Source organism: Procambarus clarkii, chromosome 1 (genome assembly GCF_040958095.1).
Source record: "Procambarus clarkii isolate CNS0578487 chromosome 1, FALCON_Pclarkii_2.0, whole genome shotgun sequence".
Taxonomy (NCBI): domain Eukaryota; kingdom Metazoa; phylum Arthropoda; class Malacostraca; order Decapoda; family Cambaridae; genus Procambarus; species Procambarus clarkii.
The window spans coordinates 37,008,016-37,152,194 of record NC_091150.1 but is presented as its reverse complement, the minus strand read 5'-3'; the positions used below and the strand labels follow the sequence as shown (position 1 = coordinate 37,152,194).

General features: G+C 40.9%; 5 protein-coding genes across 12 annotated transcripts in view; 4 read left to right on the top strand and 1 right to left on the bottom strand.

Moving 5' to 3' along the window:
• The window catches only part of LOC138349872 (exonuclease 3'-5' domain-containing protein 2-like), a 51,229-nt gene extending 22,863 nt beyond the window's left edge, over positions 1 to 28,366 (top strand). The window contains exons 5-7 of the mRNA XM_069334661.1: positions 6,524 to 6,730; positions 11,807 to 12,002; positions 17,525 to 28,366. Of these exons, the coding sequence (XP_069190762.1) occupies positions 6,524 to 6,730; positions 11,807 to 12,002; positions 17,525 to 18,888 (1,767 nt within the window). The 3' untranslated portion in view covers positions 18,889 to 28,366. The remainder of the gene's footprint in view (positions 1 to 6,523; positions 6,731 to 11,806; positions 12,003 to 17,524) is intronic.
• A 14,642-nt stretch (positions 28,367 to 43,008) lies between these two features.
• LOC123768933 (exonuclease 3'-5' domain-containing protein 2) lies at positions 43,009 to 66,115 on the top strand. 4 transcript variants are annotated; one of them, XM_045759898.2, is made up of 7 exons: positions 43,009 to 43,083; positions 47,929 to 48,167; positions 51,196 to 51,355; positions 52,094 to 52,180; positions 53,368 to 53,574; positions 54,042 to 54,243; positions 60,989 to 66,115. In XM_045759898.2, exons 2-7 carry the CDS (start codon positions 47,956 to 47,958, stop codon positions 62,698 to 62,700), a joined length of 2,580 nt encoding a protein of 859 aa, XP_045615854.2. In that variant the 5' UTR covers positions 43,009 to 43,083; positions 47,929 to 47,955; the 3' UTR covers positions 62,701 to 66,115. The 4 variants fall into 4 exon arrangements, with proteins under 4 accessions (XP_045615854.2, XP_045615940.2, XP_069190335.1 ...); XM_045759984.2 differs by lacking the exon at positions 43,009 to 43,083 and adding an exon at positions 43,375 to 43,517; XM_069334234.1 differs by lacking the exon at positions 43,009 to 43,083 and adding an exon at positions 43,660 to 43,866.
• A 410-nt stretch (positions 66,116 to 66,525) lies between these two features.
• Positions 66,526 to 106,450, bottom strand: LOC123754362 (uncharacterized). Of its 5 annotated transcripts, none has more exons than XM_069334435.1 (9): positions 106,303 to 106,450; positions 91,865 to 92,157; positions 88,393 to 88,513; positions 78,342 to 78,389; positions 75,089 to 75,226; positions 74,411 to 74,647; positions 69,987 to 70,177; positions 69,105 to 69,257; positions 66,526 to 67,095 (listed from the first exon to the last, which is right to left on the bottom strand). In XM_069334435.1, exons 1-9 carry the CDS (start codon positions 106,370 to 106,372, stop codon positions 66,979 to 66,981), a joined length of 1,368 nt encoding a protein of 455 aa, XP_069190536.1. In that variant the 5' UTR covers positions 106,373 to 106,450; the 3' UTR covers positions 66,526 to 66,978. The 5 variants fall into 5 exon arrangements, with proteins under 5 accessions (XP_069190536.1, XP_069190466.1, XP_069190591.1 ...); XM_069334365.1 differs by lacking the exon at positions 106,303 to 106,450 and adding an exon at positions 104,027 to 104,261; XM_069334490.1 differs by lacking the exon at positions 106,303 to 106,450 and adding an exon at positions 94,811 to 95,346.
• A 7,410-nt stretch (positions 106,451 to 113,860) lies between these two features.
• RpL12 (ribosomal protein L12) lies at positions 113,861 to 123,499 on the top strand. The gene is made up of 4 exons (XM_045760081.2): positions 113,861 to 114,022; positions 118,095 to 118,349; positions 120,726 to 120,844; positions 123,258 to 123,499. Exons 1-4 carry the CDS (start codon positions 113,986 to 113,988, stop codon positions 123,342 to 123,344), a joined length of 498 nt encoding a protein of 165 aa, XP_045616037.1. The 5' UTR covers positions 113,861 to 113,985; the 3' UTR covers positions 123,345 to 123,499.
• A 13,749-nt stretch (positions 123,500 to 137,248) lies between these two features.
• Positions 137,249 to 144,179, top strand: part of LOC123768862 (glutamate-gated chloride channel) — a 183,858-nt gene continuing 176,927 nt past the window's right edge. Inside the window, exon 1 of the mRNA XM_045759679.2 lies at positions 137,249 to 137,616. The gene's annotated coding sequence lies outside the window, so the exon portion shown is untranslated. The remainder of the gene's footprint in view (positions 137,617 to 144,179) is intronic.

Below are 144,179 nucleotides of genomic sequence, written 5' to 3'. Positions count from 1 at the left end.
CTCTGTCATTCATAATACAGTATATATAAATGATTTAGATTCAGGTTTGAGTAGCAGTATTTGTAAATTTACTGATACAAAAATCGGGAGGGAAATAAACATGAAAAAAGACTATCACTTCAAAACGATCTAAATAGATTGTTTTGAAGTGATCGTTTTGACCATTTCAAACCGATTTGAAATGGTCAAAACGACTGGCAGATGCAGTGTTTAATGCTGACAAATGTAAGGTTTTGAGATTAGGTAATGATGATATAGTTACAAGATACGAGCTAGATGTTGAGATTGCGAAATCGGATTGGGAAAGGGATCTGGGAGTTATGATTAGTAAGAATTTAAAACCAAAAAATCAATGCATAAATGTTCGTAATAGGGCAAATTGGACACTGAGATTTATTAATCGAAGGGGGTTACTAATAAGATATCTGGTGGTGTTCTTCAGCTATATCTTGCTCTGGTTAGGCCCCATTTATATTATGCAGTTCAGTTTTGGTTGCTGTACTATGGATATGATATTAATTCACTAGAACGCGTCCAGCGTAGGATAACAAAGTTAATCCCGCAAATTAGAAACCTGTCATATGAAGAAAGATTGACAAAGGCTCAATTACATTTGCTGGAAAGGCGAAGAATTAGGGGTGACATGATAGAGGTGTACAAGTGGATGAATGGACATAACAAAGGGGATATTAATAGAGTATTAAAAGTATCAACACAGGACAGAACACAATACAATGGGTATAAAATTGGATAAGTTTAAATTTAGGAAAGATCTACACAAGTGGAATTGGGTGGTTATAAGAAGGAGGCTGCCTTGTATGAGCCAATAGGCCTTCTGCAGTTACATACTGTACCTTTATTCTTATGTTTCCCCGGTTCAGCTGTTGCTCCAACAGTTGAGGGAGTTCTCCCTCTCTGTTTGCCTTTTGTTTGCATTTTTCTTTCCTTGTGTAGTCGGTTTTGTTACGCCTACCTTTCTGGGTGCCTAACCCCGGTCGATGGCAGATAAGGTAAACCCCCAGAACAGGGGGGAGTTTTCCAGGGTCATTGCTCCCTGTGCCTCTCTGAAGGGCGTCAGGTTTCTGGCTCGTGGTCCCCTGTAGGCAGAACGCCATTGACTAAAGCCCTGGTCTAATGTATCGCATATTTGCCTAATAGCTCCATGGAGCTTCCAGGACTCACTCTGAAAATGGCGTTTCATTACATTCAACGCTGGTTTTTTTATCTGTGTAACAGAGAAGCTCGGCAAGATGGAGCTGTGGGTTTTGACTGTGAATGGGTGCAGATGAGAGGCTGTCGTCGCCCCGTGGCACTGATCCAGCTGGCTTCCTGTTCTGGGCTGTGTGTCTTGCTGCGACTCACACACATAAAATCAAACCTTCCCCCGTAGTCTTAAAGTAAGGAAATGTGGGGAAATTGTCATCTCGGCAACTTTTAGTTTTCAGTGATGTTTTTTATTTTGTTTCAAAATGTGGTGGCTAATGTGTGAATGGAATTGTGATTCTCTTATTTTAAGTAAATTAAGAGAATAACACTTCATAGCAACTTAGTCCTGAGTTACTGTATTTCATCCATTCTACATTTACTTGCCATTAAATATATTTTATGTTCCAATTATGTCATGTAAACTTTTAATATGTAATTCTATGTATCCCTGAGATAAACTTGTGCTCAATAATTTTTCAGGTTCTTTGCCATATTAGCATGTGTTCTCCCCTGACCCTTATTAATCATCTCAAGATAACCACGTCAGAGATCTTATCATTAATATTATTTGGTATTTCTGTGTGGGAGCCTCTTTGGCTCCCTGGAGCTATCGGACTGATATATGCTTTATTAGTCTGGGGGGCATCAGTCAATGGAGTTCTGCCTACCGGGGGCCCGAGCCAGAACCTGGCCCTATCAGAGAGGCACAGGGAGCAATGATCTATGGAAACCCCAATGTGTTTGGGAGCATTCCATGTCTGCCATCGACTGGGGTTAGGCACCCAGAAAGGTAGGCATAACAAAACAAACCCTACCTGGTAATAAATTGCAACCGAAGACCGAACAGAGACAGAACTCCCTCAAAAGTATAATGAAACAAGCAGATGTCATTCACCGCTGCCGCACCACTGGTCCGCACAGCCCTCCCCTCCCCGGGAGGGAGAGGTGGTAGCCCTGGACCCCCACGACGGCTACTCGCACCTCAGTTCATAGGCTGATGTGCTCTGGGGCGGGTCGTCAACTCTGGCTTCAATTTCTTGGCGGAATTTATGCTTTGTTGTGTTTTCTGCTCTTTTTGGTGTGGTTTGCCATGAGTAACATCATTGTGCTGGGGCTGCTTGCGCTTAGGGCTGCTTTCCCTAAGCGCCCTGTAAGTACTACCCTTGGGTTTTACGGTTTCTTTCCCTAGAGCCTTCAGGACTACTTCCATAAGGGTTTTTGCTGCTCGACATTTGCCCCTCCCTTGGGGCCAGCTAGGGTTTCGTGGCCTTTGTTTGGCCTTGGTAGGAAGTGGTGGTGTGCTGGTTGGGGCGCAGGATGCTGCGTAGCATGCTTTCCTATGCGGCGGCCGTGTTCCTGTTCCTTCTGTTTGCGTTGTACTTTTGCAGGGCTTTTCTTTTCATTTTATATGGTGATCAGGTGTCCTACATGCGAGCTTCGTCTCAGTAACAGTATGAAATTTCCTGGTGTTCTTTTTGCCATTTCTTCTCTCTTCGTAGGTTGTCTTCTATTTCCGTTCAGGTTTTGTCCTTTCTTTCTGGCTCTTTCATCTCATGCCCAATACTATTGTCACCTCTTATTGTGCGGCGCTGGCGAAGCCGCTCTAGCTTGCATTCGGGGTGGATTTCACTTCCGCCTTGTTTCATAAGCTTTCTCATACTTTGTTTCACCTTTGGCCTGCTTATGTGCCGCCTGAGCCGTCCTGGTCCTTGGACCGGGTGCTCTCTTTTCTCTATTCTCCTTAGTTTGTGGTGGCCCTTTCGGTTCAGATTGTTTTTCCAAGGCTCTGTTTCTGTTGGCACTGGACTCTGGGGGTTGGGCTGGTGAGCTTCATGCTCCTCTCTGGCACAGGGGTTTCTACTCTTGCGATCCTGGTGGTCGGTTTGTTCACTGACAGCCGTCTCCTTCTTTCTTGGCGAAGAATGAGATGGCAAGCTTCCTGAGGGATCCTTGGGTCATTGATGCTTGGTTAGTCAAGTCGGGGGTGCAAACGTGTTGTGGCTTTCCGCCTTTACCTTTGAACTTGCGCCTCTTTGGCTGTGGACGCGCTTTGGGTTAACCCGATTTCCTTCATTCCCTGTTCCAGGGTTTGGGTCTCTCAGGTTGTCCGCAGGGTGGTATTAGGTCCATCCAGCCAGCTGTTTGATAAATGTCATGAGTACGAGTGTAGTGTTCTGCTTTGGCTGCCATGTTTGGCAACATGTCTCGGGCTGACATTCGAGCACGGGGGTTTTGGAGATCGAACAGGGTCTTGGGTCACCCGTTATTTGGTAAATGTTCCCAGTCCCAGTCGTTCATGTGTGGCTTTGGGTTGCAGGTTGCATCCAGTTGTCTCGACTTCGAGTTGATGTGCACGTTGCGGCTGTCTCCTGGGTAAATTTCTCTTGTACTTGTCTTTGGTTATGTAGCTCCAGGGAGCTGGAGGGGCTCCCCACAGGAAACCAGCGTTGAATTTAATTAAACGCCATTTTCTGGGTGAGGCTTCCTGGCAATGATCAGCGGTTTCGTTTTGATGCTCAGCCACCGAACTGAGGTGTGAGTAGCTGGTGCAGGGGGTCTTGAGGCTCCCCCTACCCCTTCCAGGGAGGGAAGGGCTGCGCAGACAAGTGGCGCGACGGCGATGAATGACATTTGTTTGTTTGCTTGTTTCCTTATGTTTTTGGGGAGTTCTGTCTGTTCGGTCTTTGGTTGCAATTTCTTACCAGGTGGGGTTTGTTTTGTTAAGCCTCCCTATCTGGGTGTCTAACCCCGGTCGATGGCAGACATGGAACGCTGCCAAACTCATTGGGGTTTCCATAGGCCATTGCTCCCTGTGCCTCTTTGAGGGGGGCCAGGTTCTCGCTCATCATCCCATTGATTCCATGGCAGAACTCCATTGACTGATGCTCCAGATTAATATAGCGTATCATTCTGATAGCTCAAGGGAGCCTCCGGGGCTCACCCAGAAAATGTTGTTTCATTACATTCAATGCTGGTTTTTTCCTTGGTTGCTCAGTGAGCAGCACACATCATACAATGAGTTTTCAGTTTCTGTTAGGGATGCATTGCTGGAAAACAAATAAGTACATGTGAATTCACAAATATAATCTAGCTGAGAGTACAGTACAAAAAATATTAAATTTAATTTCTTCATGGGATATCTTTGGATGCAGCAGACATTGCAGAAAGATTGAAAGGTGCCATGATTCAAAAATGTAATACACAGAGTCCATAAATTACAAAAAACATTAAAACTTATTTTTAACTATGTACATAATATACATTGATGCCAACTTCCAAGTAACGTACCCAGCTCATGTTTAGTGAAGTTTTGGATAAAATATTTATTCCTGTAATAGCAGATTACAGGAATAGTTGTAAATACTGAAGGCTCTCTGTACAGTACCACAATTTTGCAACCATGCACATCAATCCTATTCCTTCTATCAAAATTTACAGGTAAAAACATGCTTCTTAGCGTTAGAAATTTATCATTGGCTTTAACGTGAAGTTGTATGTGGTCCCTCTTTTCACCACTCGTGTTGATATTTAAATTTTTACTATTGGGGTATGTACCTCATAAACTTAGCAGATTGTGAATAGCTGACTAGCATTCAAATACAGAAGCTGCTTGATAATCCTTTATACGAATGTTTTATGATCTTTTGGATTAATTTGCAGGAATTTTTGGAAGATGAGACGATACTTAAAGTAGGCGTGGGACCTCTTGAGGATAGCAACTTCCTGTTTATTGATTATGGTCTAAAGGTAACCCTTAATAAACTTATTATAATTATAATAATAATTCTTATTGTTTATTTGTAAAACAAAATACAAGACTGGGTGAATATGAACAACACTTTTCTATGCAAAACTAGTCTAGTTGTCCCCTAAGGTAAAATCTGCCGGGTAAACTAATCTAAAATCTAGAGTAAACTAAAATCTAAGATGAACATCGGTTAAGATGTTTGCTGCATCGGGTGCAATTGCATTCTGGGGGGCAGAGCATTGGAGTGGCCTGGTCAGAAAGGAGCATTTCTTCAACACCCAAAGTTCTATTTTTCTCCTTCCCTTTCCTCCCCATCCTCTTCATTCTCCTTCAGTTTCCACCCTTTCTGACCTTTACCCCCCCCCCCCCCTCTCCTCGACTCTCCTCCCCCTCTCCCACCCTTCTATATCTTTCCTCCCTCCCCCCCCTCATCTTCTCTCTTCCCCTTCTCTCTCCTTCCCTCTCTCTCAGAAAATATAATATTACGAAGAACTGAAAACTGTTAAAACTCTATGAATACACACCAGTGATTTCAGATTTAAAAATTGCTGGGGTTGCTATTGATGCCTATGTTTCTAAAAGGGTGGTCACTATAGTTGTCGATATTTATTAAAGGGTGGCACCTACCTTGACCTTGGGCACTGGGGCTGATCCCAACTGGTCTATGACATTCACCCTCCCTCTCCCCTCCACACATCTTAGAAAGTTAGGTAAGGCAAGGTTCAAACATCTGGCCTCCTAATTTGAATAGCCAGATAGGCATTCTATTTTATAGATAGATAGATATGAATTGGTGAGTGAAGAGTGTAAATGTAAGAACTGTAGGGTATAACACACAATACTGGATCTGTGAAAGTATAGTTTTATATTTTTTTTGTGTGTTTTGGTTGTGGGTCGAAGTTATATTTTTAAGTTGTATGCCTAGATAATTATATTTTTTCTTGTTGATAATTTAGATAGTGTTAACTCTATGGCCCATCATCTTTGCTAATTTTTCAATTGCAGTACTGTACTATAATATGTAATAGGTCTTTTCTGTATCTTGTTCGAGTTTGTTGTTTGTTGACCTTTCATCCTTGTGAGAACATAATTTAGTATGTTGTTTACTGTGTTTTTTTAGGATATTTGGGTAAGTAGTTGACACGACAAGGGTAGTGTTGTCAGCAAGTAATAATGTCAGTTTGAGGTGTTGGGTTGGTTATGTATCTTTATGATAAATAGAAGAGGGCCAAATAAATTCTGCTTTATTTAACACCAATGTTTATTAGGAGTGTGGGAGGAAGTGTCATGTATTGCTGTGGTAAGATCAGATATACAGTAGTTATAAGAGGTAATTTCTAATGCTGTAATTCTGTAGCTTTAGCAGATGTTAATAACTTAAATAGTGTTATGGCCTTCCATAAATCAATGAATAGCACTGTTGTTTAATTTTATTAAAATCAATTGCAATTAAAGGTCAATTTAAGTTTCTTGGTTATGGCATTATTAGTGATTTTCCAAGTGTTGAAAGCCAAAGTAAAGTGCTTATTTCCAAACATAGTATATGCATACAATTTGTATTCCAAACAGGTACGGGGATGTGTTGACTTGCGTTACCTCGTGCTCCAGTGCCAGGAAACTGAACCAACTTGTGCAAATAAGTCAACAGAGGGAGCAAAGTCCAAAGGTGGCATGGGTCTGAATGCTCTAGCACAAAAGTACCTTGGACGTACCCTGGATAAGGACTGGCGTGTCAGGGCTAGTGACTGGGAGGCAGAAACTCTTACCAGAAGACAGGTATGACATTAATGCTTTGTCGTCTGGAAGATATGTTATTACTAGCTAATAGCATTCATCAGTAAATTAAAAGTTCATGCATACATAAGTTCACTGAAATCTGCATTATTGTTTTCTTTATTAATTTTCTCAGAATAATCAACTTCATGTGCTGAGCAAAAGCTAGTGAAATAAGGCTTCTATGTTGTATGAATGAAGTGTAGATAAAAGTAAAATGTCAGTGTGTGCATGATAATAATTTGTACACAGTGAACCATTACTATATATTTTCTGGAAGAAATGAGTGTGTGGAAATTGAGTGATAGCAAGGATACTGCTGAGAAATTGCATATGGAGAATTACTCACAGAAATCACAATAACGTGATGCATCAAATGAACAAATCCACAAGGGCCGTGACGAGGATTCGAACCTGCATCCAGGAGCATCCCAGATGCTACCTTAATTGACTGAGCTGATCCAGTAAGCTGATCCTTCTACGTCTGCTAGGTGTTCGGCTGTTGGCCCACCTCGATGACTGGTTGGAGTGGGCCCACAGCCAGTCTGCTTGTCTGCTTGTCAGAGGGGTGGTTCTTTCCCAGTTCACCGGGTTCAGGTTCTTGGTGAACTGGAGGAAGTTCCATCTGGTTCTGTCCCAGGTTCTGACCTGACTGGGTTTTGTTTGGGACTCTCGGACCGCTTCCATGTCTCTCCCTCCTGAGGCATTACTTCAGCTGCTATCCTGCCATCGGCTGTTTCTGGGGGGGGGGGGTCTCGGGTCGGGTCACTCGGAGGTTGCTAGTGCAGTTGTGAGGGAGTCTGACCTGCGCTGTGCTGGTTACCCCGCCGGGTTGGGTCTCGCTTTGGCGTCCATTCGGGTTCCTTTGGGGATGACCCTTCTGCCTCTCTTGCGATCGCTGGGTTCGGTCTCCGGGGGCCTTGCTTTGGTTGCTGAATCGCCGGCTTCCTCTTCGTTTTTTTTTTGGGGGGTCCAGTGCCTTGGCGCCTACCCGATCCCTTGCTCGGTGTGTTCACGGACGTGTCGTCTCTCGGCTGGGGCTTTGTGACCAGTGCTCACCAGGCCGACCAGGAACGGTGGGGTCCGCTCTTCTGTCAGGCTCACAGCACGATGCGGGAGTTCACAGCGGTTTTGGCTGTCGCTTCAGAGGGTTTGGGTCGCTCACGGTTCGATGATCAGGCTCCATTCGGACTGTTCTCTAGTGGTTCTTTGCTGAACCGTGGGGCTTCCCTTCAGTCCTTGCCTCTTTGGGGCTGGTCGCTTAGAGTGACTCGCCTACTGGTTTCTCGAGGTTTGGCTTTCCGTGCAGTTCATATCCGGGGAGTGTTCAACGTCCTGGCAGACGGCCTGCCTCAGTTCGTTTCCCTATTCATGGAATGGACAGTCGACACAGACTCCTTTAGTTAACACTGCCGGACGTATAGGCTCCCGGAGGTGGACCTCTTCGTACCGGCATGGTTTCGGTGTCTCCCGGTATATGTAGCGCCCTTCCCGGACTGCGGAGCGTTCGTGGTGGTCATCTTTCGGCAGGACTGATTGAGGTTTGGTTAGCTGTACCTCATCCCCCCAGTCCAGCTGTTGCTTCAGGTTCTGGCTCTGTTGAAATCTTATCCCGGGAGAGTAGTCCTCGTGGCCCCTTGATGGCCTACTCGACGTTGGTTTCAGGTGCTGTTTGCTCAGTGACCGAACCTGGGACGTTTTCTGTGGCTTCACCTCTTCCAGCGGATCGGATTGGTTGTACCCAGCTGGTTCAGTCTTCTACTCCGTTCTTCATGTCTGGTCTTTTTGACATGGTTTTGTCATCATTTGTATGATGATCAGGTGGCTTTGTTGATGGTGTCCCACCTGAGAGCTTCGTCTTTGTGACAGTATGAAGTTTCCTGGTGTTCTTTTCGCTATTTTCTCTCTTTGTTGGTTGTCTTTTATTTCTTGTTGGGTTGTGTTGTCCTTTCTTTCTTGGCTTTTTCAGGACTGTCATTTGATGCCATATACTGTCGCCTTGTATTGTATGGCGCTGGCAGAGCCGCTCCAGCTTGCGTTCGGGGTGGATGTCACTTCTACCCCATTCCATAAGCTTTCTCGTGCTTTGTTTCAGCTCCAACATGCTCATGTGCCACCTGAGCCATCCAGGTTCGTGGACAGGGTGCTCTCATATCTCTCTTCTTCTTCTCCTCGGTTCCTAATGGCTCCCTCGGTTCAAGATTGCTTTTCCAAGGCTCTTTCTGTTGGCATTGGCCTCTGGGGGTCGGTTTGGTGAGCTTCATGCGCAGGGGTTTCTGCTCTTTCAGTCCTGGTAGTTAGAAGAGAGGCGGAAGCGTCCTGGTTCGGTTGTAGCCTTCTTCTTTTCTGGTGACGAGCGCAACAGCTTCTTTCCGGAGGGGTTCCTTGGGTCATTGATGCTTGGTTGGTCAGGCCGGGGGTGCATCATGTGTTGTGTTCGGTTACAGCTCTTCGCCGTTACCTGCGCGCCTCGGCTACTGTTGGCTGGGATGCGCTTTGGGTTAATTGGGTTTACCCCGTTCCCTGTTCCAGGGCTTGGGTCTCCTAGGTCGTCCGCAGAGTTATTAAGTCTAGCCAGCTTGCGGTCTATCGTTGTGCCCATGACGTTCGGAAGTTTGCTGTTTTGGCTCCCATCTTCGGCACTGTCTTTGGCTGCCGTTTGGGCTGATATTCGGGTGTGGGGATTTTGGAGGTCGAACAGGGTTCTGGCCGTCCTTTCTTTGGGCGACATTCCTGGTCCTAGGCGTTCGTGTGTGACTTTGGGTTGCAGGTTGCAGCCAGTTGTCTTGCCTTTGAGTTGAGGAGTGTGTGGTGGCCGCCTCCCGGGTATGTCCCTCTTTACCTTATCTTTGGTTATGTAGCTCCAGGGAGACGTAGGAGCTCCCCATAGAAAACCAGCGTTGAATGTAATGAAACGCCAGTTTCTGGGTGAGCCCTGGAGGCTCCCTGGCACTCTTCCTCTGAACGGCGGTTTTCACATTGTTTTTTATGCTTAGCCTCCGAACTGAGGTTGGGTAGCTGGGTCTCCCCCCTTTGTTGGGTGGGGGGGGCTGCGCAGAAGGCCAGCGGGTCGGTGTGGTATGACGTTTATTTGTATCCTTGGGAATTAAGAGAGTTCTGCCTTTTTGTTCGGTTTTAGATTGCAATTTTCTTATCATGTGGGGTCTGTTTTGTTATACAGTACCTACTGTTCTGGGTGCTAACTCCGGTTGATGGCAGACATGGAATGCCCTCAAGTACAAGGGTGTCTCCATAGGCTATTGGTCCCTTTACTTCTCTGAGAGGGCCAGGTTCTGGCTTGTGGTCCCTGTAGGCTGAATTCCTTTGACTAATGCCCTGGTTTAATGAATTGCATATTAGTCCAATAGCTCCAAGGAGCCTCCAGAGCTCACCCAGAAAATGGTATTTTATTTCATTCACCGCTTGTTTTTTCTGTGCTTCCTGCAGCTCTTCTCTGCCAGCAGTGGTGTCACCATGGTGGTGTACGAGGGGGCCTCGTAGCCTGGTGAGGGGGCCTCGTAGCCTGGTGGATAGCGCGCAGGATTCGTAATTCTGTGGCGCGGGTTCGATTCCCGCACGAGGCAGAAGCAAATGGGCAAAGTTTCTTTCACCCTGAATGCCCCTGTTACCTAGCAGTAAATAGGTACCTGGGAGTTAGTCAGCTGTCACGGGCTGCTTCCTGGGGGTGGAGGCCTGGTCGAGGACCGGGCCGCAGGGACACTAAAGCTCCGAAATCATCTCAAGATAAGATAACCATCTAGTGTTGGACCGGCCCTAAGTGACTCGGTTGATTGAGTGGTTGTGCGGGAATCTGAACTTTGCATGCATGGTACATTCCTTGAGCAGAGTTTGGTTCCAGGTGCTGTACTGGTTCCACTGGTTCTGCCTGTTTTCACTCCTGAAGGGACCATCAGGTTCGGGCCCTATCTGCCCTTCGTCACTTCTTGCTTCACTGGCTTCCTCTTTGGACTTTTCAAGGTTTGGTTCTGTGACATCATCCTCATCTGTTGCTCGATGTCTTCATGGTTGCCTTGGGTTTGGGTTGTAGTTTTGTGACCAGCGCATGCCAAGTCTCCCATTGTTGGTGGTCAGGCGTGCTTTGTCGATAACACAGTATGGTACACAAGTTTGTACCAGTGTGGCAGGCCCTTCAGAGAGTGTTAATGCCTCTTTCCTTTCAGATAGGGTGTTAATGCTTCTTTCCTCCCTTCGGTTCATGTTTGCTGCTTCGGTCCGGGATATCTTTCTTAATTAAAGTGCTGTTTTTTGTTGTCCCTTGCCTCCAGTTATTAGGTTGGGGAGCTCATGCTTTGCTCCAGAGGCATGGATTCAGTGCTTTCGGCCTTGGTGGGTGGTATCTTCCAAGAAATCCTTTGGGTAATTGATGCTTGGTTTATCCAATCAAATGATCACATCATTTGTAGTCTCACGGTGGTGGTTTGCTCACGTTGTTGTCATACGCTATGCTTTGGTGGACGCAAGTTCATAGTTTTGGCTGCTGTGTTCACTAATATGTTATGGTCTGGCATTCGGGCTCTGGGTTTTTGAAGGTCTAACAAGGTTCTGGCATCTTGATATCTAGTTAATGTCCTTGGTCCCTTTTGGGCTTATATTGATCTGGGTTGAGTGTCCTGGCCTAGTGTCTTGTCTGCGTGATTATAGTTGCCACTCTCTCTTCCTCTCTGGTAAGTCCCTTATTTTCCATCTTCTTTGCTGCTAGCTTCAGGGAGCTACCAAGAGGCTCCTCTGTTTCTTCAAAAAAAACCCAGCATTGAATGTAATGAAATGCCTATTTCTGGTAGAGCCTTGGTGGCTCCTGGATTCCCCCCCCCCCCCCCAACCAGGTGTGTCAGTTTGTGGTTTATCAGCTTCAGAGTGGCTAATAGCTGGGCCAGTAGCCTGGAGTGTAATGTAGTGTAATGTAATGTAATGGAATGTAATTCCATTACATTCAGCACTGGTTTCCTTTAAGCAAACTTATTTTAAATGCTAAATAAATGTTTTCCTATAAATATTATAATTTAAAAGATCATTGTGTTTAACGTTTAACACTTTATCTCAAATCCCCTTTGTTTACAGGAGAGATATGCTGCTGAGGATGCTCTGGTGGGTGTTCATATTTTGATGGTGTTGATGGAGAGACTGTGGGTGTCATCCTCCCCACTTGTCCCTTTTTTGCCACCAACAGCATGGCATCAGCACTTGTCCACAGCTGTACACCACACCTGTCAAGGGTTAATTGATGTCAGGTTCTCAAACAAGCAACAAGATACAGGTATGGTATATATCACAGTTTGAGATTACAGTTTCTGTACACGTGCAGTATGTACTGTATGTCCAAAAAATTCAAGTTTATTTATCACTACGGTACTGAACCTCATCTACTGCACATTAGTTTAATGTGACACTACTGTGGTGTATGTGTAAAAAAATAATTCCCCTAAAATATTTGTTTCATCTTGTTAAAATGCCTTCCCTGATCAGACATAATGTGAAACCTTCGAAAATACATTTACTTTATAACTTTAGCACTTCACTACAGCCAGTGTGATATCACTGATGGCTGGGCACTCATGCTGGAGACTGGAAGCTGGTCACGTGGGCAATTTAAGACCTGCGAGTTGCCATAAATTTGTCTTTTGCATTTTTATTACCACATTTATATACCTTTCTTATTGTTTTTCTGTGCTATCCAAACTGACTTGTGCCTGTTAGTGGTGTCATCAGTCACAGGAGTTCTATGCCTACCAGAGACCATGAGCCAGAACCTGGTTCCCTCAGAGGTGCAGGGAGCAGTGGCCATATGAGCACAACATTTAAAGTATGTCGTGTCTGCCATCGACTGGGGAGGGCACCCAGAAAGATAGGTGAAACGATACAAAACCCTAACTGATAAAAATTGCATCCTACATCCGAACAAAACCAAAGAACTCCCCCAAAAGAAGAAAAACAAACAAACAAGCAAAATCGTCATCCAACTAGTGCGCCAGCTCATTAGCACCCCCTCCTCAGGCGAGCAACCTGCTCACCACTCCAGTTCATAGAATGATGAAAACTGCTGACCGGAGGGAGGGAGGGTGTCGGGAAACCTCTGGGGCTCGCCCAGAAAATGGCATTTCATTACATTCAACACTGGTTTTCTGTGGGGAGCCCTGTCGGCTTCCTGAAGCTAACAACCCACAGGTAAGTAAAAGATGGACTTGTCAGGGCAGGCGGTAGCACAGCAGGTCTCAAGATGATGATGAGACACTAGGCTGTGTCAGACATCCTAAAGCAACACAATACTGGAGAGGGCCTGACACGTTCACAAGATACCTGGTGGCCAGGACCCTGTTCGATCTCCAAAACCCAATACACATATTGGATTTTGGAGATACATACATACAACCCAATGTCAACCCAATGCATATTACCAAAACAGAGGCCAGAGCAGCATACTGACGCACATCATGGGCACGAAGGTAGACCGCAGGCTGGCTAGACTTCATTACACTATGGACAACCTGAGAAACGCTAGCCATGGAACAGGGAACCAGGGAAACTGGATCCACCCATAGCACGTTCAGACACTGAAGCAGTAGCCCACAGGCAGTGACATAAAACCACCACCGGACATAAGACATGATGCACCCCTGGCCTAACCAACCAAGCATCCACAACAAACGGACTCCTCCGGAAGCCAGCCAGCTCATTCTTCACCAGAAAAGAATGAGGCTGTAAACGATAAAAATGCCCACCAGGGCCAAAAGAGCAGAAACCCTTGCGCCGAAGATAAGCATGAAACTCTGCAACTCAACCCCCAGAGGCAAAAGCCAACAAAAACAAGGCTTTCAGAAAACAATCCCGAACCGAAAGGGCCACAACAAACAGAGGGGAGGAAAGAAAAGAGAGCACCCTGTCCAAAGACCAAGATGGCTCAAACTGTGCATGAGCAGGCCACAGGTTAAAAAAGGCACGGGAGAGCTTGTGGAACGGAGTAGAAGTGACATCCACTCCGGACACTAGCTGGAGGGGTTCAGGCAGCACTGCACGAGAAGAAGTGACAGTATTTGGCATAAAATGCCGGACCAGAAAGAGCCAAGAAAGAAAGGACAAAACAACCAGCACAGACACAGACAACACCCTCCAAAGGGAAAGGAAATGGCAGAAAGATGCCAGGAGACTACATACTGTTGCCGAGACAAAGACTGCAGGTAGGACACCATCAAAGACGCCACCTGATCACCATACAAGTGGCGATACATCCGCATCAGAAAAACCGGAGATGAAGGGCGGAAGAGTAAGCCAAACCAGCAAGGTACCTCTCTGGTCTGACCTGCTGAAGAGGCGATCCGCGGAAAGACTACCGGGTTCGGACACCGAGCAAGCAGCACCTGAAACCAAGGCTGGGCTGGACACCATAGAACCAAGAGAAGCACCCCTCCCCCGATAGGATTCAAGCCGGGCCAGAACCCAAGGCAATAGGTGGATCAGGGAATAAAAGTACAGGAACCCCCCACTTCGACCAGTCCTGCCAGAAGCGTTTAACACGATGGCCTCACAGTGGTGCCACGTATAATGGGAGATGCCAAGACCATGCCGAGGCGAAGAGGTCCACCCATGGGCACCCGTACATCCGACAAAGCCAAAGAAAGGAGGCGGAGTCGACCATCCACTCCATGGAAAGGGGAATGAAGCCCGACAGGCTGTCCACCAGGACGTTGGAGACTCCCCGAATGTGAACGGAGCAGAGAGCTAAAACCCAAGAACTTAGCAAATGAGCTACCTGAAGCGACCTGCCTTAAAGAGCCATGGACTGCAGAGACTCCCTTCCATCCCCTCCAGTTGAAACAATGACACCCCCCCCCCCCCCCCCACACACACACACACACACACACACACACACACACACACACACACACACACACACACACACACACACACACACACACACACACACACACACACACACATATACACACACACACACATATACACACACACACACATATACACACACACACACATATACACACACATACACACATACACACACACACACACATACACACACACACACATACACACACACACACACACACACACACACACACACACACACACACACACACACACACACACACACACACACACACACACACACACACACACACACACACACACACACACACACACATATACACACACACACACATATACACACACACACACATATACACACACACACACATATACACACACATACACACATACACACACACACACACACACATACACACACACACACACACACACACACACACACACACACACACACACACACACCACACACCACACACCACACACACACGAGCGTAGCTCTCATCCTGTAACTACACTTAGGTAATTACACACCTCACTATCTAATTACTAATCACTAATTAATCACTAATTACGCCTCACTATCGGGAATCCCGGGTTCTACTCCCGGGCAAGACAGAAATTTATTTTGTGGAAAATATGCTAAAGGAGCTCGGTAAGAACAAAGCAGCTGGCCCAGATGGAGTTTCACCATGGGTTCTGAGAGAATGTGCATCTGAGCTCAGCATTCCACTTCACCTGATCTTTCAGGCATCCCTGTGTACAGGAATCGTAGCAGACGTGTGGAAACAGGCTAACATAGTTCCAATCTACAAAAGTGGCAGCAGGGAAGACCCCCTCAATTATAGACCTGTATCATTGACAAGTGTAATAGTGAAAGTATTGGAAAAACTAATCAAAACTAAATGGGTAGAACACCTGGAGAGAAATGATACAATATCAGACAGACAGTATGGTTTTCGATCTGGAAGATCCTGTGTATCGAATTTACTCAGTTTCTATGATCGAGCCACAGAGATATTACAGGAAAGAGATGGTTGGGTTGACTGCATCTATCTGGACCTAAAAAAGGCTTTCGACAGAGTTCCACATAAGAGGTTGTTCTGGAAACTGGAAAATATTGGAGGGGTGACAGGTAAGCTTCTATCATGGATGAAAAATTTTCTGACTGATAGAAAAATGAGGGCAGTAATCAGAGGCAATGTATCGGAATGGAGAAATGTCACAAGTGGAGTACCACAGGGTTCAGTTCTTGCACCAGTGATGTTTATTGTGTACATAAATGATTCTACCAGTTGGTATACAGAATTATATGAACATGTTTGCTGATGATGCTAAGATAATAGGAAGGATAAGAAATTTAGATGATTGTCATGCCCTTCAAAAAGACCTGGACAAAATAAGTAGATGGAGCACCACTTGGCAAATGGAATTTAATGTTAATAAATGTCATGTTATGGAATGTGGAATAGGAGAACATAGACCCCACACAACCTATATATTATGTGAGAAATCTTTAAAGAATTCTGATAAAGAAAGAGATCTAGGGGTAGTTCTAGATAGAAAACTATCACCTGAGGACCACATAAAGAATATTGTGCAAGGAGCCTATGCTATGCTTTCTAACTTCAGAATTGCATTTAATTACATGGATGGCGATATACTAAAGAAATTGTTCATGACTTTTGTTAGGCCAAAGCTAGAATATGCAGTGGTTGTGTGGTGCCCATATCTTAAGAAGCACATCAACAAACTGGAAAAGGTGCAAAGACATGCTACTAAGTGGCTCCCAGAACTGAAGGGTAAGAGCTACGAGGAGAGGTTGGAAGCATTAAACATGCCAAAACTAGAAGACAGAAGAAAAAGAGGTGATATGATCACTACATACAAAATAGTAACAGGAATTGATAAAATCGACAGGGAAGATTTCCTGAGACCTGGCACTTCAAGAACAAGAGGTCATAGATTTAAACTAGCTAAACACAGATGCCGAAGAAATATAAGAAAATTCACCTTCGCAAATAGAGTGGTAGACGGCTGGAACAAGTTAAGTGAGAAGGTGGTGGAGGCCAAGACCGTCAGTAGTTTCAAAGCGTTATATGAAAAAGAGTGCTGGGAAGACGGGACACCACGAGCGTAGCTCTCATCCTGTAACTACACTTAGGTAATTACACTTAGGTAATTACACACACGCACGCACGCACACACGAGCGTAGCTCTCATCCTGTAACTACACTTAGGTAATTACACACACACACACACACACACGGAGACCTGGTAGCCTGGTGGATAGCGCGCAGGACTCGTAATTCTGTGGCGCGGGTACGATTCCCTCACCAGGCAGAAACAAATGGGCAAAGTTTCTATCACCCTGAATGCCCCTGTTGCCTAGCAGTAAATAGGTACCTGGGAGTTAGTCAGCTGTCACGGGCTGCTTCCTGGGGTGTGTGTGTGTGTGTGTGTGGTGTGGGAAAAAAAATAAGTACAGTAGTTAGTAAACAGTTGATTGACAGTTGAGAGGTGGGCCGAAAGAGCAAAGCTCATCCCCTGCAAACACAACATTTGTACTGCATGAGTATCTATCTATATTGGTGACTATAGACTACAAATCTATAAGTTCATTTGTTGATGGTGTTTTAAATTGAATAACTGAATCTATGTTCATTTGTTGCACTGTTAATGGAAATAATTCTTGGAAGCATTTGAGAATAAAAAAAATGTCATCATAGCATTGGTATTCCTGTACTATTCATTATGAAAACATCACTGGTTTTCTTCACTCTTTCACACACCATTCCAAATTTCTGCGTGTTGCTACAAACATCTGCATCTCTACCACTGCACTGTGTCTTTCATGTACATTGTGTTGACTCATTTGTCAAAATGAATTTTAAATTTAGACCAAATTTATTTCTTATGTGTTTATTTATGTTATAGGTACATTTCAGAACAGTCAGCCATGTCTTCCCCTGAAGCAGAAGGTATCCACGCGAGGACACCCAGTGAGGAAGGGTCCCTTGTATTACAATTGTCAGCTTAGAGCTCCAGATGATGAACCATTGTGTACAATTGACCCCAACAAAGCTCAGTGGTATGTGGAAAAAGGTCTTGGGGATTTAGTCAGTGAGGAGCCACTTGTTGTACGCTTGAAATTTGAACCTGCAGGCCGTCCCCAAACTGAGAAGGATGATGGCATGTTTTACCTTCAAAAGCGGAAGAATATCTGTGTCGTTTGTGGTAAGGATGAATCCTATATCAGGAAGAATGTGGTGCCTCATGAATATCGTAAACATTTTCCTGCTATATTGAAGCATCATCAGAATCATGATGTGCTGTTACTTTGTTTTTCTTGCCATAGACAAAGTAACATGCAGGACAATATTTTTAGATCTGAATTGGCTAAGGAATTTAATGCCCCTATTGGAATAGAACAAAATTTCAAAGTGGCTGTTGATAATTCTCATAAATTTGTAAGAAATGCAGCTCGAGCTTTGTTAAAGAATCGTGATAACATTCCAGCAAAAAAGGTCTCGGAAATGGAAAAACTTGTAAAAGATTTCTATAAAGTTGATGTGATTTTGTCAGAGCATCTTCAAGATGCAGCCAACATAGATGTGAATGTCCTAAATGATGGTTTTCAAGCTCATGGACAAAAAATATATGACGTGTATGAGAAAATTGGGCTTGTGAAGCTTGAGCAAAGATGGCGACAACACTTTCTCGACAATATGAAGCCACAGTTTATGCCAGAGTGTTGGTCAGTAAAGCATAATGTCTATAAGATGGGCCTTAAAATGGGACGCTTACCACTTGATCATCCCAATCGTCTTATCTATAAAATGGCCCTTGTAGGTTCAGAAGGAACCATTGACATTCCTTATACTCCTCGGTCAAGTCAAGAAACCATGCCCTTGGACCATGCATCAGCTAGTAAGAGTGCTCCTCCAGAACACACTGTGCAACCTTTCCAATCTCCTACTAATGGAGACATAACATTTGGGAATCCTTTGACGAATGCTCATTATGCCACCTCAAAAAATTACAGTTTGACAGAGGAAGCAGCAGTAGCAAGCAGTCATAATGAAAGTTCTAGAATAGTTGTTTCTAATGAGAAAGGTAAAATAACTGCTGGTGATATTCATGCCCCTTGTATTTTAGGTCGTGCAAAATCAGAAATAATGGAAGTATCGTACTCTAAACTGCATAACGGAGAAATACATAATGAAAAAAAGGATGCTGATACGTCTGAAGATTCTGATGCTGATGTAGTTATTGAAGATGTTTCTGAGGAAAAGGTTTGAGCTCTAGCAAGCAAAATGTTTATTGTTAATCTCTGCAGATTACACAAGTCCTTTTCCTGTCATTACACTATGCATTGCTTCAATGTGTAGTTATGTACGCGTTAACTTGAGGTTATGTTTGGTGAAGAAACATGTTATTGTTTCCTATTAAACATTCTTGATCCAGATTCTTTTGGGAAATACCGATACAATTAATCTTTTACAGAGTATATCTTATACCTAAGTTATTATATTTAAAGTATACTGCCATCTATAATATTACTAAAAACAAGTATTTTTATTTAATTTTGGGAATAAATAATTGTATAGGTATTCCCATTTGTTATATTAAGTATGTTTTACTAAACTTTAAATCTAATTCTTATTAAATAAAAAATGCCTAAATTGTGTGAGAGAACTGTTTAATGTTGAAATTTGTATATGTTTACATATACAGTACAGTTTTGTAATACAATACTATAGCATTTTATAAATTTTTAAATTGAAATAGTCTAGCATTTGATTAGCTTGTTAAGTAAGTTCATAGCACAGCTATTGAAGCTGGTAAGAGGTACCTTATTGCATTATCCTAGATTGATTTATCCTTCTGTTTTTCATGTGCTGTTTTTGTGTTTCTCCCGTGTGATTCTATTGTGATCTTTATTAGGTATTCCCTGTATGGGAATACTTCATAATTTTGTCTTATTTTTACTGTTTTTGTCAGATGCTGTGTCTTGAGAAAACCTTTAATTACCTTACCTTACCTTGAGAATACCTTTTCATTTTGTACTTTACTGTACTTTAAATTTGTCAATACTGTACTGTTCAACTATTATCAGTGAAGGGTTCACTCCGGTGCCCTTCTACTGTTTTCAGGTAAAGGTATTTATCGATAGCATTTGCCTATGTACTTTGCTATTTTTTTACTAGTGTTTATTATTACAAATGATAGGAGTTGCTTCTGTGCACATTTTGAAAAAAAAATCACTTTGAAAAAGTGCATTTTTAATACTGTATTTTTATCTTTACAAAAAAAAGTGAAAGGAAGGGTGCATTGTAAAATTGAAACCCAGGATCACTAAAAATCTTGACCTAAATTCTTATTGCCATCACTAGACACCTTCATCATCATGTCACCATCACCAAAATCATATAATGCATGGTTAAGAAAGGTAGGTCATATTTTAAAACCACAGTAATAAATTCTTTATTATATTTTTTCTTTATTTTTAATACAAATGCAAATTTCTACATAGCTTCATAGTCTAAATGTTTATGCCAGATATAATGTAGGGTTTAGGTTCAGAGTCTAAATATTTATGCCAGATATAAAGCAGGGTTTGGGTAATAAAATATTCTGTCCTTAAAATGTGTAAAAGCAGGTTTTAAATTTAAATTTTGCCCCGAGAGGGGAGTTTATTGAGCAGCGCCACTCATCCTGTGAGTGGACCTACTGCCATAGCAGCATGTACAACACTCCCCCAATAGGAAGAAAACCCGGTAGTTGTGACATCGCTGACATCGTAACAAAAAAATGCTACATACATTGAACAATATATTGAAACCTACAAAATGATTTTGCAAGTCAAATTGTAACAAATGCAATAAAACAATATATTTTAAAATCTGAGTATAAAAAACATTTTTATGCAAGTTTCATACCAACACTTGTGGAATATGTAAGAAGTGATGTTAAATGTAAATACTGCAGCATGTGGTGTTCAGCTGACTAGAGGACTGTTGTGACCTTGAGCAGTAGCTGCGGTATGGTTGCCATCTCAGTGTTTATAGAGCTGGTGAAACATGTGACATCTTTGCACAGTGCTGTGCACAGTGGCAGTTTTGTAACTAAGGAACTTTATCTAAGGTCTGATAATTGCTTGTTGGAAACCAAGAACAGAGATGTTACCAGAAAATGTACAGTGGAACCTCGAGTGACGAGCGGCTCCAGTTATGAGCATTTCGAGTAATGAGCAAGCCAGTCACAGAAAATTTGTCTTTACTGACAAGCTTTCGCTTGATTAGCGAACATTCCCAATGGTTCTCAGACACCGACGACGACAGTTTTGTTGTTGTTTTGCAAGACGAGTTTTCCACATGACGAGCTCGGTGCCGGAGCGGATTAAATTCGTTAATCGAGGCGCCACTGTAGTTGTGAACAATTGTAACTAAATAACAGGGAGTTTCAGTTCAATAATAAATGTAAATATGACTGAGTGGGATGGGAAGGGAGGCTTATAACTTATAACCAAAAGTACACTTATAAACATTAGATTTAAGAAAACTTTATTAGGTAATGCTACAAATCCTTGAAGTATTTTTAAAAATGTGTAACTGGGTTTCATATTTTTCCTACTAGCTTTGGCACATTTTTCTGGAATGTCACAACACCATATTACTATGGACATCCTACACTGACACTAATTAAATGGGTGTTGGGTGCATGATAGGTAAATAGAAATTGAATGTAACAAGTTGAACACAAATATAAATTGCTTATAACTAAAGAACTTAGTGTACTGTATTTCACTACTTAAGAGTATTAGAAGTGTTAATAATGGAAGAGCATGAGTAGCAGAAACATAGGAAACAATGGAGGAGACAATGAGGTGGTTTGGGTCCGACACAGCTCCAGATTCTTAGATACATCCCTCACCAGCCTCAGAGTCGGACACCCCTGTCTAACAGCACACCTCCACTGTTTCCAATTGACTGCTTCTTCCTGTTGCCAGTGGTGCCCTGAATAGAAAAACATTGTAGAGTATCTTCAATACTGTCCAAAGATTTATGCAGCATGCACGAAATTCAAGTGTACAGTACCCTCAAAAATTTACAAATCTCCTGCCTCACTATTCCAATTCTATTTAGCTTGCAGAATTAATTTTTGAACATCATTACTATTCCCATTGAGCACTATGTTAGCCTTGGTTAAAAAAAATAGTGAGTGGGGGGGGGAGGATAGAGAGATTGAGAGAAAGGCAAAGCCAGGAAGAGATACTCAAAGGAAAGAATTGTTCTGAAAGGCAAAGCCAGGAAGAGATACTCAAAGGAAAGAATTGTGGGGGGGGGGGATGAGAGGGAAAGAATTTGTATATTTAGCAGTGTTTTATAATGATGTTTGTATCGTGAGATAAGCTGACATGGGAGACATGATACATCTGTATTAATTTCTTTTCTAACTGTATATATTACTTTTATGAACTGGTCTCATTAACTTGTTCCCCTGGAAATTTCACTGAATTAAGGAAGCTGTCATGTAGATTCTTCCTTATATTGAACATTTCAGCTGCCTTTATTTGTTGTAAAAACACTGGGGACATTTGCAACACTTGATGAAGGATTGTGTGTGCTTATTTGTCCATCCTATAAAGGAATTAACTCATTTGCTCACAGTACAAAATGAAAATGTATGAAAGATTGTGTATTACCTCAACAAGCATATACATACTAGTAGAAAAAGAGACAGATGCAAGTAAGTGTACAGGGAAGAGAGGAGAATAGGAAACCAGACGTTAGTGAAAGGACATAGTGGAATGTAAGAATATGCAGCAGACTACCAAGTGGTGCTGTTTTACATGCAACCAGAGAAAGAATAAATCTTTACTTTCCACACTGTAGTGCTCTTATGAAGGAACGAAGCCACACGACTATTATGTGGCATACATAGCCAGCCTCTCCGTTACCTAGTGTATCGAGTTATTACTTTTCTTGTAAGTGGTGACTGACTGCCTTGTTTATTAGCCTAGCTGGGGTTGTAGAATTCTTTAGCAATTATATAAATTGGTGCTTCAGTACTTAAGGGTAACGACAATGTCTAGGAAAGACACTGTGAGGCTTATGTTTCATAGAAGTGAGGCTCCCAGAAGGAATAGAGCTTTACTGAAAAGAAACTGATACATTTATTAACTTGTTATTCTCACTTTATTAGCTTGTTCTATAATCTTTTATTGGTAGTTTGTTCCATTAACTCCAGTAATATTATGACCTAATGCCATCTATCAACATATTAAATCCTTTTCTGTGGTTCTAAATATCATAAATCTAATTGTGACAACAAATGAAAATTCATTGAATTAAATGTTGGTTAATTTTGCTATTGGTGTTATTATCTATTTTCCACAAAATATGATAAGATTCTGAAACAAAACACAAGTGTGTAAGACAGAAGGTAGAAGAAAATGTTTCACTCTTATATCGCTATGTAATACTTATTTTAGCATGTAAGAAATCTTCAGGAAAAAGATATCTTCTTTATTTTTGTATATATAAATCATATTAAAAACAGTTACTGCAGTTTTTTTCAAGGTTCATACTGTATGTTTGATTCCTGCTAGTACAGTAATTTAGATTTTAATTCTTAATTTTAATGCTTTGCAAGATATTGTAATTGTACAATGATCTATTTGCAGTTAAACTGCATTCACAAAAAATTAAAAAAAAAAAATTGTTGTATTAAGGTGCTGGTCACAGCTTGTAAGGTTGATGTTAGTAAGGATTGCATCTGTTGTGTTGTAATTTGTCTGTTTATTTTATTATACAGTATTTACCTAACCAGAGAGAGAGATGTATTACAGTAATGAAATACACTCTCACTAACTGCTTATGCTTGGACCTACAGGTTGCAGGGAAGTGAGCTAGGCCTCTATACCATTGTGCCTTCATTTATTAATTATGAAATATGCCAGTTATGTCAAATGTACACGCTTAAAACTGTAGATTTGCTGTAGTTATAAGTGAAAGAACCATTCCCCAAATGCTGTGCATATTATGGGGGTTCTCATTTGTAATTACATATTCTTGTATAGCTTTAATGTACAAATTATGTGGAATAAAACTGTATCACTCAGAAATGAGGATTGGTGCATGGAAATAACTATGTAAGAACAAAACAAACCCAAAAATCTGCACATAGAGGCAAATAGGACTGTTAGCAACAAATAACTATAAATATGCCTTAAGATACACCATATATCTTTTGTATTTCATGTACATTGTAAAAAATGGCTAAATAGACTGGGAAGATTTGATGTGCAACAATTCATTATCTTGGGATTGGCTTTGTCTGGAACAGATATTTAAGTTAGAATTGGATAATTGTACTTGCCTAGATGTGCTTGCAGGGTCGAGCTAGGCTCCTAGCCTCACCTTCTGAACGTTCTTAGATTAATTCAATGACTCATTTCCCATGCTTTTATCAAATTTACATTTAAAATTTTGAATCGAATTAGCTTCAACGACTTCTGCATCTAACCTATTCCATTTATTAGCAGCTCTAACACTGAAAAAGTTCTTCCCCGATGTCTCTGTCTCATTCTTTCTATGACTCATCTACGTCTCCAGTTTCCATCTGTTTTGTGTGTGTATGTAATTACCTAAGTAATAGTAATTACCTAACTGTAATTGCAGGATGAGAGCTACGCTCGTGGTGTTCCATCTTCCCAGCACTGTCATATAATGCTTTAAAATTACTGACAGTTTTGGCCTCCACCACCGCTCCACCAATTTTGTTTCAACCATTTAGCACTCTGTTTTCAAAAGTGAATTTTCTTATATTTCTTTGGCAGCTTTGTTTAGTTAGTTTAAATCTATGACCTCTTGCTCTTGAAGTTCCAGGTCTTAGAAATTCTTCCCTATAAATTTTATCGATTCCTGTTACTATTTTGTATGTAGTGATCATATCAATAGGCCTCTTTTTCTTCTATCATCTAGTTTTGGCATATTTAATGCCTCTAACCTCTCCTCGTAGTTCTTGTCCTTCAGTTCTGGGAGCCATTTAGTTCCATGTCTTTGCACCTTTTCCAGTTTGTTGATGTGCTTCTTAAGATATGGGCACCATACAACCACTGCATATTCCAGCTTTGGTCTAACAAAGCTTGTGAACAATTTCTCTAGTATTTTGCCATCCATGTATTTAAAAGCAATTCTGAAGTTAGAAAATGTAGCAAAAGGAGGAGGGGTGCGTGTGTGCATGATCGGCTACCTTTGCTTGCGGGGGTTGAGCTTCGGCTCTTTGGTCCCGCCTCTCAACCATCAAACCTCTGGTGTACAGGTTCCCGAGCTTCTTGATTTGAAACTGTGTATGGAGTCACCCTCCACCACATCACTTCCTGGTAAGGAAGTTACTATTTTGTGTGTATACATATACAAAATACACACATACTATAATGTGTATTCACCTAGTTGTACTTCTGAGGGTTGAGCTCTGCTCTTTCAGCCCGCCTCTCTACTGTCAATCAACTGTTACTAACTACTAACTCATTTTTTTTCTCCCCTCACACACACACACACCCCAGGAAGCAGCCCATAACAGCTGTCTAACTCCCAGGTATCTATTTACTGCTAGATAACAGGGGCATCAGGGGTGAAAAAGAAACTGTCTATTTTGTTTGTTATCACCGGGGATCGAACCCGGATCCTAGAATTATGAGTCCAGAGCACTGTCTACTCAGCTATCAGGCCCCCCCTGTGGTCGGGGGGGGGGCGCTGATAACAGGCACATTATAATGTGTGTATGTATGTACGTATGTGTATGTATGTATATGTGTGTATATATGTGACTCCTTACCAGAATCATTGATTACATATATGGGTTTCATATATACAATAATATATAATGTACCCAATAGCCAGAATGCACTACTTGTCCTACTATGCAAGGTCCAATTTGTTTAATATATTGTACTGAGTTTTCCTAAAGTTTAACAAATTTTCAATTTTTTTTCTTGCGAGATAAAAGTTTTTATTGTATTATACTGTATATGATAAATTTTTTATTAATTCAATATTTTATTAATTCAACACATACGACCAAACCTACCTAACCAAACCTATCATAACCTAACAAACTAAGTCAGTAAATCATATTCTTAATATAATATAATAATATTAATTCAAACAATTATAAATAAATGTTTTAAATAACAAAAATCACTGCCTATTAGGCAAATTGGGCTTTGCATACTAGGCCAAGTAGTGCATTCTGGTTATTAGGTATGACATTATAAAGACATTAGGCACAACATTAATGTCTTGCCAAATGACATTAATGGTGATCATCGACGATATGATCACTACTCAAATTACAGTTGCGGGTCTAAGAATGCAGAATAATCACAATGAAAAATTAAAGATTTTTAATTTTTCATTGTGGTTATTCTGCATATAATTATAATATGTTATATATGAACATTAATGTAAAACTGGCTACCCTTGTGGTCGTTGGTTTGCTAATGAGTTCCTCATTAAAGTCCTTCCGAAACCTAAATGCACATTTACCACAGAAACCAAGTGTCTCTGAGCCTGTTAGCATAAACCTGTAATAGAGTTGATAAATTCCATTAATAAAATTTTCAGTGCAGTTCCACAGATAAGATGATTGGTTGACAACGCCCTACACAAGACTAGAAAACTATTCTTGAGAGAGGATTAATTTTTCTAACATTAGGTTAAATGTGTGGCACTGGAATGTAGATATCATTGGCCTATTACTTCTCCTTCCTTATGTGAAAGCACAATTTACCAGAACACACAAGATGATGGGCTGAAGAACACACAAAAGGCTCTTTTACAATAGGTCCCCTTTGGAAAGACAATGTCTTATTTTTTATCAAGGAAAGATCTGGCTAAAGATGCAAAAAAAGGGTCACCTTGATTAAAAAGTTGATCTGTGATTAATAGAGCATAAAACTTCACCACACAATTATCTGTAGATAATGCCAACAAGAACAAAGCCTTGAGTTACATCAGTGAAGGGAATGCAGAACAAAAATTGAGGACTGTAAAGTGAAAGTTAATGAAGATGGGAAACCAGAAGGAATGTACAGTAACTCAAAAGAGGAACAGCAGCCACAAGAACCAAAAAAAAGAAACATGAGAAAGAGGTTTCTCATGTTGGAAGAACTAACATGAAAAACCAACATTTCTCGTGTTGCAAAATTTTGCAAGACCCTAACCCACATGGGTCTTATACTTCTCCCTCTGTTTTGAATAACCTTTGCCTTGAACATTTTTCCTTTCACTCTTTTGCTCTATAAACAGATGGGTCTTAAGTCTGCCAGCGGTGTTAACTACTCTTGTTTTTCCCCATCACACCTATACAGTATGTGCAGTCTGCCCCTTAGAGACTAGTATCTTCATGGTGGAACTTTATGGAATTTTGTATGCTAATCATCAGCTGCTTTAACTACTTCACCATTCCTTTGTCATTGTGATTGGCTCTTGCAGTGCCCTGGTGACTGAAGTGTGTTAATCCTATGCATCCTGTGGTTGAAAAAAAAGCTGGCTATTTCTTATCTAGCAGATAAATATATCAAATTTTGTTGGATTCCCAGCCATATTGGAGCTACCAGTGAACTTGTGGACACTGCTGCTAAGGAGGCCATCTATGCTTGCACCTTTTCCTGGAAAAAGATTAATTATTTGGATTTCCTACTGGGTCATTCATTCTGCAATCTATAATTGTTGGCAGGGTCTTTGGGTTGGAATTGCAGGTAATAAACTGCATGCTTTTAAGGGTATACTTTCCCTTTGGCCTTCCTTTTACTAATGTAATAGCGTTAATTCATGGTCATTTAATGTAACATCATCCTACTCCTTTTTGTTTGAACTTCATTGTCTCACTTAGTTATGCACTTCCTTGTATAATAGAATAGCTCAATTTTTGGGATGATCTTACGTCTTGCTTTCCTAATGTTCCTGGGGCGTTATTTATCTCTTGATAGAATTCTTGGTGAATCCGATACCTTTGATAACACTCGTCTTATGTTCTTTTGTTGTATTGGTATCTTGAGTAATAATTAACACCTTCTGAATTTCCTGCAACACAGACGGTGCAAATAGTATTCCCAGCTTGGCACCTTTTGATAATTACTTACTCTATCTTAAGCCTGATAACACACAACAGTCATTCGACTAGAATCAGCCATGAGCACTGCTTATTACAACCCACCAGCTCAAATAACAAGCTGTCAAAGATGACATTTCAAACAGTAAGGCTATCTGTAAAACAATGCCTCACTCCATATGAACATGGTTCCTTTGATAAAGTGATTATTGGCAGCCCTCACCCATTCAAGACCAAGAAACTTTCCTCGAGAGAGAATCCCTTGTACCAACAAAGTTAAAGGTTTGGTTATGAGATGTAAAGAGATAATTGGTTTACAATTTCATTCCTCATGTGGATGCACCATGCATAAGCAGAGAGGCAATTGAACATTCAGAATCATTACTCTGAGAAAGATCCAAGATGGGTCTGCATATTGGGACAAAAGTGCAGTTCAAAAGCTGACCTGTAGGTAAAGGAATTAAATTACTTTAATAAGGGGAGCTCTGAGAAGGCAGGCCAACTTAGGTTTGTTTTTTATAACAGTCTGGGTGATTGGCTTGTATCTTAGTCTGGTGGACTATAGTTACTATCTGTCCTGTGTGAATATCTTGTTTACTGTGTGATGTTCCATTTTACTTAGTGTGTGAAGAAAATATATTCCTCTAAAGACCTAGATTGCATGTGTTTATTTTCCTTGACAGTTCATTATATATTTTGTGTTCTTAAAAATTCCACAGTTATTCATACCTTTGTTGGAAAGCTACAGGAGAAAATCTCTCAGTATTTTCAGCAGCAGACACGACCTGTAGGTCAGTGCCTTCTTGTTCCCTCACACACTTATTTGCCCTCGTGCAAATTACTCCTCATGCCAGCCTCTAGACTTGCTCAGAGACTCCTTCCCATTTTTCTCTGTACTGTACTGTATGCAGTTAATATTCGGATTATATTTTAAATATAAATATATTGTATATTCATAGATATCTCTACAAGGGATTATGACTGTCCTTGTTTAAGTACTGTATTAAGATTTAAGTACTTAAGATTGAATTAATTAAGAATGAAAATCTATTATACACAGTTTGATTAATTCAAGTGTTTGAGTATAAAAATTATAATAGTAAGGAGATTAAATATTAAACAAATTTTAAGTTTTGAGAAGAATATTGATACTTATGATCTTCCCACTGAAAGTCCTGCTCACTCTTCATTGCAGTTTTTTTTTATTGTTTGTAAGTTTCTGTTAAAGTCTACAATATGTTCCCTTGTATTGTTTCTACTTTGTTCATGTGAAGTGTCACGTATTAAATTATGTATAGCTCTAACCTGCACAGTGATGACTTATACTCCCTCTACTGTACTAAAATGCCCTTCCTTCCTTTAACATTTTCTCGGCCACTCCCATGCTACTGCTGTCTTCACGGATGGGTCAAAGTCTGCTGGTGATGTTGGCCTCTGTTTTTTCCCTGATAAAATGTTTATATGCTTTCTTCCCCTGTGAGTATTTTCAGCATGAACTTTTATGTGATTTTGTATGCTGACATATGTGTCAACGATCATTTGTTCTTGTAGCTGACTCTTACATAACTCTCATGACCCTGGAATTTTGTATATTTATCTGAATTTACTTGAGGGCCACCATCTAGTTTTCTGCGGGGAGCACCGTCGGCTCCCCAGAGCTATCCAAGCTGATATGTAACTATTAGTTTTCTGGCATCAATCAAAGTGCATGGAGTTCTTGCTTACCGGGGACCACGAGCCAGAACCTGGCCCCCTCAGAGAGGCACGAGGAGCAATAGCTTATAGAAACCCCCGTGTGGTTGGAAGCATTCTATGACTCCTTATCATCCTTAAATGCTCTCAACTCTTTAAGACATAACTGTAACATGCTCGTGTCCGAAGCTAGACACAAATACAACAAAATTATTAAGGATGGTAACAGAGTCCATTTCATGTGGTCTCCATCTCATGTTGGCCTCCGAATGCATGATAGAGCTGATAAGTTAGCCAAAGAATCTGCCTTTAAAGGAGCCGTTGAGTGTAACCTTGGATTGTCAATGAGCAATCTGAGAGCAGCAGTACACCGAGAACTTCAACAAGATCTTGTAGATCTGAGGCAAAGTGAAATTGACACCAGTAATTCCATCTATCATCATACTATCATGCAAGAGGAGCCACACATCTATGGATCATCCAATAAAATCAGCAGACTTCTAGATGTTACTACTGCTCGGCTTAGACTCGGTTACAAGTATCTCTGGGAATTCTCATTATCTGCTGATGTAGACCTGACCAAATGTAAACTGTCAACAAAATTATTCGCACACCCTCCGTCACTATGTGATGGAGTGCGAAAAGATACGTGAATTTAGAGACAATTCTATAACCAATGTTCCAGCGATGTGTCAATATTTCATTCAAAATGATCTGCTACCAGAAATTTTAGCCAAATATCCCCAGTTTGCTAACTGTAGGTAGTAACTAAGTGATTGTAACCTATCCACCGCTGCCCACTGGATGGGGGGCGGTGTGCAGGACAAACATATAAATTTTGACACTAGCTCTCCACATATGTCAGTTGCTTAATTTAGAACCTGTACTTGAGGTCGATCTCGAACCCATTGTTGATGTGATGACTTATATTGAATTTTGTAACTAGCTCATCAAGATTGTAACTTGCTTAGCTAAATGAATTGTGGGGTTCAGTCCCTGAGCCCATTATGTGCCTCTGTAACCCTTTCCACTACCGCCCACAAGATGGGTATGGGGTGCATAATAAATGAACTAAACTAAACTATCTGCCATCGACCAAGTCTGGCACCCAGAAAGGTAGGCACCCCAAAACAAACCCCCATTCTGGTGAAAATATTGCTACCGAAAGCTGAATGAGTGGACAGAACTCCCAAAATGAGAACTAGCAAACTAGCATGACGTCATCACGTCACCGCGCCGCCGTCTGCACAACCCCTCCCCCCCCTCCCCGAGAGGGGGAAGAGGAAGCCCCAGACCCTTGCGCCGGCAATCCAACCGGCAGTTCTTGGCTGATGTGATACTGGCAGTTCAGGATCGTAAAGTTGTTCTCTCGTTAACTAGGAGTTATAGAAGTTGTTCTCTGGTTAACTAGGAGTTACAGAGGTTGTCCTCTGGTTAACTAGGAGTTACAGAGGTTGTTCTCTGGTTAACTAGGAGTTACAGAGGTTGTTCTCTGGTTAACTAGGAGTTACAGAGGTTGTTCTCTGGTTAACGAGGGATATTTGGGAAGATGTCAGTGAGGTCACTGTGATGATCCTTGTCACTAGACTGGTTATAGTTCAAAGTCATAGGATGACTTCCAGATCCTGCAGGATGAGGGAGAGGATGAAGGGATGGGATGAAAAGTAGGAACTTGAGGTGGGGTCAAGACTCATCTTACCTATCCCCTCAGCATCATCTTACCTATCCCCTCAGCATCCTCATCTTCACTATCCCTTCAGCATCCTCATCTTCACTATCCCTTCAGCATCCTCATCTTCACTATCCCCTCAGCATCCTCATCTGTCCTATCCCCTCAACATCCTCATCTGCCCTATCCCTTCAGCATCCTCATCTTCACTATCCCTTCAGCATCCTCATCTTCACTATCCCTCAGCATCCTCATCTGTCCTATCCCCTCAACATCCTCATCTGCCCTATCCCCTCAGCATCCTCATCTTCACTATCTCCTCAGCATCCTTATCTTCCCTATCCCCTCAGCATCCTCATCTTCCCTATCCCCTCAGCATCCTTATCTTCCCTATCGCCTCAGCATCCTTATCTTCCCTATCCCCTCAGCATCCTCATCTTCCCTATCCCCTCAGCATCCTTATCTTCACTATCCCCTCAGCATCCTCATCTTCCCTATCCCCTCAGCACCCTCATCTTCCCTATCCCCTCAGCATCCTAATCTTCACCATCACCGCAGCATCCTCATCTTCACCTTCAGGAGTGTTGCCACCTAGTCTGCTTTAGATTTCTGTGCAGATAATTTTAACCCTAAAAACCAGCCTTGCGTCACTAGTTGGTGACGCAATAATGATGACGCAACATTCCCCCCCCCTTGCGTCACCAGCTGACAGTGTGTGGTTGTGAAGGAAGGGTAGTGGCAGTGTCACTGCTCTTGCTCCGCCAGCAGTCACTATTGCCACCCTTACTTCACCATTAGTCACTGCCAACACCACCTTAACCACTCACAATCACCATTGACAGTTCCACCCTCACTAAATAACGTGATCTGAGATAGTATTATGACCTTCTTACTTTCAAAACTGATAACAATTAACTAAAACATTGTTTCTGGTCTTGTGAATATCAATAGTATATTTCCATTGATTTCGCGGCCTTTCTACTCCAGTAATAATGAGTTCTGTTGGCGGATTGATGGTTTGGGGTGTCTTGTTGATGGTAGTGATGAGCTTGATGACTTACCGTGAGTGGAGGCGAGTGGAGATGACCAAGATGGAGCTGAGTCTGCTCCAAGATCAAGCAGCAGACTGGCAGAGCCAGCAGACAGGGCTGATGCATCTGGCACGGACTCTGGCAGCCATGATGGGGTTAATCCCAGCACTGCCTGAGCTAGACTCATCTCTCCTCGATTCTTCAGATGATGACTCCGCCTGGTATTGGATGGCATTATACGCACGGTTGAGTGAAACTCTTCAGTAGATTGATGAGTTAAAGAAGTTTTTGTGGGAAGTTGGTGTGGAACCGCTGCGCCTGACTAAGCCAGCATAGCTGACTTTTCTTATAATAATGAGTGGAATTCTCCTGATGAGTTAGACGTGTGAGATGGTCGTTGATTGGGTGATTGATGATGACGAGTCGAGCAACCAGCTTGAATACGATGATGATGATGATGATGAGTCAAGCGACCAGCTTGAATATGATGATGATTAGTCGGGCAAGGCGCTTAAATTCGACACCCACACTCCAATGACGGAAAAATTGGAGAAGCTAAAAGGATAATTTATGGTTAAAAGTTCACTGTGCTCCAAGACGACCGTGAACTGGGACGGTGTCTATAGTGAACTTGGGACCCGTACACTAATGACCAGAACAAATGAGAAACAAAAAGGATAACCAAGTGACAAGAGGAAATTCCGCAACAAGACGACCGTAGACTGGGAAGACATCTGTGGTCAGCTACAATAACAGAACCTCAACAACAGTTGAGCAGAACCATTGCCCAGGGCAAGGTTGACTACCCCGCAGCCCTGTGGCAGTTGACAGTTGACAGTTGATGTCATTATGCGACGCCTATAGGTGAGTTGAGGGATGTGTTAGATGGTTGGTGAAGGGACCAGTCTATTAGAGATAGTGAGTTGAAGGGTGTGTTAGGTGGTTGGTGTGTGTGTGTGTGTGTGTGTGTACTCACCTAGTTGTGTTTGCCGGGGTTGAGCTCTGGCTCTTTGGTCCCGCCTCTCAACCGTCAATCAACAGTTGTACAGATTCCTGAGCCTATTGGGCTCTATCATATCTACACTTGAAACTGTGTATGGTGTGTGTGTGTGTGTGTACTCACCTATTTGTGCTTGCAGGATCGAACATTGACTCTTGGATCCCGCCTTTCTAGCCATCGGTTGTTTACAGCAATGACTCCGGTCACATTTCCCTATCATATCTAGTTTTAATATTATGAATAGAGTTTGCTTCCACATTTTTCAAGTACTGTTAAAAAAAATCTATTTTGTCCGCACTGTTACTATTATGTGTGAACATTTCATTTATTTCCACTTTGTCAATTCCCCTGAGTATTTTATACGTTCCTATCATATCCCGTCTCTCCCTTCTTTTTTCTAGTGTCGTAAGGTTCAGTTCCTTCAGGCGCTCTTCATATCCCATCCGTTGCAACTCTGGGACAAGCCTCGTCGCAAACTTCTGAACCGTCTCCAGTTTCCTTATGTGTTTCTTCAGGTGGGGGCTCCATGATGGCGCGGCATACTCTAAGACTGGTCTCACATAGGTAGTGTAAAGCGCCCTAAAAGTCTCCTCACTTAGGTTTCTGAATGAAGTTCTAATTTTCGCCAGTGTAGAGTACGCTGCTGTCGTTATCCTATTTATATGTGCCTCAGGAGTTAGATTAGGTGTTACGTCCACTTCCAGGTCTCTTTTTCGAATCGTTACAGGTAGGCAGTTCCCCTTCATTGTGTACTGTCCATTTGGTCGCCTAGCTATCGCCTGATTCCATTTCCATAAGTTTACATTTCATCCCCTTTCCTGTAATCAACTGTCCTTTCCCGGACCTCTTGTCCTTTGGTCACAACTTTGAGTTCCATCATGTAGTCAAAGACTTGGACGCAATGGTCACTGGCTCCTAGTGGTATTTCATGTTCCAAATTCTCGATGACTACTGTAAGATTCCTTACACAAGTTTCTAAAGGACGTTCTTATGTTAGCCAACCTGGCATATGCCGCTGATGTTATCCTCTTGATATGAGCTGCAGGGGACAGATCTGGCGTGATATCAACCCCCAAGTATCTTAGCTTCATCCGTAACTCTTCTACATTCTGGGTGAATATTAGGTCTAATAGGCTCGGCATATCCCCTCCTCTTTGCCTTGTGTCTTCCTTCACACGCTGTGTTAGGAAATTCCTGTCAATAACGTCTACTAACTTCGCTCCCCACGGTTCCTTCCCGCCATGGGGAGGACACGTGGGGAGAAGTTGGGGAACACGTCTGGGGTGACCCAGGACGCTGGTTCGATACCAGCGTCCTACTCCAGTGATTTCCTCAATAACCAAATAAGCATGAAACAAAAAATGATTCGTATCAGTGAGGGACAGTTCTTATTTCTCTTTATTGACAAATAATAAAACTCAAACTAAAGCATAATATTAAAACTTTAGGATTTATATCCGAGTTGTTGCTGCAAGACAATAGAGTTGACAATAGAAGGGTAAGGTAGGTTACAGGGAATTTATTAGGTAGTGCTTCGTTTTTACCTTAAACTGGTTGAGAGAGGTACAGTCTTTAACATGGTTGGGAAGGTCATTCCACATTCTGGGTCCCTTGATTTGTAGAGCATTTCTAGTTTGATTAAGTCTTACTCTTGGAATATCAAAACTGTATTTATTTCTGGTGTGGTGCTCATGGGTTCTGTTACAACCTTCTATGAAGCTTTTGAGGTCAGGATTGGCATTACAGTTCAGCGTTTTATATATGCATAATACACATGAGAGAATGTGCAGTGACTTAATATCTAACATATTCAGAGATTTGAGTAGGGGTACCGAGTGATGTCTGGGGCCAGAGTTGGATATTGTCATAATAGCAGCTTTGTGTTGAGTAATTAGAGGACGTAAATGATTTTGGGTAGTAGAACCCCAAGCACAAATACCATAGTTGAGATATGAATAGATGAGGGAGTAATAGAGCGTCACCAGGGCAGGGCGGGGTACAGAATATCTGATCTTAGAAAGAATACCAACAGTTTTTGAAACTTTTTTGATATATTTAGAATGTGTCCCTGGAAATTCAGCTTGTGGTCAATGAGAACGCCAAGGAATTTGCCATCCAATTTGTTACAAATTTGGGTATTGTTTATTTTGAGATTTATTTGATTAGAGGATTTATTGCCAAACAGAATATACAAAGTTTTGTCAATGTTAAGGGTGAGTTTGTTGGCAGTTAGCCAAAGATGGACTTTATTTAGCTCAGTATTTACTGTGGCATTTAAAGCAAGGGGGTCAGGACTGGAGTAAATGAAGGTTGTGTCGTCAGCAAATAGAATTGGTTTGAGGTGTTGGGAGGCATTTGGAAGGTCATTAATGTAGATGAGAAAGAGGAGAGGGCCAAGTATGCTGTCCTGAGAAACACCAATGTTGATGGGTAGGGTGGGAGAAATTGAATTATTCACAGAAACATACTGGAGCCTATCAGTAAGGTAAGATTTGAGGTATTGCAGGGAGTGTCCTCTGACTCCATAATGATGTAATTTAAGAAGAAGGTTTTGGTGGTTGACAGTGTCAAAAGCCTTACGCAGGTCCACAAATAACCCAACAGGGAACTCATTTTTATCAAGAGCTGCATGAATCAAGTTAATCATACTAATAAGTGCATCGTTAGTGCTTTTTTGGGGTCTGAAGCCATATTGGCAAGAGCTAAGTATATTGTGTTTGGCTAGATATGAGTAAAGCTGCTTGTAGATTAGTTTTTCAAAAATTTTTGACAAGTTAGGCAGGATTGATATAGGTCTGTAGTTGTTAACATCTGTGAGATCACCACATTTGTGTACAGGGGTTACTCTCGCTTTTTTTTAGAATATCTGGAAAGGTTTGGAGTTCAAGTGACTTGTTGAAGAGCAATGCAATAGCAGGAGCTAAAGATCTGGAGTTTTTTTTGTAAATTAAAGTTGGTATCTCCTCAAGGGCACTAGATTTGGTTTTAAGGGAAAGGATTATCTCATTGACGTCAGTGGAATTAATAGGCTTTAGGTACAGAGACTGTAGATAGTTACCTGTAAGATAGTCCTTAACATCAGTACTAGAAGATGGAATAAGATGATGCCCCCCCACAGGGCAGCATCTTAGGACCTCTTCTATTTCTTATATATATAAACGATCTGCCTAATGTCTCTAATATTCTCAAACCTATATTGTTTGCTGACGATACTACCCTTATCTACTCAAACCTCAACCCACATACACTAAATAATGTTGTGAATAATGAATTAAAAAAAGTCCACTTATGGATGTCAACGAACAAACTAACATTAAACATCGAAAAGACTTACTACATCTTATTTGGAAGCAAATCATCAAATGCAATTCAGCTACAGATAGACAACATTAACATCAGTAATAAAAATGATGGCAAGTTTCTTGGCCTATTCCTAGACAAGAGACTCAACTTCAGCACCCACATTCAACACATAACTAAGAAAGTCTCTAAGACAGTTGGTATACTCTCCAAAATCAGATATTATGTTCCTAACTCTGCTCTCCTCTCACTATATTATGCACTAATCTACCCCTATCTTAATTATGGTATCTGTGCATGGGGGTCTACCACTGCAAACCACCTTAAGCCCATCATCACACAGCAAAAATCTGCTATCAGAATAATAACTAACTCTGCTTTCAGACAACACTCAGCTCCCTTGTTTAAATCCCTAAACTTGCTAAATATTAACTCCCTCCACACATTCTCTTGTGTCAACTACATTTACAAAACCCTGTTCTTAAATGCAAACCATGCTCTGAAACTCTCCCTGGACAGATGTAATAGGACCCATTATCACCACACCAGAAATAAATATCTCTTTGATATCCCCAGGGTCAAACTTAATCTGTGTAAACACTCTATGCAAATTAAGGGACCTAGTCTATGGAACTCACTCCCTAGTGAATTGAAAAACTGTAAAACTTTTGCCTTATTTAAAAACAAAACCAAAAAGTACCTAACTTCATCTATTTAGTTTCCTACACTGAGCTTTAAATTTGCTCTGTACCTAAGTAGTGTAAAGTACAACTAGAGCGACGCGCGGCGCCGCCAGGTGGCGCTCTGGTCGAGTGCCACCTGGCGGTGCCACGCGTCGCTCCAGTCCTCAAGTTTTTTCCGGGGAATTTCCTGGATGTTATGACATGTGTTGGAGGAAAGTGGATCGCGTCGCTCCAGTCCTCGTGGTTTTGGGGAGCTTTTCTGTGTGTTCTGGTTAAGAAAGAGTTGTGTTGTTGTAAGAAATGGAAGGACAGGTGTCTGACAGCTGACAGGTGGCGCGCGTCGCTCCCGTCCTCAAGTTTTTTTCGGGGAATTTCCCGGAAGTTATGGCGCGTGTCGGAGGTAATTGGAGCGCGTCGCTCCAGTCCTCGGGGGTTAAGGTAAGTGGTCAGGAAAGATTGGAGTTCTTGTTGTGTGAGAGTAAGTGGTGGAGTAAGAGGAAGGAGTGAAATGAATATGTATATGTGTTTAGCGTAGACTTAATCCTGAGTGAGGTTAATATTAGTTTGATGATCGTGAGTAGAGGATGAGAGGGGAACCAGCATATTGGATATGTTGTTTGGGAAGGGGGGAGGGAGAGGAGAACCCCCATACCTGAGAGGAAGGCCTGAACGTCCATTAGCTCCCCTACAGGAAGTCGCAAGTGTTGAGGGGTGAGAGAGCACTCTCCTGCGGAAGTTGGCCATTCCCTTGGGTCATTTGTCTAAAGGGTTTTCGTTGTCTTCAGTGTTGATGTTCGTCCCACGACGACTCCCCATACACTGTGGATTCCGGTAAGGAGGGGGCGAGGTACTTACTCCTGCCGACAGACAGACCCACACCTGTCACCCATCAATCAATCACTCCCACCCCTCATCCCCACCCGCTCCCATACCATCAACCATTGTTCTGTGCAAAACCTTTTAGTATGTGTAAGCTATATCGCAACGTGATCAACATGGTGAGAGCAATAACGAGGGAAAAGTAAACATATTATATAAATTTATTCCGCGACGAGGTAAGCGTACTGGTCGCAGGTTGGAGCCCGACTGATCAACTTTCCAACTAGTCCGGGTATTTCTCCTCCGACACCGGAAGTGGTGGGGCAGCCATCACCATTGCGTTTCGCCAGGGTCCGCGACTCTCTCTCTGTCTCTGTCTCCCTGTCTCTCTCTCTCTCTCTCTCTATCTGTCTGTCTCTGTCTCTCTGTCTCTCTGTCTCCCTGTCTCTCTCTCTGTCTCTCTCTATCTCTCTGTCTGTCTCTGTCTCTCTCTCTCTCTCTCTCTGTCTCCATGTCTCTCTCACTCTATCTGTCTGTCTCTGTCTCTCTGTCTCTCTGTCTCCCTGTCTCTCTCTCTGTCTCTCTATCTCTCTGTCTGTCTCTCTCTCTCTCTCTCTGTCTCCATGTCTCTCTCTCTCTCTATCTGTCTATGTTTCTGTCTCTCTGTCTCTCTCTGTCTCTCTCTATCTCTCTCTCTCTCTCTCTCTCTCTGTCTCTCTCTCTCTCTCTCTCTCTCTCTCTCTCTCTCTCTCTCTCTCTCTCTCTCTCTCTCTCTCTCTCTCTCTCTCTCTCTCTCTCTCTCTCTCTGTCTCCATGTCTCTCTCTCTCTATCTGTCTATGTCTCTGTCTCTCTGTCTCTCTGTCTCTCTGTCTCTCTGTCTCTCTGTCTCTCTCTCTATCTCTCTCTCTCTCTCTCCTTCATATTGTTCATTCATTCATAGTTCCTTTCATTAAAACTATTTCAGTTTTACTTATATAAACAAAGCCAGGGACTAGTTTTTACTAATACATCTTCTCTAGTATCCAATGATTTTCTTCGAGATTTAAAACACAGCTATTTCAAACATATTAAAATACAATAATTTGGTATCGAGCTTCAGCTCCTATCCTGCCTTAGTCCCCATGCCCTATAATGAATACTAACAGTCCTACCCCTCTAAAATTAGAAAATAATCATATTTCAAACGTAGTTCAATACAGTAATTTAGTTACCGAGCTCCAGCTCCTGTCCCCCACCTTACTTCCCTCACACATCTTCGTTAATACTTATTCGAATTCCGGGAAATTTCTACCCTCTGTATTTCAGACTTAGTTTAGTAAATCCAAACAATAATCAAACTCCAGCTCTTGTCCCCGGCTTAGTTCATTTGTACAAGATCGTTAGTAATAGATCAATTTTCCGAAATTTAAAGCAGTCATACTTCAAAGTTAGTAAATAATATCAAGTCAGTTACTGAGTTCTAGCTCTCGTCCCCCAACTTAGTTCTCTCTCGTATATTTGTAAATAACCCATCAATTTCACTGAAATTTCTACCCTCTATATTTCAGACTTAGTTTAGTAAATCCAAACAATTATCAAACTCTAGCTCTTGTCCCCGACTTAGTTCATTTGTACAAGATCGTTAGTAACAGATCAATTTTCCTGAAATTTAAAGCAGACATACTTCAAAGTTAGTAAATAATATCAAGTCAGTTACTGAGCTCTAGCTCTCGTCCCCCAACTTAGTTCTCTCTCGTATATTTGTAAATAACCCAGCAATTTCACTGAAATTTAAAGCAGTCATACTTCAAAGATAGTAAATAAGATCAAGACAGTTACTGAGCTCTAGCTCTCGTCCCCCAACTTAGTTCTCTCTCGTATATTTGTAAATAACCCAGCAATTTCACTGAAATTTAAAGCAGTCATACTTCAAAGATAGTAAATAAGATCAAGACAGTTACTGAGCTCTAGCTCTCGTCCCCCAACTTAGTTCTCTCTCGTATATTTGTAAATAACCCAGCAATTTCACTGTAATTTCTACCCTCTGTATTTCATAGTAAATATGATGTAAACAATTATAAAACTCTAGCTCCTGTCCTCTGTCCAAGTCCACTCCTATAAATTTATTACTATCAGTCCAATTCTCCTGAGATTTGAACACCAACTACATTTTCAGTCATAGTAAATAAAACCGGTTCAGTTATCAAGTTTCAACTCTTGCCCCCCCTCAGCTTAGTTCATTTTTTTGTACAAGTTCTTTATTTTCCAACTAAATCACCTTGAGATTTAAGATCGCTTTATTTCTAACGTAGTAAAATTAATCTGGACATTAACCAAGCTCCATTTCCTCAGTCTTAGATCATCGAACATAATTATATCCGTTCAAGCCCCTCTCCAGCCTAATTAGCCCTCTGTAACACAATGTAACGTAACGTAGCGTAACGCAAATCAACTTTTTGCAGTCCAAAATGTCATTTTGAAACGAAAAGTGCGGGCTAGCCCATCTCCATTACATCTCTTACCATATAAATAATTGATGTCTATCAGTTTTAGCCCTCTGTAACACAATGTACCGTGACGTAACGTAACGCAAATCAACTTTTTGCAGTCCGAAATGACATTTTTAAATAAAAAGTATGACTTAGCCCATCTCCATTACATCTCCTTCCATATGAATATTACGGTCTACCAGTTTTAGCCCTCTGTAACACAATGTAACGTAACGGGGAAAATCAACTTTCTCGGATGAGCAAATAACATTATTGAAAATGACATCAATGTTTTGCCTTTACATCCAAACACATGAAAAATATTACCGCTTTTCTTGAGAAACTTATATGTGGAGATCATAAAAGTAAAAGTAAAAGTATTTGTGTGTACGTCTGATAACATACTCCTTGTGAAGGAGGAAAAGTATATGTTTACCTCTCAGAATGTTTGGCAATATGTTTATTTGTGATGTGTGTCTATGTATATATTAACACGTTGTACTGAATGGGGTGAGAATAGCTTGAGCTACCTCATCCATTTGTGTGTATTTTACCTCAATAAACTTATTTCAATTTCAATTCAATTTCAATTTCGACTACACTAACCACTGCATTGCAAAACCTTCTTGCAACATGTCTTAAGCAGCTTTCAACTAACTGTTAAAAGCTGTTTCATACTGCCTTTGTTATCCATCTTGTTTCTTTTTGTTTCACTCCCTTACTTGGTACGGTCTTTACTTACCATACTAATTTCTTGAAGAGCATGTATAAGTTATGAGTGATGTTAACTGTTCTATCATAATACATTATGATTTGACATAATTGATGTATGCAAATGATCTGCTACCAAACATTTTAGCCAAATATCCCCAGTTTGCTAACTGTAGGTACTAAGTAACTAACATATCCACAGCTGCCCACTGGAGGAGGGGGGGGGGGGGCGGTGTGCAGGATAAAAATGTCAATTGTGACACTAGCTCTCTACATATGTCAGTTGCTTAATTTAGAAACTGTACTTGTGTTCGATCTCGAACCCACTGTTGTCGTGACGATTTATACTGAATTTTGTAACTAGCTCATCAAGATTGTCACTTGCTTAGCTAAATGAATTGTGGGGTTCAGTCACTGAGCCCATTATGTGCCTCTGTAACCCTTTCCACTACCGCCCACAAGATGGGTATGGGGTGCATAATAAATGAACTAAACTGATGTATGCGCTTAATATAATCGCTAATAAATTAGCATGTGTATAACAACGATCCATGGAGAGCGTTGATATATCATACGCATACTTAGTGGGTAAATAATTGACTGTAAATTAACCCAAGATGTACAAAACTTCCACCCTACCCATCAACATTGGTGTTCCTCAGGGCAGCATACTTAGCCCTCTCCTCTTTCTCATCTACATTAATGACCTTCCAAATGCCTCCCAACACCTCAAATCAATTCTATTTGCTGACGACACAACCTTCATTTACTCCAGTCCTGACCCCCTTGCTCTAAATGCCACAGTAAATACTGAGCTAAATAAAGTCCATCTTTGGCTAACTGCCAACAAACTCACCCTTAACATTGACAAAACTTTTTATATTCTGTTTGGCAATAAATCCTCTAATCAAATAAATCTCAAAATAAACAATACCCAAATTTATAACAAATTAGATGGCAAATTCCTTGGCATTCTCATTGACCACAAGCTGAATTTCCAGGGTCACATTCTAAATATATAAAAAAAAAGTTTCAAAAACTGTTGGCATTCTTTCTAAGATCAGATATTATGTACCCCGCCCTGCCCTGGTGACTCTCTATTACTCCCTCGTCTATCCATATCTCAACTATGGTATTTGTGCTTGGGGTTCTACTACCCAAAATCATTTACGTCCTCTAATTACTCAACACAAAGCTGCTATTAGGACAATATCCAACTCTGGCCCCAGACAACACTCGGTACCCCTACTCAAATCTCTGAATATGTTAAACATTAAGTCACTGCACATTCTCTCATGTGTATTATACATATATAAAACGCTAAACTGTAATGCCAATCCTGACCTCAAAAGCTTCATAGAAGGTTGTAACAGAACCCATGAGCACCACACCAGAAATAAATACAGTTTTGATATTCCAAGAGTACGACTTAATCAAACTAGAAATGCTCTACAAATCAAGGGACCCAGATTGTGGAATGACCTTCCCAACCATGTTAAAGACTGTACCTCTCTCAACCAGTTTAAGATAAAAACGAAGCACTACCTAACAAATTCCCTGTAACCTACCTTACCCCTCTAATGTCATCCAAAGTCTGTTTTTTTAAAGAGCGCTGTTTGTCGACAGAATTGTATTTGTGCTGCTTTTTCAGCTATGTTTTCATTCCGTGTTTTCATTTTACTCTTTATGCTCAATTAGTATTAAGCTTTAGTCATTTAAGTTTTTTATGCCCGAAACGCTTTGCGTAATAGTGGCTTTAGGCATTGTATGTACTAGCCCTAACTATAAATCCACCACTCTTTGTAAAATCTCTTTTATGTATGTACCTTACCTAAATAAACATTTTGATTTTTTTTTTGAAAACATTTAATAAGTGATTTCAGTTTCAACAGGTGAGTAGGCACCAGCGCCTCCCGGGATGTAAACAAACTGGTGCACCACTGCCTGCCCCTCACCCCTACAACAACACGTTGTCATCTACACGACAAATTCACCTGCAGGTAAATGCAAACAGTAAAGTAAGTAACACAGTCTTTTCTTCATGGTAAATGCAGTTAGTTTAGTTCATTCATTATGCACCCCATACCCATCTTGTGGGCAGTAGTGGAAAGGGTTACAGAGGTTCGTAATGGGCTCAGGGACTGAACCCAATAATTCATTTAGCAAACTTTAACATGAACTGCATCTGTAACTAGCTCATCAAGATTGTAACTTGCTTAGTTAAATGAATTATGGGGTCCAGTCCCTGAGCTCATTATCTGCCTCTGTAACCCTTTCCACTAGCGCCCACAACATGGGTATGGGGTGCATAATAAATGACCTAAACTAAACTAACTGCATCTACCATGAAGAAAAGACTGTGTCACTAAATTTACCCGCAGGTGAATTTGTCCTGTTGATGTAGTGAGGATAGGAAGCTAGGATCTTGCTTAAGGTTTAGAACATACATTTATAGTTTTTTAGTTTGGGTGAAAATAGGTTCGTTTAAATTTAAAAAGGGTTGTAACGTACGAATATGTTACGTTGTTGGGTAGATTAGATACACAGTGTTTAGTGAGTTTCATGTTTATTTAGTAGTCGTGGATACAGCAGTGTCATAGACGTTGAGACGGAGCTTGGAACAGAGCAGAGAGCTGAGTGTGGCCGGAGTCGCGGAGCTCTATGTGGGAGAGCGTTGTAGCTCGATGCGGTCCTAGTCTGCTGCCTGTTCTGTGTCGAAGCTGTAGCGTCTTGGAGACGATTAGAACTGCCTACGCCGAGTGCTACATTCTTGACTGGAAATTGTACTGTTGTCTATTCTCATATCGCTTCCTTATATTTGGTGACTACCCCTCACCTTTCTCTACTAGGATAGGAGGATGTGAGAACTGTTACCTGTAATTAGGGATAGGATTATAGCTTGTGTAGTTAGTGCTAATTAGTTATGCCATCTTCTTGAGATAATGAGATAATGATAATGCCATTAAGATAATGAGATAATGGAGCGAGCGAGTATAAGGATTACTCGCTACAGGGTGTTGCAATGACATGAATGAGATAACCTTTGGCTGTTTTTTAATAACTACTGTCATACACAAGCTTTTTGACAAAAAACTTCTATTTTAATTGTTAAAACTGCATTCCCCAAACATTTCTGTCCTGCCACAGGAACTTAACCCGGAGCCACTGAGTTGTGACCTGATTGCACTGACCACTATACTACAGGACGTTTCTTATTTCCCTAAGGATCTTTGTATTACAAGCTGTGCAAAACAAACTTTGTTATTTATTTATGTAATTATTTATGTATATACAAGAAGGTACATTGGGTTTATGAGAGGACATAGCATTGATGTTTTTATATTCTTGTAAAGCCACTAACTCACACAATGTTTCGGGCAGGTTCTTAATCAAACAGATAATTTTAAGTAGATAATTTCTAGCAAAATTGAGTAATGTTTACAGGTACATTGTAAGAAAATTTGACGAAGAGCTTGTAGGTACATTATAGTAAAATTTGAGGATTATAAAATTCAAATGGTCAAATGATTGTATTCGTGGGAAAATTTTTGTGAGCCTGAGAAATTTGAGAGCATTGGCAAATGAGGTTGATTGTATGTGTAATTATCTAAATATAGTTACAGGATAAGAGCTGTGAAAATAGAGGCACTACAATCCTGGTGCCTTGCAGAGTGCCAATCTTGCCTAACTTGTTATTTATTCTTTGCTGGGAATTGTTTTCCCTGGGGGCTGGGCATTACATAACCCATTGACTGGAACTCCCTTTCCTTAAACATTGACCCTACAGAGCATCCACTTTTGTAACAAGAGCTATGTTCATGGTGTCCCATCTTCCCAGTACAATACTCTTTCATATAACGCTTTTGAAACTGTTGATTGTTTTGGCTTCCACCACTTTCTCACATATGTATTGGCTATGAACATTTATATAGGTCATGAATTTTACTTGAATGAATTCTGAATGAATATCACATTCATTCATTCATGTTCATTCACCGAATGAACATCAGAATCGGGTGCAGAGGCGGTTGAGCTGGTATTTCCGGTGAGGATTCTGGGTCTTCCTCTCAGCCAGGCCTGCCCTCCTCTTAAGCTTTTCCTTTGGATTCTGCTTTTCTATCCTGGGCGGTGGGCTCAGCTGCCGGCTCCTTCCCAGGGCTCTCAACTGTGATTTCTGGGGCCCCTCAATGACTGATTGTGTGCTCACGCTCTTTCTCAGGACATGGGTCTCGTGCAGCTCCATGCCTAGGTTTCCTTGTCAGCGGTGCTTGTGGCAGATGACCTTCGGGCCCGTCTACATTTGGGTTCTGTCGTATTTTCTGGGTTTCCTGGAGCTTCGCTCTGATTGACTCCAGGAGGACATTGTAGTGTGTGACAGGTGGGCCACATGTGGGGGTCTTGGGCTCTGCTGTGGCAGTGTCGGCTGCACTTCCAAGCTATATGCTCGTGTTCTGGCATGCCGTGGCCACATTCTTCGCTACCAGACTCGCATGTCGACAGGCTGTGTTGGCTCAATCCTTAGATTCAATATTCGCCTTCGCTCTCCTTTCCACCTTGCTGTTTTCTCCTCTCCTCTTTCCTGAGGAGAGGTGGTGCAATTCTTCTCCCCAGAGGCTGCAGCCTGTCGGCCTATTTTGTACTTTCTCTACTCTCAAGGTTCTCGGTCTCATTCATGGTGGTAGTCGGGTAAGGCTGGGGCATATCTTGCTGTGGGTTAATATGGAGTGGAGCCTGTGGAGCCATATGACAGGTCGCAAGTTGAAGTCCTCCCAGAGGCAAGTGATCCTTCTAGCTCTCTGGTGGTTGGCTTGGGCTTTGTTTCAAGCGCTTTGTTGGTGTCTGAACCCAAGTGTTTTTCTATGGCTCCGTCTCAATCAGGAGGTTGGCTTTGTGATATATTTCACTGCTTCAACTGTCTCCTTGGCTCTTTGTGTGTGAAATTTGTAAGCATCTTTATTGCCATCTTTATGGCAAGCAGTTGGCTTCTTTGATGGTGTCCCAACTGCATTCTTCTTTTCAGTGGCAATATGAGGTTTCATGGGACTCCTTTCACCACTTCCTTTCCTTTTGTCATTGTGCTTTAGTTTATGAGGTTGCTCTAATTTCTTGGCTTTTTTTTGATCGGCATCTCATGCTGAATATTGTCTCCTCATATCATGTGGCACCGGAGGAGCCACTACAGCTTGTGTTCAGGGACAGTACTACCTCCATACCATTTTGCAAGTTGTCTCACACCTTGTTTCACCTCAGGAGACCTGGCCGGAGACTGGGACGTGGGGTCATTGATCCCTGGAAGCTACACACAAGGTAACCTCCGTCCTGTTTATACATCACCGGAGCCTGCCTGGTATTTGGACCGTGTGCTTATTTTCTTTCCTCTTCTCAATTCATGGTATCCCTTTCGTTCTTAGATTCCTTTTCTAAGGATTTGGTTTTGGGTTCTCTTGCCTCAGGGTGTTAAGGTGAGGTTCCTTTAACCCCAGTGAGCATTATGTTTGTTGCAGCTGGCTCTTTCTTTTCTGTCAAAGAATGAATCAGTTGGCTCCTGGAGGGGTCCTTTGGTCATTTATGCTTGGTTGGTTTGGCCAGGGGTACATCATGTGCTGTGCTCAGTGGCGGCTCTCCACCTCTACATTTGTGGCATCAATTCTCCTTCAGTGGATATCTTGTGGATTGATCCTCTTTCCTTGGTCCCCCGGTTGGGGGAGCCGGTCGGCCGAGCGGACAGCACGCTGGACTTGTGATCCTGTGGTCCCGGGTTCGATCCCGGGCGCCGGCGAGAAACAATGGGCAGAGTTTCTTTCACCCACACTCTTTCTGTTACCTAGCAGTAAAATAGGTACCTGGGTGTTAGTCAGCTGTCACGGGCTGCTTCCTGGGGGTGGAGGCCTGGTCGAGGACCGGGCCGCGGGGACACTAAACAGCCCCGAAATCATCTCAAGATAACCTCAAGATAACCCCTGTTCCAAGGCTAGTATTCCCCAGGTCATCCGCAGTGTTATTAAGTCTAGCCAGCCTGTGGTCTATCATCATGCCCGTGATGTTAGAAAGTATGCCATTCTTTTGGCTGTGTGTGTGGACATATCCAGGGCTGATATTTGGGTGTAAGGGTTTTGGAAGTCAAATAGGATTCTGGTGACCCGGTATTTAGCGAATATTCCTAGTCTCGGCGCTCATGTGTGGTCATGAGTCATGTCTCTCGGATGGAAGTCTCGTCTTTGCCCTGATTCCTGAGGTGCTCCCTCCTCCCTGGTAAGCTCCTATGTTTTTACCTTCTCCATGGGTAGGTAGCTTCAGGGAGTCAAAAGGGCCTTCCCCAGAAAATCAGCATTAAATGTAATAAAATGCCAATGGGTGAGCCCCAGTGGCTCCCTGATCTTCCGGGTCACCTGGTGAATGTCTACATCTACCTTAGCACTGGGAGCCCAGGTTTTGACTGATGGTGAGGTAGCAAAAATAAATGTCACCACACTCTGTGCCTCTTATCAGGGGTCCAGGTTCTGGCTCTGGTCTCTGGTAGGCCTCTAGAACTCTACGGTTGATGTGACCCAGTAGATGGTAACTATCTCGGCATACAGCTTCAAGGAGCCACTGGGGGCTCATCCAGAAATTGGCATTTTGACGTGTTTTATAGTTGAATAATGCTTTTTCTCTTTATTTTTTACATTCCTAATAAGAAAATGATAATCTTCAATATACATTACTGTATATTTATGAATCTCTTCCTAGTTGATTTCACCAATGTATGGCATGGTTCTATACCATAAATACATTATATTATATACATGGTACTATAAGTTCATACAGTATGTACACTGCAACACTGTTGTATATTTACATTTCAGGGTGATGACTCTGGCCATCATGCAAAGATGACCAACAATTGGATACGTGAACACCCAGCCTTGATTAGCAGCATCCTGCTGGGTGTGGGTAGTACAGGGATGTTGCTTTTTCACCGCAAGGCCATTGTGCAGAAGATATGTTCTTGGAGGCTGGTGAGATCAGTAAAGGCAGCAGAGAGGACAGTTCATGTGGTGACCTGTGAGGAAGGTTGGGCAAAAGTGCAGCCATTGCTCTTGAGGTAGGAATGATTAGTGTCATTTCTTTGTAGGAAATAATCCTTTGCAATGTAGGTTCTTTAGACTTACATCGCATTTAGACTTTATTTCAAAATAATAAAAATATTTATTTTGTCAGTAACCATATTATTTAAAACAATTTGTCCACATCTACAGAGGTCTTGTGGCTCATTAATTTCATTATATAGTATTCATAAAGGCACTGTATGTGATATGTTTTGTAGATTTCTTGAATCAATTATTAAACAATTATTTGGAATGTGTACAGTGCATGTAGATATTGTGCATAAATAATATGCTTCAAGTATGCTGAGTGTGTGACTGTGATAACTTGTAAATATTATAATACTTGCTATGTTGAATTTAACATAACATAATGTGCCGCTTTACATAACCTAACCTAACGGCATGTTATGTCACATTATGTACAGCGGCACATCAATAGTCACGATGTGACAGAGGCGGGAAGATAATGACGTTGTCCATGTGGGTGAGGATAAAGGCAAAAGGAACAGATAAGAGGAAAGTGACGCAGGACGGGAATAATGAGGAATACATGTTGGCGAAGAATAATGAGGCGAAGTATATGTAGGAGGCAGGCGCTAAGCAGACATGAGAAAGTAAGGGAGGTGCGAGCAGAGGAAGGTACACGGAGTGAATGTGTGGAAGGTCAGAGGAAGTTAGGTCAGGACATGTGAGATTAGGACAGGGCAAGGCACGTAGACAGAATCCGGAACCTTATGGCTGGGATGCAAATGCATCAGTCTTCTTAGAAGTGCCAGCAGGACAATGGAGGGAAGACCTAGGAGTGGTGCGAAGACAAGTCGTAGGAGAGTTTGGCTTATGGGGCCTGTCAGGCAAGGTGGCAGGGTGCTTGGAAGTCGTGACGAGAAAGGATTGCTTTCTCTTAGTACTAGGGGTAGAGATTTGTGGCAAGGCAGCCCAAAGAGAGAGACACAGGAAAGGCGCACCAAAGAGTTTTGAACGGCATTGCCCAGCATCATTTCAAATGCATTGGAGATAGCAGAGGCAGCTGTGGTAGGTTGGATGTCACTCATAGGAAAAGTGGAGGAGCGGTGCATCAGGTTAGCCTCAGGAACGTGGAGGACAGATTGTGGAAAGAATTCAATGAGGAGTCGAACCAGCGCCTTCTTTAGTGCATCCGCAATGCGAGTGACAATAATGTCAACAAGATTGGGACTCAGTTGTACGGCGGGTTGGAGAGAAGAGGTCTCAGGGGTTAGAGGAACGTCAGTGACAGACAGGTCAGGCACAGGCAAAGGCGGCGGCAGAGTGGGAAGCAGTGGATGATGATGAACTAGGTCAGGATGAAGCAAAGCGCGACTGGAAGGCAGGGTGACGGAGAAAAGAGCCGTAGTGAGTGCCGCTACATAGGAAGAACAGTGCTTGAATGTAATTGCATGATCGCCACCACAGTTGGGGCAGCAGAGCATATCGGATACACAGTCACGAGTGTAATGGGAACCAGAGCATTTGCCACATTTGACGTCGTTGGTGCAGCCTTGTGTGGTATGGTGAAAACCCTTGCAACGAAAGCGCTGAGTGGGACGAAGGACGTACACTTCCAATTTATGGAGGCAGCCATTAACCCAAACCCAATCAGGGGGAAAGACATCAAGAAAAATATGTAGGGCAGTGCTGGTATCACACAGTTCACCATGAGTCATACGCATAAATTTCCTGACACCGAAGATCAGAATGTCAGCATCCTGCAGTTGCGCCTTGATGTCGTCTGCACTAATGTTAATAACATGCCAGGTTGGGAATCTTCAAGCTCACCAGCACGGGGAGTCTGAAGTGAGAGTACTCCCACTTCCAAAGGGGAGGGGGGGGGGGGGAATTGTTCTTTTGGCCCTGGTGGGCAATTTGTTATTTTCTCACTATCTCCTTTTCTGGCTTCTGGTGGGCTTCTGGATGGATCCTTTGGTGATCAATGCTTGGTTGGTTCGGCTGGGGGTACATCATTTGATGAGTCCCATGGTGGCTCTTTGCCACTACCTGCATGCTACTGGTTCTGTCTCGGTGGATGTTATGTTGATCGATCCAATTCCATTGGTACCCCTGTTCCAAGGCTTACATTTCTCAGGTTCTTTGCAGTGTCATTCTTTCCTTTGCATGCATACTGGATTTCTAGCCAACATGCAGTCTACCCTTGGACCCATGATGTTCGCAAATATACGGCTTTGGCCACCATCTTCTCTTACGTGTCCTGGGCTGATATTTGGGCTCCGAGGTTTTGACATTCTAATAGGGTGCTGGCGGCCTGATGTTAGGGTTAATATTTCAAGGCCCATTTGGTTGTGTGTGGCTTTAGGCCATGTCACCTGGCCTGGTTTCTCTTCTTCTTCTTCTTCTTAGAGGCCTGCCATTTCTTCTCTTCCTGGTAAGTAGCTTTCTTGTTCTATATGGTTAGTTAGCTTCAGGGAGCCACAAGGGTGTCCCTCCAGAAATCCAGCATTGAATGTAATGAAATGTCAATTTCTGGAGGGTGGGAGGTTCTTCAGTTCAGTATGGATTTGTTCATCAGATCCAGAACTGACTTCAGGAGCCATCTGGGCCACCTGGTGGTGGTTATTAATACTAACAAGCTTTGAGCTCGTTTGAATGAATGTTTCGTGGGATTTGTTTGCATAACTGTTTGACAGTTTTTCGAGGCTTCGTTTTCTGTGAATCCTCCAGTTGTCTGTAAAAATGCACTGACTTGCTGGAACTTCTTTTGGTGAGGTAGCGGATTGTCACCCACTCCCTTGCATTTCTCATGAGGGGGCCAGGTTTATGCACTGGTCCCCGGTAGGCCAAACAGAACTTTCTGCAACTGATGTGACCTTTTAGTTTGAAACAATCTCAGGAATATAGTCTCAAGGAGCCACTTGGGGGCTCCACCGGAAATTGGCATTTCATCATATTCACTGCTGGGTTTTTACTTCAGGGGAGTTTCATTCTTAAGTTTTTACCAAATTCAAGCAACATTTAATAGATTTGTATAGCAGTTTTTTGTATTCTCATCAGGGAAGCCCAACAAGATGGAGCTGTAGGCTTTGACTGTGAGTGGGTACAGGCAAAAGGCCACCGTCGTCCTGTGGCACTCCTCCAGCTGGCCGCATGTTCAGGGTTATGCATCTTGCTACGACTTTCACACATGAAGCCCAATTTTCCTAACACACTCAAAGTAAGTTCTACTTTATGATGCTACAGGCTTGGAATTTTATGACTAAATAACGCTTGTTTTATGTACTTTATTTAAATACAGTACTGTGCAAATTAAATATTGATGTAAATTAATCAAATTAAATCAGTTCCATAATTTGTAAACGGTAGTATGAATTGATATGATTTTTGTTTATGATTTAATGTTTAAGATTTGATTGTTAGCTAAATATATTCAGAATGCCTGCTGTAACAATGGCTGGAGAATTTGCTTGTGAATTTTTTTTAGCTTGCATTATAGTTTGGATGAAGTCATCTGAGATCTCTATTTAAGTAAGTACCAGGTATTGATTTGTAGATGTCGTATCACCACAGCAAAGGGAGTGGTGTTATCATGAATATAGTCATATAATAGCCAAGTGCTTGACCTTCTCAAAAATGCTGTAGCCTACACTACAATAACACAACAGAAGATGGAGAGAGAAAGAGAGAGAAAGATATTGAATTAGGTTTTCACTGTAAAAATTTCAACAACGCCATTTCTAGTAGAGCAGCCCTAGACCTGCCTCTGTATGATCTGTTAGATTTAATATTCCACTACAGATAAAAATGGTCTACTCTAATCCTGGTGTTTCTTTATATTTTTGTCAGTATTTTGTGTTCTCTACAACCTAAGGAAGCATTGTAATTGCATAGTGAATGAAGAGTAATTTATTGTTTAAATTTATTTATTATTTAAAATTGTGATTTATATTTCCAGAGCTTTTTAGAAGACAAAACAATTCTTAAAGTGGGAGTTGGTTCCCTCGAAGACAGCAACTTTCTGGCAGCAGATTACAACCTGAAGGTAATTAGTATTGTGCTATCAACTACACATTAGTAACAAGCATAAAGTTAGTATAAAGGTAGTGGACCAGTTTATTCTTCTGTTATAGAGCGGTACAGTTACTGCTCATTTTTAGTTTCCTCATATTCGTATGTTTGTAGATAATGATACTGTAACCTCTTTATGGTTTATATAAACCTTTCTCTCGGTGGCAAGCAAAGTCAAATTGGAAGATCTACAATCCCGCCAAAAGTTGGCTTTCATTTGGAAATAATGTGGCCACCAACAATAAACATTTTATCAATATCTATGGTTTCTGCATAACATCAATACTATGTAATGAATACCATGAAATCACCTGAATTTTCTTGGGGGAGCCCCCTTCTGCTCCCCAGAGCTTACTAGGCTGATATGCTAATGTCAGACTTTGGTATCAGTCATGTGTATGGAGTTCTGTGAGCCTATCGGGGACCATGAGCCAGAACCTGGCCCCCCTCAGAGAGGCATGGGGAGCAATGGCCTATAGAAACCCCCGTGTGGTTTGAAGCATTCTATGTCTGCCATCGACCGGGTCAGGCACCCAGAAAGGTAAGCATCCCAAAACAATCCCCTATTCTGGTGAAAATATTGCTACCAAAAGCCGATCAAGTGGATAGAGCTCCCCTAAAAGAAAACGAGCAAATGAGCATGATGTCACACGTTGCTGCGCCGCTGTCTGCACAGCTCACCCCCCTCCCCAGGAGGGGGAAGGGGGAGCCCCAGACCCCCTATGCCGGCTATCCACCCGTCAGTTCTTAGGCTGATGCTAGAGGCTCCGGTCCTGTGCTCTGTCATTCCCCCTGACATTGTTTCGGCATTGTGCTTTGAGTGTGATGGCTGTCTTCTAGGGGTGCGAGAGTCAGGAGTTATTCTCCAGTACTCGGGCTGCATGCGCCTAGGGTTCCCTTCCTTAGGTGCCCTGTAAGTACTGCCCTTGGAGCTTGGGGTTACCTTCTACAAGTTCTTTGGGTCCTGCCTCTGCTGGGTCATTTTACTGCTCGGTCTTTCAGCCACCCTTTGGGTACTTGGGTGTTTTGTCTCCCTTGTTTGCCTTAGGGTAAGAGGCAAATATTATACCTTGGACCTTTATATTTCAGATTTTATTTTGGTTCTTTTGCCTGAATAATAATAATAGTTTTTAGTGATCATTTACATTTATGTTTTAACAGGTGCAAGGATGTGTTGACCTGCGGTATCTCGTTCTCCAGTGTCGCAAGTCTCAGTTGTCTAGTACAGAGGTCACACCAGAGGCAGAAAAACTGGCTGCTGGCATGGGGCTAAATGCTCTCTCGCAAGCTTACCTCGGCCTCACTTTGGACAAGGACTGGCGAATACGTGCAAGCAACTGGGAAGCTGAAACTTTAAGCAAGAGACAGGTACAGTTTTTATATATTTCAGTGCATGCCATGCAATTAGTCACTTTGGTACCTGCTCTTGGTCAGGTAATTATAAGCACCAATTTTTAAAGATATTTCACCTGTATAAACATGTTTATTATAATCTGGGGGGTACCCTAGATGCACCTGGGTCTCTCTTCCCGCCCCTGTCTTCTCGTTTCTCTTAATAAAATTATTATTTTAACCCTATTTTCCCATAAACATTTTATTTTGATGTGATCAGGCTTTGCACAGGTTTTCATAAAAGCAAACTCAAAATGAGGGTCAACTGTATAGTAGTAATTTTGCATTTAGAAAATGTTGTCCCTCTTGTTGAATGTTTAAAGTTTGTATTGTTCTACTGAAGTTTCTTTAGAAGGGTGTTGCTCATGTTGAATTATGCAATGGAGATATGGATGGATTAAGGTGAGTACTGAATGAACATGTTGCATTGTCTTCACTTTTAGGAGAGTTATGCTGCTGATGATGCTCTGGTGGGTATTCACATTTTGATGAGATTAATGGAGAAGCTATGGGTGCCATCGTCTTTACTAATTCCCATCCTGCCATCTATGATGTGGCACTACCACCTGTCCACAGCTATTCACCAAACTTGTCACAGTGTGCTTGATGTCAAGTTCTCATATTCTGGCAAGCAACTCAATGCAGGTACAGTAGTAATACATCAAACTATTTATTATAAACTGTTTCCTTCACACTTTATGCATATTTCAGCCTGCTCATGCTCTTCCTGAGCAGTCCTGGTCTCTTGGCCAGGTTTAGTTTTTTTCTGCTCGCCTCGGTTTACGGTTTCCTCTTTAACTTGTAATATCTTTTCTAAGGCTGTGTGTTAGTTGGCTCTCACCTCCAACTGTAGGGTTGGGGAACTTCAGGCTCTTCTCTGGAAGCAGGGGTTCGGTTCTTTTGGTACTGTTGGGCAGTTTGTTCATTTATAGCCTTCACCTTCTTTTCTGACGAAGAATGATTCACAGGCTTCCAGAGGGGGCCTTTGGTGATTGATGCTTGTTTGGTTTAGCTGGGGATGTATCTTTGCTGTGTCCGGTGGCAGCTCCTCGCTGCTACCTGTTAGCCACTGGTTCTGGCTTGGTGGATGCCTGGTTGACCCTGTTTCCTTGGTCCCCTGTTCCAAGGCTTGCATTTTCCAAGGAGCAACTATGGATCACTCAGAAAAGAGCATTTAATGTTTCTCAGTCTTATTTTAGGTATATATATATATGAAGTGGGGCGAGTTAACCATAGAACTATGTTTTAAGGAATAATGATATTTTTTTATGCAGAATAGTACTGGATAGGTTTAAAAAATATTTAACTTATTCTTCATTACATATGTTAGGCCATTTTTCTGGGGGGAGCTCCAGTGGCTCCTTGGAGCTATTTGGGCTGATATGAATGTATTAGACCCTGGCATCAAAGTGAATAGAGTACTAGGCCTACCGGGGACCACGAGCCAGAACCTGGCCCCCCTCAAGAGAGGCACGAGGAGCAATGCTTGTTTGCTCATTTCCTTTTGGGGAGTTCTGTCCAACAGTTCGGCTTTCTGTAGCAATTTTGTTTAACCAGATAGGGTTTGTTTTGGGGCGCCTACCTTTCTGGGTGCCTGATTCGGTTGATGGCAGACATAGAATGCTTTCAATCACACCGGGAGTTTCTATAGGCCATTGCTCCTTGTGCCTTTCTGAGGGGGGGGGGGGGCAGGTTCTGGCTCGTGGTCCCCAGTAGGCGTAGAATTCCATTCACTTTGACTGATGCCAGGATCTAATACATTCGTATCAGCCCGAATAGCTCTGTGGAGCCTCTGGGGTCTCACCCAGAAAATGGAGTTTCATTACATTCAACGCTGATTTTTTCCCCCTCACATAGTTGATTGCTTAGATCGTTCAACATTTTGTTTGCCCACTGAGGATATCGTAGTTTGTTTTGTATTTGACTCCAATAAGACTTGGTGTGGAAGAAACACAAAGTGCTGACAACAATATAGTTGAGCCTTTTCCAGTCCATGAAAGCTCTCTTCAGTGCAGAACTTTATGTACTACGAAAGTCTTCTCAATTTCTCATTGCAATTGTATGATACAGTAACACTTTTTGTTACAAAACTGATTATACTTTACAGATATATTTAAGTAATTACCTCATTATTTTACCAATACACAAACATAAATTATGCGGACAGTCTTCATGCAATATAAATGCAAATTGTTTATATTTTATGACAAATTCCAGAAGAGAAGATGATCACTTGCAACAAGGGTGTTCAATGTGGAGCAATTTACTGTGGGTTGTTCTTGTGTCTTACACACTTTTTGGATTATTCTTCCATCATAGTTCCTCCCAAACATTCTCATTCTATAATTCATGTTGCACCCCAAAGTTGCTATTTTGTGAAATACTCTTTTGTGCACTACAAGTTTCCTGAGGTTCTTCTCTCATATTGTGCAAGGATCTTCTGTACTATATTCTTTCTCTGTTTATTTTATTGAACAACTCAACCTATTTTAAGATAAATTCCATATTTTGTGTACATAGTTAACTTATAGGTAATTTCTGTGGGGATCCCCTCTGACTCACTGGAGCTATCTGACTGACATATGCTATATTAGTCTGGGGCATCAGTCAACGGAGTTCAGCCTACCGGGAACCACGAGCCAGAACCTGGCCCGCTCAGAGAGGGACAGGGAGCAATGGCCTATGGAAACCCCCACGTGATTGGGAGCATTCCATGTCTGCCATCGACTTTCTGGGTTAGGCACCCAGAAAGGTAGGCATAACAAAACAGACCCCACTTGGTAAGAAATTGCAACCGAAGACCAAACAGAGAGGTAGAACTCCCCAAAACTTAAATAAACCAGCAAATATACAACTTCATACACCGCCGCCGTGCCGCTTGTCCGCGCAGCCTTCTCCTTCCCTGGGATGGAGCCCCAAACCCCACACTCACTGGCTACTCACACCTCAGATCGTAAGCTGAATGCGCTCTGGGGCGGTTGTTAACTCTGGCCTTGATTTCTTGGCAGATTTTGTGCCTTCGTGGTGTTCCTGCTATTTGTGGTGCAGGAGTAACTACAGTGTACTGGGGCTGCATGCACTTAGGCCTACCTTCCCTAGGCTTGTGATATATTTTCTAAGACTGTGTGTTTGTTGGCTCTCACCTCCAGCTGTATTGTTGGGGAACTTCAGGCTCTTCTCTGGAAGCAAGGGTTCTGTTCTTTTGGCACTTTTAGTCACTTATAGGGCATAAGTTCTACCCTTGGGTTCTAGGGTTACCTTCCATATAGCCTTCGGGACTCCACTTCTGTAGAGGTTTTTACTGCTCGGCATTTACCCTGCCTTTGGGGCCAGCTAGGGTTTTGTAGCCTTTGTTTGACCTTAAGTAGGAAGTGGTGATGGTGCTGATTGGGGCACAATCAGCAACATCATCACTTGTGGGTTGGGTTGTGTCCGCACAACCCCCCCTTTCCCGGGGGTGGGGGGGAGCCCCAGACCCTTGCCTTTTTGTCCGTTGCTGTTTGCAGTCGGCGATGGTGCAGTATCTGCAGGCGGCTTAGATTAGTTGCCGTCCTATGTCCTACTTATTGGTTCTCCGGGGGGCTCAAGGGGGCCTTCCCGGAAGGGTTGTACCAGGGCTCGGGGTTCTTTCCTTCGTAATAGGCCAGTGGTGCCAGATCCAAGGCAGGCGCAACTTCCGGTTCCATCTTTTTCTGGTCGGCACGGGGATCGCCCTGTGTGCCGCTTAGGTTCTCGTAAGGTGCGTTGGCCCTTTTGTGGTTCGTCCCATTGACGGGGCAATGGGGGAAAGGCTTGCTCTGTTTGCTCCCGCCTGGTCCCACAATTCGTGAGCCTTTCGGGTCATTTTGTGTGGCTTGTGGTGGCGTTGGGTGGCTCCTACTCCGGGGGGTTCAGGGCTGGTGGGGCAGGCCTCTTCTCCTGCGCTCTGTCGAGCCATCTTGGAAATCTGGGCGTGGTCGAAACGACCTCGACCCTTAGGGGGGTTTCCTGCCTGTTTCCGGTCTCAAAACGGGACTGTGCGGATCTCCGGTTCATTCTGGACTTATCCCATCTGAACCCGTGGATTTATTGCTGCTTCTTTCGGATGACTACTCTCTCCCAGATCCGTCTTCTGTTGGAGCCGGGCACTTGGATGGTGTCCCTGGACCTCAACGACATGTATTGGCACGTCCCAGTTCAACCAAGGTTTAGGGACTGGCTCGGTTTTGTTGTGGGGCGTCAAGATGACCGTTTCCGTTGCCTTCCCTTCGTCTTGAATCTGGCACCTCACATTTTCACATGCCTTACTCGGGTCGTGGTGGCCCGTCTGCGCCTGTTAGGTGTTTGGGTTCTGGGCTACCTCGACAATTGGCTGGTTTGGTCTCCTAGCCAGTCCACGTGTCTGCTCGCCAGGGATTTGGTTCTTTCCCAGCTCGCCAGGTTTGGGTTCTTGGTGAACTGGTGGAAGTTCTATCTGGTTCTCTCTCAGGTTCAATCTTGGCTGGATCTTGTGTGGGACGCACGGACCGCTTCCTTGTCTCTTCCTCTAGCGGCTCTGCTTCGCCTGCATTCCTTCCCTTCATCTGTTCCTGAGGGGCTTCCGGGTCATGTGGCGGTTGCTCGAGAGTTTGTGCTGGGAGCCTGAACTTTGCAATGTTGGTCTACCCGCCGGATCAAGTTTGGCTTCATCAGCTGTTCTGGTTCCTTCGTGGACGTCCCTTCTGCCTCTCTTGCGACCGCTGGGTTCAGCCTCCAGGGGCTTTGTGTCCGTTGCTGAGTTGCCTGGCATCCTCCTTGGGTTTTTCAGAGTTCAGTGCCTTGGCGCCTACCCGAGCCCTCACTCAATGTACTCACGGGTGCGTCGTCTCTTGGCTGGGGCTTTGTGACCAGTGCTCACCAGGCCGGCCAGGGTTGGTGGAGCCTGTCCTTCTGTCGGGATCGCAGCATGGTGCGAGAGTTCGCAGCTGTATGAATGTCGCTCCAGAGGGTTCGAGTCACTCGCAGATCGACGATCAGGCTTCATTAGGACTGTTCCCCGGCAGTTCATTGCCTGAACTAAGAGGGTTCCATGAGGTCCTTGGCTTTCCTGCCAGTTCACGTTCAGGGTGTGACCAATGTCCCGGCGGACAGCCTTTCCCAGTTCATCCCCCTGTCCACGAAATGGACGGTAACTTGTTCAGTTGGTTCTGCCTGACTTTTGCGCCCCCCGAAGGTGGATATCTTCGTGTCGGCGTGGACGAGTCGTCTCCCAGTATACAGGGCGCCCTTCCCCGACTTCGACACCTTCAGGCTGAACTGGGCAAAGTGGGGTTACCTGTACCTCTTTCCCCCAGTTCAGCTGTTGCTCCAGGTCCTGGCTCGCTTGGAGACTTACCAGGGAAGAGTTGTCCTTCTGGCTCCTTGGTGGCCAGCCCAGCCTTGGTTTCAGGCGCTGCTTGCTCCATGTCTGAATCTGAGGGTCTTCCCGCGGCTCCGTCTCTCTCAGCAGATCAACCCAGCCCGGTATAAGGCTGATTCGTTCTTCTCCTCGAGACTTCGCGTCTGGAGTTTCTGACTCAAGTTCTATCATCACTTGTATGGAGGTGCAGGTGAGCTTTGTTGTTGGTTCCCACCTGCATGTTTCGTCTCGGTGGGAGTATGAAGTTTCATGGCGGTCCTTCTGGTTTTTCCTATCACTGCGTAGATATACTTCGGTCTCTGATAGGGTTGTTTTGTCCTTCCTTTCGTGGATGTTCCAGGACCGTCATCTTATGCCAAATACTGTCACCTCGTATTGTGCGGCAATGGCAGAGCCGTTTCAGCTTGCTTTCGGTGTTGATGTTACTTCTGCCCCGTTCTGCAAGTTGTCTTGTGCGTTGTTTCACCTCCGGCCTGCTCATGCACCCCCCTGAGTTGTCCTGGTCTTTGGACCTGGTGCTCTCTTTTCTCTCTTCTCAGTTTTGTGGTGGCCCCTTCAGTTCAGGATTGTTTTTGCAAGGCTCTTTTCCTGTTGGCATTGGCCTCTGGGAGTCAGGTTGGTGAGCTTTATGCTCTCCTCCAGTACAGGGGTTTCTGCTTTTTCGGTCCTGATTGTCGGTTTGTTCGATTGCAGCAGTCTCCTTCTTTTCTGGTGAAGAATGAGACGGCGGCCTTCTGGAGGGGGTCCTTGGGTCATTGATGCTTGGTTGGTCAGGCCGGGGGTACATCATGTGTTGTGTTTGGTTGTGGCTCTTCACCGTCATCTGCACACTACGGTTTCTGTGGCTGGTGATGCGCTTTGGGTTGATCCGGTTTCCCTTGTTCCCTGTTCCAGGGCTCGGGTCTCCCAGGTCATCCACAGGGTTATTAAGTCAAGCCAGCCTGCAGTCTACCCTCGTGCCCATGATGTTTGTAGATTTGCTGCTTTGGCTGCAGTGTTTGACAACATGTCTTGGGCTGACATACAGGCGCGGGGGTTTTGGAGGTTGAACAGTGTCCTGGCCGCCCGTTATCTGGTCAATATTCCTGGTTCTGGCTGTTTGTGTATGGATTCGGGTCGCAAGTTGCAGCCAGTTGTCTTGCCTTCGAGTTGATGTGTGCGTGGCGGCTGCCTCTCGAGTAAGTCCCTCTTTATTTGTCTTTAGTTAGGTAGCTCTAGGGAGCCGGAGAGGCTCCCCACCTCCCCACCGTGAATTTGGATTTGCACAATCCAAATTCACGCAAAAAAAACAGCGTTGAATGTAATGAGACATCATTTTCTGGGTGAGCCCTGGATGCTCCCTGGCACCCTCCAGTTGGCAGTTTTAGTTTTTTGATGCTCGACCTCCGAACTGAGGTGTGAGTAGCTGGCTTGGGGGTCTGAGGCTCCCCCTCCCCTCCCCCTCCCAGGGAGGGGAGGGCTGTGTGAACAAGTGACATGGCAGTGTTGTATGACATTTGCTTGCTTGCTTGTTTAGTTAAGTTTTAGAGAGTACTGCCTCTCTTTTCGTTCTTCGGTTGCAAATTCTTACCAAGTAGGGTCTGTTTTGTTATGCCTACCTTTCTGGGTGCCTAACCCCAGTTGATGGTAGACGTGGAATTCTCCCAAACACATGGGAGTTTCCATAAGCCATTGCTCTCTGTGCAATGTACAGTATAGGTCATTGCTCCCTGAGGGGGGCCAGGTTCTGGCTCATGGTGCCCCAGACTAATATAGCATATATCAGTCCGATAGCTCCAGGGAGCCTCCGGGGCTCACCCAGAAAATGGTGCTTCATTACTTTCAACGCTGTTTTTTTTTTGCGTGAATTTGGATTGTGCAAATTTACTCCATGGCTTAAATTCAGACTCGCCAAAATAGAAAATTAATAGGAGTGTGTAATTACTTGTAGACAGGTTGATAAGGTGAGACATTGTGTTTTGGTGAACGATGGGTTGCTTGGCATTTTTAATCATGATAACACATTTTCCACAGGGGTTGCACCCAACAGTCGATCAGCACCTTCCGCAAAGTTAAAGAGCATCTCTCGAGCATACTCCACACGTAAGGGACCTCTGTATCATAACTGCCAACTTCGAGCCCCAGATGATCAGCCACTATGCACTTGTGACCCAAAGAAAGCTCAATGGTATATAGAAAAGGGTCTTGGAGTCTTAATCAGTGAGGACCCACTTATTGTGCGTCTCAAATTTGAACCTGCTGGCCGCCCCCAAGTTGAGAGGGATGATGGAAAATTTTACCTTCAGGAACGGCACAATATTTGTGTTGTGTGTGGTGAAGATGAATCTTACATTAGAAAAAATGTAGTGCCCCATGAATATCGTAAACATTTTCCTGACATCCTGAAAGATCATCAGAGCCATGATGTTGTTCTACTTTGCCTTGAATGTCATAGGCTAAGTAACTTGCATGATAATGCCTTAAGGTATTTGTTAGCAAAAGAATTTAAAGCTCCCATAGGTACTGAACAAGATGTGAAAGTCACAATCGACCATACTCGCAAAATTGTTAGGAATGCTGCTGGGGCATTGCTGAGAAGTCAAGATAACATTCCAGAAAAGAGAGTCAAAGAACTTGAGAGCATTGTTAAAAATTACTTTAATATTGAAGAAATAAGTGTAAAACATCTACAAGATGGAGCTAACCTAGATGTGAAGATCTTGAATGAAGGATACCAAGCTCATGGAGAGAAGGTTTATGAAGCGTACAAGAAGGTTGGTCTGGTAAAACTTGAGCAGAGATGGCGACAACACTTCCTAGACACCATGAACCCACTGTTCATGCCTGAATGTTGGTCACTGACTCATAATGTATATAAGATGCAGCTGAAAATGAGCCAGTGGCCTCTTGACCACCCTGAACGATTTAAGTATAAAATAATTCTTGTAGGCTCGGAGGGCACTATAGATATTCCATATTGCCCACAGACTAGCAAAGCAACTGCTCTGGTAAATTCCACTTTAATTAGTAAAGATGACAGCCCAGGATGTCCTTTACCTTCTGTATTATTACATTGTGGAAATGGAAACACCAAGACAATATCAGAAAGGCAAAATTTTGTACCTGTTGCTAATGATTCGTTTCAAGCTCAGAATAGTACTGAAGTGGCAGAAGCTTCTTGGAATACTAATAATATTATAATTGTTAATGCTGCAATGAAAAGTTTGAATGATATTGGTGATGAATCATATAATTCGGAATTAACTAATCAAGATTTAATTTTGTCTAAAGCAACAACAAAATTTGGTGAGTATTCAGAAAAAAATAACAAATTTGTTAATAGTGACATCTTAACTACAAATGAAAGTCATATTCTAAATACAGAAATGGGAATAATGCAGCTGGAGTGTATGAATTCACAAAATGCAGAGTCAATGCCTTATGCACAAGGTATTGATATTGAGGTTGATGTGAGTTTCAATCAAAATAAGGATGAAGACAATTTTAATGCCTGTAGACTTCCAGGAAAATTTGAAATGCAGAATTTTGATTTAGATGGAACCCCTATGACTTCAATGATTGTAGTTTCTCAAGACCTGGCCAAGAAAAAGGCAGATGTGGATTTGAGTCCTAATCATAACTCAAAAATTGAAAAAATCCACACAACAGACTCTGTTTTTTCTATTTTATGTGAAGATGTAAACACTCGAGGAGAAATGTTACATTACGATGCTGACCAGGTATAGCTCAAGGGAGTGTTCATACATCACAATACTGACCAAGTGTAGCTAGAGAGCATTGATACATCACTTGAGTAGCCATACACAAAACATGACACACGTCGACGACCACGTCATGGAGAGCTGAAGGATTAACTCATTATTAGTTAGGTGATAGTGTGGGTGAGAGGTTCACATGTGGTGTCCCAGACATCATAAACATTTTAGCGGCCCCCGTGGCGCAGTGGTAAACACTCGCCTTGTGCTTCGTGAGTGATTTGGACTGAGTTTGTATCCTGGGCAGGGAGGATTGACAACGTGCCAGTCCTTTACTGTACGCCTCTGTTCAACCAGCAGTGAATGGGTACCTGTTTTTTAAAATAATTTGACAGGTCGTATCCCAGGGAAAATTAGGATTAAGGACCTGCCTGAAAAGCTATGTGTGATAGTGTGTGCTATGTTACAAGAATGTAAGAACTCTTGTATACAGTAGTATAAATACAAAATTAAAAATAAAAACATACTGAGGTCAATTATAAAAAGTAAAGTGATGATTATCTGAAGAGAGAGATTGTATTGTATACAATTTTTTTTAAATTTAAAACAAGATCTATCATATAGAAGCAGATGAGAATAAAAATAAACAAAATGGCTGACACCATGTGAACTGAACTGTCAATAAAAGATGTAAATTTCAAGGGGTTCACTGAGGAATAAATAAGAAAATAGAGGTTTTATGGGCAGATTAGTGAAAGTTGACCTTCTAAAGATTCATGAAGGAAAATTTGTTTCATTAGATACAGAAATGGAAGAAATAATAATAAAAATAAAATTAACTTTTTACAAGGCAGCATTTTGCAGAAGGAGCAGGAAGTTGTCAGCTTGACAGATAAGGAAGGACAAATAAAGGAACTAGTGAAAGAAAATGAAACATGGAAAATGAAGGGCATGAATTTGAAGAAATAAACAAGATAGATTTAGACAAGAATTAAGAGAAACTATATAAATGATCTACTGGAAAGAATACAAAATTATATGAACATGTCTGTTGATGTCAAGCTATTAGGGAAGATAAGAAACTTAAGAAGATAATTATACACAAAATGAGTGTATAGAATAACATGCAAATGGAATTTAATGTGAATAAATGCCACATTATGAAATGTGGAATAGATAATAAGCCACACACAACTTAGAAATTATGTGATAAAAACTTTAAAGAATTCTCAGAGAGAAATCTAGGGGTGGTTCTGGATAGAAAACTCACCTGAGAAGCACACAAAGAACATTGTGTGAGGAACGTATGCTATGCTTTCCTACTTTAGAATCTTTAAAAACATGGATGGCAAAATATTTTAAAAATTCACAACCTTTGAGACCAAAATTGGAATATGCAGGGATTGTATGGTGCCCATATCTCTAGATGCAGATGACTAAATGAGAAAAAATGCAGACATACAACTAAATGGCTTCTGGAACTAAAAAACAAAGAGTTGCTAGAAACTAGAAGAAAAGGAGGGGATATTATCACTACAAACAAAATAGTAACAGGAATTGCCAAAAGCGACAGAAGAATTTGTTAAAACCTGCAACTTCAAGAACAAGAGGACATAGATTCAAACTAAGGAAACAAAGCTGTCCAAAAATTTGAAAGTTTGCTTTTGCAAACAGTGGTAGATGGTTGGAACAAGTTGAGTGAGGAGGCCAAGACCTACAGTACTGTAGTTTCAAATCATCATATAACAGAGATTACTGGAAAGATGTGATACCATGAATATCTCTCATCATGTAACTACACTTAGGTACAGTAATTACACTGGGAATTAGAGAGATAGAGATAGAGAGAGAGAGAGAGATAGAGACAGAGATAGAGATAGAGAGACAGAGAGATAGAGAGAGAGAGAGACAGAGAGAGAGAGAGAGAGACAGAGAATGAGACAGAGAGAGAGAGAGAGACAGAGAGAGAGAGAGAGACAGAGAGAGAGAGAGAGAGACAGAGACAGAGAGAGAGAGAGAGAGACAGAGAGACAGAGAGAGAGAGAGAGACAGAGAGAGAGAGAGAGAGACAGACAGACAGAGAGACAGACAGAGAGACAGACAGACAGAGAGACAGACACACAGACACACACACACACACATAGGCTGCCTGTCCCTGACAAAAATTTAATTACAGTATTATTATTATAGTTTCATACTGTAGTTTCTCTAGGATCATTATTAACTTTTCTTTTGTCCTTGTATATCAGTTCTTGCTCAACTTAACAAATTTTATTCCCTTCCCTTTATATATGCTATAAAATATGCCTTGAAATATGCTATAAACTGTGTGATTAAATGACAAAAGCATTGGTTAGTCACATCTTCTTTGTGGACACGTGTTTCATATTTTTCCCTCCCTTAGTAAAACTTAGTTCACTAAGTGGCTGTTTACTTAATTTATTGGAAGATCTCTGAAACCTGCAGTTCTTTCTTCATAATCCATCTGCCTATTTATCAAATAATAGGTCATGTCTAAATGTCCAGCAGCTTTCTCTACTTGCCACAAGAACTCAAATCCTGGTGTTTTGAAGTGCAAAATATTGTAAATAGTTTTACAGATGTACAGTACTGTATATATTAAAATGTCATATTACATGTTATAAATTAGAGCATCTTTTTATAATAACTAAGACTAGAAATAATGTGCAGAATCTTTCCTGAAGTTCTCCTTCCATTGTTAAACTTGTTTTCATATGCACAAAATTAAGTTTTCAGAGAAGGGGCCCCTCAGTAAGCCCAAGCCTATCTCTGGTACCACCAAGCTTCCCACATATATTCGTTCTCCCAGGAACCAGGGCCAAAATCTGACTCAGAAAACGAGGCGAGGGGAGCAGGGTATCAAAGGTGAACCACAACACAGGGAAACCCCACCACAAAGCATGGGTGCAACAAAACATGCAACAGCAATAATTTACCATGCTTACCTTACCTTATCTGCTTACCTAGCAGTATCTAACTTCAAGCAGTTACATTTCTGTTGTGTTGTTCAAGCTTTCTGGTGGATGTTCCCCATTGTTTGGTTCATCTCTGATCCCATTCCCTCAACTTTGTAGCAAGGTACATTCTGATTCTCACCTGGACCCAGGTGTTGGACTGGGTCTCCAAAAGCCTGATGTGCTGGCTAAAGCTCGGTGATACCAACCGGAGCTTGGGCAACTTCTAGGGTGCTTCATTGCATTCACTGTGTTGTTTTTATAGTGTTCTCTGGTGTGGGTTGAATGCAAATGCTGGTATTATGATGAATGCAAATGTGTGTATTACAGTATATTTGTCACAATGGTGTATTAATTTCAGTATTTGTTGTAATTTGATGTTTTCATATTTTTTCTAGCTGAAATCCAACAGAAAATATAGTTAAAATTTATATATACAGTAGTACATTATAGTAAAATTTAAAAATATATATGATGTTTAAGTATAAACATCCTAGATTTAAAAATAATCATGATTTGCCTCGAGACTCGGAATCCAATTTTTTTGACATTGCTTGTCTTATGTCTTGTATTGGCATCCTTGAATATCTAGGAACTTTAGTATTTCTGTGATATGGTAATGTATACCCCTTTTGGTCTTGGCAGATTCTTTTGATAACTGTACTGTACTTGTATATTAATCTGTACTGTATATATACTAGTCTGTATATTTGATACTGTACTTGTATATTAATCATACAGGAGCATATTTACCAGTACTGTATATAACACGAAAAATTGTATAGGTAGATGGGAGTGTATCAGTTAAAGCCACAGACATTTTTGGTCTACACATGTGGAGTAACTATTGTATTTTGAATAGATTACATAAAACACAAAGTACTGTATATTCAAAATTTTTAATAATATAACCCACAAATATTAGGAAGGAAATAATGTACAATTTTGAGTACTTCTAATCACAATTGCAATAAGTAGGATTCATCAAAGAATATATGATAAATGCCATTACTTTTCATAAAGTAAAGAAATATAAATTTTGAAAAAGTGCATAATTTTGTATTAAAACTAAAGACATTTTAAGGTTTTATTTCAAAGCAGACTATGTATTGCATATCAGTTATCTAAGCAGTTAATAACTGTTGTCATTTAAAGACTTAAAGTACTGTATAATGTATATAAAGGACTATACTGTATCAAATATTTATTACAAATGCTTTTGTTTTATCAAAAAATACAAAATCATATTACAATATTACAAATTCTTTTGTTTTATCAAAGAAAACATGTTTATTTTGCAGTTAATGATAACTTTAAATGAAGATTTTTAACTTTACTGAATTCCGAGAATGGTAAAGGGAACAGTCCTCAAACAGAGGACCTCATAACGACGATTGTTGTTCTCTGAGCCCCAGTAAGGAACATAACAGACCCTATGGCTAGGGTGAACCTGAAAATACATAAGAAATTTACTAATCTTGCTCAGTTAATTATCAAATGTTCTAAAATTTAATTTAAACACTTCAGCCACAACTTGGCGAGTAAAATACAATTCCAAAGCACTGAGACTTCCAGTTTTAGATCGTGATACATTTATCATGAATTCAGACCATATCCTGATACCGTACACAGAATTGGAGTGCGTGTGCTTTTGTACCTAGATAATGCTGGTGGTTATGATTAACCCTGCACCTAGATTATTATTTTCATCTAAGCAAATAAGCTTTTCCAAGCTAACTCGCCCAAAATAAAGGGAAAGAAGGGGACAAATACAATGTTTATCAATAAATAACATGGGAAAAGTTATGAATTACTATTTAATGGTAACATTCTCAAAATAACTCCTTTCTTTTACTACAACCCATCCCCACTCTTTAGGACAAAATAAAGAAACCTAATGCATACATAGGTTTGTAATATCTTACTGTACAGTGGCACCTTGACTTATGATTGCCCCGACTTACACTACTTTCAAGTTATGATGTAAATTTGATCGAAAAATGCGACTCGACTTAAGATAGTGTCATCGACTAACGATATTGGTTGGTACACATTTGGGGCGACCGAGCTCGTGGTTCCCGGTCACGCGGGCCGATCTGCCTCAGTTTATTAGAGCTGCCCGCTTAGTGACGATCACGCCTATAAGAAATTCCGTTTTTGTGGTGATTTTTTTGCTTTTTGAACATAAAACTGATTATTATGTATCAAGCCATGGGTCCCAAGAAAGTCAGTGATAAGATTCAACATATGAAAACCCATGTAAGGATGACCTTAGAGCAAAAACAAGAGATCATTCGTAAATATGAAGATGGTGTGCAGGTTGTTGAACTAGCTAGGCAGTACAACAAATCTCAGTCAACGATATTCACCATACTTGCTAAGAAAAAGGACATTATGAGTGCTAAAGTGGCAAAAGGCGTATCAATAATCACGAAACATAGAACACAAACACTTGAGGATGTTGAACAGTTATTATTAATTTGGATACACAGCAAGAAGTTAGCGGGTGATAGAGTTTCAGAGGCCATCATTTGTGAAAAAGCAAGGAAATTGAATGAAGACCTTTTAAAGAAAACCCCTGGAACGAGTGATACAAATTGGAAAGAGTTTAAGGTGAGCAGGAGATGGTTTGAGAAATTTAGAAAAAGACGTGGCATTCATAGTGTTCTGAGTGTTGTGTGTTGCGAGCTGGTGGAGGAACACAGCGAAGAACTGACCACTGAAGAACTTCACAAGGAGCAGCAACAAGAGACAGCTGAGGAAATTTCTTCAGGGGGAGGAGGAGACAGTACAGAATGTCCCTTCCTCATTAAGAAAATGTGTGCAGCATGGGAAAAATTGCAAACTTTTGCTGAAACAACTCGCCCAAATCATGGTGCAGTAGGCCGTTGCCTTAACCTTTTTAATGACACTCTGATGCCTCACTACAGACAAAAATTAAAACGTATGGAAAAACAAAAACCTAGGGAAGGGTTTTAGTAAGACAAACAAGCAGTGAATCACAACCAGGTCCTAGTGGTATGCAGGCAAAACGTAGTAGAGTGTACCCCAGAGAAGTCATCACTGGCTGATGTTATAATGGAAGGGTTACTCTCCTTCCAAACAGTAACACCTCTCCTCCTCCCCCCTCCTCACCATCTTCCATATGCATCAAGAGTCCTCCATAAAGGTAAGATAAACATATGTACTGTATTGTAGAGAAAAAAATTGTATTCAGTATAAAATGTATTTTGATGTATAAAGTATAAATGATGTATCTTGTAAACATGTCTGTTGTAGATTATGACAGACTAATGTGTGCTGATAATTGCCATTAAAAATTCATCAGGCCAGATAAAACCAATACAGTTACATAAAAGATTCACTAGTAACAAAGATCCATTAATCTTATACTTTTAAGAAGCGACCCACCAAGTCCACACACTGTAAGGAGCCCATTAAAACAAATAATATAGGTACCTTTCCCGAGATGACCATCCCACCAACATTAAAGCGGCCAATGTACAGCTTCTCGCCCGTTTCTGAGTAGCCACCCTCAAGGGCTCCATTTGGAACAGAACCATTTTGAGCTGACTGCCATATAATATCAGCATTTCCAGGGTTGCTCAACAGCTGCAAAATATCCATTAAAATATACAATAGTATAATGCAAAGTGTATCTTTATATTAATTTTTATGTCTAATTCTGGGTATTACCGTTTCAAAAAATTTTGAATTAATCTGTTTCTCTAAAATTAATCTATACAAAAGGATTCAGTGTGGCACTTTAGTGAAGGTTACAAGTTAAAACTTATGAAACTAATTTTTTACTAAAGACTGGCTTACAGTTCTGTATTTCAGGTAAAATCATTCCACATCAACAGCCTCAATGAATGATGTCAGAAAGACAGGACACAACCATACCCTGGCTCGACTTATAATTACAAATAGGTAATAACACAAAAAGTATACAGTGGTGAACTTTTCTAGCCACTGAATCTAACAATTACAGTATCCAGTTTTTATCATGTCAGACACTGCGTTATTTCCTATGCTTGTGAGTATGCTTCCTGACATATATAATTAAAATACAAATTTTTATTAATTAAAGTTTGTGCTTAAAAACTGAAAGTAGTTTTAGCATACACAACCATATGCTAATACCATTAGTGTAATTATAAAAAATATGTATACAATTACTCTTCCTTTCCTTAATTAGCTTACAATTACAAACTCTCATTATGCTTTATTTAGTGTCCCTCGTTTTATCTTCCATATGGGCATATCCAGATTCTTCACACCTCACAACTAATATTTCTAATATCAGTAATTTCCTTCGATGAATATACAATATATACTTACAAAGTAATCAGTCTTGGAAATGGACTTGCCACCCCAGGTAATGTAGCACTCATTGATATTAGGCATCAGTACACCAGGAAAGAGACCTCCATTATGGCGAGCCAGAGCAACCAGTGGGGAGTCTACTCCATTGGTCACATTAACTGGTGCAGGGCACCTGGATCCTCCACGGCAAGACACCCACTTCAGGGCTGAAATATTTTGCATCAGACATTTAACATTCGGTTGTGTATTAAATGCAACACAAACTAAACATAATGTAACTCCTGTCAGAATTTTTGTTAAATTTTGATTTAAATTTTATGAATAATTTATGAAGGCCTTAGATATACCAACCCTAGACCTCTTGTGACCTCAATGGGGACAGGTAGCTGCTGGCTTATAATGTACTACAGTACAGATATGTTTTCATCCAGAGCTTAGTGGAACAGTGAATTTATATGAACAAACCCCTGTTGGCCATTCTAGGCTGGATTAAATATTCTCTAGTGATTCCTTAATTCACTGGTTATAATACATATATAGTACTGTATTCTATATCTGTACAAACTGGGTTGGTAAAAAAAAATGTAATGAAACGCCATTTTCTGGGTGAGTCCCGGAGACTCCCCGGAGCTATCCAGGCTGATTTGCTAATGTCAGACTTTGGCATCAGTCATGTGCATGGAGTTCTGTGGGCCTACCGTGGACCACGATCCAGAACCAGGCCCCCCCTCACAGAGGCACAAGGAGCAATTGCCTATAAAAAACCCCGTGTGGTTGGAAGCATTCTATGTCTGCCATCGACTGGGTTAGGCACCCAGAGAGGTAGGCGTTCCAAAACAAACCCCTATTCTGGTGAAAATTGCTACAAAAAGCCGAACAAATGGATAGAATTCCCCAAACAGAAACGAGCAAACGAGTATGACATCACACATCGCCGTGCTGCCGTCTGCGCAGCTCCCCCCCTCCCCGGGAGGGGGAAGGGGGGAGCCCCAGACCCTCGCGCTGGCCATCCACACCCCAGTTCTCAGGCTGGATATAAAAAAAAAAACGCGCAAAAAAAATGCCGACTGGAGGGAGGGTTGCCAGGGAGCCTCCGGGACTTGCCCAGAGTCCCGGAGAAGAAGGGAAACCGGAACAACCCAAAGCGTGACCCCGGTCATGGCAGCCTCAGCACGCCAAGAACAGCGAAATTGTCGCAACCGAACACAACACACGATGCACCGGCAGCCAGACCAACCAAGAGAAAAAAAAAAAGCAGCCGTGTCAGTCTTTGACAGAAAAGAAGGAGACGGCTGTAAGCGAACAAACCTACCAGGATAACCAGGCACCAGAGGAGAGCACGAAGCACCCCAAATCGACCCCCCAGAGGCCACTGCCACCAAGAAAAGTTGGTGTTGAAGAAACGCAATCGGGAAAGAAAGGGACATGACCCACTACACACAGAGAAGCCAATGTACTGTATATGGAAGAGCTCAGCCAGGCACTGCACGACGGTCAAGGAAAGAGTGTCCAAGATAAGACCACGAAAGACGAGGCCATGCTCCACCGCGTAACAAATAACACAGATGAACAAGGAAGGACACAGGAAGAAGCAAGCAATGGGCCAAACAAAACGCCACAATCAATGCCCAAAACCACGAACCAGCACCAGGCCGAAAGAGACGCACGACTGCATAAACTCGCCTGCAGAGCGTAGGCACGAATGTGTTGCTACACATCGTAGCTGAGAACATTCTGGGAGCACCGCTGGTGGAATAAGGCAAGAGTTGCACATGCAGGAGTAGAGAAGGGTAGAGGCGAATGCGGTGCCCCACACCCGTATGCAGAGAAAAATTAGGCGTCTTCCCCATATTGGTAATCCAAAACATCCCCAGTATCTACGGGGCCCGGACTGGAGAGATAAGAGGAGCGAGAGAGGCGAAACACCCGAGAGAAAAAGGATGTGGAACGCCAACACACATGCACACCGTCCATAACAGAACAAACTCCCATGGCGCATGCTCAGGACGTATGAGGTTTGAACCGCATAACCCCGCCCGGTGGGGAGGGCGCCAACTAGGAGTATGTAAGGAATATTAGCAGTGCCGAGACAGAGCACGGAGAGAAGATATAATTACAAAAGAACGAGACAGTACCGATAACCAAGAAGCACAGAAGAGGACCAACAAGTCCAAGAAAGGACTGGAGGTAAGCCTCACCGGAAGACGACAGACGTTCAAATAATAATACGGGAAGAATCGAAGACCTTCCCGAACTTTCGAGATCCTACAGAAGCAAGCACAAAATCACGAAGGCTCATAAAGGCACAGTCGCACCTGAGACCAAAAGTCATGCAAAACCCCGATAAAAGGGGGAACATGACGGAGAAGTCCCGTCCCAGAGAAGAAGGGTGAGAAAACGGAGAAGAGTACCCACCGATAGGACGGAACCGACGGACCCGAAGGGTCAAGGAACTGAACCCAAGGGGGGGGCCGACGCCAAACAACTTGTACGTAGAGGGGGGAAAGGAAAAAACCACACTCCCCGTAACCGCAAGCCCTGCTCAGAGGGTAGAAAACCCCGGCGTGGTGCAACGGGGCCAGAGGGCCCCACCCAAGTCAGCCCCTCCCCAGCCCTGGGAACCTCCACTGCAGGCCCCAGGGCCGAGCCGTCCCCCCAAAGCCCCAGCTTCACAAGAAAAAGCTGGGGCAGCCAGATAAATACTAAGGAAGGGAGCCCACTAGCAGACTCGTCCAACACGGCTGGAGGAACAGGCTCGAATGCCTCCGTCGCTTGTCTGGAAGGCGAAATCCCTGAGACCACCCGAGTCTCAAGACCATCGAATCCCTGCCTCTGATCCCAAACCCACAGATGGTAAGGATCCGGATGCAGGGAGGAAGGGGTAGGGACCAGATTAAACCACAACAGGGAAAAGACAAGGGGGAGCGAATGGAAACAAAACCGAAGTAACCAACACCCCCAAGCCCCGTCACAACAGTCAAAACAGGGCAGCCTCGGGGCTTCCGGGGAGCAAACAACCTAGCGCATTGCAACCACCTGAACCCAACATGCAATGCCCGTGCTGCCTGCACCCACATACCCAGCATAAGACTGGGTAACTGAGTCACAAACAACCAACAAAACTCGCAGGACTCCAGGTCGAAGGTGCCTCCGATCCCACAGGCAGCAGACGGAAGCAAAAAGAGTGAAAGTCACCCTGAGACAAGGGGACAAAGCAACCCTCGAACTCGCACAAAGCGAGGGGGGGGGGGGGACTAAGGGGTCACATCCATCAGACCCAGGTGCCCCCATGGGGATTCCCAGGGTCCTGAGACGGAACTCACGCTCAGGGAAGCCCAGACAGGGTACTGCTATCGGCGCCCAAGTCTACCAAACAACTTTCTAAGAACTGAACCCCAGGGACGTGTACACTCACGGGGACCAAGCAGGGGGAACCACCAGAATAAAGAAGAGTACTCAGTACACAGAGGGCAATAACCAAGGCAGACCCCCCACCAGGCAGGCAAACAAAAAAAGAAAAAGAAAACCCCACAAGAGAAGAGCATACCAAGGCGGAACAGAGCCGGCCACTATGATTGGTGAAAACAAGCTGCGCAGTACCCTGCGCCCCTTACCAGTGCAAACTGCCCCCTACCCTAAGGCGAACAAGGGAGACAGAACACCCTAGCACACAAAGGGTGGCCGAAAACCGAGCACTAAACGACATGGCAGAGGCAGAACCCAAGGAACTTGTGAAGGTGACCCCAAACCCCAAGGGCAGTACTTACTGGGCACCTAGGGAAGGAAACCCTAGGCACATGAAGCCTGAGTACTGAAGAATCACTCCTGGCTCGTGCACCACCTATATCTTGAAGTTATCTTGAGATGATTTCGGGACTTTAGGCGGCACGGTGACGTGTGACGTCATACTCGTTTGCTCGTTTCTGTTTGAGGGAGTTCTATCCATTTGTTCAGCTTTTTGTAGCAATTTTCACCAGAATAGGGGTTTGTTTTGGGACCCCTACCTTTCTGGGTGCCTAACCCGGTCGATGGTAGACATAGAATGCTTCCAACCACACGGGGGTTTCTATAGGCCATTGCTCCTCGTGCCTCTCTGAGGGGGCCAGGTTCTGGCTCGTGGTCCCCGGTTGGCCCAAAGAACTCCATACACATGACTGATGCCAAAGTCTGACATTAGCATATCAGCCTGGATAGCTCTGGGAGCTGATAGGGCTCCCCCCAGAAAACCCAGGTTTTTCTTAAAACCCAACCCATATGGGTTGGGGAAGGTTGAGTTTCTATCTATTTAATCAATAGATAAAAATACAGGTTTAAATTTAAATAGAAATAACTAAGTTCGCCCATATTAGAGGAAAAAACTTAAACCTGCCAGGTTTCTTCAACAAAAATGGCCTGGGCGGGTAAGTGGATAGCTATCATACCAACCCTGGACTACAAACCCAAGGTGGGAGCACGAGAGTGCAAGATCTTGTATTTATATGCTCGTGATGCCCTGGCTGGTCTGTTGCCCTCCATCAGCTCCGAGGTCACTCTCCCTGATCTTTGCCGTGAAGGAGCGAGAGTGCGCTCAGTCTCGAATCTACCTACTCGAGGCGCCCAGGTTGCTCCATTGCCCTCTGTCAGCTCCTGGGCCATTATCCCTGATTTCCACCATGTTGTAGGAGACTCTGAAGTCACTACACCCCAAAATAAAGCATGATACATCATGCTGAGACATATTTTCTTGTTCAAAGTAAATCACTAATGGGTTTTCAAGATACCACTTTGTAAATTGAATAAAAGTACAACATAATGGATTTAAGAAGTGTGTTGACCTTGGTTATGGACCAAAAATCAGCAGAGGCAGAAATTAACCTACACTGAAGTGTTTATGTACACATCATGATACATTTCAATAGAATTTTTTTACTTTTATGATACATTAAACAAAAATACTTGTGAACACTACCATTATATAATCTATATTAAATAATCATTCATCAAATGGAGGGCCAGCAAATCTGAGCTTAACCCCATAAAAGATTAATCTATTAATTATCAATAGAAAAAAGGGAATCATGACATACCTGGAAGGACACTGTGATACATACAAAATAAGATACACACACATGACTCACTTTCGTCATTGTTGAATACATTACTAGAAGCATTTCCAAAACGGTGATCAAAGCCAATAAAAGGTGCTGGCTGTTGATATGATGGATATGATGGTTTTGGTTGAACTGATGGTTTTGTTGTCTCTTTGAGAGCTCCAACTGGTAAGAGAAAATTACCACTGTCATAAATATTGTACTTCAAAATGTTTGGATATAAACTAAGTTTTAGCTGACCCACTCAGAATTAAAACAAAAATGTTACACAACATATAAAAAATAGTGTAAAATAATGACTCAAGTTATACACAACACACAAGCTACTGAGTGGTGCCAACACAGTGGACAAAAACAGACACTAATGGTCTGGAAGGTCATCATCATTAGTTTCTAGACTGAGGTCAAGAGATCTTACCAAATGATGAAGGTATTTGGAAGTACAGTATGTTGGCTGTGTCACATTCACAGTAAAAAAAAAAACAGCATTGAATGTAATAAAATGCTAATTTCTGAATGAGCCCAGATGGCTCCTTGAAGTTATCTTGCTAGGATGACTCCCAATTACTAGATTGCATCAACAGTGGAGTTCAATCCCGCCTACTGGGAACAAGAGCCAGAACCTGACCCCCCTTACAAGATGCATACGGAGCAGGTGACACTCCGCCACCTTACCTGAAAAGGTACTCAGAAAGTCAGTGAACCAATATATACCAATTCCAAGTTCAAAAGGGACAGAAGCCTCACAACCCACTGAATAAATGAACAACCCAACTGTTTGTGCATCTACCGAGTCACCAATGGCCATGTCAATACCAGCAAGCAACGACTCTGCAGTGTGGAGGAATGGAAAATGATGCCAACTTTCAAGTCTAAACTTCCAAGTCTAAACCTGGGATGAAACCAACTGAGAATTCTGCCAGTTTACCGGAAACCTAAACCCTGAAAGCTGGGAAAGAACCAGATCCTTGGCTAACAGACATGCAGACTGACAAGGGGCCCACACCAGACATTCATTGAGCTAGGTCAGAACACGAACTCCCAACAAATAAAGACAAGTCACCACGACCCGGCCAACCTTATGAAAAAACAGAGGCAACCAGATTCAAGTGAAAGGAAAGAACCCAAAAGCAGTAAGCCTGATACCCCAAAATGAAACCTAACCAATCCCTAAATACTGGATGAATAGGGACACACCAGTCTCAGAAATCCAGGGGTATCATCCAGGAGTCTGCCTCTAATATGAGGCAAAGGCATGGCAAATTGGTCACCTGGAATGTGGGGCCAGGGATGAATTGATTCAGTCACAACAGATCAACGGTGAACCGGAGCTCTGCCGAGTCTCATATCGAAACCGAAAAGAGACAGGACATCCACTGAATAGACATACGTAGTTGTTTCAACCATGCTGGAAACAACCCACTCTGAAACAACCTGATCCAGGTGAGGGGAAAGAAGACTGTTCTGAAAGCCCTAACCCCCATAACCCCTTTAATCGACCTCCAAAACCCCCGTGCCCAAATATCAGCCCAGAACATGTTTGTGAACAGCCAAGAGAGTGGCATATTTCTAAATATCATGGGCACAAGGGTAGACCGTAGGTGTTATGGCATCATGCCTAGCAATAAGGCTCATAAAACAATAGTAATATCACTTCATTTAGGCTTGTTCCAAACTACTGCAAATTAGGTAAATAAAACAAACACCTATTCTACCAGTATACTACATTGGATGCAAACAAATACAAATTAAACAAACTAAAACTAAAAACATTTAATTACACTTAAATTGATTATGAGCTTTTGACCACTCTGTAAACACGTAAAAAACTAAATCACGGTGGCATAATTTATGATCTAGCACATGAATAATTAATTAATCACTGATATATAATATAATAACAATTTACATGTATCCCAGATTCATTGCAAACAATATAGCCACAAACACACACACCTCGCGTAACAGGGCCTTAAGGAATTGACCATGCTGTACACCCAGGCACTGGAACGCTACACCGAACCTAAAAGAATATGTAGCCAAAACTATATAAACAGAACCAACACCTATAGGATGGTGACCGTGTCTCGTAATGGAGGAGTGAACTAAAGGATAGAAATGGCGTAGGAGGCCAACACAACGTGGCTGAGAAGGCTAACCTCGGCACGCTAATGTGTAGCACATAAATACCCAATATACCACATGCCAGCAAACGTCGTACCCTACCCGAGTAAAGACAGGAAAACCCAAGGAACCTGACTCACCCTGGGTGAAGACCACCACAAGCAAGGAAGGCCTCCAAGGAAGCAACCCCCCAAACACCCCAGGGAAGAGAACCCTAAAGTGCAAAGACAGCACTAGGGAGCACACAGGAAAGAAAATCCTGTGCACATGCAGCTCCAAGCACTCTACAGTCTTTACTAATCAGCTGTGGTCTGTTGTCTCACTGGTTTTTCTGGATGCCTTCCTCCAGTGGTGGCATAAACAAACAAATAAATTGATAAATATCACTGCTCCCTGTGCCTGTGAGGGTGACAGGTTCTGGCTCTTGGACACTGATAGACCAGATAGAACTCAGTGGCTGATGTGACCCAGTAGATAGTACACTTTCAGTGATACTGTAGTAGCTTCAGGGAGCCACAAGGGGCTTTCCCCAGGAAATAGGTGAAAAACATTGGTCATCATCAACCAGTATCAAAGTCACTTGAACAACACAAACACTTCCAAGCCCCGACCAGCTGGTGAATGAGAGCAAAACAAACAGAAGTCCTAGAGCACAGTCACCGTCACCAAAAGGAGATGGGGGTGAACAAGGAACTAAACGGGGGACAAAAATTTTCCATCTACCTGTGCAATATAAACACACACATGACTAAAAACAAATCAAAGGAAAGGCAGATCTGTAAAACAAAGGTAAATCAGTGCCTAATCTGGGAACTATGAACCAAAATGAGGTGGACAGTTGGAGACAGCATAACAACCCCTCTGATTAAGGATCTGTTCGAAATGCTATGCATGTCAGTGGCCTTACAGGAATGTAAAAACATTAATGCTATGTACTCTCATAAACTCATTATACCTTCTTGTATATATATAAATAAATAGATAAAATAACATTAAATTAACAACTAAACTAAAACTAAAAACTAAAGGAAATTAACAGCTGGCCTAGACATCCTAAAAAAGGAAATTTAAATGTATAGTACTATTTAAATGTATAAAAGCTATGGTACTATTTTTTGTATGATCAGTTAAAAATTGCAATTGCCAAAATACTCACCAAGGTCACTTAAGTCCAACTCTGGTCCGAAGTGTGTTGGATCATCATCTGGAAGAATATTAATGTTTTAATATTTTAGCTCAAAAGAGGTGCAATAAAAATAAAGATTGATTTGATTATTGAAAGGATGCATCATGAGTGTTGCAAAGGAGACTGGAAAAAAGGTAATGGGTGAAATATAAAATACTTAGTATGGATGAAGTATGGAAAGGTATATTAACAGTAACTTATTTATTTAACCGCCGAGCTGTGCAGCATTTATTATAACATTCTGGTGGTGCACCAAAAATAAAGTTTTCCTAATTTTTTTTCTTTGTAAATCGTTAAGATCCTTCCCTGAACATGTACATGTAAAAAATAATAACAACAGCAACTTTGGCTGTGGGGACGTGGAGAAAGTGCGATGTAACGTCATCAGGGTCTGTGCTCCCATGCAGGAGGATCCCACAGGCAGTCGTGCAGACTATTCAAGACTCACGAGTTGCCACAAATATATTTACATATATTTTTTCTTCAATTAATTTTCAATGCTTTCTAATTATTTTTTTCATATACTGTATATTGCACATTTGCAGCCCGGCGCGCCCCACCCACAACAAAGCCAAAATTGCAACCTGTTTTCGTACTTGCTTATAGTTAATATTTGGTTTATGAATAAGTGCATATGTGACATACTAATTTTTTGTGAATGTTTGAGTTTACCTGAAAAGCTGAATAGAAAACCACAACCTAACCTAACCTTCTTAGTATGTTAAGATAAGTATTTTATGGCTTCTTAATTACCTATAGTGATATTACAGTTTTATAAAAATAATAAAACAAAACTAAAATATCTAAATAAATTGTAAAGTAACTCAGGATATTATCAAATTTTGTATAAAGTTTCTATTGTTTAATAAAACTTAAATAGAAGAGTTAGTGCCTTGAAAAAAATAGAACTTAGAATATATCATATATGTACTTATTCATAAGCCAAATATTGACTATAAGCCATAAGTCATATATGGACTGTCTTGCACGAGAGCGGGTTGCAACCAACGTCGGCCAAGCATAATCCGTGAGCCAGCACCCATTGGCACACCTGCTCATAAATGTATTTACTCTTATTCAAGTTCTTCACCTCAATTTTCATTGTCGTCTATTTGGTATCAAAATATTCGCAATAGAATGCCCTACAGGAGTACAGTGGTACCTCAGTTTACAAATTTAACCCATTCCCAGGGACAGTTCGTAAGCCAAAAATTCGTAAACTGAAGCAAATTTTTCCATAAGAAATAATGTAAATTGAATTAATCAGTTCCACACTCCCCCAAAAAATTAACTTCAAAGTAAATTTTAAAAGAGGTGTATGGAGATGAGAGTTACATAAAGTATAGAGATGGATGTAAGAAGATCAAGTATGGAGATGGATGTTAGAAGATCAAGTGCAGTATAGAGATGGATGTAAGAAGATCAAGTATGGAGATGGATGTTAGAAGATTAAGTGCAGTATAGAGATGGCTGCTAGAAGATCAATAATGGAGATGAATGCTAGATCAAGAATAGAGATTATGAGAATGGTGGTCTCAAAGCTAGACTTGCTAGCCTATAGTTAGAATGCTGTGCAGTCCAGTGCAGTTGCTAGTGCCCTATCTCAGGCCACAGTACCCCCGTGTTGGGTATCCTTGGATTGGTAATACCATTTACAACTCGGCTGTAGTATGAGTGAAGATGTACTACTTCTAGTTATGCAAGCAGATGACAGAGTTATACATCTTACTTTTGCAGTCATGGGTAGTATCATTGCCATATTTTATACTAGTAGTATAAAATGTATACCATATTTTATCACTGCCATATTTTATACTAGTACTGTAGTATAATTTTATACTAGTAGTATAACATAAAAGTGCAACCAGAGTTGTACTCTGGTTGTCAGTCTGGAGTGGCCTCTCCAGGGTGCAAAGCCAGGGTAGGTTGATATGGAGAAGCTGTTACCCATCCAGCAGGTCCCCCCTCTTCACGGCGCCGAAAGTCTCCAATCGAAAGGTAAACACCAATACGACTGGTTCCAGCGCCATCGCAGGAATTGTGAGCTCCGGAGTTGACCTCGAAGTTGGTGAAAGAAAGCACAGGGACTCCAAATTCGGAGATCGTTGTGGTCGTAGCCGGAGAAGAACCACCCCATCAAGGGTATGAACAACCCCAGTCTCCTGAAGCAGAGCCTGGGCTGCACGACCCCCAGGATGTGGACATTCCGGTCCCGCACCTACGGGTTCCAGACAGAGATCGTCACAGCCCTCTTTCACCCGAGGCTGGCTTCCTTCTAGACCAAGCAGAAGGAAGAGTGATAATAATAAATTATATTATTATTATAATAATTATTATAATAATAATTGTTGTATTTAATAATTATCACTCTTCCTACCCTCTACAGAATGTATAAGGTAGTGAGGGGAAGAGGGGAATGAAAGGTCAAGGTCTGGACCTGACTTCCCCAACAGTTGACTTGACCCTTCCCTACAACTACGAGATACGAGGCATAAACTCGGCTATCTTACCCTTAGCTCCACCATGGCATTTTCAAGGAACGCTGTGTACCCAGCAGACATGTATTCCCTGAGCTCCTGAGTAACATTCTCCTACTGGCCATGTTTACTAACTCCACAAACTCTTATCACCCGTGGACAACTCCCAAAATGGTAGAGACGCGGGAGATTCATCCAGAGGTTGGACCCATTCATCAAGATGGCAGAAGAAGAAGCACATGTGTATGAATGTGGTGTGTGTGGATTCTGTCGAGTAAGTAAATTGTTTTATTGCGTACGCATTTGACTTGCATTTCGTGATGCTCAGTGTGACTCGGTGAGCTTTGTGGTACTTTTGTTTCAGATCTAGTGTGGCCATTCAGAGCAAGACTCCTCACCAAGTCCTGGTCCACAACCGAGCATGTGTCTGTAGTTATTTTCAAACATACATCAGTTTTATGTTCATGCAATTTATTTCCAAGCATCATTTGAGCTCCTGATTGTCCTTTGAATATGGCAGTGATGTTAGGCAGTGGTTATTAAATGATGTTCCTTAAAGTAAAGACAATTATCCTCCATCCATGTGTAAATGTTTCCATGTTTTAAATTAGCAAATATATTTGCATGTTAAGGTACACATGGTGTATTAGTGAACCCTTTTCCCTCATATATTAATCTGTCATCAGCATAAACAATACCCATATACAAATATTGATGAACAGATTCATTAATTCCCTACTTCACCAGGTTGAGTCAGGCAAGACCTATATCTGGAAGAATTCACTTTGAATTCTGTGCTGTTGCTCTAGGCATTTTATCCTTGTTGATAACCAATGTGGACAGTCAGTCCTCCAGTCCTTGCACTGCTGCACACACAGGTGGTCCAAGCAAAGTAATTTCAAACAGAGATAAATGTTAGAAGATCAAGTGTGGAGATGGATGTTAAAAACAGATTATGGGAAGGGATGCCTAAAAAGTAATTGTGCTGGGTTCCCAGATATATTGGTGTTGCCTCCAATAACCTTGCAAATGCTGCCACTAAGAGGCAGTTCATGTTTGTCATTCATAAGCATTTTGCAACCACTAGAGAGATTATTTTTTATAAATAAACATCTATGTACTGTAATATAAAATGTTGCTTACCCTTGTGGCTCTGACATCAAAACAGTAAGTGGAAAACATCTTTGGCTAAGTTACTTATTGGCCACACAATAAATTCATAGGCACTTGATGGATTGAAGACATGCACTTTGCTATAAGAACTGCAGTGTTCCACTAAATGTTATTTTCTGTGGAGAGCCCCTCGGGCTCCCTGGAGCTATCGGACTGATATAAGCTGTATTAGTCTGGGGCATCAGTCAATGGAGTTCTGCCTACCGGGGACCACGAGCCAGAACCTCTGTCCTAGCTCCGCTCTGCAAGCTGTCTCGTGCGTTATTTCACCTCTGGCCTGCTTATGTGCCGCCTGAGCCACCCTGGTCATTGGACCGGGTGCTTTCTTTTTTCTCTTCCCCTCAGTTTGTTATGGCCCCTTCGGTTCGAGATCGTTTTGCGAAGGCTCTTTTCCTGTTTGCATTGGCCTCTGGGGGTCAGGTTGGGGAGCATCGTGCTCTCCTCCAGCGCAGGGGTTTTTGCTCTTTTGGTCCAGGTGGTAGGTCTGTTCGTTGCAGCCGTCTTCTTTCCTGGCGAAGAATGAGACTGCTGTTTTCCGGAGGGGTCCTTGGGTTGTTGATACTAGGTTGGTTTGGCCGGGATACATCATGTGTTGTGTCTGGTTCCGGCTCTTCATTGCTACCTGTGCACTGCACTGCCTCAGTGGCAGGGGATGCACTTTTTGGGTTGACCTGGTTTCCCTCCTTCCCTGTTCCAGGGTTCGGGTCTCCCAGGTCGTCTGAAGGGTTCTTTGGTTCAGCCGGCCTGTAGTCTTTCCTTGTGCCCGCTCTGTTCATGCATTGCTACTTTGGCTGCCGTCTTCGGTACCATGTCTAAGGCTGACATTCGGGCACAGGGTTTTGGGTGGTCAAACACAGTCCTGACCGCTCGCTTCCTTGTCAATGTTCTTGGCCTTCGTTGGTGTGTGTCGCATTGGGTCGGCAGTTGCAGCCTGTTGTCTTGACTTCGAGTTGAGGAGCGGGTGGCGCCCGCCTCCCGGATACATCCCTCTTGCTTTTATTTTTGGGTAAGTAGTTCCGGAAAGCTGAAGGGGTCCACCCCCCCAAGAAAACCAGCATTGAATGTAACGAAACTGCAGTTTCTGGATGAGAGACAGAGGCTCCCCAGCAACCTTCCCTCCCTCCCTCCGGTCGGCAGTTTATCGCATGTTTTTGACATCCAGCTTCAGAACTGATGCGTGAATAGCTGGCGCAAGGATTCTGGGGCTCCTCCTTCCCCCTCCCAGGAAGGGGGAAGCTGTGCAGACAGCGACGTGGTGACGTCATGCTCGTTTTCGGTTAGGGAGTTCTGTCCAGCAATTCGGCTTTCAGTAGCAATTTTTTAACCAGAATAGGGGTTTGTTTTGGGGTGCTTACCTTTCTGGGTGCCTGACCCAGTCGATAGCAGACATAGAAACCCACACGGGGGTTTCTATAGGCCAGTGCTCCTCGTGTCTCTCTGAGGGGGGCCAGGTTCTGGCTCGTGATCCTCGGTAGGCCTAGAACTCCATGCGCTCGACTGATGCCAGGGTCTAATACATTCATATCAGCCTGGATAGCTTCAGGAAGCCTCCTGGGTCTCACCCAGAATCTGGTGTTTCATTACATTCAACGCTGATTTTTCCAACATAATCACTTTTTGTATTCATTAAGCCCATAAATAAATCAAATAAATGTACAGTACAGCCTTTGAATTAAGTATTAACTTTAAATTCAGTATATAAACCCACCAGCATTTAGTATTATCAGCCTTAAGATATATTATGTAAATCCATTATAGATCTATCTACTCTATACTTGTACTGTAAATGAGAGAATGTCTGTCCAAGGCAGACACAGACAAATGGAGGCTAGACACCTGGGAAAGTGGCAGGTCAAGTCCCTAGATTTCTTCACTTGCAAGTACTGTAAGTGAAGGTGAATTCAGTAATTGCAAACCTCCAGGTATCTCTTGCCAATGGGTCTGAATGGTCTGATAACTGGGCATTCGGTGATGTAGTGCGGGAGATCATGTCGCAGTTCCTGTTCACAGAGTTTGCACCTGAAGTGCTCAGGATTGCAAGATCCGTCACCTGTAACCACCTGCCACAGGTAACGGTAACCTAACCTGATCCTGGCAACCACTGTCTCACAGTCTGGTCAACGTTTTGTGCTTCCTATAAACATAGGTTTCAGATCTGAACAAATCATAGCTTTCTCTCGAGTTCCTGAGGATATCCTCATATTGCACCCAAAATTTACCAGTGCAGGCTACTGAACATATGGCCCTGTATGACAAACCATCCCACAAGATGGAGACACACTATCACTGCTACCTTATTCACTCTTGTGTTCATGATATCCTCATAATGCACCCAGAGTTTGCCAGCGCAGCCTACTTATCACATGCCTTTGAATGACTAATCATCCTGTATGATGGAGATTTTTAGCATCACGTAGCTAGTTTTTTACACGCTGTACTTCCCTTCATATAGTCTAGGGTAGCTGCACAAATGCAGATATACCTGTCATATCTTCATATACCTGTCATATCTGAAAACGGTTCTGCCTTCAGGAACCTGTGTAAGGAATCATTCAGAATCTTGTATACCACATACGTAAGACCAATCTTGGAGTATGCGGCCCCAGCATGGAGCCCGTACCTTGTCGAGCACAAGAAGAAGCTGGAAAAAGTTCAGAGGTATGCCACTTGACTAGTCCCAGAACAAAGAGGCATGAGTTACGAAGAAAGGCTGCAGGAAATGCACCTCACGACACTGGAAGACAGAAGAGTAAGGGGAGATATGATCACTATCTACAAAATCCTCAGGGGAATTGACAGGGTAGACAAGGATAAATTGTTTAACACTGGTAGTACACGAACAAGGGGACACTGGTGGAAACTGAGTATCCACATGAGCCACAGGGACGTTAGAAAGAACTTTTTCAGTGTCAAAGTAGTTAACAGGTGGAATGCATTAGACAGTGATGTGGTGGAGGCTGACTCCATACACAGTTTCAAATGTAGATATGATAGAGCCCAGTAGGCTCAGGAATCTGTACACCAGTTGATTGACGGTTGAGAGGCGAGACCAAAGGGCCAAAGCTCAACCCCCACAAGCACAAATAGGTGAGTACCTATTTGTTAATAAAAAAAAAAGTGAATTCAGTATTAAATGGAAATGTGTGTCTGCTCTAGGTTGGAAACCAATTGGAAAAGAGGGAAGAGGGGTATGGTGGGGAAGAGGACAAAAATGAGGAAGATAGGAGGGAGGAGAAAGGGGTGAGAGGGAAAAATGTACTCACCAAGTTGTACTCACTTAGTTGTGCTTGCAGGGGTTGAGCTTTGTCTCTTTGGTCCCGCCTCTCAACAGTCAATCAACTGGTGTACAGATTCCTGAGCCTACTGGGCTCTATCATACTTATATTTGAAACTGTGTATGGCATCAGCCTCCACCACATCACTTCCTAATGCATTCCATTTATTAACTACTCTGACACTGAAAAAATTCTGGCTAACGTCTCTGTTGCTCATCTGGGTACTAAGTTTCCACCTGTGTCCCCTTGTTCGTGTTCCACCCGTGCTGACGATTTTGTCTTTGTCCACCCTGTCAATTCCCCCTGAGAATTTTGTAGGTGGTTATCATGGCTCCCCTTACTCTTCTGTTTTCCAGGGACGTGAGGTTCAGCTCCTTTAGCCTTTCCTCGTAGCTCATTCCTCTCAGTTCCGGGACGAGTCTGGTGGCATACCGCTGAATCTTCTCTAACGTTATCTTGTGTTTAACTAGGTATGGACTCCAGGCTGGAGCTGCACAGTCCAGGATTGGTCTGACATAAGTGGTATACAGGGTCCTGAACGATTCCTTACACAAGTTTCTAAAGGCAGTTCTTATGTTGGCCAACCTAGCATATGTCACTGATGATATCCTTTTGATGTGGGCCTCTAGGGACAGGTTCAGTGTGATATCAACTCCCAGATCTTTCTCTCTATTTGACTTTTGCAGGATTTCACCTCCCAGATGGTACCTTGTGTTCAGCCTTCTGCTCCCTTTGCCTAATTTCAGTACAGTACTTTACACTTTCCCAAGTTGAATTTTAGCAGCCATTTTCTAGACCATTCCTCCAGTTTGTCCAGGTCATCTTGTAGTCTCTGTCTATCAAGGCACTATGGGCTCACCATAGTGAGCCCATAGCTACTTGCTAGCCCGTGCTACTTGGAACTTTGTTCCAGGTAGCGAATCTTTAACAACAAACATCTGTCTATCTTCATCTGTCTTGATTCTTCTCATAATTTTTGCATCATCAGCAAACATTGAGAGGAATGAGTCTATACCCTCCGGAAGATCGTTTACATATATTAGAAACAGGATGGGACCAAGTACTGAGGCCTGTGGGACTCCACTGGTGACATCTCGCCACTCTGATGTCTCCCCCCTCACAGTTGCTCGCTGTTTCCTGTTGCTTAAATACTCTCTTATCCACTGGAGCACCTTCCCTTTTACTCCTGCCTGTTGCTCCAACTTTTTTAAGAACCTTTTATGGGGTACTGTGTCAAAGGCTTTCTGGCAGTCCAAGAAAATGCAGTCTGCCCACACATCTCTTTCTTGCCTAATTTTTGTTGCCTGGTCATAGAATTCTATTAAACCTGTGAGGCACAATTTACCATCTCTGAACTCATGTTGGTGGTGTGTTGCAAAGCTATTTCCCTCCAGATGCTCTACGAGCCTTTTCCTCACGATCTTCTCCATCACCTTACAAGGTATACAAGTTAGGGAAACTGGCCTGTAGTTCAGTGCCTCTTGCCTGTCACCCTTCTTGTATATTGGGACTACGTTAGCTGTCTTCCAACTTTCCGGTAGGTCTCCTGTTTCCAGTGACCTGTTATACATCATAGAGAGTAGCACACTTATTGCTTCTGCACCATCCTTTAGTATCCATGATGAGATTCTGTCAGGCCCAACAGCCTTTGTCACATTCAGCTCCAACAGATTCCTTTTGACCTCATCACTGGTGAGGTCAAAATCCTCCAAGGTTGCTTGGTTTGCCTCCTCATTTAGTGCAGGGATTCTCTTTGTTCTTTTGTGAAGACCTTGGGAAATCTCTTGTTGATTTCTTCACACATCTCCTGGTCATTCTCTGTGTATCTGTTCTCCCCTTTTCTCAGTTTCATCACTTGTTCCTTCACTACTGTTTTCCTCCTGATGTGGCTGTGGAGCAGTTTTGGTTGGGTCTTGGCTTTACTCGCGATGTCATTTTCATACTGTCTCTTTGCTTTACTCCTCACTCTCAGGTACTCATTTCTGGCCCTCTGGTATATCTCCCTGCATTCTGGTATTCTGTTATTTCTGTAGTTCTGCCGTGTTCTTTTACTCAGTTACTCCTCTACACCCATGTAGAAGAAGAGGGGTAAAGTGGGAGGGAAGATAGACAAAGAGTGGGTGGGAGAGGAACAGACTGTCCTGGGCACTGCCCTTCTAGTCTATATCTATAAAAGAGAATGTCTCTGTCGAAGGTCGGAGACCAAATACGTGGGGCTAGTCTCACCCAACTATCCAAGATGACACATGTACATGAGGGGGGTATAGAAGTGTCACAGGCCAGTCTGGCATCTATAGTGACTTCCCTGCAAATATTCCTGAAGTCAAGTCTGAAATTGGCAATGCATTTTCCATAGTTACTATATTTAGCAGCTATTCAGTGTTTGTAATACCTGTACTACTGTATTAAATTTTCTGAGAGAGGGAAGAAAGGTGGAAAGGATAGGAGAGGGAGGAAGAACTGAAGAGATATGAGAGAGGAGAAGAGATATGAGAGAGAGGAGGAGACCCAAGCACAGTTGTAATTACCTAAGTGTAATTACTTAAGTGTAGTTACAGGATGAGAGCTACGCTTGTGGTCTCACGTCTACCCAGCACTCTTTGTCATATAATGCTTTGAAATTACTGACGGTTTTGGCCTCCACCACCTTTTCCACCTAACAATCGTCTACCACTCTGTTTACAAAAGTGAATTTTCTTATATTTCTCCGGCAGCTTTGTTTCGTTAGTTTAAATCTATGACCTCTTGTTCTTGAAGTTCCGAGTCTCAGGAATTCTTCCCTATCAATTTTATCGATTCCTGTTACTATTTTGTACGTAGTGATCATATTGCCTCTTTTTCTTCTATCCTTTAGTTTTTGCATATTTAATGCCTCTAACCTCTCTTAAGTTGTGTACCCCATCTAGTGCTCTATGTATAAAATAACTTTTTTCTACAATATTTGGTTGTCCTGTTAGTTTTAAGGCTTGCCCAAAATGTGGTACATATCAAGAGGATTTGTAAAAATGTACTCCAATATATTTATGCAGACACTATATAGTGTATTATTTTTTCAAACAAGGGTTTATGTTCAAAACATTCATCAAAATTCCTCACCAGCAAATGTCCAGGATCCTGTTGCACCAAATGCTGTGCAGTATCCATAGTGAGTGATTCGCAGGGGCACCAAGGCATCTGTGTGCGTCATAAATGCATTCGACTCCCCTTCACGACCCACCTGAGATTATACAGAAAATTGCATAACATAGCAACCTGGAGAAACAAAACACATGCAAATTTCAAATAAACCCCTATCATATTATACAAATTTTAGTGCAATATTCAAAATAATCAAACATTGAATGTAATTAAAACACCTTTAATTCAGCCAAGCCCAGTTCACTCTTAGAGGTGAAGGGAGCTTCGAGATTAGAGATAAAGCCAAAGCCAAGAAAAAACTTAGCAGAAGGTACAAGAACAATAAAGCCAGATTTACCTGAGGGCTACTAAACCTAGTGGCCTCAATGAGGACAAGAAGCTGGCGGCTTGTTGAAGGTCCCCCCATTTGTCTTGATGATCTTTTCCAGGTATATTTTAAAACTCAACCCAGTTTTGGCAGTTACGGCTTCGGTGTGTAGGCAGTTCCATGGGTGCCTGGAACTCATAGAACACTCATGGAACCCAAAACATTCTTTATGCTTTGGGCAAGTTTTCTTTCGTAAAAGAACCCTGTGGGTGAAAAAGCAACTCCTACTCTCAGTCCTACATTGTGGCTTGTTAAGCTTGAAACCATTGCTCCTTGTTTGTGTTACACCTGATCGTCTGAAGAAAACATCAATATCAACATCCTCTAACTTGCTTATTATTTTAAAAGTTTCAATGAGATCCACCCTGCCATGTCTGGTTTGAAGTGTTGTTTGCCCTGTGGCCTTCAAGCGTTCTTGATACGAAAGAGGACTTAGCTCTGGAATGACTTTCGTTGCCTGGTGTTGCACCTTCTCCAGAGCAGCTATGTCTGTCTGAAAATGAGGTCTCCATGCTTGGATACAGTAATCCAAATGTTCCCTGGATGCACCAGAGATTTATACAGTTGAACCGTTACCGTCTTTTCCTTATAGTCAAAGTACACTTGATTATCCAAAGAGTTTGGTTAGCTTTTCTGACTGCTGCATCCACCTATTGTCCAACTTTTAATGAGTGGTGGATTTTGACTCCAAGGTCCTTTTCTTCATCAATCTGCTGTGATGTAATGCTATTAATTTGGTAGGCGTAGTGTGGGTTGTTATGTCCCACATGCAGGGTCTTGCGTTTGTCAATAATAAAAAAAATTTGCCAGTCTTCTGATCATTTGTGGAGTTCATGTAGATCTCTTTGTAAGATTTCAATATCATTATCAATTCCCACTTTATCATAAATCTTTGTGTTGTCTGCAAATTTGATGATGTGGTTTGTAATATTTTCATCTATGTCAATGATGTATATGACAAAATGGGTACGTCGCAAAATGGACCTTTGTAGCACCCCACTTATCACATTTCTCCATTCAGATTCATTTCCATTTAGCATGACCCTTTATTTTCTTTCCTTCAACCATTGTTTTATTCATTTTAATATTTTACCATTTATTCCATGGACCTGTAATTTCCTTACCAGTCTTTCATGTGGTACCTTATCAAAAGTTTTAGCAAAATCCATGTATACTACATCCACCGGAAGGCCTTTGGCTGAGTAGCTGGTTACCATTTCCAAAAATGTGAGCAAGTTTGTAAGGCAGGATCTGTTTTAAATAAAAATCCATGTTGTGTCAATTGTACACTGAAAGATGATGAATGATACCCTCCCTGAGGATTTTCTCCATGAGCTTGCAGATGTGTGATATCAAGCTGATTGGCCTACAGTTTTCTGCTGAGCTCTTTCTGCCTTTTTTGAGAATAGGGGTGACATTTGCATATTTCCAATCTAGGGGGACTATCCCTTGGTCTAGAGATTTTGTGAAAAGTAATTTCAGCAAAAGACATAGTTCTTCTGCCAGTTTCTTTGAGACTTTGGATTGGATTCCATCCATACCTGTGGCCTTTGAATCTTTTAGTTTGTGAATGTTCTTTCTAATTATTTCACATGTTATGGGTATATCCCTAAATTCATTCTCCTCCCCTCCTCAAAACATTTGTGTGGGTGATGGGATGTCATCCAACCTTTCGAGTGTGAACACTGATGTAAAATAATCATTTAGAGTTTTTGCTGCCCTTTTATCATCCATTATAGCTTGATTAGTCTTATTTATTAAGGGTCCAAATGAGTCCTTTGTTTTGGTTTTACCTCTTATGTAGGCATAGAACGATTCAGGATCTTTCTCTATGTTTTGGGCAAGTTTTCTTTCATAAAAGAAGTCACTATAGCGAGGCTTAAGTGTCTTGTGAAGGTAGGAACTGGACTCATTGAGTGTTACATTGTTGCTGGTGAATGTTGAAGATGTATTCACCTAGTTGTGTTTGTGGGGGTTGAGCTTTGCTCTTTCGGCCCCCCTCTCAACTGTCAATCAACTGTTTACTAACTACTTTTTTTTTCTTCACACCGCACACACACACCCCAGGTGTGTGTGTGCTGTGTTATCTCATACTGTGTTATGTGTGTTATAAAGTTTTTTAAAAAACTTTATAACACAGTTTTTTAAATCAAAATATTAATTTTTGTTTCTGGGGATTAATTAAAGGCATTAAAAAAACTTTTCTCAAACTACACCAGTCAAACCATAGCACCTATAATTTTTTGGGTAGTTTTCCGAACATGCCATAATTTTGTCTATAAAGTCAATGAATAAATTACTTTAATTTGGCGACAGTGCTAATCTTAAGGGGAAAAGCTGCTAATGCAGAAGGGTTAAGCAATTCTAACTCGATAATTTTATATAGTACACTACATGCATGTTACATACAGTTATTCCCAAACACCAACAAAACCGTAGTAACAGATACTTGTATACACTTAGCCTGGGAGCAGTTCTATAGCAGAGGCAGCACCCTGTTGAGCAGTCTACGGGATTCTTTCTATGTTCCACTGTTCTTCTGATGCTTAACATCATATAGTAGTTAAAATTGAAGTCATCCATGTTCACATCTTTTCTTTACACATTTTCATTTTTTCTAGTATAAATTATGACAAAAATCATTCCATGTAAAATAATGCACTATACAGTAATAAAATTGATGGTACTTTGAAGTGTATGATAAACATTCCATAGCTTGTACCCAGATAACCAAGATATTGATTACTGAAGATGTACAGTATTCTGGGCTGATTAAATTACTGAAGATGTACGGTATTGTGGGCTGATTGAATTATTGAAGATGAACAGTATTGTGGGCTGATTAAATTATTGAAGATGTACAGTATTGTGGGCTTATTAAATTATTGAAGATGTACAGTACTGTACTGTATTGTGAGCTTATTTAATTTTGAAGATGTATGGTATTGTTGGCTGACTAAAATCTTAAAGCAGACATTTAAAAAAAACTCTCTGGATTACTATTTCATTGAATTGCTTAAAACATAATCTGGAGATTTAAAAAACAAATGTAAATATTCTTACCTTAATACTATTATTTGTGACAACAACCCAGAATCCCCGAAATTCACTTGAGCTGAGCAAATTGGGGGTCTGAACCTTGCATACATCATCTTTCTTGTTCCTTCTTATAGCTGACTCTTTCCCATTCCATCCTGCTAGGAAGATCTCATACATATGCTGGGGCACTTCTGCAGCAGCCCCAGACAGGCAAACATTAGCATTATGAGGTGCCTTGACACGAAACCTGAAGCTCCTTCCATTCATTGGTCGAAAAGCATATTTGCGAGCGCTGCCGCAATCGGAAGTCTGGTGTACTGGAATTTTTTTTACAGATATTAGAAGAATTTTAATCCTCACCAAGTTATAGTTATATATAAATAATAAATATATGTTGATAAATATGACCGAAAAGGTAAGATTAATAATTCTAACACGAATTTTCTCAATATTTCTTATGTTTCTTTTCACTGTTGATGGTAATTGAAAAATCAAATTTCCAAAATTCATTTATATTTTTAGTCTGACGCGATGCCTGAATGCATTTCGTAATAACTTATTACATTTTCAAAGACTTTAGTTTACACGAACAACTGTAACCTGTAAACACGCAAAATACATCCATACTTATACAGTACTCGCATTTGGGTGAGGTGATATGGGATAAAAGTTTTGGCTGAGGTGATTGACATTTGCACATGATAGAACACGAACCAATGGGTATAAAAACATAAGAATGGAAGTAACTGCAGAAGGCCTTCGATGTTGACTTTTTGATGTGTAGTGTATCGCAGATGTCGAGCCTCCTGCTTGACATCTGCGTGGCACTACACATCAAAAAGCCAACACCAGCAGTCAGCAGCCAATTAATGCACAACTATATTCTACCCACTTCAAGACTCCGAACCAATATAGAAGCATCAAGAGGAAGTGTTGATGCTATGGGCCAATAGGCCTTCTGCAGTTACTTCCATTCTTATGTTTTTATACTCATTGGTTGTGTTCTATCATGTGCAAATGTCAATCACCTCACCCAAAACTTTTGTCCCATATCACCTCACCCAAATGCGAGTATAAATATGGATGTATTTTGCGTGTTTACAGGTTACAGTTGTGTGTGTAAACTAAAGTCTTTGAAAATGTAATAAGTTATTACGAAATGCGTTCAGGCATCGCATCAGACTTGAAATAAAAATGAATTTTGGAGAATTGATTTTTCAATTACCATCAACAGTTAAAAGAAACATAAGAAATATTGAGAAAATTCGTGTTAGAATTATTAATCTTACCTTTTCAACCAAATTTAACAACATATGTTTACAAAAAAGACTGCTTCCAAAATATACAAATAAATACTGCATTTGTTAACTGCTTCCAACAATGAGACAGGAAGCCTGTTAGGCTTATCTAGGTCCCTCGAGGCCAACTACTGACCTTTTTCAGGATGCAACCCACAAAACTTGACTTACTCTCAGGTACATATTTATTGCTAAGTTCCATACTCACTATCATTATCACTATTGTAACTTTAGTACAGTTTTGAAATTAGACTACTACACCCTTTATAACTTAATCAAAAATTTTGCTTTGCCAATCAATGAAAATAACTTTTAGTACCGGAGCCCTTTGTTTTACTGTACATAGCATTTTAAACTCTGCCGCTATTTCACCAATGTTTTAAAATGCTTGTAACTAAGCAAATATTTCTTTAGGTCATGAGTCCATATGTGCTCATTATAGCCTATACGGGTATGGGAGTGCATGATGGCCATAGATATTGGGCTCTGATAAACTGTAAATAAACAGTCGAGAAATATGTTCATTAGTGCTGCTGAAGCTAGTTCATTAGAGCTGTAATTTCACTTGCTAATTGAATATCTAAATTATTTGAACTCCTTAAAAATGTAAAATCTGCATCCCCTAAAATCAAATCAAATTAAATCAAATCAAATGTTTATTCAGGGAAAAGTACATACATAGAGGATTAGCCAGCCAACCAATGCAAATCAGGTGGTTAATCACTTTACATACACCATAACCCAGTCACTTACATATTTTGTTTAACATCTCTAAGTATTGTATCTACAGATATGAAAAATTTATCCTGCGGGCCAGACGGCTGAGTGGACAGCGCTCGTTATTCAAAGTCCTAAGGTTCCGGGTTTGATTCCCGGCGGAGGCAGACCCAAATGGGCAGGATTTCTTTCACCCTGATGCTCCTGTTCACCTAGCAGTAAATAGGTACCTGGGAGTTAGACAGCTGCTTCCTGGGGATGTGTTACAAAAAGGAGGCCTGGTCGAGGACCGGGTCACGGGGACACTAATCCCCGAAATCATCTCAAGATAACCTCAAGATGGTGTAGACCTACAACCAATGTTCCTTATTTACAAAAGTTACAGCTTAGAGGGAATGCTTCCACTTTATATTAAGACTAAATTAAAACATATATTATTACTGTACATGGAATTCTTAAGTAAATTAATTCCTCTTAAATTCCTCTTAAATTAATTTATTATGGACCTAACCTGCATATATGTCTTTAATTACTACTAACAGAATGAACATGTTGCATAGGCATACAGAAGCTTAAACATTTCCAAAGTATAGTGGTCAACACAGTTGGTTTACAAACCAAAGGGTCCCTAGTTCAATCCCCAAGCGGTACATAGTTGGCATGTTTCCTTTCACCTGACTCCTCTGTTCACCTTATCAGAGAGATAAGCAATTATTGAGTTTCGTCCTGGGGGAAAAAATGTATCCTCACTCTAACGAACCCCACTCTAACAAATTTCTGGAAGGTCCAAACAAATTGCATTTGGTACTAAATGTTCAGTGGAACATATAAATGTTCGATTAAGCGAGGATTGTTCGTTCAAGCGGTCACCGAGACCGAAGAGTGTTGGAGGTGGCTGTCATCAACTATGATTCACCATTGTGTAAACAGATGTACAGTGTTATATTTTGCTTACCCATTGTTTCCAGGGAGAAATGGTTGAAGGATGATAACATGGTGTCAGGGGGAGGCAGGTGGTGTCATTGGTGAGGGTTTAGTATCAGTGGGCAGGTGGTGGAAGTTATTCTCATGGGAGGCAGGTGGAGTTAGTGTTGGAAGTTGTCAGAAAAGACTGGAGGTGGAAGATGTTGTCAGGGGAGGCAGGTGGAGGAAGTTGTTGTCAGGGAAGGCATGTGGTGTCAGTGGTGGAAGCTGTCAGGGGAGGCAGGTGGTGTCAGTGGTGGAAGCTGTCAGGGGAGGCAGGTGGTGTCAGTGGTGGAAGCTGTCAGGGGAGGCAGGTGGTGTCAGTGGTGGAAGCTGTCAGGGGAGGCAGGTGGTGTCAGTGGTGGAAGCTGTCAGGGGAGGCAGGTCGTGAAAGTTGTCGAGAGGCATGTGGTGTCAGTGTAACAACAAATTATATTTATCCCTACATTTGATAGTGAGAAAGTAAAGCAAAGTAAGGAAGAAAATGAATAAGGTAGGAGGGACGAAGGATGGGTGGATAAGGAGGTAGAAAGGTTTAGAAAACGTGGACGGGGAGGGGGAACTCGTCTGTGGCAACAGAAAACGAGAGGCACTCGAGGAAGGGTGAAGGTAGGAGAGTCGAGGAGGAGGAGGAGGAAGGAGTAGAGAGAGTAGGAGTAGAGAGAGTAAAATGATGTTATTCTAAGATGTTGTTATACTGATGTTAATTTTACTTTATATATTCTAATATAAGCTGCCACCACCTGTCGCCTTCGCAAACTAAATCTTAATTCCACTTAAACAATGCGACAGGAACACTGCTTAATTTAGTTATCTCTCACTTGTTCATCTAGTTTTTCTAGATTTAACTCTTACTTGAGGGGACATTGATTCAAAAAGAGGACTGAACAAAAGTCAAGCTTATTATTCTATACATAGACATTTATTGAATCAAATTGCAGTACTGTACTTCAATTTCAAACAATTAAATACTAGTTCTTACAATTTAACATTGAATTAATCAAGCCAAGAAATCTACCAATCCTCAACATCTTCAACCATACATTGGCTTCCTGGAACAAACTACTCTCGTCACCACTAAGACAAAACTTCTAACTAAAACCACTAAACTTCTGGTTTAAGACAACGCATAACTGAACTCTCACCTTCTCAACTCAGATGGAATAAACCCCCTCTAGATACAAGGAAGATAAGCTTTAGGCTGCACAATGAAACTTCTATAAGCCACTTTATTGCTGCTGCTGCTAATATCAACTGGGAGGCTGAATTAGGTGACATAGTGAACATCAACCTAGCTGTGCAAACATTTCTTCAGAAAACTCTGAACCTTTATAACTCCCACTGTCCAATGCTAACGAAACAAGTTACAAATAAAAGCTTAAACACTCCATGGCTTACAAAGGGTATACTTAAATCTATTAATAAAAAACATGACCTTGAGAAGAAGTATAGGTTAGGAGTCGTCTCCAAAGAATTTTCAAAGATTTACTTATCCATGTTGTCTAAAATAATTAGAAGAGCTAAAATAAAACACTACGAAAATAAATTTACCCAAATTCAGGGCAACATTAAGAAAACATGGAGCACTATCTCCCAAATATTAGGATCAAAAAAGATTTTGAATAAAAAAACAATTTTACTATCCAATGATGATGTGCTTTCGGCCTCAGACACTGCTATTGAATTCAATAGGTTTTTTTCATCCATTGGGACATCCCTTGCACCCTCAACATTGACAAAACTTTCTATATTTTGTTTGGAAATAAATCCTCAAATGAAATTAATCTGAGAATAAACAATATACAGATCAATAGTAAAGTTGATGGCAAATTCCTTGGCGTCCTCATCGATAACAAGTTGAATTTCCAGGGACACATTCTAAATATAGCAAAAAGTTTCTAAAACGGCATTCTTTCTAAGATCAGATATTATGTACCTCGCCCTGCCCTAGTGACGCTCTATTACTCTCATCTATCCTTATCTCAACTATGGTATTTGTGCTTGGGGTTCAACTACCCAAAATCATTTACGTTCTCTAATTACCCAACACAAAGCTGCTATTAGAACAATATCTAACTCTGGCCCCAGACAGCACTCAGATTCAGATTCAGATGTTTATTCAGGTAAGGTATATACATACAAGTGATGTTACATTAATGGATTGATATATAGATAGAGCTAGTACATACAATGCCTAAAGCCACTATTACGCAATGCGTTTCGGGCAAGAAAAACATTAATATCTAGAACTTAATACTAATTGAGCATAAAGAATAAAAAGTGTTGAGAACAAATACAAATAAAGATAAAAAAAAAGGGGGAACATGACTGAAAAAGCAGCACAAATACAATAGGTTGACAAACAGTGTTGATTAAAAAAAAAGAAAATAACGGACATGGGTTGACAATAGAGGAGTGAGGTAGGTTACAGGGAATTTATTAGGTAGTGTTTAGTTTTTATCTTAAACTGGTTGAGAGAGGTACAGTCTTTAACATGGTTGGGAAGGTCATTCCACATTCTGGGCCCCTTGATTTGTAGAGCATTTCTGGTTTGATTAAGTCGTACTCTAGGAATATCAAAACTGTATTTATTTCTGGTGTGGTGCTCATGGGTTCTGTTACAACCTTCTATGAAGCTTTTGAGATCAGGATTGGCATTACAATTTAGCGTTTTGTATATGTATAGTACACATGAGAGAATGTGCAGTGACTTAATGTCTAACATATTCAGGGATTTGAATAGGGGTACCGAGTGATGTCTGGGGCCAGAATTGGATATTGTCCTAATAGCAGCTTTGTGTTGAGTAATTAGAGGACGTAAATGATTTTGGGTAGTAGAGCCCCAAGCACAAATACCATAGTTGAGATATGGATAGATAAGGGAGTAATAGAGAGTCACCAGGGCAGGGCGTGGTACATAATATCTGATCTTAGAAAGAATGCCCACAGTTTTTGAAACTTTTTTAGATATGTTTAGAATGTGTCCCTGGAAATTCAGCTTGTGGTCAATGAGAATGCCAAGGAATTTGCCATCTAATTTGTTACAAATTTGGGTATTGTTTATTTTGAGATTTATTTGATAAGAGGAAGGGTACTCGGTACCCTTACTCAAATCTCTGAATATGTTAGATATTAAGTCACTGCACATCCTCTCATGTGTACTCTATATATTTAAAACTCTGAATTGTAATGTCAATCCTGACCTTAAAAGCTTCATAGAAGGTTGTAACAGAACCCATGGGTACTACACCAGAAACAAATACCTATTTGATATTCCTAGAGTATGACTTAATCAAACTAGAAATGCTCTACAAATCAAGAGACCCAGAATGTGGAATGACCTTTCCAATCATGTCAAAGGATGTACCTCTCTCAACCAGTTTAAGATAACTAAGTACTACCTAATTAACTCCATGTAACCTACCTTACTCCTAAATGTCAACCCATGTCTTACTATTTCTTTTAAACAATGCTGTTTGTTGACGAACTTGTATATTGGCTATTTTCTACCATGTTCCCCCCCTTTTTTATCTTTTATTTTTTCTTTCAACGCAATTTATACTTTAAGCTCAATCACTATTAATTTAAGCTTTAGTCTAAGTGTTTTTTTTCCCCCACCTCACCTTGCCCGAAACGCTATGCGTACTAGTGGCTTTAGGTATTGTATGTACTACCTCTATCTATAAATCAATCAGAATGTTTGTAACTGCATCTAAGTATGTACTTTTCCTAAATAAAATATTATTATGATTAGTATAATTAAACTGCCAAAAAAGGCATATATATCCGCTCCTTGAAATGGGGGGAGGAGTTGTACTTTTCCTCATGCCCTAATAAGGACTGGGACAGGCCAAGCTAGTCCTTACCAACCTAAGTATTACCGTGTCAGCGGATTGAAGCTAGTCAACACCTCACTCGTACCATCTCGCTCCTCACCAACACGCACACATACGCATACACCCACCCACAATTACAACTCACAATCATACATGAAAGAGTGCAAAATACTTGCACTGTTACATCCGTGGTGGAAGCTGTCAGGGGAGGCAGGTGGTGTCAGTGGTGGAAGCTGTCAGGGGAGGCAGGTGGTGGAAGCTGTCAGGGGAGGCAGGTGGTGGAAGCTGTCAGGGGAGGCAGGTGGTGGAAGCTGTCAGGGGGAGACAGGTAGTGTTAATAGTGTCAGGGGAGGAAGGTGGTGTCAATGGTGAAAGTTGTTAGGAGAGGCAAGTGGTGGAATTTGTTGTCAGGGTATAGGCAGTTGGAGTTAGTAGTGAATGTCACTGAAGATAGGTAGCTATAGTGTCAGTGGTGGAAGTTGTCAGGAGGCATGTGGTGTCAGGGTATAGGCCGGTAATGACAGTGGTGTCAGGGAAGGCAAGTGGTGTCAATGGTGAAGTTGTCATGAGAGGCAAGTTGCGTTAGTGGTGAGCGTCAGGGAGACGCGTCCAGCACACGGTTGGACTGGCCTGGGTGATCAACTGATTGACAACACGTGGCTGGCGCCGCTGGTATCTCAATGCTTCACTCACTGTCTGTTTTTTGTGTTTCTTTATTAAATAATATACAATATAAAGATCATATTCACATCAATTTACAATGGAAAATTCCACATTTATATATATATATTTTGTCTGCTTTTCACCAAATTAGCTGAGAAAATGTTACCATTTCAGTTGTTTGTAACACATAACAGCCGTTAGGGGGCTTAATGGCTGAGTGGACAGCGTTCGGGGTTCGTAGTCCTAAGGGTCCAGGTTCGATCCCCGGCGGAGGCGGAAACAAAAGGGCAGAGTTTCTTTCACCTTGATGTTCCTGTTCACCTAACAGTAAATGGGTTTTACAGCTAGGTGACGCATAACGTTTCAGGCAAGTCCTTAATCCTAATTTTACCTCACACACATCCCCAGGAAGCAGCCCGTAGCAGCTCTCTAACTCCCAGGTACCTATTTACTGCTAGGTGAACAGAAGCATCAAGGCGAAAGAAACTCTGCCCATTTGTTTCCGCCTCCGCCGGGGATCGAACCCGGACCCTTCGACGAGGACAGGAAGCCGGCGGCTTGTCGAAGGTCCAACCATTAGCCTAAAATGTACTTTCCTCGGAGTTTAGTCAACTCTGAGAAAGTACAGTTAGTATGGAGATTATAAGTGACCATGCAGTGTTTGGTAATATCAAACACTATAACTGCCAAAAGTGGTTGAACTCACTATCATGAGAGGACAGGCAGTCCTCCCTTGCCTCATGCTGCCTCTGCCAGAGATGCCTCCCCAAGACAAAATTGTTCGTTTTCGTCTCTTTTGAATGTTGAAATTTGAATGTTGGTTAATAAAATAACTTGAACCTCAATATTGAGTAACTTAACCTTATGAATTAACCTTGGTAAGTAGAACAAATCTTGTCTTGGTATGTAGTTCCCTTCCCTTGTACATCAACTCCATATTTGGAGTTCGTGAGAGTATATTTCGGGTAACAACTGATATAGTTCGAAGAATAATGTAGGAGCTAAATTAAAGATATTCGCTTAAGGCAGAGGGAAGTAGTTAGTACACTACATACAGAAATCACAATAGCGTGATGCATCAAATGAACAAATCCACGAGGGCCGTGATAAGGGTTCGAACCTACGTCTGAGAGGATCCCAGACGCTGCCTTAATCGACTAGGCCACGGCATGGTAAAAGAATTGCAACAGGGAGTTCCACTGGCCTCACACGGATCCTGCATTCTCTCCGAGACACAAACCAGGGTTGTACACAATTCCCCCATGCACTCGTTCTCTGTCAATAAGCTGTTCTACCTCCTATTTATACAGATAATAGCTCCAAAGAACCTTTACTTACGGGCTCACCATAGCCCGTGCTACTTGGAACTTTTTGTTCAGAGTAGCTGAATCTAAAACAACAACGTAGCCAGTCTAATTCCAGTAGTGGTTCAGTGACAAAGGCTCTGGATACACTGCGGATCTCCTGCAGCACCACCGACATTCACCAGCATGCGATGTAACTCTCACAAGACGCTACAGAGCAGACATGTTCTGGTCATACCCCAGCTACCCGCATCGAGCTTCCCGATCCCGCTAGCATTCGATTTTCGCGCTCTCGCCCTACTTCGAGCTCTCTACCTAACCTGTTCTCCTAATAGAACGTCGCATTTTGACGTATACTTTACCTAAAGCGTATACTAGAACATGCTAGCGGTTCGCGAAATTTACATACTGTATCGTGTTCTATTTTGAGTCCTCTTGTAGGTTAGGATAAGGGCACTTTAGTACCACAGTTTCTTGACGTTGGGAAACATTAGGAGGACGGACTGCTCAACATCCCCCCCTCCCTTCGCTCAAGCTCTCAAGGCCTTGCACAAGCATCCTTGTCTCAGCTCAGCCCATCTTCCTAAGGTTTCCAAACGACAAGAAAACAGTAAATTTAAAGTGTCCTCTCCTAACCTACCAGAGGACCCAAAACGGAAACCGGGACAGTACGTCACTTTAGCCAGCCGCTTCTGCTTTCTAGTACAATTTTTGGCCTTATGTAACGCATACGATCGAAATGCGACGTTCTTTGTAAGAGGACACGACACATATAATTTTCCAACATATCCGACTGTTATAACCAAGACTATATTAAATAAACCTAAAAAAACAATATTTTCTGAATAATATCACCGAAAATAGTATATGTTACATTGTAAATCGTCCTCAGCAGTACATACAAATACAAATACAAATTTTTATTCAAGTAAAGTACATACATACAAGGTAAGATACAAAAGTTGATGGATTTAGAGATAGAGCTAGTACATACAATGCCTAAAGCCAGTATTACGCAAAGCGTTTCGGGCAGGAAAAACACTAGCATCCCACGTAGTACCTTTTCACGTATATGGGTGGCTCGGGAGCTATTAGCCTGCACTAGCAAACTCTGGGTAGAGCACAAGGATATATTCTAATATTCGTGAGTGTATGATGTAGTTATAGAGGTCAGAGTACCTCGTATCATTTGGTCTGAAATCTTTGATAACAGGCAGTAGCGTATCTATAGTTGGCAGGAGCGAGGGAAGCGATCGCTCCCTTCCAACAATTTTGTCAACAGTGCAGCCTTTTCAGTTTTGTTTAACTCTTTAGTACAAAGTTCAGATTTCCCAAGTACAAATGAAAGCAATTTTTATAACTTATTAAGGTGCTTGCCAAAAATTATACATTACTGGAGCAACATTTACTACCAAATTACGAGCGACCAAAATGCAACACATCTTAGCCCTCATAGAAGAGGACCCGATATACTCATTATCAGTCCAGGTTTTATCAAAGATAACGGGAAAACAAGGTTATCTTGATGTTATCTTAAGATGTTTTCGGGGTTTAGCGTCCCCGCTGCCCGGTCCTCGACCAGGCCTCCTTTTTGTTACACACCCCCAGGAAGCAGCCCGTAGCAGCAGTCTAATTCCTAGGTACCTATTTACTGCTAGGTGAACAGGGGGACCAGGGTGAAAGAAACTCTGCCCATTTGTTTCCGCCTCCGCCGGGGATCGAACTTGGAACCTTAGGACTACGAATCCCGAGCGCTGTCCACTCAACCGTCAGGCCTGAGTGGACGATGGCTAAATACTTTGCAATATTTATTGACCCTGCTATTGACATCAGCAGAATTCATTCATTTTCTTTATCCTTACGATATGTAACAGTTCCCCATGATGCAGTAGAACTATTTTTATAGGATTCAGTGAATTACCTGGAGCAAGGGCTGAAGATATTATCAACATTCTTCTTCCATCAATCAAAAACTTAGGGCTGTCATAACTACGTATTACGGTCAGTCTTACGACGGCACAAGCACCATGTCGGATGAAATATCTGGTGAGGTATTTGGAACTCTAGAAAGTGTCTATACAAATTTTTTATGGCAGTTTACCTCCTCTTTCAATGTTCAGAGAAGAACGCAATCAGGTTAAATCTTTCGCACTGACTCTAAAGAAATTTTGTGATACTAGACGGGCAGATGCCATTAAGATTTATGGTAAAGTAGGAAGTGATAGTGATACTGAGGCCTTACATAGGGATCTACATGAACTCAGCAAGTGGCCCGAAGACTGGGAAAATGTTTTTCAATACCGAAAAATGCAAGTCCTTGCATGTGGTGCATACCACTGCACATCACAACTACTAACAACATTACCTTGCACCAGATTGATGAAGAAAGGGACCTTGGAGTCAGAATTCACCAATAACTGGAATTTGCACAGCAAGTGTATGGGAGCTGCAGTAAACAAAAATCCTAGGAATATGTTTGTTTAGTTCATTTATTATGCACCCCTATACCCATCTTGTGGGCGGTAGTGGAAAGGGTTACAGAGGCACATAATGGGCTCAGGGACTGAACCCCACAATTCATTTAGCTAAGCAAGTTACAATCTAGGAATAGTCAAACGAAACTTTGACTTTAATTAAGGAAAGTAGTTATAAGTAGTTATATACAACTACACATCTATGCGCTTCCACTTGGATTATTGTACCCAAGCATAGAGACCTCGTCTTCAGAAAGACATAGCTGCTGTGGAGAAAGTTCAATACCGGGTAACAAAAACATTCCTAAACTAAGTCGACTCATACCAGGAACCTTGAAAGGTCATAGGGCTAATAACATTGCATACCAGACATTCATCGAAACTTAAAATACTGAACAATTTGGAGGATATTGATTCAGGCCACTTCTTCAAAAGGTCAGATGTAACACGAACAAAGAACAATAGTTTCAAGCCCAACAAGACAAGTCTGTCTTGATTGTCTCCGGGAATGGCATTATGAGTATGAAAATACTTTGCAATCAATTCATATCGTCTCGCAGTCATAAAAGTATTGAGAGAAGGTACATGCAATAATTTACCTATTTGCCAGTTCATTCTCATCATTGGCATCTTCACAATGCTCATCAACATTGTCAGTCCCAAATATCTGGCAAGCTCTTTTACACTCACTTCATCCCACGTATTGTTTGAGTTGTTAGACGCATTGGATACGCTTTGTGTTGCATACAAGTTTGTTTCATATACCATAAATTACAGTAAATCTCGCGTAATAAATAACTAAAAATCCCAAAGGAGGCTTCACCAGAACTGGTGCATGGGGTACGTGCGCTAAGTCCTGTACGAGTTCTAATAGCAGGCCCTGCACATGTGGCGGTATCATCACTCTCCTCACTTACAGTTTCATCCTTACCTGCTGTTACAGTTTCAACCACCTCACTGTCTACATCACTGTCACGTTCGGCACTTTGAAGATCAAGATCAGAAAATTCTTCATCTAAAGCCTGGAAATTTGTTGCCGAGAATTTTTCTTTTCTGTACTTTTGGCGACTACGACTTAGCTTCTTCCCCTTCAGACGTGTTTCTTTCACTGCTTTCATCCTGGAATGTCTCTGTTCTTGATCACTATCCATCTTGGAGGGGAGGCCGCAGCGGTCACGAGCATAGACACCATAACAATAGGGCAACCGTGTGTGAGGAAGTGCCGTGATGCCACGTGGGCCAACACAGAAAATGGGAAGACGTTGGCGCACATTTTGAAATACGTCCTATAATGATCGGAAAAATGGAATTTTAACAAATATTTTAAATTTGGACGCAACTTACGTTCCCGCCGGACATCCGTAGAGTTATTTAAGGACACAATATCCGTCCCTACCGGCCGAAAGTGTTAAGGTAAATGAGAAACTGTATTTAATTTACTGAAAATGCATTCTTTCATCAATATGTATCATTAGGTGTCATCTTATTTCTTTCATCAATAAGTATCTTTAGGTGTCATCTAATTAATGTATTTTTTAATTGCTTATTCAGCTTGGTGACTGTCTATCTGGCATGACGTCAGAGGCCTACTCGCCTGTGATTGGTTATGTCTCAACGGACATACAATTTGAGTATAACATATATGTTATCTTCTTGTTTATTATTGTTTACCCCATTAACCTTTAAATTTTACTGATGTTGTCTATGTTATGTTCTAGTGACTTGACTAAAATGCACCTTTGTATATCCTTACTGTTAAGGTTCGACACTTCTGTGTTGTTGCTAAAACTACACATTCTGTAATGTAGTCGAACATGCCTGACATCTTCAAGAATCACCTTTTTTATTGCATATTGTTATATCTCATCAACATCATACATGTTAACTTACTTCACATTTTGTACTGTACTCACCTAACTGTGCTTGTGGGGGTTGAGCTTGGACTCTTTGGTCTCGCCTCCCAACTGTCAAGCTACTGGTGTACAGGTTCCTGTGTTTACTGAGCTCTATCATATCCACATTTGAAACTGTGTATGGAGTCAGCCTCCACCACATCACTTCCTAATGCATTCCATGTATTAACTACTTTGACGCTGAAAAAGTTCTTTCTAATATCTCTGTGGCTCATTTGGGTACTCAGTTTCCACCTGTGTCCCCCTTGTACGAGTATTACCCGTGCTAAATAATCTGTCTTTATCTACCATGTCAATTCCCCTGAGAAGTTTGTATTTGGTGATCATGTCTCCCTCTAACTCTTTTGTCTCCGTCTTGTGCTTGACAAGGTATGGACTCCATGCTGTAGCTGCATACTGTGTTTACCCTTTATACATATAAAGAATTTTTATCATCTAAATTATTCAAAGTTTTGCCAGAAACTCTTTGCTTAGTAATAGTTTCATTTGTATGTGTAACTCCTGCACCTACACTTGTCCCTTGTCTTATGTTCATTGTACACACATTCTTATAAATAAATTTATTATTATTATTAGAAAAAGTGACAGCCCGTCAACTTTGTGAGCCGCTATGGTTTATAGTACATCATATTTTAGCCCGATGGGGGTCCTTTTCCCCCCTAGGGAGGTTGAAGGGAGAGTGCATGCGGGAGAGAGGGAGGAGAGGAACCTGCTCTCCCTTGGCTCGTCTATCAGGAAGCGGGGGTTGGGGGGTTGTGGAGGTTGGGGGACACATGTCTCCCACTAGCGAGGCAGGGAGGGGGAGGGGGGGTATACATTGCACCATGCATGGTATAAGTGCTGATACTAGGTACTTACTCGGACAGTACCTTATAGCTGTACTGTATAGCTCTGTGAAGGAATGTATGTGGGGGGGGGGAGGGAGTAGAAATAGCCTAAGCTACCCTATCCTTTTGAGATGTAATTTATAGCCTCAATAAACGTACAGTACTTGATCATGAAGGGATGTAACAGACTGGTGAAACAATGCATCACATATAATCGTTTGGACAGACAATCAAACAAACGACGACTTTTATAGAAGGAAGATCGTTGCTGTACCGACCAGTTCATGAGGATGGTCGAATGCCATAGATATCACAAGACTGTTAGCTAATACCAAAATATTCATCAAAACCAGGAAAACAAAACCATTCCCAGAAGGTCCACTGCTTGTATGTATCGTGCCACGCCAGATGCTTCATATACAATAATGTATTCCTGGTGTAAAATACGTGAATATAAGAGTACTTACTGGGCATGGTGGTGGTGGCTACAGGCTTCAACGAGGACGGGGGCGCAACGCGTCGTATACCCCTGATCATGGTTCACGAGACACTGAGCTGTTGTTATCTATCACTCCCTCAGCCCACCCCGACACTTCAGCACAACGCAAATAGGGTGGGCCAGTTTTTTCTTTTCCTAGGTTAGATTTTTGTTATTAACAAACTTAGGTATACACAGCAATGTGTTGCTACCCTATTCTAAATGAAAGATTTCAAAGTGTAGAGTAAAAACTAGCTACAATTTGCAGGCGATGAGTCACAATAACGTGGCTAAAGTATGTTGACCAGACCACACACTAGAAGGTGAAGGGATGACGACGTTTCGGTCCAGACGGACCGAAACAATCGACTTGAGAATGGTCCAGGACTGACCGAAACAATCGACTTAAGAATGGTCCAGGACGGACCGAAACAATCGACTTGAGAATGGTCCAGGACGGACCGAAACGTCGTCGTCCCTTCACCTTCTAGTGTGTGGTCTGGTCAACAACCTAGCTACAATTTCATGTAAAATCCCCACCTCACAGGACGGTTAATCAAACATGAAATCAGGAGAAAACATGAAATGTGAGGCTGATCTATTAGCCTGCACTAGCACTCTGGGAACAGCATAAGAAAATCTTCCAATATAGTGAGTGTATGAAGTAGTTACAGAGCTATTTGGTCTGAAATCACTGATAACAGGGTTTAGATACAAAGCTCTGTTGTCGTACCTGGTTGATGAGGTTCTGGGAGTTCTTCTACTCTCCAAGCCCGGCCCGAGGCCAGGCTTGACTTGTGAGAGTTTGGTCCACCAGGCTGTTGCTTGGAGCGGCCCGCAGGCTCACATACCCACCACAGCCCAGCTCATCCGGCACTCCTTGCAGGAATAAATCTAGTTTCCTCTTGAAAATGTCCACGGTTGTTCCGGCAATATTTCTTATGCTTGCTGGGAGGACGTTGAACAACCGTGGACCTCTGATGTTTATACAGTGTTCTCTGATTGTGCCTATGGCACCCCTGCTCTTCACTGGTTCTATTCAGCAATTTCTTCCATATCGTTCACTCCAGTACGTCGTTATTTTACTGTGTAGATTTGGTACTTGGCCCTCCAGTATCTTCCAGGTGTATATTATTTGATATCTCTCTCGTCTTCTTTCTAGTGAGTCCAACATGGTCCGTAATGTCCAACAACCCCATTGTGCAGTTGATATTGGGAGGACCCGGATACATATTAACGAGAATGAAAATACACAATATATATAATGTGTGTGTGTGTGTAAATCACGAAAATTAACGTGATGAAAAATGTGAGTGTCAGACCACGGAGGAAGAAGTGAAACAGGAATATATATATATATATATATATATATATATATATATATATATATATATATATATATATATATATATATATATATATGTCGTACCTAGTAGCCAGAATGCACTTCTCGGCCTACTATGCAGGGCTTGATTTGCCAAATAAGCCAAGTTTTCCTGAATTATTATTTTTTCTCTAAGTTTTTTCTTATGAAATGATAAAGCTACCCATTTCATTATGTATGAGGTCATTTTTTTGTTATTGCAGTTAAAATAAACGTAGATATATGACCGAACCTAACCAACCCTACCTAACCTAACCTAACCTATCTTTATAGGTTAGGTTACGTTAGGTAGCCGAAAAAGTTAGGTTAGGTTAGGTTAGGTAGGTTAGGTAGTCGAAAAACAATTAATTCATGAAAACTTGGCTTATTAGGCAAATTGGACCTTGCATAGTAGGCTGAGAAGTACGTTCTGGCTACTAGGTACGACATATATATATATATATATATATATATATATATATATATATATATATATATATATATATGTCGTACCTAGTAGCCAGAACGTCGTATTCGGCCTACTATGCAAGGCCCGATTTGCCTAATAAGCCAAGTTTTCCTGAATTAATATATTTTATTTTATTTTTTTCTTATGAAATGATAAAGCTATCCATTTCATTATGTATGAGGTCAATTTTTTTTTATTGCAGTTTAAATTAACGTAGATATATGACCAAACCTAACCAACCCTACCTAACCTAACCTAATCTATCTTTATAGGTTAGGTTAGGTTAGATACCCGAAAAAGTTAGGTTTGGTTAGGTTAGGTAGGTTAGGTAGTCGAAAAACAATTAATTCATGAAAACTTGGCTTATTAGGCAAATTGGGCCTTGCATAGTAGGCTGAGAAGTGTGTTCTGGCTACTAGGTACGACATATATATATATATATATATATATATATATATATATATATATATATATATATATATATATATATATATATATGTCGTACCTAGTAGCCAGAACTCACTTATCAGCCTACTATGCAAGGCCCGATTTGCCTAATAAGCCAAGTTTTCATGAATTATTTGTTTTTCGACTACCTAACCTACCTAACCTAACCTAACCTAACTTTTTCTGCTACCTAACCTAACCTAACCTATAGAGATAGGTTAGGTTAGGTTAGGTAGGGTTGGTTAGGTTCGGTCATATATCTACGTTAATTTTAACTCAAATAAAAAAATTGACCTCAAACATAATGAAATGGGTAGCTTTATCATTTCATAAGAAAAAAATTAGAGGAAATATATAATTTCAGGAAAACTTGGCTTATTAGGCAAATCGGGCCTTGCATAGTAGGCTGAGAAGTGCGTTCTGGCTATTAGGTACGACATATATATATATATATATATATATATATATATATATATGTCGTACCTAGTAGCCAGAACGCACTTCTCAGCCTACAATTCAGGGCCCGATTTGCCTAATAAGCCAAGTTTTCCTGAATTAATATATTTTCTCAAATTTTGTTCTTATGAAATGATAAAGCTACCCATTTCATTATGTATGAGGTCAATTTTTTTTTATTGGAGTTAAAATTAACGTAGATATATGACCGAACCTAACCAACCCTACCTAACCTAACCTAACCTATCTTTATGGGTTAGGTTAGGTTAGGTAGCCGAAAAAGCTAGGTTAGGTTAGGTTAGGTAGGTTAGGTAGTCGAAAAACAATTAATTCATGAAAACTTGGCTTATTAGCCAAATCGGGCCTTGCATAGTAGGCTGAGAAGTGCGTTCTGGCTATTAGGTACGACATATATATATATATATATATATATATATATATATATATATATATATATATATATATATATATATATATATATGTCGTACCTAGTAGCCAGAACTCACTTCTCAGCCTACTATGCAAGGCCCGATTTGCCTAATAAGCCAAGTTTTCCTGAATTAATATATTTTCTCTAATTTTTTTCTTATGAAATGATAAAGCTGCCGATTTCAATATGTATGAGGTCAATTTTTTTTATTGGAGTTAAAATTAACGTTGATATGTGACCGAACCTAACCAACCCTACCTAACCTAACCTAACCTATCTTTATAGGTTAGGTAGCCGAAAAAGTTAGGTTAAGTTAGGTTAGGTAGGTTAGGTAGTCGAAAAACAATTAATTCATTAAAACTTGGCTTATTAGGCAAATCGGGCCTTGCATAGTAGGCTGAGAAGTGAGTTCTGGCTACTAGGTACGACATATATATATATATATATATATATATATATATATATATATATATATATATATATATATATATATATATATATATATATATATATATATATATATATATATATATATATATATATATATATATATATATATATATATATATATATATATATATATATATATACCTGATATCTCACTGTTGCCACCCGCAATACATCGTATATGCCATCGTTACCACAGGCGAAGCAACGTGTTTACTAGTTGTGTTTTTGCGGGGGTTGAGCTTTGCTCTTTCGGCCCGCCTCTCAACTGTCAATCAACTGTTTACTAACTACTTTTTTTTTCCACACCACACACACACCCCAGAAAGCAGCCCGTGACAGCTGACTAACTCCCAGGTACCTATTTACTGCTAGGTAACAGGGGCACTTAGGGTGAAAGAAACTTTGCCCATTTGTTTCTGCCTCGTGCGGGAATCGAACCCGCGCCACAGAATTACGAATCCTGCGCGCTATCCACCAGGCTACGAGGCCCCTAGGCCGTATATATCTTCTTGTGGGATAAGAAACATTTCTGGGAATCGCTTACTAAAGCCTAGCTTTGATGTTCAGAATCACCAACAGCCGCCACTGTGTAAACACCCAACTATATATGTGAACATTTAGGTTATTATTTCTCCATCTCGCTGATATGAGGATACTGAAACGGATTTAACAATTTATTTATATATATATATATATATATATATATATATATATATATATATATATATACTTATACTAATCTTACTTTTTCGGTCATATTTAATATGTCTACAGAAAAGACTGTATATATATATATATATATATATATATATATATATATATATATATATATACATATATATATATACATATATATATATATATATATATATATATATATATATATATATATATATATACAGTCTTTCCTGTAGACATATTATTAAATATGACCGAAAAAGTAAGATCAATAATTCTAACATGAATTTTCTCGATATTTCTAATGTTTCTTTAAACTGTTGATGGTAATTGAAAAATCAATTCTCCAAAATTCATTTTTATTTCTAGTCAGACGCGACACTTGAACGCGTTTCGTAATAACTTATTACATTTTCAAAGACTTTTAGTTTACACACACACAACTATAACCTGCAAACACTAAACAGAGTTCTTACTATGCTATGATTTAAACAGCTTTCATTTTTCATTTTATACCCTCATTTTGGGTGAGGTGATATGTTACAACAGTTTTGGATGAGGTGAACAAAACTTTCAACACAGGATAGAACACGAAACAATGGGTATTGAAGGTAGGAATGGAAGTAATTGCAGAGGGCCTATTGGCCCATATATCTTGATGCTTCTATATTGGAGCGGAGTCTTGAAGTGGGTAGAATATAGTTGTGCATTAATTGGCTGTTGATTGCTGGTGTTGAATTCTTGATGTGTAGTGCCTCGCAGATGTCAAGCCTGCTATCGCTGTATCTATCGACGATTTCTGTGTTGTTTGCTAAGATTTCTCTGGTGATGGTCTGGTTGTGGGAAGAGATTATATGTTCCTTAATGGAGCCCTGTTGCTTATGCATCGTTAATCGCCTGGAAAGAGCTGTTGTTGTCTTGCCTATATACTGAGTTTTTTGAGGCTTACAGTCCCCAAACGGGCATTTGAAGGCAAAGACGACGTTGATCTCTCTTAAAGCGTTCTGCTTTGTGTCTGGAGAGTTTCTCATGAGTAGGCTGGCCGTTTTTTTGGTTTTGAGATGATTTCGGGGCTTTTAGTGTCCCCGCGGCCCGGTCCTCGACCAGGCCTCCACCCCCAGGAAGCAGCCCATGACAGCTGACTAACACCCAGGTACCTATTTTACTGCTAGGTGACAGGGGCATTGGGTGAAAGAAACTCTGCCCATTGTTTCTTGCCGGCGCCGGGATCGAACCCGGGACCACAGGATCACAAGTCCAGCGTGCTGTCCGCTCGGCCGACCGGCTCCCTCCCTCGACATTACAATCCTCCCATGGTGGTGTGAATTTTCTCTTGGGCACAGCAATACACTCTGTAAGAACATCATACTTTATAACATTAGAACATAAGTTATTCATATATACTCTCTTCTTTATCATACACTGTTCACTACTTCCCACCTTTTGAACCGAGAGGATTAATTCATTAGCTCCCCCACCACTCATTAATCTAGTGGCAGAGGCTACATTTATCTCTACAATTCTATCCCCAATACTCTGCAGATTTAACTCCATCCTCATTATCTCAATCATAGCATTTTTTGGGCATCCTAAGATAATTCTCATGGCTTCATTTTGTACCTTCTCCAACTTACCCATCCTACCTTTACCAAAACAAGAAATGACAGGTGCAGCATAATCAATAAGAGATCTTACAGTACTCAAGTATATCATTCCTAGCACAGGGACTCCCACTCCCTTTCCACAGCATGCCAAGGCCTTCAGAGGTTGTAATCTCTTCCGACATTGACCCAACAGTCTGTTCATCTCGGCTTCCAAACTCTCATGGGTATATCCAACATATATGCCTAAATATTTATATATATTAACTCTATATTTTTACCATTTATTTTCAATATAATGGGGCTCCGACTTCTACATTCAAACTTAGTTTTGTTTTCATTAACCACCAGTCCCATATGGTGACACAGGTTTCCGAAATTGTCCAACACTGTTTGAACCTTTGAAATCTCTTTGCCCTGAAACAAAATATCATCGGCATATATGATCGGAGTTACCCCATTTGAGTATCTCTCAGATGCTATCTTATTCATTAGTACATTAAACAGGGTGGGACTCAACACTCTTCTTCCTGAGGTGTGCCGAGTTCAAAAGATCTCACACCTGACATACAACCTTGATACCACACCTGAGCCTTTCTTTCGTAAAGATAATCCCCTAGCCAGCGCAATAATCTCCCTTTAAATAAATAAATAAATAATAAAATGTTTATTCAGGTAAGATACATACATACAAGAGATTTTACATAAATTGATAGATTTATAGATAGAGCTAGTACATACAATGCCTACAGCCACTATTACGCAAAGCGTTTCGGGCATGAAAAACTTTAATGACTAATACTTAATACTAAATGAGTATAAAGAATAAAATGTGTTGAGAACACATTAACACCAAGACCAGCAAATTCATATAAAATAACCTCTTTGTTGGCTTTATCAAAAGCTCCTTGTAAATCAATAAAAATTCTATTATAATCATTTTCATTAGCTAGACATTTTATAATAAATGTAATAATACATACAAATAATAATACAAATGATACGGCAAAAATGTTTAGCTGGGTAGTGTCTTTAAGGTTCCACTTGTGTGACGTGATGTAAACCTCATTAAAAAATTAAATATTTTTAATATATGTTTTCTATGCATTTAAATAAATAAACACAAATTTATATATATAAATAATTAAAAGATACAGTAAAGGAAAGTGTGATGCAATTATAATTTTTTTTTTTTTTTTTTTTTTTTTTTTTTTTTTTTTTTTTGAGATATATACAAGAGTTGTTACATTCTTGTACATTGATTGTAAATGATTGTGCTCTGGGAATTAGTTTACACATATACAAACTACACACATAGTGTATATACGAATACTCCACTGTATGATGTCCCTAATGTATGTATGTTATATAAAAGCAAATTATCATTGTTAATATTTCATATAGAATATAATGTTATTTCGTATAGAATAGAATGTTGTTTTACATAGAATAGAATATTATTTCATATAGAATAGAATGTAAGGTACATACATACAAGAGTACATATATAGAATAGAATGGTATTAAATATATAATAGAATGTTATTTCATATAAAATAGAATGTCATTTCATATAAAATAGTGTTATTATAAAATAGGTTTAGGCCCGTAGTGTGAGGGAAAGTTGCCAGAGGCGGTCGGCGGCGTCGTGGTGGCCGCCCTTTACACTCGTGTCTGCCATAGCCGACGGGTGCAACTCGTGTGGTCGTTCTCAGCTGAGTTCATCCACCACCTGTCTGTGTGGCCGCCGTCCGCTCACCCGCTAGTAACACTCCGCAATGCCTGCCAAATTCGATCCCTCGGAGATCAAGACCGGTAAACTTGAGATTCTTGTGTTATTATACGATACATGACGGCGTCTGCCCGCCTGCCGCACAAGGTAAGGTAGCAGCGTGTGTGTGTGTGTGTGTCTGGTGGGGGTGTGGGGCCAGCCTCCTCCTCTTCCTCCTTGGCTCTTGACCCGCTCCTCCAGCTAGGCCTCTCCCGAAATATATTATTTAATTAAATTTATAATAAAATATTGTAGGCTGGGAGGAGTCTGTAAACATTGTTCTTTAGTGGGTCGTTGTACACATCTTGTAAGTCATTTGGTTTAGGTGTTGTACGTGTTTTAATATGTCCTATTACCATTTATTTTTAAGTATTGGGGACGTTATTTACTATGATGTTTTAAGGTTTTGTTCTTAATTGTTAGACAATTTGCATGTTTGGTGTAGCCTAGGCCACAGGGAGGACAGCTGGTGCACAAGCGTTTTGTATATTAAATCTTGTTGGATTAGGGTTTGTAGTATTGAAATATCGCCAGAGGCAAACTGATTGGATCTGTGATGTACTGTGCCTCCTGCTAATATAACAAAAATACTTTTGTTTGGCTAGATTCACTTAAAAATGCTGTGCAGAAGTACTTCTGGGAAGCTCTGTATGTACATTTTGCATTGCTTCTACTTTTTGGGTTGTTTTACTTGTTTTTTTGGAAAACCGGATAGTCATTTTCCCATGACATGGCGATCAGGTAGGCTTGTACTTGTAGATCTTAAGTTTTGTAAAGTCAATTAACCAGGGAGCTATTAATTAATAAAGGTCATTTCATTACATTATATGCTTGACTTCAGTCTCCCTTGGTTGGTATCTTGATAATTTCTTACTACAGTATTTTTAATGTGAGCTAAAAGTAATTATTCTATATCATAGTTTAACTAGTCAGTGTATTATATACTAAATTATTTAATATAAGAACTTTTTAAATTATTTTAAGAGAAGGCTTTTTAAAATACTCCATCTATAATATGTAGATGGGGTACGTAGGGGGCCAAGAATATGTGAATCCTTATGGTCGCTGAGTAGGTGCTTAACTAGCTTACTTGGCATTACCCAGGGGTTCTACAAACTATATTTATATATAAAGAATTATATTTCCCAATTAACTTTCAAATTGTTACCAAGAAATAAAATTTGGGTGAAAAACTTTTTTCAAAAAAAAGTTTTTCTTCAAATATTAAAATGCATGGATTGATGTGCTAAATCTTGTATGGTAAGCAATTATTATACAGGTATTCTAAGAACAGTTTTTGTTATACTGCATATACAGTATATATACAGAGGAACCTCGGGTGATGAGCCGCCACATTTACAAGCATTTCAGGTAACAAGCGAGCCACTTGCAGAGTATTTCTCAATTGATGAGCTTCTGCTCTATTAGAGATCCATGTGGTGCTTCCTAGTGTTCCTGCTGTTTTGCAAGCATTTTACGTGACGAGCTCAGTGCAGGAACGGATTAAATTTAACCAAGGTTCCTCTGTATATATATAACTACTTAATCAATATTTTTATTCACCATTGTGAACCACTTAGTATTTCTGGTGAGTAATCTTATAGCCAGTTATCAATGAGTTCATCCTAGTCCCTATTTTGTGCACTGTCATAATATACATTGAATGTAATAAATTTGAATTTTATATATTTTGACTGGTGGTTTTTTAAAAGTGAAATGCTCGTTTCGCTATCTAGTATTAGTCATAGATCGTGTAGAGTAATGGTACACAGATTTTTGTCACAGTTAAATATTACATTTGAACAATTTTAAGTTTTTACCATTATTTCACTATACTGTATACACATTTTATAACTTCATTATGTGCACCATAATATACCACAAAGCTGGTTTGTTGGACCCAAACAGAGCATAGTATCACTATGCTATTCAGCTGACACTGCCACCTGACTCGCCATAATGCCTCCTATATAATAAGCTTATTGCTAACTAGGCACAATGCTGCTGTCGTCAGAACCCTAGTCACTAAATTTTGAATATAAATCATGTTGCACGCATTTATTTTCTAAAGGAGCACAAGGTTGTTTCAGGATGCATAGATGCTCCAAGCAATGGGAGTGTGCTGTGGCAGTTTGCATCATGCTGTGAACATCATAAGCCATGTGTTCACTGATTGGAACATGCTGGTCTTTATTACAGTATCATAGTTTTATATTTCGTCGTTAGTTATGCTGAGCAGTGGTGCCGATACCTTATGTTGTACCATATGGTACATATAGTGGTATGGCATACCTCCATATGGTGGTATGGTGAGATACCATGTGCAACACATGGTATCTCACTCAGTATTAAGCTGTTTGCATCCAAGAATGTTGTCCACAATTTTGTTCGAAATGGGACTTGTTTACTGGAGGCCTGAGAAAGCCAATGTGAGCACCATGTACCTGCACGAGTTTTAAATCTTGTGGTACCCTAATACAGTCCCACTCATGATGCACAGTTTGTGGATAATTAACCTCCATGGCCCCAGCAATAGTGCATAGTGGATGAGTTAAAATATATTGTCCTGATTTTTGCTTGTCCTCAGAATGGCAAACGCTTGGCCCAAAAATGAACCCATTCTTAGAATCAGACCAGGAATAGTGATTATTCTCTTGCCATATAATGTGAAAGTATCTAATATGAAACCTTTAGATTAAATATGGCAAGTTTTCCATTATTCTGTTCATATTTCTTAAATCGGTATTATATTTTAAATACAGTGGTACCTTCGTTTGATTGTAATCCATTCAGAGACTCATCATCAACCAAAAATTTGTCAACCAAAACCAATTTTCCCATATGAAATAATGTAAATTGAATTAATCCGTTCCACAACCCAAAAAATATTAACATATATTTTATACCGAATAACTTGATTTGTACAATACAGTACATATCTTGCCTTGATTGAGGACTTTGTTGGTGTATGGAGGAGAGGTGTGATGTATACTGAGAAAGAAAAAAAAAAAGGCAAACGATGAAATGCTTCAAAAAAGAACTATAGTGCGGCCGTGGTCGTCACTACTAAAACAGTGCGCCTCGCCCCCCCAGCACCACGTGCTCCTTCGACCCATACGTGTACAGACATTGTCTTCCAAGTAAATCGTAGTTTCACCAATTAAAATTTTAAGATGAATTTGACGTATACCAAAAAATTTGTACTCAAGGGCAGTCGTCAACCAAGGTTCTACTTGGTTTAAGTATAAGGGATTCTGGCATAACTTGCCAAGTTAGTAGTTATTAGTGCCATTGAAGGCTCTATACATATGCTAATGCATATACTTGGCTGGAAAAAGTAATGCATAAATATTTATGTACTAATACCCAAGAAGAAAACTTGCACTTTTGTTTATTTTTGTTTACATTTTCTTTGTTACCATATTTAATCATTCACCAACGAAGACCTATGAAACGACTTAACTCTGAACAATTGTCTAGTGTGCACATATATAATCTCTGGACAATGATCCATCAGAATTAAATGACTGAAATTTGGTAGAAACGTGTAGCTGCTCATGTACTGCCGTGTAGGCATTCTATACCCTGTAAATTAAAGGCCACCTTTATGGAAATTTTCATCACTTAGTTTATTAGTTGTACATTTTTTTTTCAGTGGTTAGAAGTACATATTGTAATGTAGCCTCCCCTTAGAGACCTTAAAGAATAGCTTTAAAATTTATATTTTTTTAAATGTTGAGGAACATGAACTTCTTTACTTGTGCAATATTCACTTTAAATAATTTGCTATGGAAAAAGACATTCTTATTCAAGAAATTTGCATCTTGTATAGTGAAAAACATTAGTTTTAAATTCTAGTTTAAAACTAGTTACTATTATGGTAACGCAACATTGGAATGAGTTAAACAAAAATTATATTGATAGATGGAGGTATGTTGCTCGCTGAAAACAGTGAATGTAGCACTGGCTTTAACAAGCAAGTTATTAGACAGGTTAATTTTCTATTCACTAACACTATTGTGAATATTATAATGAAAGCTTGGATTATCTTTAAAATTTAACTTTCATACATTTAAGTAACGTTACTGAAATATTGACTTTGGCCTCATCTTGCAGTATGTCTGCGGTGTGTTGGAGGAGAGATGGCTGCTACGTCTTCTCTTGCTCCAAAGATCGGTCCCTTGGGTCTGTCCCCAAAGAAAGTTGGTGATGATATCATGAAAGCCACTGGGGACTGGAAGGGTCTGAAGGTGACTGTGAAGCTCATCATCCAGAATCGTCAGGCTCGGGTTGAGGTTGTCCCTTCTGCTGCCTCTCTTGTAATAAAGGCCCTCAAGGAGCCCCCACGTGACCGAAAGAAAGTAAAGCACAGTAAGTGAATATTTAGTTAGCTATTTTGGCAATTGTATTCGTTTGTTTTATATTCCTGATTAGCATGTAAAGTCCTGCCCAAACTTGTATGCGGCATGCTGCATGTTGACTCATTTTCATTTTTTCTGAAGGTAGTATAGCACTTTCTCCATGACAATGTGAGCCATTTGAGTTACTGCAAAGTTCTGAAAGTTACAGCATTTTCCCAAGTTAAGAGGAGTGATAATTTGGATGCTAAAGATTCTACGGCAACTTTAGTACTGTACTTTCAGAAACACTTTGCATGTTATAAAAAGCTGAAAAACTATGTTAGTGTATTAAATACCAAATTTTGTTTATGTAACTTACATCCTTTCTCAAGGTACTGTGTACAGTTGTAGTCTTCTCCATTGCATACCACAGTTCTTATATTTTATTTGCAATCTTTCCTTTTGTTTCTACTATTCCTCCACAAACTGCCCATGCACTTTGCCTATTATTCCTCATAGGTCTGAATCTTTTAAATGCTTATCCTACTAAGGTTGTCTAAGGCTTTTTAAACTACTCCATCTATAATATGTGGATGGGGTATGTAGGGGGCCGAGAATATAAGGATCCTTATGGTCGCCGAGTAGGTGCTTGACTAACTTACTTGGCATTACCCAGGGATTCTACAAAAAATTTATTTTGCACTTAAATCATAGTTATTGCTTAGGTGTGTATTTTCAGACATATTTGTGTGAACTCTCATCTTATACTAGTATACATTAAGTATCCCAATATACATTCTTGTATACTTGCTATACTCATTACATTATGTACAATTTACGTTGTTGAACCTATAAATATGATTTTTACTGTACATCATTGAGCATTCATACATTATTGTAAATGTCAGCAGTACCACTTATTTTTTTTAGAGCTCTTGTTCTTGGTAATCATGGGTTTGTCACTTCCCTTACTACTGTTGTCATGATTATACAAGTTTTTATAAATTACAATGATCTATTTGAATGATTCTCTGGGGGGAGCCCCAGACCCTTGTACTGGCGATTCACACCCCAGTTCCCGACTGATGGGATCGTGCAGTCGTGTAGCTCCAACTACAGTCTTCTGTGCTTGGTTCAGTACTGCTCTTATGGTGGCGTGCGAGTTGGGAGTAATTTCTCAAGTACTCGGGCTGCATGTGCTTAGGGTTTGCTTCCCTGAGTGCCCTAAGTACTTCCCCTTGGGGCTTGGAGTTCCCTTATAGAAGTCACCTTGGGTCTACCTCTGTTGGCCTTATGGCATTTGGCCACCCAAAGTGTATGGGGGGTGGGGGTTCTGCCCTTGGTTTGCCTTTGGGCAAGTGGTAGTTATTGCTCTGGTGGGGCACAGGGTACTGCATAGCTAGTTTTTACCAAGGCCGTCTTTGTTCTCTTTGGGTACGTTGTCCTCTTGCGAGGTTCTTTTCTTTTTATTTCGCCTGGTGGGGGGGGGGGGTTCTGCCTTGTTCTCCCTCCCCCTTATCTTAGGGTCATTTGTGTAGCGGTGCCCCTGCTTTGCCTCGTGAGTGGACATGTCCTGTGAGTTCAGCTTTTAGCAGTTTGCTTGGTAGTTTTGGGTACCAGTTAGCAATACCCTGCCTGGGATAACCCTTAGCCGACCCAATCTAGGGGCTCTCAGAAACCCCGCTGGACACTCTTGTCCACTGAGAATCCCTGCATCCCCTCTCACGTTGTGCGAGCTCGAGGGTTGCTTGTCTCCTTGTCTCAGGGTGACGCTCCTTGTTTTTGCCTGTCATGCTGTCTATTGGGTCGGTGACACATTCGACCCCGAGTCCTGCAAGCTTTGTTGCTTGTTTGTGGCTCCAATCACCCAATTGACATTCTTCGGGTGCAGGCTGCTCGTTCATGGCATTACATTCAATGCTGGGCTACACTTAAATATTTGTTTAAAGTCATTTAATTATCTTTGGACCAAAAAAATATCTATGCTGACCAAAACCCACAATGGAAAGTGTGGGTACGACGTTTCTCAATCGACTGAGAATGGTCCAGGACGGACTGAAACGCCATTGTCCCTTCACTTTCTAGTGTGCGGTTTGGTCAACATATTTCAGTCACGTTATTGTGATTCCTCATCTGCAAATATCTATGCTGTTATTTTTCTAAATTTGGAGAATGATTTTTGGCAAAAAAATAAAGGAAATTGGAACATGAATCGGTTTGTCATTTTTATTTTCATGTTGAAAATAAGTTACAGTATATCATTTCAAACTACAGTATTGAGAACCTTTTTAAATAATATTTTACTACAGAACTTTAGAAATACAGAGTATAGAAAGTTATATGCATTAAATATCAAGTAAATCAAGTTTATATACATCATTATTATATAATTTTCTTATTTCCATAGTTAAGCACAATGGTAACCTGACAATGGACCAGATGTTGGAAATTGCCCGCACCATGCGACCACGTTCACAGGCCAAGGCACTGTGCGGTACACTGAAGGAGGTATTGGGAACTGCACAGGTAAATATCCTTCTGGTTTTTAATACTGGCAATTTGGAATTTATTTTATTGGGGGCAGCAGATAAAATCTACCATGAGTTAATTTAGGTATTGTTTGATGTTGCAATATATTGGTTAATTTATAGATGTCTGCAAAACTTGGTTTTCCAATTGTCCGTCGTCACTACATGTCGCTGAATAATTTAGTTTTGCTTGCATCGGTATCAATATGTATGTTGTCTGCATTGACAAGCATTAGGGTTTGGCTATTCTCTTGAGGTTGAGTAGTGGTAATTGGGATCCTTTTAGATTTTGGCTACATTGGGTGGGAAAGTCTTTATCATTAGTGTTTATAAGGCTTTTTCAAATGCTCCATCTATAATATGTAGATGGGGTATGTAGGGGGCCAAGAATATGTGCATCCTAATGGTCGCTGAGTAGGTGCTTTATTAGCTTACTTGGCATTACCCAGGGATTCTACAAACTAATATAATATATATATAATATAATATGGATTTTATTTCCCAGTTACTGTACCTTTCAAATTGTTACAAAGAAATAAAATTGTGGTGGAAAAACTGGTTCTTCAAATATTAAAATGCATGTATTGATGTTAAATTTTTATATAGTGAACATTTTTCTCTCCTGTGGTTTCTCTGATTTAAGAAATGGACTAGTAAGTGAAAACTATATGGAAGAGGCTTACCTTTCCAGCAGACTTTCGTAATTAATATACGTACACACCTTTGCAACATTGTAGATTACATGGTCAAATGTTATATTCCCAAGTTCACCTATAAGTATTGCAAAATTCTTGTCTTTTGTACCATCATGACTTAGTGTCAAATTGATTTTTTAATTACTAAAAAGCTGAGATGGGATCTCTTGGCAGTTTGTACAATTTCACAACATATTTTGGAGGCAATGTCTTTGATTATGGTTAAAATGAAAAAAAGTAACAAAGTAAGGCTTTAGTTATGTTGATTGTGGTAAGTTGGCTGGAAGTTGACTGTCTGTATAATTAATGACGTTTTATGACCACAGAGGTGAGATATGGAGGATGGCTGCAAGTAGACAAAAAAATTGAATGTCATTGACTTCACTGAACAGTATCTGATCTGTACTATACTGATGTCAGCAGTACTGATCTGACTATATGGTATTGAAGCATTATTGAATTTTTTTTTAACGTCTTTATTGGCACACCATCCAGAACACATTTTTGCTAACCGGCAAGGCATAATTTTCCTATTGAACTGTCCATTGTATAAGTGCCAGTAACGTGCATTTCATGAATAGTAATAAATGTGTAGCAAGCAATGCTCATCCAGGCTGTCCTGAATGTTGTGTGACTATGGACCTACCAGAGCGGGTTGTATTGTACATGTTAATGTTGGCAGTCGACACCAAATTAATAAGTAAAAATCGAGAATCTAGTGTTCCAAATTTTTTTTTCAAAGGGCAGACAAATGGCTGCTGGTGCTAAACCCAAACACGAATATGGTCGTTGGCAAAAAGTGCTAATTAATCTAAACTTAATGGAAGGCACCCACTGGAGTTGAAGGAAAAATATAGTGGATAGAATTCTAGCACTTCTACTGGAAACAATCATACATTGCAAGCACAGTAAAAGCCTCTAGTATTTTTCAAAATAATTGTGACAAGCCTATCAGATCATTCTAGAAATGATTGGAATCTGCCCTATGTGAAGAAAAATACGGATGGAGTGAGGGAGCTTCATAACCTTAAGATATCTTTTATTATTATTTACTATTAAATAGAAAATAGAGGGGAAGTAAGTAGAAATGAGTCTTCTATTGTGTAAAATGGGAAAGGTCGTAATTGGAATAATTATAATGGTAATTATAATAAGTTATAATACTGATAATTATAATAATAATTATAATACTGATAATTATAATAATTATAATACTGATAATTATAATAATTATAATACTGATAATTATAATTAATTATAATACTGATAATTATAATAATTATAATTATACTGATAATTATAATTATACTGATAATTATAATAATTATACTGATAATTATAATAATTATACTGATAATTATAATAATTATACTGATAATAATTATACTGATAATAATTATACTGATAATTATAATAATTATACTGATAATAATTATACTGATAATAATTATACTGATAATAATTATACTGATAATTATAATAATTATACTGATAATTATAATAATTATAATTATTCCAGTATAGACAAGCTACCACTGCTACTATCATAATCATCACTACCATGTTACTAATTATTCCAGTCTGGGTGATACTACTATGGCTATTCAGTACTGGTATTCAAAATTAAATATGTAATTTGGTGATGTATTGTTGGAAGCATTTGCAGAAAGTACTTTAAAGAATGCGTTGATCATAATTAGTTTAATTATTTTTCAGAGTATTGGTTGCACCGTGGAAGGTCAGAACCCCCATGAAATCATTGAAGGTATTGACGATGGCAGCTTGGAGATTCCAGAAGAGTAGAAATTCTTCTTCAGCCACACCTTTTACCCATGGAAAGGCAGAGACCATGTCGGCAATGAAACCAACACTGCACATTCCCAAGCTATAGCATTCCATGTACAAGGACCAACTATTTTCTTTAATTTTCATCTGGTAATAAAGTGTGGAGATTAAAATTCTTTAAATATCCTTGCACTTTTTTTTTTTTTGAGATGTTGCCATACTTTGAATTGGGCAATACATAAGTTAATATTTCAATTTTATTAATGTAATAAATATCCAGTTTTTGTAGTGCTAATTAAGTAGTGTAACCCCCTCCCCCCATCCCACCGACTTTCCAACTATCTCTATTGATTAGTTTTAAGCAGTATGAAATTCATCTCTTGGAAATTAGGTAGCATGGCTCAGATCATTTTTTGTATGCTCATAGTGCAAGCAGTTTTACCACCAGTGAGTGTCGAATTGCACGATTGCACTTTTAAGATGGATAGTTGCTAGTGTGAATCAAAATAATCTGACTCCTGAAGTAAATGTTATGCTCAATCAGCTTCGGTTTTGAACTACACTTGTATTTTATAATACTGTTTTTCGATTAAATTCACTGGTTTTGAATGGTAATAAATGTTGGGTTTAATATTGAAAATCAACAGGAACATAAATCAATGTGGGAGAAAACGTCTTTAGTGCTATCGCTGGAGTATTGTACTGGGAAAGTCACGATTTATACAACCAATCTGTTAGGTGTTAATGTCTCATCGTGTGTGTGATGCCTTTGCCATTGTACGAATGTCTTGGTTAATCCTTTCCCTTACGCCTAACTTTAATCGCCAAAATTCCCCGAAAAAATACAGGTGCGATCTGAGGAAATGTTACTTTACCGTTATACGTGCTTAGTGTCCGGCTCAAATTCTTCAATAATGTGCATGTTTTCAGAGCTATGGTGGTTTGCAAGAGTTATTCACCAATGATTTAAGATTGTTACACAACAAAAAATTCCCAGCAGTACGGGCTGTGGTTATCTTGTAGTAGATTTAATTTATTTGAAGGCCTGCCATGCATTCCTTTAATATTACTTTTGAGAACTATTCTTCATTAGTCTTTTTAACCTCCGGGCAGTCAAATATGCCCGTGTACAATTTAGCATCACTTCTGTGGAAATTTATAAAAAATATGCTATATTATTAATGGCTTAGCAATTTTTGTTTTTAAAGGTTGTATACGAAGAGGTGACAGTAAATTTGACGAATTGAATCAAGGTTCAGGCTTCTGAACCTGTTCGTTCAATAGTGTTACTATTCTGCTCTATTTGTCATCCGGTACACTATCCCTCAAACAAAGATAACGTATTTGATGTAACTGCATGACCAATAAAAAAAAAGCTTAACACAAAGGAAATAGCTAGAAAACGAAGTCGGTCAGATTATAGTTCAGCACCGGGCTGTGGTGGATATGCGGGCCGCTCCAAGCAACAGCTTGATAGACCAAACTCACAAGTCAAGCCGGGCTTGGGGAGTAGAACTTTGAACCCCATCAAGCAGCTATGTTCGAAAAATATAGAATAAGCTTAAATCTTTGACATCAAAAATTGCCTCAGACCTGTTAAAACATCTTGTACAGCCCCCCAGTGCTGAGTGACGCAAGTGACTACTTTGTTTAACCCTAAAAGCTGCTCAAATCTCCACTTGTCGAAGCTAATTGGATAACCGAGAGTATCCTCTACCTAATACTGTTCCACTATAATATATGTGCCACTTTAACATTACTACCATGGACTGCCATCCACACCACCCCTCCTACCATGGGCTGCCATCCACACCACCCCTCCTACCATGGACTGCCATCCACACTACCCCTCCTACCATGGACTGCCATCCACACTACCCCTCCTACCATGGACTGCCATCCACACTACCCCTCCTACCATGGACTGCCATCCACACTACCCCTCCTACCATGGGCTGCCATCCACACTACCCCTCCTACCATGGGCTGCCATCCACACCACCCCTCCTACCATGGGCTGCCATCCACGCTGTCAGATGTTGACATTTTACCTCTCCTTGCTATGTCATTCACATCTGTCATATCCTGCCATCCTCTTCCGTATTGCTGGTGGGACAGCCATACTGAAACAGGCCACGTTTCGATTTCTGACAATAAATGGATGTATCCTTACAGAAAAAGGCGTAGAGTAATCCATGGAAATGGCCTGGAAATGGTTCACATAATCACTAGCAGAGGTCCACCAGTGTAGATCTGGTTCATTATCGTGGTATATTAGAGCAGGAGAACTAAGCAACTATTGACTTTGTGCTGTAATTATCATCAGGTTTAAACACACTAGGAAGCAGTGAGCCGTTTAAGTTAGTTAATTCTATAGTTGGGTTACGTATTGGGCACAAGATTAACTGGTATTTAGTGTAACAGCCCTGTGACTTGATGTCGGAACTAGGTAGGAATGTGAACACTAGAATAATAAAACACAAATGATCTGTCAAATATATTCAAGAAAGCTCTGTACCCTTTTCAAACATGTGAGCGAACAAACTCATTCAGTAGACTGGTAGAATTTAACCATTGTGTCCTCAAAATTGTAAACCAAAATATATACAAAAAGCACTTGTATATATTTAGAACCTCAAAGCAATTATATGTTTATAACCGCGAATATAAGAACAGCACAGACCATAAATACTTATGGCAGGTCGCTGGAGACAATGAATGACGTTCTATCTACTTACCTGTTGTTGGTTCCGGGAGTCAATATTCCCGCGGCCTGCTGATCAACCAGGCTGTTAGACGCCACTGCTGGCAGTCCTATCTTGAGATAATTTCGGGGTTTAGCGTCCCCGCGGCCCGGTCCTCTACCAAGCCTCCTTTTTGTTACCCCCAGGAAGCAGTGGTTAGAGAACTCGCCTGGTACTTCCTGGACTGACGTTCCAGATAGTTCAAACTAAGACAATATAGTTTTATTAAAAGACATTAAAAGTAAAAACGAGCTAACAACCTGCTCGCAGAAGACGTAATTTATGTATAAACAAAGGAGTCGAGGAGTGAACTGTTCAACTTGGGTGTCATTCTAGTGATTGAGTTGATTCCAAAGTGTTAAGGTCGAGTATAAAACAACTTGAGGTTAGTGTAGTGACGCCAGTGTAAGTGAGAGGGCGACTCGTGGCTTGACAGTGACGCCGGTTTAAGTGAGAGGGCAACTCTTGGTTTGACAGTGACGCCGGTTTAAGTGAGAGGGCAACCCTTGGTTTGACAGTGACGCCGGTTTAAGTGAGAGGGCAACTCTTGGTTTGATAGTGACGCCGGTTTAAGTGAGAGGGCAACTCTTGGTTTGACAGTGACGCCGGTTTAAGGGAGAGGGAGACTCGACGTGGCTTCAGGGATCACGTATTGTGGAGGACGCAACTTTCCCGAGGGACAAACATGTACGGTAAGTGATAGCCATATGTTCACAATAAGAAACAAACATATCCACGTGTGAGTGATCATTAAAAATTTGGAAATAATCTTATATTGACAGATTGCAACATCATATTATTTTTTTCCATTTGATAGCAAGTTCTATTCTCAAATAATGGGGTAGCAATGCAGCCCGTTTTCCTTTTCTAATTTGGAGAAATTTTAATTTTTGGATAGAAACGTTGTCAGTTTAAAACCACTTTTATCGTCAATTTGTAGATGATCCTTTTCATGTTTAATTGATGCAAATGTGGATATGTTTCTTATAGCTGAATTTTAAACATATGTATTATATCTACTTATAAAATTGAGTCTAATTTAGAAAACATATTTTCACTCTAATAATAGTGGTAAATATACATTTATTTATATCTCAAACTAACGTTCACGGGTTTAAGGTTTCAGCATTTCAAATCTTCGTAAATTACTTACGATAAATAAAATTTTAACTGAGCAAATTTTTACAGCTTTTTATTAAAGTTATTTGATGTTGAGATAAATTTTTTGCATATTTTTTTATCTAACGTTTTTATAAGGAAAATGTTATAGAATTGAAGAAATTCTTACTCATTGTTAAAATACTTATACATTAAATACATGTTATATCAAATTTCCTTACTTTGATATTGTTAGCTATAATTCGTAAACTTTGAAACTAATCCACAAATTAACTTTCAATTTGTATTTATCAATAATCGTGTTATTGCATGATATATAAAATACAAAGGTTCATTATTCCCATTGGCCTCAAATCTGTGGTTTACCGTTTTAAGTGTTTGTGCAGTAAAGTTCGATACCAACGGAATACCTCACGATAACTTAAAGAATCGTACCTAAGAACTTAAGAGGTATTTCTTACCGTACCGGTTTGTCCCTTAGGCAATTTCCTCGGCCCGTTCTCCCGAGCGTTCCCAACGTCACTGAACTGTTGTACTGCCACTACCAGAATACTCAGATTGTAAACTCTATGATAAACCTTTAATGCATTCACTAGAACACTATATTGATGAATGTGAAACCGTAAAGGACTTTAGACCTCCTGGCCTCTTGTACCACCAACTGTGTAACTATTTTATTGACTCAGGTGTTCTGGACGACATCCTAACAATTTACCCAAAATTTACTTGTCCATTTTAAAGAATGAAGAACAATTTTTATTTATATTACTTCTAAGCTGCATCACTTATGAACCCATCCCTGCCCTTGTGTGGTAGTGAACAATAGAAAGTTGTTTTCACATATCCATACATTAAAACATTGATTGTAACCATGATATATATGTGCTTCAGCCTACAATTTAGACCTATTGTCTTATGTATGACCCTCTGTCCTGCGTGACAGTGAATACCAGCATTACCCTCACTTTAATAAGACTATCAAAATCCTCAGATTAGGCAAAATTGTAATTAATTTTGTCAATAAAGATGTTAATAATAAAAAATAACTAAATTACCCAAAACTTAAAATTACCCGAGCACCCACGAACAGAAAACGGGACATCACTTCAATTTCGCAAACCGCTACCATTTTTAGTACATCAGTTTTTGACCGTACGGAAATTATACGTCAAAATGCGATGTATTATTTAGGAGAATTTTTTTTCACAATAGGTGATCATTGTAAAGCCAGGAGTCGCTCCTCTCACACCGGCGTTTCTATTATTTTAGACTAGAGCGTAACATTTTGGAACCAATTCAAATTGCTAGAATGAGACCCAAGTTGAGCAATCCAATCGTAGATTTTTGTTTTTTATTAACACGCTTAGGTATACACAGCAATGTGTTGCTCCTCTATTCTGAATGAAAGACTACACAGTGTAGATCAAAATCCAGCTACAACCTCATCTAACATCCCCACCTCACAGGACGGCCAGTCATACATGGAATCAGGAGAGAACATAAAATGTTAGCCTTCTATTAGCCTCCACTAGCAAAATCTGGGGTACAGCATAAGAATATCTTCCAATATTCCAGAGTGTAATTACGGAGCTCAAAGTACCTCATACCATTTGGTCTGAAATCGCCGATAAACAGGGCAATCACAGATATAGTGTTGGAGAGAATGTCCCAGCTCTTGTTCACATAGTTTACAATTGGAATGTTCACCATTGCGGCATTAATTACCTGCAGCCACCTGTCATCCTGTCCTCTATTCTTAGTTCTTGGTTACTTAGGTTTCACCCATTTGGCATAGTACCGTGTTACTTCATTAACAAGGTCCTTATATAGAGCATTTACATTGGTAAATGTAAATGACATGCCAATCGTTTATTTTTGCGCTTGAAGTGCATGTGTAGATTGTCAGGGATGTTAACTGTTGTCCTTTCATAATGTTGTGATTTAACATCTTTGATTGTGCTGAGTATGGCACGGTCATCGCTAATTAACTCTTGCACTAACGATCCGTGGACAGCACTCTCTGAGACAATGACCCATTACATAATCAAGCCTTCCACCCGAGAGATGGGTGACATTAGATGGGTTTAGATTAAAACAGTCATATTGTTTTCCCTGAGGTATTTTACAAACGCCCAACCATTTCTGTTTATTTTATCATCGCCTAACTTATTGTATTTCTTGCGTTAAAGTCACCCATTATGATGGTTTCAGAGTTGCTATTGATGGAAGGAAGAGATGTCTCAATCTGTCACATTTCACATATATGTTGCAGAGGAAGAAGGAGCCAGTCTCTGGATATCTAAAACTTTTAATGGGTGTCTTCACTCTTATGATTTTTAATATGTTTACAAACCAGACTACTTTTAACATGTCAGTATGCCAACATCTTGAGGTCCTGCGTTCGAAAAAGATACGTACCCTGGGAGTCTAGGTGGTGTCTTGTGTTAGATGTATATGGTTCTTGCAAGCAAACTACATCAACATTATTATTACCTACGATCATAAGAATATCAGCAAGTGTCTTGCGCACACTGCGCACATTTCAGGACAGGAATGTGAAGGTCCTTGTTATCGTGTTAGTCATCGTTAGTTAGCTGGGGCCTGACAGCTGAGTGGACAGCGCTTCGGATTCGTAGTCCTGAGCTTCCGGGTTCGATCACCGGTAGAGGCGGAAACGAATGGGCAAAGTTTCTTTCACCCCGATGCCCCTGTTACCTAGCAGTAAATAGGTACCTGGGAGTTAGACAGCTGCTTCCTGGGGATGTGTAACAAAAAGGAGGCCTTGTCGAGGACCGGGCCGCGGGGACGCTAAGCCTCGAAATCATCTCAAGATAACTTCAAGAAGAAGATCGTGGCCATTCTGCTTCCCAGTTCGATCTCTAATTTTAAAGTTTATCATATTAACGACTTGAAACAAGGTGATTAGTTCTTACTTCACTGTTTCATACTGTGTATCCTTCCAGACATCTTGCCACTCTCTGTCAGGGGTTTTATCCTGCAGTCGTAGGAAGTGTTAATGTTAATCATGGATGCATCACTGCAAGTCGCACTGCACAGTTGCTCGGCACCGAGTTGAGTGCAGCTCTCTAAGTCGGACGCCTCTTCACCTTTGCCGTGTTTATTAAAATTTAAACACGTGGCATCAGCTGGCCTAATGTCTGCATGAGGGCCAAACACATTTCCTACACTGGCACCGCTGGTGGTTTGATTCACTACTGTTACGGTATCGACACCATGGTCAGCGCCGTCTATGGGTCTGCACTCCAACTCCCCTAGTAGTGGGCGATATGTAAGCAACGATATCTGTTGGTGGTGGCGTGGTATTCGTGAATTTTCGGACTGGGGCAGTTTCCTGCCCCAATCCGAAGAGGAGGTCGATGTGGATGACCTCTGATGGGTGGCATCACGATCAGCACCATCTAGGTTGTGGCTACAAGTCACAATGTCAAGCCCCCGGTGAATGAGTGTTATCCCAGAGTCACCCAGTGTACTGTCTGTATAATTAATGACGTTTTATGACCACAGAGGTGAGATATGGAGGCAATGGCGTCGAGGAAGGCAGTTCACCTTGGGCAGTCCACGAACTCTTGACTTGATTCTGTGTGAAAACTTAGTGGCTGCTGTCGGAATACAGCAGTGTGTTAGCTGCTGCTGATGTACGCAGTGTTGCATGGTCTGGTGTACCCGAGATTGGCCTGTAAGAGTTAAGGAAGACAGTGATGTGTCTATTGTGAAGTGCTGCTAGCAAGCTGCTAGAGGCTTCTGCCAGGGTGTTCGCTACCCCTGTTTGTATGTTAATTTGAGACCCCTGTCAGCGTGTTGCTGAAGCCCTCTGTCAGCGAGTAGCTGGAGCCCTCTGCCAGCGAGTAGCTGGAGAGCGAAGGTGGGGTGTAGACACATCATGATACTGTGTGGGTTGACTGGCATGCAGAAGGTGAACTCACCAGTGTTTGCCAGTGGACAACGTACACTTGGAATGTGGGTTCACTGGGCTTGATGAACACTGTTATTGTGTTGTGCCCTGAGTGAAAGAGGCAGTTGTACATAAGTGTAGTAATAATCTATTTATATATTTAATGGTGAATGTGTGAATATATTGGTGAAGGGAATTGTCTTGCTTATCCCCCCCCCTTATTTATGCATTGCACTGCTGCTTGAAATGGCCAGTATCTTGAAAGCTTACTACCGACTTAGGGTCGGATATAGAAAAAGAGGTTAAACCATCAAGAACCCGGTTACTGGCCCATAGTGGCCGTAACAACTACACTGTGTGGTGGGGAAATTTCACCCATGTCTTGAGCTTGTCGTGTAAGATTTTTCTGAGCCAATCGGAAGATGACCAATTGAAAGGATCAACTGGAGGATTTTTTCAATATTTTCATTTTTCTAACTCATTTCCTGTACGGCAGCACTCAGGGGAGATGTGGTCGCGATGGTTTCCTCAGGCGCAGTGTCAGAGTCAGCTGATGCTTCAGTAGCAGGTTGGATTGAGCAGGAGGGACCAGTCCCAGCTGAGTTTGTGTCCAGTGGGTGTTTGCGTCGTCCCCGGCTGCATCCATTATGCCAGGCATTAACACCTTCCTTGCCGCATGTTGTGCATTTCATGGGAGGCCTGTTGGTCACCTCATTTTCTTCACTACTTGCGTGGTTCAGTTTCCGGGGACGACTTGTAAGGCTGTGGGGACCAGCACACAGCGGGCAGGCGTTTTCGTAGGGGCAGTGTAGTTTCACATGACCATAACGCTGGTAGTTGAAACACATTACTGTTTCGGGCATCCACCGGCGTACATGGCTAAGTGGGCCATATAAAAACGTAAAAGTCACTGGAGGGTTTTTCTGCTCCGTTCCATATGATGACAACCCTGTTCAGTTCCACTCTATTCTTGGTGATGCGCCGATCTTTATGCACTCCCGGAATGTCTTCAATGAAGGACAGAGGGAACGTGGTGGGGTAGTTTATGAATAAAAACTTGTACGTCTGGTTTCTGAAAGCACTGACATGGTCGGTGAAGCTGATGTTGCCCACCTTACTCTCAAGAAGGTCGTTTATTAGTCCTCCTTGGCTTCGCCCCACCAAAAATGTAAGATGACGTAATCCTTGAATGAACTACATCAATGGGGGGTGGGGGGGATGATTCGCTGCTTGCATAGGTGGAAGAGAGCACTTTGAGCCATGTAAATTTCTCGGTGTTTGTCGTTCCTGGTGGGAACGCTAGCCTCACATACTTATTTCTTAGGGCTATAGGACTCGGAGACCTTTCACCTGGGACACGAGACCTTCCCCAGGTGGGTTGTGGGGCGCCCCAAGGAGTCCTCCAGCGGATCTAGATCCCTTTTTCTGTGCACTTGTCTCTCTTAAATGCTTCCTTTATTTATGCTTCGCTTTTTTTTTGCTTTGTATAGGTTCCCGTCATTTCCTGGTTGTTCGGGGACAAAGCGGGGATAGTTCACTCCAGAAAGGAGCGAGGAAGCATCATTATGATCCAAGAAGTCATCTTCTTGCACGCGGCCAAGCAAGTCGCCTGGCAGCGGAGAGGACCTGCATGCTCACCGACTCCTTCCGAGAGGTTGACATGTCTTCAAATACTGTACCTGATTTTTTACCTGATTTACCCCGAGGGCCGCTAACCCTAGTGACCTCGACGAGGACAGGAAACCGGCGGCTTGTCGAAGATTCGCCCCCCCCCTCTCCATTTGCCTCGATGACCTTTTCCAGGTATATTTTGAAATTTCCAGGTATATTTTATATAAAACATAAATACATAAACAAAAGTAATAAATACAAAACAAAAGTAATTTGAAAATACATTAACAAAAGTCGAATCTTTGCGCTTCTCAACTTTAGAAGCAGTTTTTTTATTATATTATTTTCTACCACAGACGTGGCCACACATTTACAATGCTAATCAGCATATAAACATTTTCTTCTGTCCTCCGTGGACAGAGTTAGAGATGTGTTAAACATATAGTTCAGGGGTTAATTAAACAATCAACCACAGAAGGTGATTCGGTGCACTTACACTGTCAGCGTTCTTAATATCTGGTGGTATAGAGGCGGGTGCCAGGACGAAACCAGAGGCACTGTACTCAACACGTTCTCAAGCATAACAAAAGTTTTAACACTACTTTCCACCTGTAAACTGATGGCTTTCCGGCATTCTCTTTGGACACGAGCCGTCACTACCACTTGACGACACTCACTTTGCTGCCACTTGCTGAAGTTCTACAGCTTTAAGCGAAAAATAATTGTGAAGGAGACGAGGTGGGACATGATGGTGACGTTAACAAAGATTTCTCAATCATCGGTACCTTTGTTTATACCTTAATTTTATCATCAATGGTAGTAGAAGTGTATGAATTATACCATTCAGAAATACGGTATTTGAAGTGCATGTGTAAAATTTCATTGATTATTTTTCCTTTTAAAACTTTGCGGTTTAACATCATTTATGGTGCATGAACTGAGTGAGGATGACAACATGTCTTGATGCACAAATCAATAACTGACGCTCTCCCCACTAGCTGACGAGGCTGTCGTCTGTTAAGCTGATGACATTTGTATTGTTGCAAATAACCAAACTCGATTGCAAGTTTGACTTGATTCACTTGCTGCTAAAAGCATTCAGCGCGGTTTTATTGTATTTATAACAAAATCCAGGGTTCTTCATCCCCATAAAAGAACAGATGTCTGTCTCATTTTTAGTCAACAACCAAAACATTGAAACCTGCGGGTAGTACAAATACCTTTGAGTAGGTATCAACAATGACTTTATAAGCGACTTACATCATAGGTCTGACCTAGGGTCAGCCCTATGATGCACGTCAGATGCATGGTCGGCCTGGTCAGAGACCGGGCCGTGGGGACGTCGATCCCCCGAAATCAACGCAATGCAGGTTCAAGGAAAGGAATCACTGAAATCACTTTCTGGTAATGTTGGCATCAGTGTTAATATGCTTGACTATTTTACATGATGTTTATTAGATCCATATAGATTATCATGCCGTGCACTTAATTTCTCTACCTCTATTTTGAACAAACTATAAGTAATAGAAAATGAAGCCATGAGGGTGATCTTTGGTGCCCCAAGATGCACAAGAATCATCAACATGATGGAAGAAATCAAGCTTCTCACCATACTAGAGATAATCATACAAATCAGCACAACATTCTCCATTGACGTCATGAGAGACATCTCAAACATGGCTCAGACAAATTATAATGTTCCCTTAATACTCTAATGATTGGCGCTAATATACCAATTCATTCCTTTTTATGATAATTGGTTGAGTAAAAATTCCTACTAGTTCCACAATCTGAACTATATTTTAAGTATAATCTGTCACTGCAGGTATCCCTCGTTATCTGTACCCAACCATTCAAGTGTCATGCATACCCATCGCCAAGAATGGCAATGAGAAACTTGCTATTCAAAATGCTGTCATACCTGAAATAATTGTCTCGCTTGCAGGAAAGAAAACATTGATTATGACTTTGGACTATCTAATGCAATTATTAGAAACATACAGATTAAAGAAATTAATTCAGATTTAGAAGAACTAAGAAATGCCCAGAGACCTGAAAGCTGCAGTATTAAAAGTTATGACAAGTTTTGTAATAATAAGTATTTGTATGGTCAGCACAGTCAGGTCAGCACACCAGGCAATGTGATGTAGTCATTGCGAGAATTCGCCTTGGCTATAGACACATCTGGCAGGTTAGTGAGGCTGAGCCACTACCAGAATACTCAGATTGTAAACTCTGTGATAAAACTTTAATGCATTCACTAGAACACTATATTGTTGAATGTGAAACCGTAAAGGACTTTAGACCTCCTAGCCTCTTGTACCACCACCTGTGTAACTATTTTATTATCTTAGGTGTTCTGGACGACATCCTAACAATTTATCCAAAATTTGCTTGTCCATTTTAAAGAATGAAGAGCAATTTTTATTTATATTACTTCTAAGCTGCATCACTTATGAACCCATCCCTGCCCTTGTGTGGCAGGGCACGATAGAAAGTTGTTTTCACATATCGATACATTAAAACATTGATTGTAACTATGATATATATGTGCTTCAGCCAACAGTTTAGACCTTTTATCTTGTGTATGACCCTCTGTCCTGCGTGACAGTGAATACCAGCATTATCCTCACTTTAACAAGACTTAATCGAAATCCTCAGATTAGGCAAAATTGTAATTAATTTTGTCAATAAAGATGTTAATAATAATAATAATTCTATCACAAATCTGAAACCACGAGCATTTGCTCAGTCCAATCGTTAGCATAACGCACTGGAGCAGCATGTATAGGCTTTACAGCAATAATATTAGTACACAGACTAAGTGTCAGGCTAAACTGTAACTGTATTAGCTGCACTACTAGCAGTTTTTTAGCTACTAGCTAAAAACACTGGAGAAGACGTTATTTTCTATAATTCAAAATCTGCAGCTCTTCAAACATTGAAAACTTCTTTGGCAAGACAGGCAACAAAAATCTCATAGTAGAAATTATGAATAACTTTATGCACAGAATAAGGGGTTAGAATATCTTTTGTATGGATTTCATCTCGCATAAATATAACTCATCATGATGACAGACATACCAGCTAAATTAACATACAACAATGATGATGAACTACACCTAGGTATCCTCATTTCTGTTATTAACACAATATTGCTCTAAACATTCAGGTTTAGTTGGAAAGAAATCACACTCTCAAAGGCCCGATAGCACCCATGTAAAAAGTTAGGCTTCAGATCTAAACCAAACATATATGTATGGGCATCAAAAAACGTCCGCCAGACAGTGTGACTTAATGGTTGCCAGGATAAGGTTGGGCTGGCTACTGTTACCTGTGGTAGGATGCTACAAGGAACGAATCTGTATAATCCATGAATCTATGTAAACAAGGACGAATCCATGTATAAACTCTGTGAGCAAGAATTTGGTCATGCTCTTACATTCTACATTGAGTGTCCAGTCTTTAGACCTTCAGACCTTTCTGTAAGAAGTACCCGTAGCTTTGTAATTTTTTTTTCACTATCGTGTTCCAGAGGATATCCTAATACTGCAGCCATAGATCACATACTCCTGTATAACTAACAATCCTTCGAGATGATTTCCTAGCATTTCACAGCTAGCTCTTGACACACTATGTAACACCTCATATAGTCTAGGGTAACTGCCTATGTACCTAATTATAGTGATAACAAATTATACTTTAATTTAGTCTTCTATAAGTTGGTTGTTAGGACATTTCTGCTTTTAATATCTTTTGAAAAGGTTTTATTTTTCTTAGTCTTTTAATTAATATTGATTTTTATAAATCTATGAACCCTTTGATTTAGATTTGTAGATAATCATTTCACTGGATACTTTTTTTCTGTTATATGGAATATCTAACGGATGTGATGGAATATCCCCAGAAACTTTGGAAAATTTATGCAGACGAGTCTTCTTTTGTGCTACTGTTCCTGTCTTTCATTATACAAATATATGTCAGATATATACCGTTTCAATGTAATTTTAATGACTACTTTTTTAGGGGGATAGGACCCTATAGTGAAAAGGAAGATTCTGGTTTAGATGTAATATGAAAATAATGTTTTTTTTTTGGTGATGGTTTAGATAACTGCGTGGTCGGGTGTGAGCAGTTTGTAATGGCTGTTGTTAAAGATTCGTTACCTGGAATAAAAAGTTCCAAGTAGCACGGGCTATGGTGAGCCCGTAGTGCCTTTTGTAATGGCATTACTTGCCGCCAGCTCTGGCCGCTGTGATGAACACTCACCATCGATCTCCCAATCCCAGTAACCTACGCTTGCCAGACGCACGCCAACGTCAGAATCGAAATTTTCAACAGATTTGTATTCCGCGTTAGGTTGTGACTCTCCCAGAGGCTAGTTTCCCAAAACCTTTAAGTTGTGGTGCATAATGCTTTGGTAAATTGTGTGAAAAAGTGTGTTATAAATGCACGGACATCAGTTTTCAGTACGAGAACGTGGGTCGCCGAAGGTGAGACGCGCAGAGTCTCCAGCAGTTGGCTGGTGACGTTAACGGGCGACCAAGTTGGGGAGCAATAATCTTCCTTAACTTAAAAAAAAGTAATTGCGTTGTAACCAGTAAAACCTTCAACCAACATTCTCTAGTGTCAAAACTGACTCGTAAACTAAAGTGGTAAGGAAGAAACGAACGCATGTTTGGCGTGCGGGAGTGAGTTTGCGTGTGGCAGGGGCTGGCGAGACTCTACAGGTGGGGGTGGAAGCAACATGTGAGCGCTCCTGCACAAGGCTCCCCTAGCTATCTCCATCCACCCATCCTCGTCCTTCCAGGACAACAACATTCCCTCCCACACCTCGTCTCCTGTGGCCATCAGGCATCAACACTACCACAGGACGAAGGGAATCCGACGGCACAGTTCCCTGGTAATTTCCAAGACTACAGTTGCCTTATTTACTTCCTAAGCTACAGCTTCCCTCTTAATTCCCAAAGGTTACATAATTCCACATAAACTTCCTAGGCTACAGCTTCTCTGTTAACTTTCTAGGTTTGTTTTGAACAAGTTCGAATGGAAAGTTTTCTTGTATGAGCTAAGCCAAGGTTGGGAATCTGCGACGGGCCATTTCTGGGTCATATATTTAACCATAATAACGATGTAGTGAATTTTTTCAACGGCCAAATGATGAGTTGAAAGCTGTAACGTGTGTGTTAAAGCCATTAAAGCCTCTTGTGTGACATAATGTTCATATATACCTCTGCTGGAAATCTATGAGATAACTAAATTTCGAAGAAATACTTAGGCTGTGACTCTGAGAACGGTGGGTTAATCCAGTAGAGCATCAAGAAGTGTGCTCGAATGAGAACAAAAGACACAGGAGATATTAAGACAAGGACTAAATGAAACAAAACATTAGAATGCACACAAAGGGAAACCTAAAACTACTCAAAGTGGTAAAAGTGATTAAAAACTAGTACAGAAACCAAACTTCTCCAAAAAGACGACTTGTCAACCCACTCTTGAAGAAATACGTTGATTACACAATAAAAGCAGAGAATAGACTATGAATAGTGAGAAATAACGTGTAGCTGTATGTAAAGAAATCAACTGCACAGAGAATATATATTGCTTAACTGCACAGGAGAAAAGACAAAGCCTTTAATTTATACTTCGGATGAAGGAGATAGTTTAAATTGATCACAGCTAAAACTGAAGCAAAAAGTGAAACTGCACTCATAGACCGACAAAAGATGGACTCCATATGGAGGAGTGTGCTGACAGATTAAGGTAATTAAACTGCCCGCAAAGCACGCTATCTGAAATGAACCTTGAGAAATAATGAGATTATATTTGCGCTCGTAAGATAATGAATATGTGCGCATTATAAATAAAGAGCAACAAAAAACTGCCGGCATTTGATGCGTAGTAAAATAACCATGGCCAGAAATTTAGTAAACTTCTTGAGTATTTTATATTTCATATGTGCAACACAGTAGAGTCGAACCCTTGTATTTACACACATATGCTAGGTCGCCTCTGGTGGATGCATGCGCTTAAATGGTCAGGGAAAGTCCTTCGTTGATACAATGGGACTAAAATAGGCACTTTTATTTTCCCATTGTTAAGCAGAAGGTTGATGTCAGCGGTGTAAGAACAGTGAGTGATTTTGGATACCACACTTAGCTTTTATGATGACCAAACCACACGCCAGAAGACGAAGAAACGACGACGTTTCTGTCCGTTCAGGACCATTATCAAGTCAGACCACTGGAACATTATCTAACACAGTGCACAGTTACAAACCCATTAAGATTTAAACTTAGATTCAACAGAGCAGAAGAAGTTGTTAAACACATATGACAAAATCTTACTGAAGTGACCATACAGGTCATAAATACTCACACTTCGCTCAAGTAAAACAGAAACAAGCAACACTTAGTGGGCCAGCCAGAGGCTTAGGGCCCGCGCTGGAATATCCCTGCAAAAAAAAGAAGTTAGGTTTGATCTTATTAGCAACATAAAAACAAAACCGTTTCCGGTTTGTCCAAATTCAATAGTACGAAATTCTGCTTTCTAATTGTCTATTACGTCAATATATGTACGATGGTCCACATCGTTACTCTATCTATCTAAGTATTATCTAAGCAGGAGGATGGGCTGCAATTGCAACACCATGCCCAGTATTCGAACCAAAGTTATCCTATTAAAGAAGCGAGTGTGTTTACCACTGAACCATGTCGTATGTATCCTTTATCTGAATATGATGAAATATTAAAATTACCTGTTATTTGTTGCCCAAACCGTTTTTTTTTATTAAGCTTAGGTATACACAGCAATGTGCTGCTACCCTATTCTGCATGAAAGATTACACAGTGTAGATAAAAAACCAACTACAAGCTCGTACAACATCCTCACCTCACAGGACAGCCAGTCATACATGAAATCAGGAGAGAACGTGAAATGTAAGACTGATCTATTAGCCTCCACTAGCAAAATCTGTGCATGCGCAAGAATATCTTCCAATATTCCTGAGTGTATGAAGTAATTACAGAGCTCTAAGTACATCATGCCATTTGGTCTGAAATCACTGGGAACAGGGCAATCACAGATATAGTGTTGGAGAGAATGTCCCAGCTCTTGTTAACATAGTTTACAATTGGAATGTTCACCATTGCGGGAAGTCATTACCTGCAGCCACCTACCATAGATAGCGATATCCCAGCCTAATTCTGGCTATTACAGTATCACACTGTCTAGTGGATGTTTTATGCTTCCCGTATGTATAATTCTCGGTTCTAAACATGTCATAGCTCTTTATACTCGTGATTTCTGGTCTTCGAGTGTCAGTAACTGCTCTTCAGTCTTCCCTAATTTCTTGAAATATTGCGGTTTTACAGCAGCGATTGGAATGCCCATATCCAACTCAATTTCAGGCTTATCACATGCAGTTTTAGCTACCTTGTCTGTGTCTCATGCTAGACAACACATATGTGAGATGGTATGTTGTTGTTTTAGATTCAGCTACTCGAAACAAAAAGTTGCAAGTAGCACAGGCTATGGTGAGCCCATAGTGAACTTACCTGGAACAGGAGTGGGGCTGTAACTGGGAGAGAGAGATGGTATCAATACTGACGCTTCCTCGAGCTAATAATAATAATAATAATAATAATAATAATAAGCACGGGCCGCAGCCAGCCCATCCTCCTCCTTAAATAGTACTTATAGTAACGATGTGGACCATCGTACATATATTAAGTACTATTTAAATAGGAGGATGAGCTGCCTGCGGCCCGTGTATATTAGCCCGAGGAAGCGTCAGTATTACCGTGCTTCTAATTTACACGAAATCGCAGGGAATTCGAGATGTTACGAGAAGGTTTTGACGCCTTCAGGCCGAGCCAATTTACTTATAAGAATTTGGGATACAAATAACAGGTCTTTTTAATATTTCATCATATTAGGATAAAGGATACATACGACATGGTGCAGTGGTAAACACACTCGCTTCTTTAATAGGATACCTTTGGTTCGAATACTGGGCATGGTGTTGCAATTGCAGCCCATCCTCCTGGTTAGATAGTACTTAGAGTAACGATATGGACCATCGTACATATATTGACGTAATGGACAGTTAGTAAGTAGAATTTGGTACTATTGAAATTGGACAAACCGGAAATAGTTATATATTTATGTTGCTACTAAAAATCTAACCTAACAATCCTCGGCCTAATACACAGTATCTGAGGCCTAATATAGTACATTTATGTGCTATCCTAGGCCTTGGAATATTTAAGTTGATTTTAGCTCTATTTTTTCCGGACTATAAAGTGAATAGTACCTAATTCTAATATATATAATTGTCCATTACGTCAATATATGCACGATTGTCCACACAGTTACAAAGAGTGCTGTCTAGACGGGAGGATGGGTTGCCGTGGTGGGTTGTATGGGTTCTGAAGTTTCTGGTTAGCAAAAATCACTAAATCTGAAGCTTGTTAAAGGATAAGAATCGGTTGGCCTTAGAGCGTGCGGTAATATTATAATCGGCTACTTAGTACTAGCAGTGGACAAAATTGGGTTGATTGAGCACAAACGCCAACCAAAACTGATATTTCGCGAGAAGGTAAGTTATGAATGTAGTATGAAGCCACAAGTAGCTAGTTAATATCTTACCCAGGAATAACATAATAATATCCAAAACTCTATTTAAAATGACCAGTTGGTAAGAACAATTATGTTGACTTCTGCTTACCATGATGTTTGTTGAATGTATCTTGAGCTAGTTTGTCAATACCTTTAATTGAAACTCTGAGTGTTAGAATAACTTTCATCATTTATTCAAATTCTTAAATAAGCAAGTAATTTTATCAGATATTTATATACCCGATAACATGCACGAACCTATCGACTGAGCTGAATGTTAATAAGCCATATGTACTAGAATTTTAGAAATCTGTACTTAAGGAAAAAAAATGTATTTTATGATTTCAAGTATTGATTATCCTCAGATATATATACCCAGCAAGAAATCGAGCATCTGGCAGTCCTCAACATCAAAAGGATTCTGGGATAAGAATTTAGAATTTACATGTAATCCTGATGGATGCATTGAAGAGTAGTGGGAGGATTGAGAGGGAGAGAAAGGAGCGAGGAGGGGGAGAGAGGAGCGAGAGTAGCTTTAATGTTGTGCGTGTATTGATCTAAACTCCATGTTGAAAACTGGATAGTTATGGTGCTTGTCACAGACTGTTCAGTGTGGGTGTGTTAAAATTGATATTTAATGTATGAGCGAGTTAGTGAGTGATGACTATAGTATGTCACAACTTATATATAAACAACACCATAAAGGTTAGTGAGACCAAGTTTTGCAACTCCGAAAACAAACTACTGATACTTTACCATCTTTGCCTGAAATAACGAGACAAACGATGCAATATGCTATTTATATTCTTATTTTATGAGAAGCGAATACTAAACGCTGCTCTATTTTCTGACTATTAGATTAGCCCATAATGTGTTAAACCTCCAACCAAAAACCGCTGTAACATCTGCATGGTAGCCTAAATCAAGGAAAAAATAGTATTTTACGATGAAAGCGTCTATAAATAATTTTTATTAATTATTGTAAATTCTACACTGGTGTTTATCTTGCTGGAGTTATGTTCCTGCTGACTGGCGCGTCAATCAGCTAGCTGGCTTTGTTAACAGTAAAAAACAGTATTGGAACGAAATATATGTAACATGTTGCTAGAGCTAGCCACCAACATTTATAATGACTAGAATTACAGTACTCGCTAATTAGGACATTGGCTGAACTGTATTACAGTAAGCTATAATTAATAATTACTAAATATTCACATATGAGTACATAAATCTAAATACTTGCTAAGGTATTGGCAGTAAAAGAATGCAGTCTTCTTAAGGCTAGGCTTTTTATTAAAAAATCCCATGATGTAACTTTTTGAATTTACAGAATCCATGAGGTAATTTTTTTGATTAAAATCCCTGTTGGCTAACATTTTTCGTATTGTATAACCTGTTCAGCAAACATTAACGAGCGTTAAACCCCATTTAGTTACTAACAAAGCGAGATCCCAGGGTGATATCTCCAACTAGTAGGATAACTCCAGCAGGGCAACAAAGGCAGAAGTAAGAATACAAGATGACCCACGAGAGGGGAACACAAGGGCTTGACTAGCGGGGCTGTGTAAATCGCCTTTTATACGAGGATGATAACAGACCTTGGTTTTGGTGTACTGTAACTGCATCACACAGCCACATGAGCCTTAAACTAGGCTAATGCTGGACATGTTTATATTGTTGGTCTTCTAAACATTGAACAGTGTACAATAAACTATATGTTTAATTTATTAGTATGTAATGTGGTGTCATGGGGTTGTGATACTTATTGTGATATACACAGTGTAAACCTACCACTATACTGTGCTCCAGGGCTGCCTTAATCATTTCAAACATACAATCTAGCAAGTCCTCTATAAGTAAACTTTTTTTTTTAAGTGGGATGGGTCATGGCCCGGCTCCTAAGAAAAGTACTCCCACAAATTTACCTGCTTTAGGATATGATATACCCTTTCACACTAGGCTCAAAGAATAACTAGTACGTATATTTTGTGGTTTATTAATAAGAGAAAACGTTCCCATAACAAAACCCCTTGACACGGCCTGTTGATATTTACTTTATGCTCAGACTCCCCCTTGGGACAGGAATAAATGCTCACAAACGAAACACTTTAGGCAGGCCCAAAAACCTCTTGAGAAAGGTACAGTTGGGATATCCCGTAACCCACCACAGAATATCCCGTCACCATAAGAACATCCTACTTAACAGACATAAGAAAATCCTACTTAAAGATTCATACAGTAATAATAGAGATTAAAGTAGATAGGTGGCCAATACTTAAAAATATTACATAAGGACTTATCTGAGGCAATTTGCCAAGAGTCAACACAAATAACCTCCCGCCATCCAGTTCAGTTACCAGTTGAATCTGTGTTCCCCACCCAACATATTCTCAGAGTAGCCCAAATAATCATAAAACCGTCTACTCAGACTTACTTGACCACCACCAATTTCTTATATTGTCACACCATATATATATAATGTACCTTCCTGGCTGTTTATTAACTCACTAATTTCCACATTATCCTTTCTTAAAACTACCCAGGAACTTACGAGGCAATACTCACTTATACGTCTGGCAGCAATGGAGGATCAATGTATTTACTTTATCTGTTTCCAACATTATCATGATTCACTCTCAAAGACCACCTTGGTCAGTGGTGGTAAAGACATGTGGGTAAAAGCCTAGTTCTTCATTATCTGTGTACCCGATAATATACTTAATATAAACCTACTGATGTTTAATGTATTTACCTCAGACTTCTTTTTTCTGTAGTAGATTAAACTTTTGCAGTTTTTATTTATTATGTACCCCATACCCATCCAGTGGGTGATGGTTGAAACAGTTT

Coding starts and splice junctions, on each gene's coding strand:
- LOC123768933 (XM_045759898.2), top strand. CDS start 47,956: ATGACCAACAATTGGATACGTGAACACCCAGCCTTGATTAGCAGCATC. Junction 51,356..52,093: donor ATTTTCCTAACACACTCAAA/GTAAGTTCTACT, acceptor TTATATTTCCAG/AGCTTTTTAGAAGACAAAAC. Junction 53,575..54,041: donor AAACTTTAAGCAAGAGACAG/GTACAGTTTTTA, acceptor CTTCACTTTTAG/GAGAGTTATGCTGCTGATGA.
- LOC123754362 (XM_069334365.1), bottom strand. CDS start 104,246: ATGGATAGTGATCAAGAACAGAGACATTCCAGGATGAAAGCAGTGAAA. Junction 78,390..88,392: donor AGGATCCTGGACATTTGCTG/GTGAGGAATTTT, acceptor ATATTCTTCCAG/ATGATGATCCAACACACTTC. Junction 75,227..78,341: donor GTTGGACTTAAGTGACCTTG/GTGAGTATTTTG, acceptor TTCTCTTACCAG/TTGGAGCTCTCAAAGAGACA.
- RpL12 (XM_045760081.2), top strand. CDS start 113,986: ATGCCTGCCAAATTCGATCCCTCGGAGATCAAGACCG. Junction 114,023..118,094: donor TCCCTCGGAGATCAAGACCG/GTAAACTTGAGA, acceptor CTCATCTTGCAG/TATGTCTGCGGTGTGTTGGA. Junction 120,845..123,257: donor AGGTATTGGGAACTGCACAG/GTAAATATCCTT, acceptor ATTATTTTTCAG/AGTATTGGTTGCACCGTGGA.